This window comes from Pinus tabuliformis, chromosome 8, assembly GCF_031772625.1.
Source record: "Pinus tabuliformis cultivar Carrire ecotype Pingquan chromosome 8, CPIR1, whole genome shotgun sequence".
Classification (NCBI taxonomy): Eukaryota; Viridiplantae; Streptophyta; class Pinopsida; order Pinales; family Pinaceae; genus Pinus; species Pinus tabuliformis.
In genome coordinates, this window is record NC_142294.1 from 1703334526 (window position 1) to 1703478704 (window position 144179).

General features: G+C 38.9%; 1 protein-coding gene and 1 pseudogene across 9 annotated transcripts; both read right to left on the reverse strand.

Annotated features, from left to right (window-relative positions):
- Positions 1-38358: 38358 nt before the first annotated feature.
- On the reverse strand, positions 38359-118503 carry LOC149242807 (rRNA biogenesis RRP36-like protein). 9 transcript variants are annotated; one of them, XM_089374357.1, is made up of 13 exons: positions 118348-118503; positions 118154-118250; positions 117697-118059; positions 116436-116632; positions 116159-116283; positions 116011-116077; positions 81808-81860; positions 62698-62761; positions 62487-62561; positions 39477-39594; positions 39319-39365; positions 39049-39198; positions 38359-38809 (listed from the first exon to the last, which is right to left on the reverse strand). In XM_089374357.1, the coding sequence occupies exons 4-12, from the start codon at positions 116607-116609 to the stop codon at positions 39097-39099; spliced, it is 825 nt and encodes a 274-aa protein (XP_089230483.1). In that variant the 5' UTR covers positions 116610-116632; positions 117697-118059; positions 118154-118250; positions 118348-118503; the 3' UTR covers positions 38359-38809; positions 39049-39096. The 9 variants fall into 9 exon arrangements, with proteins under 9 accessions (XP_089230483.1, XP_089230481.1, XP_089230485.1 ...); XM_089374355.1 differs by having other exon boundaries at positions 38359-39198; positions 117697-118048; XM_089374359.1 differs by having other exon boundaries at positions 38359-39198; positions 62707-62761.
- A 25006-nt stretch (positions 118504-143509) lies between these two features.
- LOC149242808 (serine acetyltransferase 5 pseudogene) lies at positions 143510-143893 on the reverse strand (annotated as a pseudogene).
- Between the last annotated feature and the right edge of the window lie 286 nt (positions 143894-144179).

Below are 144179 nucleotides of genomic sequence, written 5' to 3' on the forward strand. Positions count from 1 at the left end.
AAAAAATGTCACACTCAGAATTTGCATTGATTTTTGACACCTTTGGAAGCACTGGGAACCATGGGGATTGATTCATGGTGTTTGTTGTTAGTCTTGTGCTTTTGGTATTTTGTGATTTGCTTGTGCTTGATTTGCATTTTTGTTATGTCTAGTGCATGATCATGCCACTTTGTTTGTGGTGTCATATTGTTGTTGGTTTTCCATGTTTTTTTTCTTGTGTTCTTCTTGGTCTTGCATTTATTGTTTTGAGAATCTTGGGAATTGGTTGGGAAACAGGAAAGTTAATGGAGCTCGGGGAGAGCTGAATGAAACCTAGCAGGTAATGTAGGAATCAGATGTAGATGGTGCATGTGTAAGAGAAGTTGAGGGCAACAATATGACAACCATTTAGATTGGTGCATCGGTGTAAATGGAAATGGTAGTACAGTCGTGAGAGAGGTAACAAGAAAGGTGAAGTAAATGGATCTGAGGTGTCATATGCCTTGGCTATGTTGGGAATGATTAAATGTTGTGCACAGATAAAGGGAGTTCTCTTAACCTTGACCTTATGCTATCTGGTAATTACGTTTTCATGAGTATGGTGATGTCTATATATGTGTTGGGACAGGGTCCCCTAGGGTCAATTTTGAGGAAAAAGCCCAAGTTTTGATGTATAGAATGTAAAGTCTCCACAAGTAGTGGTCGCAGAGTGCATAGTGTCATAAAGGGTTTTAACTTTCTTTTATGTAAGTTGTGTTGGCTTTTGTAAATCCACCCATGGTCTGCAGACCATAAGATTGTGTAAGTAGGAGAGTCTTAGAGAATCTAAGAGATAACAAGTAGTAATAAAGATGAAGATGAATGTAATGGGTTAGTATAAGGAAAAGCGAAGAAGTCTTAGAGTAGAAGAGAGGATCTACAGTTGTGTGCGTAGAGGCTTAGAGTAGAGTCCTCAACTGAGTGCGCGGACCCCTGCAACTGAGTGCGCAAGGAAGTTTTGAGTTTGTAAGTAGAATTGAAGTATTAATAAAGGGATAATTCCAGAAAATCCAGTGCGTTGTCTGTTTATTCATGTTATGAATGAATGTGATTTTATGTTGTAATGAATAATGGGTTCATGACATAACATTGTATTGATGCGCGACTTTACGTGATTTATATTGTTATATGAATGCAAGTAATAATAACTATTTACACGAAGAATATCTTATTGTACGTGGAAGTTATTAAACACTTAAGCCGATTTGGGTAAATATGGAATTAGGAATAATCAAAGAGGTGCGTAGGTGGTTGATTCACCTGTTTAGGGTCTGCGAAAGGCAGTCGTAGACCTTCGCGAAGGTCTGGAGGTTGGATAAAGGAAGTCATATCGATAAGACTTAAAGGCTTATCGATCTGCACGAAGGAAGATTTAGGGCATAAAATGACATCACGCTCATCTCAGGGTGTAGAAACTTGGTTCCAGCATCCCCCAATACTGCTTCAAGTGAGACTTCAGTCTGTGCTCCGTGGATTGATGCTGAAAGGGCCAGTAGTGTAGGGATGCTTTTGGAAAAACTAACTCTAAACCTGGGTTAGGACCCACTAAGCCAACAAATGGTTCCGTTGTCGGGACCAAGATTTTCATAAAGAGATGTGTGATGTTGCATCATTGGAATCCAACTAAGAAGGAAATTCAGGAGTGGTTGGATAGAAAGATCCACGAATTCACGGTGCAAGAAAATAAAAATCCGCTCCTGATAAGAACAGTGGTTGGATAGGTATTTGTACACAGATATACACAAAATTTTCTTTTGTTCCTTCCCAATTGAACTATACGAGTGGATCACTAAATTGGCAGACGATCAAGGAAGGTGGAGGCTTGACGGACCGATAACATGGACCCCGAAGTTGGTGCGGAGATTGGAAGCGTCTGGGCATAAGATTGTGTGCGCTATCGATCACTAGCTTGATCAGGTCATAGGAGGATTTGTGATAGAATTCACGATCGATACCTCAGTCAGTTACAATGAAGTAGAGTGATTCTTTTTCAAGGGACCGTGCGGTAAGTATTTGAGATCTTTGAATACTTGGATTAAGATGCTCTTGTGTGAAAAGCGGGTTATGCCATTACCTTGATGTTTAGAGCTACACAAAGTGGAAAGTTCTTCAGGGATAGAGGGAGAACATGTCCTGAATACAACCCATTGATTGAGCCTCCTCTGAGTGACGACGAGGGTGCAATACAGGCTTCACTACAGAGAGTTGTCCAGTTAATAAGGCAAGGGTTCCCGCGAATACCCCATCTGCCCACACCACCTCCACCACATGCACCTTTGCCCACAACACCACCACCTCCACCTTTACCTCCACCACATACACCTTTACCCACACCACCACCACCTCTACCACCATTCAATATGTCGAGTACGATGAAGATTCCCATTTTCAAGGGTTTGGGGAAATGAGAACCCGAACCAGTTTTGGTTCACCGCGAAGGCTGTGTGGACAACATAGAAAATTACAGATGATCAGATGAAGAAAGCGTAGTTGGTTACTACCCTACAAGATCATGCACTGACATGGTACATTAAGTATCGCATTGATAACCTGGTAGCGTCATTGGCGACATTCAAACCGCGCTAAACAAGGAGTTTGATAGGCCTAAGTCTAAAACACAATTGGTAGTGGGGTTCAAAGAAATCATAATGAGGATTGATGAAACACCTTGGGAGTTGGATCAAAGACTGAAGTGCGAAGTTCATGAAGCCGATATGAATTTCATAGACAGTCAGCACCGGGATTGGTTTATAGCCACGCTCCTGCCTCACTTAAAAATTGCCTTGTCACAACAAAAGATAGGGAATCAGGCAGCAGCGTTGGAAATCACAATGAGGTTACATGGGACACCTATCCAGAATGCAACGTTGGGAGTTCAACAGATTCATGCAGAGTTGCAGAACCTCTACTTGGAGTTTCAAAGCTTGAAAAATGAGAAAGTGGCTCGACTGGAGGTGCGCGAAGAAGTTTGGTGCCTGAAGTGTAAAAGCCAGGGGCATGATAAAGATCACTACCCTATCTTTGTGAACTATGTTGCAAGAGGAGGGCTTATGCCTCTGAGGCTAAAAGCTAAAGCAAGGCCAAGTACAGGACCCGTGCTATGGTGCACTATCTGTCACGTAGCTGGGAAACATGCAACAGACAATTGCCATTTACTGCAGAAATTTGTGCAAACACCACAACAACTCTTCTGTAACTTCTACAAATCGGTGGGTCACGATGAGTGTAATTGCCGTAGCTATGAATTGATGATCGAAAGAATGCTTGCGTATCGAATGCAAGTAGAAACTCAGCCTCTAGATCAAGGCGTTGGGGGAGCGCGGAGGATATTAGGGGTGTAGACGAGGCTGAGGAGGAGGAGGACCTGGTAGAGGTCGGGGACAAGTTATTTGCTACAACTGTTGAGTGCTAGGACACTATGCCCAAGAATGTACAAGCCAGACACGCCTGTCATGCCAATATTGTACTTAGTTTGATCATGTGATAGAAGTCTGCCCTGTATTGATAGTGAAGATGCAGGAGAAGAGGGCACAACCTCAGCAGCCTACCTAGAACCTGGAGATGATGAGGGCTGAACCATGCGAAGAGGATCCTAAAGTGAATATCGTACTACGAAGCAGAATGACGACAAGTGAGGATAAAGGAAAGCAACCTAAATAAAGTGAGTGGGTTCGCAAGGTTCCAGAAAAAGAGGTTGGGTTTGATTTGGAGTGTGTGAAAGAAACATTCATGGAAGCAAAGAAAAGCTTCATTGAGACCTCTACCTTAGGAAGTCAGGAAAATCTGATCAAAGAAATGGACCCATATATGCTTACTACCTTCTTAGAGACCTGAATGAAGCTGCTACATGATAGCAAGGCCATGAAAGGGTTATAGGAGTTGATAAATAAGTGTGTTGGTAAAGAAAATGCTACTAAAGGACCTCGCGTAGTCAGAAAAAATGGTAAATACAAGACCAGGACAGGATGTGAGATGAGGCTCACTATGCAAATATGAGAGTATGAAATGGATCAAGTTATTCTGGACCTGGGGTCAATTGCAAACATATTACCTAAACAGACATTGGAAGAATGGGGAGACCTGCGCTGCAGTGGTCTCCGATTCAGTTGAAGACGGAAAATCAACAAAATATTATCCCCATGGGAAGATTGCAGGAAGTGACAGTAGATATTGAAGGCGTGAACGCGTTGGCTGATTTTGAATTTATAGAGATTGTTGATGACAACAATCCCTACCCTGTGCTCCTTGGGATTGATTAGGCTATTGACATGAATTGGGTAATCAATTTGTAGAAGCAGAAAATGTCATTTGAGATGAAATCGCTCCGCGTAGTAATACCTTTGGACCCTGCAGAAGGACCATGCTATACTGAACCAGTTCACGATTATGAAAGCAATGATGATTTGGACCAGATCTATAATATAACAGTGTGAGATTAAGATTGGGTTAATCTAACAACTGATGGATGCATTGCATGGGACCGTGAAAGTTCCTATACATCAGATCTAGGCGAGGAATTGGAACACCGGCAAAATAAGTTGCATGAAGTATCCACGTTGAGCTATAACGTGATGACTAAATAATTGCATTGTGTCTCATCTGAGGTAAGAAGTTTGCCTTATTATGATGGTCTAACTAATGTAGATAAATTTTTGGATGCATTTAAAAGGGAGGTACCAGAGAAGCATCGCTTCCAAGACTTGGATTTGGCGTTATGCGCTATGCCTATAAGATGGTGGGGTACGCATAAAGGAACTTTTGATGGCTGGCTCGAGTACAAGAAAATGATGCAACTGCGGTTTGGTCAACCAAAAGTTTGGTTAACACAGAAATATGATGGAAGGAATGATCTGCATGATCATTTAGCAAAATGGACCGACGTTTATGGGATGGAGTCGCAGCCTGAGTGAGTACATTTATTCTGTCACACATTGGATGTAATACCCATGAATTGGTACCTGGAAATAGAGCTCTACCACGACATTGAAGAGTGGGACATTTTGAGACAAGGATTCTTGATGACATTCAACTTTGAATATGGGTTCGAATTTATTGACGAAGCACTGTAGGAGGTCAAGGCAACAATCTTCAGAATACCATAGGATCCTTTGGATTTGATTCAACCATATTGGAGCACCCAACTGCGCCATGCACTGGAGTGCTATAATATGATTACTGAAGAAGAAAACAAGGATCCAAGGAAAATTAATATCCCAGAGGCATAGGGACACTGCGAGGCTTAGGGGCCACAGATAGAGAATCCAGATATCACTACGCCATTGAAAACCAGACAAGTGAATATTGGTACAAACGCGGAGACGAAGTTTGTGAAGATAGGGGACTACTGGGATGATGCTATGGTGGACAAGGTCACTGAGTTACTTCGTGAATATCAGGATTTGATTCCCACAAATTTTTCAGACTTAAAAGGTATTGTAAGCGATTTAGGAGTAATGAAAATAAATTTGAAACCAAACGCGAAGCCTGTTAAGCAGAGGCCATATTGCCTTAATCCCAAGTACAAGGAAAGGGTCCGCTTGGAGTTGGACAAGATGCTTGTAGTAGGTATTATTGAACTAGTGGAGGAATCTGATTAGGTGAGTCCAATGGTAGTCCAAGAAAAGAAGCAGAAGGATGAAATAAGGATTTGCGTAGATATCAGGAAGTTGAATGATGCTTGTGTTTATGATCCTTTTCCAACTTTGTTCACAGATGAAGAACTAGATAATGTTGGTGGGCAACAGGCCTATTCATTCACTGATGGGTTCTCTGGATACCCTGCGATAAAAATTGCGCTGAAAGATAGGAGTAAGACTACCTTCGCGACTGAGTGGGGATGCTTTCAGTATATGGTAATTCCTTTTGGACTTAAGAATGCACCAACAATCTTCTCGCGCGTAGTCATCGGGGCGTTCAAAGAGTTCATTCACAACTTTTTGGAGGTATATTTTGATGATTAGACAATGTTTGGACTAGTAAAATGCCATGTAGCTAGTTTGCGCTTGATGCTGGATAAGTGCCGTAGGTATCAGATTGTGCTAAACTTGAAGAAGTGCTTATTTTGTGTCCCTTTCGAAATCTTACTAGGTCATGTAGTGTACAGACAAGGATTAATGGTGGACCCTACTAAGATTGTAGTTATCATTGATTTGAGGTGCCAAGGAGTGTTAAACAACTGCGCGCAACACTGGGCCATACAGGATATTATTGGAAGTTCATTAAAATCTATGCTCAGATTACCGTGCCGATGGAAAAACTACTAAAGAAGGATGCTGCATTCTGTTGGGATGAAGAATGTCAGTGGAGTCTGGATGTATTGAAGGAGAATATGGCCACCGCATTGATCCTAGTCTTCCCGGATTAGAAGAAGGAGTTTCAAGTGCATGTGGATACTTCATGTATTGCATTGGGAGCAGTACTGACACAATTCGATGAAGGAAAATTAGATCACCCTATAGAATTTGCAAGCGGGAATTTGTCTAAGGATGAAAAGAATTACTTGACGACAGAGCGTGAAGGGTTGGCTATGGTGTACACACTCCAAAAGTTTAGACATTACCTACTAGGTGGACATTTTAAGATGTATACAGACCACCCTGCATTAACGTACCTAGTCAACAAGCCTATGTTGGGGGGGGTGGGGGGGGTGGGTGATATGCAGGTGGCTGCTATTGTTTCAAGAGTATGATTTCAAAGTGGAAGATTGCAACATTTAAGGCATTTGTACAAATGGGGTCAAACGAAATATTGCAACGTTATGTGCTTGATTTTGAACAAAATAGTATCCTCGTTGAAGCTCATGGAGGAGCTATGGGAGGTCACTATGCAGGGAAAGCAACAACACAGAAGATTTTATGTGCTCGGTTGTGGTGGCTGACACTGCATAAGGATTCCAAGGCATATTATAGGGCATGCGATGCATGTCAACGAGCGGGTAGGCCATTGCGGAGGGATGAGAAACCTTTGAATCCACATGTGTCATTGCAGCCATTTGAGAAATGGGCAATTGATTTTGTAGGACCGATTCAGCCTCCAGGAAAGAAGATGGGTGTGTGGTATATCATCATCGCGACTGAGTATTTGACCTAATGGGTGAAGGCACAGGACATGAAGGACTGTACAGGGGAAGCAATAGAGAAATTTTTATTTGAACATGCGTTGACCAGGTTTGGTTGCCTGAAGATGTTGATGAGTGATCACAGTATGCATTTCCTTAATGAAACGATCAACGCGCTGATAGAAGGATTCCAAGTTTATCATTAGAAAATTACGCCTTATCATCCTCAGGCCAATGGAACGATCGAGGCATTTAATAAGATATTAGAGAACATGCTGACAAAGGTTTACAATGCGCAGAGGAATGATTGGGATGTGCGTGTACTAGCCGTGTTATGGGCTTATAGAACTACCTGTAAGAAGCTTATGGGTCAAACATCTTTTAGGTTGGTTGTTGTGATGCCTATAGAGTATAACATGCCTAGTCTATGCATAGTGGCGTTCACAGGAATGGTAGACCGCAGAGCCCTAGAAGAGAGGCTCATGCAACTAACAGAGCTCAAGGAAGATCGTTTTTTCGCTGGATTCCATCAGCAGGTTCAGAAGGAACACGAAAGACATGGAACAATTGGGACATCAAACTGCACACCTTCAAGGTAAACGAGTTGGTTTTATTATATCACAACAAGTTTGATAAGTTTCCAGGAAAATTTTAGATACATTGGCTGGGGCCATACGTCATCAAAGAAATTACCGATGGTGGAGAATTTCAGCTCGTGAAATTGAATGGAGATCCATTTTTGAGAAAGATAAATGGAAGTTGATTGACTATGGTAGAACAGTCTTAGCGCTCCAGGCAACTACAAGGAGGCATGGGACTATAAAATACACTTCCTGGTTCGTAGAACTTCGCGACAAGGGGTCTGTGCGAAGCAGGAGATTGTCACAATACCAGAAGAGGAGCAAAGGGAGTTGCGCTATAGGGGGAGAGACTGTGCAGCATAGCCAAAAAGTGACCATTACCATCATTGTTCATGATTTGACTGAAAAGAGACGGTTAAAAGGACTAGGGGGCTGGGGCAACATTTAAGGCATTTAAGGTTGAATTTAAAAATGAAATCTCTAGAAATCTGTCGCCAATCTAGAATTTATGGATGGATTTTGGGGGGAACGATCGAATTTGAATTCAAAATCGCCTATAAATTACGCATGGTCATCCAACGAGAAACAATTTTCATTCTGAGGAATTTTGTGTTATGCTATCTGTTGCGCATGAGCCGTGATTTATTTGAGTATTTGCTTTCAAACCCCGTGTTTGATCAGTTTCCTGAGTTAGATAGAAAGATTATTCACAATATCATGCTAGGACCAAGCCCCAGAAACTATGAGTACTGGTGGAGATGTCGCTTCTAAGGGAGTGATTCCTGAAGTTGTAAGCGTGGAGGTTCTAGTAGTAGTGATTATGACACTAAGGTATCCTAGGCCGAAGAAAGATAAGAAAAATCAGTAGATGCTAGTGCGTGAGTCACCATGGAAGCATTTTGTTACACAGACCCAGAAGAAAGAAAATCTGAGCTCAAAGGAGAAGGGGAAAGTGGTGAATTTGGAGGCAGAGGAGGGCGCAAAAGATATCAACGTTGAGGAGGTGGACCTTATTTCTAGGTTTCTGACATATATCCCTCTGTGCAAGGGAAAAGTGAAGGTACCAAAGGACCCCGATGAGGGATAATTCCCCCTTAGCACACCCCTGCTACTAGAAAAAATAACTTTTGAAGGTCCACTCTTGGCACAAATCTCGCATTTGAAGCTCAAAGATTGGGATTTGGCGGACCATGAACGGTTCCCCCACCTTACTACAAACACCTTCATGAAGAGGGCTTTCTACAAAGAGTCTGGTGTCACCTCATTGGAGCCGGTGGAATGTGTAAAATTTTTCTACATATCAGCTAGCTTTGATACCATGTAGAAATTCCCACCTGTAGATCACCTAATAATGCAATATACTAAAGAAAAATACTTGATCTACTTCTACAACCAACTTAGTGGAAGCTTAATCGAACATGAGCAACATCAATAAGAACACATATAACCGATATGGAGAAATCAATCACACATAACACAAAAGATATAACCCGGGGAAAGCCTCAACCTAAAACCCCATCTTTGTATTATCATACAAGTGGAAATATAACCAGTATTACAAAAAGAATCAACTCAAAAGCTATCCTGCTCTCTCTGCAATATCTTTTCTGCTCATAAACAATCAAAGGCCTCTCTCAAACCTTCTCCTCTGCCCTCCAAGTATCCTATTTCTTTGCACAATTCTGATTGGGGTCTAGTGCAGCCACTTGTGTGAATTGGCCTCTTCACACATTCACTAACCTCCGATCCAACTATGCAGTCCTGAAGGAGATAAATCTTCATCATGGATGAGCTTCCTTTATAGGAAAAATATTCATCCAACTGATAGTACACTATCCCCTCTTTGATCTCAATTGGGTCTCTGTCTAAACTGACATGCATGAGTTATCCATGAGTGAATACTCAGTTATCTGAAATATTGTAGTTACATGCATGCAAGCATTAACTAAATGAAATCCCATTAATTAAACAACCTGTTAAATAATCTAACTGGACTTGACTCAGTTAACTAAGCCAACCAATTACAACTCAATATTAGAACTCATCCTTATCTCTTTAAATGATGGATAAATTCCTCAAATAATAGATATATTGTTGCATGTCCTCACATAGACTTCAAGTTTGTTTTTCCCTAACTAATTAACTCAAGATTAATTAATCAATTACTTTACAAACTGTTGTTAATATCAAATTCGAATTTTACTTCCTATTTTTAGTCCAGGGATTGACTAAAATAGGAATCCATCATGAACTGCTAAAAATAGAATGTTATTTTTAGCACTTCCATTTTTCATTCCCTGTTGCCCAATCCAGCACTGGAACCCAAATTGTTATTTTTAGCACTTCTATTTTTAGCATTTCTTGTTGCCATTTTCAACATAATAGATTCGCAGGGTAAACAAGTCAGGGTTGTTGAACCTACTATGGGTGCCCCACTACCACCGTGCCTCGATCAATCTGATTTTCATTAAGCAGTTGTTGTGCCTGCTACATGACAGGTTCTTATGGTTGAATGCATCGATCCTTATCACTGATATGCTGATCCATCCGATCACATTAATGCCCCATTCTGGATTGAATCTGACCAAGGCATTTGGCGGAAAGATGAGTGAGCGCGACCTCGTTGAGAAGATGAAGAATAAGTTTAAACTTGTCAAAAAACCATGCGGGTACTCGATTACCTCAATTACTGACCCTATGGTGAAGGTTGCCATGCAAATTCTGGCCGGTAAGGTGATGAGAAAGTGTCGCAAAGACGAGGTGCTGACACCAGTGGTTGCATTGGCAGCATAGTACGCAGAGGGCGTACAGTTCAACTGGGCGCGCTACTTGTGTAGCGAGCTCCCCACGCCAACAGAGTGACTCAAGGCGAGTCACGATATTTGTGTTGGCGACCTATTGGGACATGGTCCCCTAGGGTCAATTTTGGGGCAAAAGCCCAAGTTTTGATGTATAGAATGTAAAGCCTCCGCAAGTTGTGGTCGCGGAGCGCGTAGATAGTAAAATGTCATAAAGGGTTTTACCCTTCTTTTTTGTAAGTTGTGTAGGCTTTTGTAGATCCACCCATGATCCGCGGACCATGCGATTGTATAAGTAAGAGAGTCTTAGAGAGTCTAAGGGATAACAAGTAGTAATGAAGATGAAGATGAATGTAATGAGTCAGTAGAAGAAAGAGTGAAGAAGTCTTAGAGTACAAGAGAGGCTCTGCAGTTATGTGCGCAGAGGCCTAGAGTAGAGTCTATAGCTGAGTGTGTGGACCCCTGCAGCTGAGTGCGCAGGGGAGTTTTGAGTCTGTAAGCAGAACTGAAGTATTAATAAAGAGATTATTCCAGAAAACCCTGTGTATTGTCTATTTTATTTCTGTTATGAATGAAATAACAATGTATTGTTGCACAACTTTACGTGATTTATATTTTTATATGAACGCAAGTAATAATAATTGTTTACACGAAGAATATCTTATTGTACGTGGAAGTTATTAAACACTTAAGCTGATCTTAGTAAATACATAATTATTAATATCAAAGAGGTGCGTAAGTGGTTGATTCACTTGTTTAGGGTCCGCAAAAGACAATCGTAGACCTTCAACATAGTTACCGATCAAACAAGAAAATGCACCAATACCCATTTTTTTGAGATAGCAAAAAATCACCCGATTTTGAAAAGTGGTGATGCCAGAATACACTTTTATAGCATATTTTTAGCACTTTAAATTCTCTTACATATTAAGTATGAATTTTTTTATTTTTTTTTTTAATGTAAGTGATTTTCATCTTGAATTTGAAAAGCGTTGATGCAACATCAACACATTTTTTTAAAGTTTCATCTTGATTTTGAAAATGTTTGATGTAGCATCAACCCTTTTTGTTTAGAAGACTTAATTTTTACATTTTAATTTTTCTAATATATTAATTGTGCATTTTTTTTAAATGTTTGTGATTTTCATGTTCTTAATTAAAGATTAAAAAAAAAAAGTTTAAAAGCATGACAAAAGAACTCAAATAATAAAAAAAACTATAAAAAAACCATAAAAATGTAAATATAAAACAAAATTAAAAAAATAAAATAAAAATAAATAAAAATATTAAAAAATAAATAAATAAATGAAAATATTTCAAAAACATAAAATTTAAAGACAAAAATTGAATATTAATATAAAAAATACATCCATAATGATTTTTGTAAATTAAAAGAATAAAATACAACCCTATAATAATAATAAAATAAAAAAATAAAAAAAAACTAAAAAAACATTAAAAATAAATAAACAAATAAAAAAATAAAATAAAATAAAAAATTTAAAACAAAAAATAAAAAAATAATTAAGAAACGCAAGTTAAAATATAAAAAATAAAAAGAATTAAATAAATAAATAATTAATAAGAAAAATTATTTAAAAAAATAGAATAAAAAACATTTTTTTTAAATAAAAAAATATACCTAACAAAAAAAATTAAATTGAATTTAAAAAACAAAATTAAAATAATAACAACTAAATGCTAAAAAAGTTAAAATCAAAACAAAATATTAGATATCATTTTGGGATTCAACTGCATTAAGTAAGTCATTCACGTATGACTATTTCCATGAGAGGTAGTTGTAACTTACTAATTTCTCATGATCTTTGAATAGTTCACTTGGCACTCATTGCATCGGGTGATGCTCACAGGGGTGAAGAAGTGGGATTGAAACTAGTGAAATGAATCACTTAAAATCAAAACAAAATATTAGATATCATTTTGGGATTCAACTGCGTTAAGTAAGTCATTCACGTATGACCATTTCCATGAGAGGTAGTTGTAACTGACTAATTTCTCATGATTTTTGAATAGTTCACTTGGCACTCATTGCATCGGGTGATGCTCACAGGGGTGAAGAAGTGGGATTGAAACTAGTGAAATGAGCATCGGGTGATGCTCACAGGGGTGAAGAAGTGGGATTGAAACTAGTGAAATGAATCACTTAAAATCAAAACAAAATATTAGATATCATTTTGGGATTCAACTGCGTTAAGTAAGTCATTCACGTATGACCATTTCCATGAGAGGTAGTTGTAACTGACTAATTTCTCATGATTTTTGAATAGTTCACTTGGCACTCATTGCATCAGGTGATGCTCACAGGGGTGAAGAAGTGGGATTGAAACTAGTGAAATGAATCACATTGCATCAATCATCACTTCTGGGGCTTGCACCCGGTAACCAGGACTTCCCAGGAGGTCACCCATCCCAGATCTCCTCTGGCTCAAGCGCGCTTAACTGTGGAGTTTTTCTCCACAATCAAGCCCACTTAGCTTGCTACCCCATTTGCAAAACCTTAGCAAGTATTGTGCCTCATGAACCATTCAAGTAGAGATCCCTTCACTCTTTTTTTGAATTTAAGTATGGGGGTTTACGCAGTGCATTATATTAGATATCATTTTGGGATTCAACTGCGTTAAGTAAGTCATTCACGTATGACCATTTCCATGAGAGGTAGTCGTAACTGACTAATTTCTCATGATTTTTGAATAGTTCACTTGGCACTCATTGCATCGGGTGATGCTCACAGGGGTGAAGAAGTGGGATTGAAACTAGTGAAATGAATCACATTGCATCAATCATCACTTCCGGGGCTTGCATCCGGTAACCAGGACTTCCCAGGAGGTCACCCATCCCAGATCTCCTCTGGCTCAAGCGCGCTTAACTGTGGAGTTTTTCTCCACAATCAAGCCCACTTAGCTTGCTACCCCATTTGCAAAACCTTAGCAAGTATTGTGCCTCATGAACCATTCAAGTAGAGATCCCTTCACTCTTTTTTTGAATTTAAGTATGGGGGTTTACGCAGTGCATTATATTAGATATCACTTTGGGATTCAACTGCGTTAAGTAAGTCATTCACGTATGACCATTTCCATGGGAGGTAGTCGTAACTGACTATTTTCTCATGATTTTTGAATAGTTCACTTGGCACTCATTGCATCGGGTGATGCTCACAGGGGTGAAGAAGCGGGATTGAAACTAGTGAAATGAATCACATTGCATCAATCATCACTTCCGGGGCTTGCACCCGGTAACCAGGACTTCCCAGGAGGTCACCCATCCCAGATCTCCTCTGGCTCAAGCGCGCTTAACTGTGGAGTTTTTCCCCACAATCAAGCCCACTTAGCTTGCTACCTCATTTGCAAAACCTTAGCAAGTATTGTGCCTCATGAACCATTCAAGTAGAGATCCCTTCACTCTTTTTTTGAATTTAAGTATGGGTGTTTACGCAGTGCATTATATTAGATATCACTTTGGGATTCAACTGCGTTAAGTAAGTCATTCACGTATGACCATTTCCATGGGAGGTAGTCGTAACTGACTAATTTCTCATGATTTTTGAATAGTTCACTTGGCATTCATTGCATCGAGTGATGCTCACAGGGGTGAAGAAGCGGGATTGAAACTAGTGAAATGAATCACATAGCATCAATCATCACTTCCGGGGCTTGCACCCGGTAACCAAGACTTCCCAGGAGGTCACCCATCCCAGATCTCCTCTGGCTCAAGCGCGCTTAACTGTGGATTTTTTCCCCACAATCAAGCCCACTTAGCTTGCTACCTCATTTGCAAAACCTTAGCAAGTATTGTGCCTCATGAACCATTCAAGTAGAGATCCCTTCACTCTTTTTTTGAATTTAAGTATGGGGGTTTACGCAGTGCATTATATTAGATATCATTTTGGGATTCAACTGCGTTAAGTAAGTCATTCACGTATGACCATTTCCATGAGAGGTAGTCGTAACTGACTAATTTCTCATGACTTTTGAATAGTTCACTTGGCACTCATTGCATCGGGTGATGCTCACAGGGGTGAAGAAGTGGGATTGAAACTAGTGAAATGAATCACATAGCATCAATCATCACTTCCGGGGCTTGCACCCGGTAAAGCAGGACTTCCCAGGAGGTCACCCATCCCAGATCTCCTCTGGCTCAAGCGCGCTTAACTGTGGAGTTTTTCCCCACAATCAAGCCCACTTAGCTTGCTACCCCATTTGCAAAACGTTAGCAAGTATTGTGCCTCATGAACCATTCAAGTAGAGATCCCTTCAGAGGAGATCTGGGATGGGTGACCTCCTGGGAAGTCCTGCTTTACCGGGTGCAAGCCCCGGAAGTGATGATTGATGCTATGTGATTCATTTCACTAGTTTCAATCCCACTTCTTCACCCCTGTGAGCATCACCCGATGCAATGAGTGCCAAGTGAACTATTCAAAAGTCATGAGAAATTAGTCAGTTACGACTACCTCTCATGGAAATGGTCATACGTGAATGACTTACTTAACGCAGTTGAATCCCAAAATGATATCTAATATAATGCACTGCGTAAACCCCCATACTTAAATTCAAAACAAAATAATTAAAATAAAACAATAAAAATAAAAACATTAAAATTAAAAATAAAACAATAAAATAATAAATGACTAAATTAAAACAAAAGTTTAAAAAAAATAATTAAAAAAATTAAGAAAAAAAAATTTAAATTTTTTTTTTTTAACCCCTCAGGTGGAGTTGGCCACGGGTGCAGGTTGGAGGCGGCTGCATGCAGTCTGCCTCCCAGCCCGAGGGGTGGCCGAAAAAGAAATGTTTAACCCTTTTTTTAATTATTATTATTTTTTTGTTTTAAATTTTTATTTATATTTTATTGTTTTAGTTTTGATTTTTTGTTTGGTTTTTATTTTATTTTTTAATTATTTTGCTTTGATTTTTATTTTTATTTTTTTGAATTTTCTTTTTGAATGTTTTTTTATTTTTTTAAATTCAATTTAGGTTTTTTTTTTTAATGTTTTGTATTGAATTTTTTATTTTTTTTTAATTTCTGGTTAAATTATGTTTGTTTTTTGTTTTTTTTACTTGTTTTAATATATATATATATATATATATATATAATTTTTTGCCTTTTTTTATATTTATAAGTTAATTCGATGTTATTTTTTAATTTTATTTTTTTTGGTTTTTTTTGTTATTTTTTGTCATGTTTTTAAAGCTTTAATTCTTGTTATTATTTAAAAAAAAAGTATATGGTTTTTTTGTTTTTTGTTTTTTGTGTTTTTATATTATTTTTGGTGATTTTTTTAGTGTTTTATATATATATATTTTTTTCTTTTTGCATTTTTTTATTGTTTTTTTTCATTATTTATTTTTTTATTATTTTTTGTGTTTTTTTCATTGTTTTTCTTTTTATCTTTTTTTTGTTGGTGCAAGAGACGAACCTTCTATAGCATTCATTCAAAAAAAACTTACATAATTTACAACCACTCATGCACAGAGTGGACACAAAACCAAGGTGCTATCTACCAATGGTACGAACTTATAACCCAAAACAAATGAACGACAGACACGAAAGGAAACCAACCCAAATCGTGCAGACAAAAGCTTAACGAACAGTTGTCCGCATCAGCACTCTCTAAATATGCCAAAAAAGATGTGGTCTAATCCACATCTTAAACCAATGGCGGAGGTGAACATCTGACCAGGAACGGCTAACCGAACTTGACACCCTGACCCCACAAAAATGCCCGAAAAATCTTGACCATTGAACTCAATCAACAGATCCAACGACGGAAATGAAAATCGCACAACCCCACATGTTGCTTTTTAACGTGCGATCACGACGGTTTTCCAAACGGTCCCACTGTCACGTGTTATTCACTGAATGGAATCGCTGCAAAAAAGGTGAAACCGCTTCCCGCTCACGGGGCTTGCGATCACCCCAAAACCGCTTTGGAAAAGGAAATCCGCTTGGATGCGAAAGTTTAAGGTTGACATGGGTGCCAAGGGCTCCTTGCTCCCGACCGCATGTCAAACCAGCGCTGCCAGTGACATTGTGAGAAGAGGCCTCTACAAGCCTATCTGAAACCCTTAGAAAAAAACCACCCGCTTTGCCACCATTGAAGCCCTGATTGAGCGCGCTTCTCTGAACATTAAACCGCCAAAGCGTGCTACTCGTTATAAAACCAAAAATGTACACTTTGCTCATATCGCTTCTGAGTTATCTGTGCTATCCTCCATGTTCCTGCTTCTAAACATCAACCAATCTTCCTCGGCCTAATCATGACATTTCGCCTTGAGACTAAGCTAAGGTAACTCTTGCCATTTTATTGCGAACTTTTCCTCTGTGCAATTCACTCCTTGATTAGCCAGGAGATGCGCTAGCTTATTGGCCGATCTTCGAACATGTTTAAAAGTTATTGTGTGGAGGCCTAGAAGGTGGTTGTGGATCCGTTGAAAGATCTGGATGAGCCTCCAATTTTTCGAGACCTTTTCCGGTGTCTTACCCCAGTTGATTCTCTTGGTTGATTTAATGATTAGCTCAAAATCAACTTCAACAATCACATTGTGTCGATTATCTTGAAGCAGGAATTCTAAACAATGTTCCATAGCCAGAACTTCTGCCAAATTGTTGGTGGCTTTTCCAAGGTGACCATGGAAAATAAACAGGATGTTCCCTTTTTCATCCCTTAAAACTCTGCCATGACTCGTTGTGCCCGGGTTTCCCTTTGAGGCTCCGTCAATATTGAACTTCAAAAAACCCTTGGGGGGAGGTTGCCAAAATTCGAGTTCAGAGTCTCTAAAGAGATTCTTCTCACCCAGAGCCAAGGGAGGATTCTCAGGGAGATTTCGGACAATAGAACCCACTGTCTCTTGAAGCTGTTTTAGGATCTGATCAAAAAGGTAAAGGGGCGGTTTTTTTTCCTCCTTAAAAATCCTGTTATTCCTTTCTTTCCAAGTGTTCCAAATGATGAAGCCCGGTGTTAGAGCCCAAGCAATGCTGAGAACTTCATTATTCGTAAAATTGCTTCTCCACTTGCTTAGGGTGTTGATGAGGCTTCCTTGGTCCCTATCCATCTATTGGAAGATGAAGGCAAAAGAATCCCACAACTTGGAGGAAAAGGAGCAGTCGTTGAGAAGATGTTCCATTGTTTCCTCTTGCACTTCACATAGCTGGCACCTGGAAGGCCCCAAAACACCCCTTTTCCTAATATTGTCCCAAGTCAAAATCTTCCTGTGTTACACCAGCCACATGAAGAGTTTAATTTTCATCCAACCTTGATGGCTCCAAAGTCTTTGCCATGCTTTGTCCGGAGCCTGGGAAGCCAAACCAAGGAGAATGATTTTAGCATCCTTAAGATTAAAGGTGCCCTAATTGTTATTGCCCCATCTTAGCTGGTTATTCCCTTCTGAAACTAGAATTTTCCTTCGATCTAACTCTTGCATTAGCATTTCAGCTTTGTCTTTTAAAGGGTTGTCATCCCTGAGATCAAATTTCCTCCATTTTCTCCACTTTCCTACACTGTTGGTTTGATCCCAGAAATCCTTAACTTTGGTTAATCCTTTAGCATCTGCCTCTGCCTTAAGTTCCTTCAATTCCTCTTTCAAAAGAATGGGTTCCTGTTGCCATATGTCCTCCCAAAACAGAGCTAAGTTTCCCTCTCTAATTTCCCGGAAGCCATTATCTTGGACTAGACCTCTATTGTCCCAGGCCTTGTTCCATATGTGTGATCCCTTAATATTACCATCCATTCTTATATGATTCTCACTTGGCCATGAACTGGCATATTTTTCTTTCCAAATTGTAGCCCACTGAGCCTTTGGTTCTTTTAACCATCGCCACCATAATTTAGCCCTAGAGCTTTGCTTAAAATTTCAGGATCATCTAATCCTAGGCCTCCATGGTTTCTGGGTTTGCAGATTTTTTTCCCAGGCTACCAAGGCCCATTTTTTCTTTTCTTCCCCCTTTCCCCAAACAAAGTTTCTTTGTATGTTTCTGAAAAGCTGCAAGACTCCTTTAGGAGCTGGGAGAGCAGAAAGCATAAAAACTGGGATTGATTGTAGAACAGCCTTTGTGAGCACTAATCTGCCAGCCAGGTTTAAGGACCTCATCGTCCATTTTCTTATTTTGTCTTGCAGTTTATTGATCACCGGCTCCCAGATGCTTTTGTGTAGAGGCTTAGCAGTTAGTGGAATCCCCAAATATTTTGAGGGGAGAGAATCTCTTTGAAAGCCCAAAATTTTAGCAATGTTCCTTTGAGGGCAATATTAGTATGGAAGAAAAAAATCTTAGATTTGGAGAGATTAACTTCCATACCTGAAGCCTTGGAAAATTCATTTAGGATATGTTTGAATGAATGAGCTTCTTTGACTGTGGGGATTCCTTGCAGCATGGTGTCATCCACAAACTATTGATGCGTTCAGACCTATTCCCTGTCAGAAAGTTGAAGACCTTTGATCTTACCAACTTCTTTGGCATGTTTGATAGATTGACCCAGTTCTTCCATCATGAGGATGAAGAGAAAGGGAGAGAGTGGGTCCCCCTGTTTGAGGCCTCTAGAGGGAAGAAAAGTTTCAGAAGGAGAGCCATTGACCAAAATAGAGAAGCTGGAGGAGGTGACCAGGGCCAAGACCCATCTCACCCAGTTGTGATCAAACCCAAAAGCTATGAGTATTTTCCTGATATAGTTCCAATTCAGTTTATCATAGGCCTTAGTAATGTCCAATTGCATGATCATACCAGCCTTTTGGTTGATAGTCAGAGAATGAACCACCTCATGTTCTTGAATGATATTGTTAAGAATTTGCCTTCTTTCCACATATCCAGATTGTTCCACAGAAACAAGGGAAGGAAGGAGAGGTTTGAGTCTATTGGCCACCACTTTTGATATTATCTTGTAGACCACATTACATAAAGCTATTGGTCTAAACTTGCCAGGAGTCTGAGCAGCCTCCTGCTTGGGGATTAGGGCAATGAAGGAAGTATTCAGAGCTTTCAAAATAGTTTTATTCCTCCTGGAATCTTCTACCACATTCAGAATATCCTGTTTAACAATACTCTAGCAGGCCTTGAAGAAATCAATGTTGAAACCATCTGGGCCAGGTGCTTTACCATTTTGCATTTCTTTGAGCACTTCACTAACCTCATCTTTGGTTATTGGATTTTTGAGGTGGAAATTGTCCTCACTGGACACCAGCCTAGGAATGTGTCTTGTTATGTTTTTGATGGAATTATCTTCGTCATAACAAGTTTCTTTGTCAATGCCTCGAAAGTTCTTGACAAGAGCTTTTTATATCTCTACATGAGAGCTGTGAAGAATGCCTCTCTCATCCTTGATTACTGAAATTCTGTTGTGAACTCTGTTCGCCATAGTGGATCTATGGAAGAATCTAGTATTTCTTTCTCCCTCTTTGAGCCATTGAACCCTCGATTTTTGCCTCCAAAATATTTCCTCTTGTTTACATAATCCTCCCATTCTTGATTGCATTTGGTTACCTGATCATTCCTGGTTTCATCAAAGCCGTCTGTGATAAGGGCTTGGTTGAGTTCCTGCATTTTACCCTCTACTACTTTTTTTAGCCACAAAAATATTGCCATGTTCATTCTTGTTCCATTCCTTGAGCCTAAGCTTGATGTGTTTTAGTCTTTTTTGAAGAAGGAACATTCTGGTGCCCTGAATGTTCAAATATTCTGACCACCATTTGGCAATGTTACTGGTGAACTCTGGATGGGAAAGCCATATGTTTTTCAAAGAGAAAGGTCTATTCCTTGGAGTAATAATACTCTGCACCTCCAGATGAATCGGCCAGTGGTCAGATCCTCCAAAGGGTAGAATTATTGCTGATATTTCCTCATCATTGAGCATAAGGTCTTCAGATATCATGAATCTGTCTAATTTTGAGGCCACCTGAGATTATCCTCCTCTTTTGTTGTTCCAAGTAAATATGCCATTACTAGTTACAATGTCCACTAACTTCATAATATCTGTAAAAGACTGAGACTTCAGAGAGTCTTTACTTTGAACTATGGTTCCACCTTTTTTCTCTGAAAGTGATTTAATCATGTTGAAATCCCCTCTCAGTATCCATGGCATGCCTAAATGTCTGTCTCTGAGTTCCTCCAGAGAATCAAGAAATTTTAGTTTTCCTTCCAGTCTTTGGGGTCCATACACATTTGTGATCAGGTAGGTTCCCTTATCCCCGACAGGCCGGATGACCACAGAAAGATATTCTCGATATGCCTCTGCATCTAAAATATCTATTTTCTTTGGATTCCAAAGGTTGAGTATACCACCTGTTGTATTCTCCGCTTTGACTTCCAGAAACTCATAACAATTGAGCCACTTGCTATGAATCTTTTTTAATTTTTGAATGGAACATTTGGTTTCCTAGATGAAGATCACAGTTGGAGCTATTTTTTTCATTCTGTTACTAATCAGCGTTTGTTTTCTTTTACTACCAAGACCCCTAATATTCTAAGAAGTGAACTTCATTATTAAAGATTGTTAAAGGAGTAGCTAGTTAGGTCTTTCATCTTACCTGAGTCTATCATTAGGTTTCCACATTCCATCAACAACTCATTCTGATTTTTCCTGTCTCTTTTCTTTCCTGGGTTTCTGGGTGCTAATCCAGGTATGGGTTTTGCCATTTTTACCCCTTCACTGCTCTACTTTTCCTTGCTTCTTTGCCTCTCCAGTCCTTTGTTTTGGGTTTTCCATATATATAGTTGTTGGACTCTATTGAACTCCTCTAGAGGTAAAGAGTCTATCCCTTCTTTAGTTCCTTGAATCAAGAAATCCTCCAGATCAAGATTCTCTTTCTCAAGAATTGCCTAAAGTTCTAGGTCCTCCATTTCCATCTCACTTTGGGTCATCTCATGATCCATTTCTGTTTCTGCATCACTCACCACCGTTTCTGTCTGCAGATCCTTATCTGGTGTTTGTTCCTTGTCCTCTTCTTTCCCTTCTTCCATTAACCCTTCTCCCTTTGTCTGGTCTGCTGTAATAAATTCTTCTTCCTCTTCCAGGACTTGGAACCTGTTTTGGCTGGTTTGTTGTCCTTCATATTTATGTGTCTTTGACCCCTTCTTGCTTCCTTTTTCTTTGTTTGCCACTTTGTGAAAGCTTTCAGAGTCTTTCATTGTGTTAGCTTTACTCTTATTCTCTATTTTAGTGAGAGGGCAATCCCTGAATAGGTGCCCATGTTCATGAAATTTGTGACATCTGAATGGAATATGCTCACAATCTACAGTTTGAACCCATTCTTCATCATAAACTTCCAAGATTACCTCATCTGGAAGAGCTCCACAGAGATCCATCTCCACACATATTCTAGCAAAGGAAGTATACTTTACCCTCCTAGTGGCTTCAGAAGCTTTAACAAACCATCCTAACTTATTTCCTATGGCTGTTAAGGACTCTGTTTGCCAATAATCAAGCGGAAGAGAATAGAGCCTTACCAAAACCAGGACTGAAGTAAAGGTCTCACATTCCAGGACAAAATTCATGATCCAAGGTCTCATATAGGGACCTGCAGCAGCAAAGAAGTAAGGCCTGCCTTCAAAAACTCTATCCTTATCTTCGATGTTCACAAAAACCACAGTAAAGAAACCATTTGATCCTAGGTGTGGGTCAATGCTTCCTTATGGTTTCCAGTGGTATCTTATCCACATTTGTAAAGCTTTTTCAGTGGGCCATAAACCCATGAATTTGCAAATGATTGCACAGGTTTGCATATGGTCCTTGTGCGCCTGCAGAGCAGGCTCATTTAAAGTAACTCTGGGAGTTACAATAGCTTTGGGCTTACATGGGCCCATGTGTGCTTTGTTTTTTGTTCCCTATTCCTTGTCTTCTTCCTCATTTTATTTAATAATAATATTCTCTTTGGACTTATGTCCATCTTGTTCCTCTTCATTGTTCCTATTCCTTCCCTTTGAAGGTCCTCTATCATATTCCATAGGTTTTTTTCCCTGCTGGTCATGGCATGTTTGAAGGAGGGAGTGGAGCTCCCTCCTATGCACCCCTCCATGGATAGCCGCCCCCTGCAACAGCTCAGTATCCCTAGTTTTTTATTTTTTTCACCTTCCGCTCCTTCTCTCCGAACTACCTGATTCATAGACAATCTAACTTCGGTCCAACCCATCTTGTTTTTTCTTTTTATCAATATTAAAAGAAAATATTTTATATTATTTTTTGCGTTTGTTTTTTATTGTTTTTATTTTTTTTCAATATTTGAATTTTTGTTTTCTTTTGTATTATTCATTTTTATTTCTTTATACATTTATTTTTTTTATTTTGGTTTTTATTTCCATCTTTTTTCTACAGGGTGTGTGTTGATGCTCATCTAACAACCCGATCCCATTGTGGACAATTTGATAGTTGATTTTAAATTTTTTGTTATAATGAATCAAGTTTGTCCCCACAATGTATCAATTTCATGGTTGGTCTTTAAGTTTGCATTACAATTGGTCGAGTTCACCTACACCACATGTCAATTTGATGGTTGTTTTATAAATTTTTGTTGCAATGTATCGAGTTGTCTTAGGTTAAGATTTTAAAATTGCTATATATTTTGCATTTAAAAAATAAATTACTCTTGGGTGTTCAGTTTTAAAAAATTTTATCATAAATTTTTTTCATAATGTCATGCTTGAAATATTTTGAAAACTTGAGATTTTTTTGCATTCATAATCTTTGGTTTTAATTGCATGCTTGAAAATTTGTCAAGATTTTAATGTTTTTCTAAGTCAATATATTTTATCTTTAATGTCATAGTAAAAAACAATTACAATTTCAAGGTTTTTTAGAGTTAAGATATTTTATATTTAACAACGTGGATGGAAATAGTTGGAATTATTAGGATTCGAGACATGATATTTTATCTTTAACATCATGTCGGAGAATTGTCGGAATTTTATAGTTTTTCAAAGTCCGGATATTTTTCTCTTTAACTTCATTGCTAAAAAATGTCAAAACCGTAACCCAATTTTTTTTTTGTTATTCGAGAATAAACATTTTTTAAGGGTGTTTTTCCATCCATTTAAAATAAAAAGAAGGTTTTTACTTCCATTTAAAAAAATTGTTGAAAATTTACCCTATAAAAACATCATTCTGGAAGAAACAATTTGCATTTTTGGAGTTTTTGGGCTCGAGTACTTGTTTTGAGGTAATACTTCCCGTTTCATCAGTAACTGTGTTCTTCGCGAAGGTTTGGAGGTTGGATAAAGGAAGTCATATCGATAAGCCTTAAAATCTTATCGATCTGTGCGAAGGAAAGTTTAGGGCATAAAACGATATCACACTCATCTCAGGGTGTGAAAAGTTGGTTCCAGCATCCCCCAATACTGCTTCGGGTGAGACTTTAATCCGTGTTCCACGGATTGATGCCAAAAGGGCCAGTAGTGTAGGGAATTGTTTGGAAAAACTAACTTTGAACCTAGGTCAGGACCCTCTAAGCCAACAATATGTATACATGTATGTATGTATGTATGTCGTGTTGGATAGAGTCGTTAGGATCATGATTCTTTTATGCTAAATTTTATGTATATGTATGTATGTATCCATGCATCTATGTCAATGTCCGACAGGGTTGTCAAGGATCACTCTTATGGAGGAATGATTGCTTATGCAGATGAATGGCATGAAGAGGTTCCTAGTATATGAGGAATAAAGTGGGAAGAGTATGCGGACAACGGTTTTGTTGGGTTTAATAAACAGATGATGTTATGGGATGTGATTGATAGTCAGTGGGTAGGGATGCTTCATCAACCCATTTATGCAGCGACTCTTTTCCGCAACCCTAGATTTTCCTACAAATGCAACTTTGATTTTGATTGTGAAATGATGGAAGGGCTCCATACATATATTCATAGGATGGTCCCTGATCTTAATCTTTGTGGAAAAATCAATCACGAGATAGAGATATATAAGGACAGTGTTGGGCTATTTGGCTTTGATGATGTTATTCTTGACAGGAACATCTTCATGCCAAATAAGTGACAAGTCATGACTCATTAGAATTTACTAATTATTTTTAAATTCAATTATGTTTTATTTGAAAGTTTAATTATGTTTTATTTTATTTTCTTTATTTTGTTGTAGATGTTTGGTGGGAAAGCTATGGTGCAAGGGCACCAAATTCGCAGAAATTGACCACATTAGAGAACTTTTGAAGTCTAAAATGGGCCTCCTAAGAAAAATGTACAACCAAAATAAACTATACAAGAACCAAGATGATGATGTCAACCATGGGGGATGATTCACCATTTTTGAGGTAAAAAGGTAAAAAGATTAAAAAATAATAAAATAATAACATTATTTTTTCAACTAGTGTTTTCAACTTATCTCCCTAAGGTTTTACTCAAATTTTGAGTGGGAGTATCTGTTAGATGCAAAGTTTAATTCCTCATCTAAGGAGTACCCATGTTGCATGCTTTTAATGGACCCCTACACGAAAATGAGAAATACATTAAAAAAGCGTGATTGCAGTCACGTTTTTCATGTATTTCTCATTTTTCGTGTAGTAAGGTCGATCGAAAATATGTAACATGGGTACTCCTTGGATGAGGAATCAAATTATGCATCCAATGAGTGTTCTCGCTCGAAATTTGAGTAAGCCCATAGAGAGATAAGTTGAAAATACAAGTTGAAAAAGTAGTTTTTTCTTTTTTCCCTCTAAAATTTGATGATGTAATCTAATCTTATTTTATTATTTTCACTATTATTTTATAGTTTTCTTAGGGGGCCCATTTTATACCTCAAAATTCCCCTAATGTGAGAATCCTCAATCATACCTGTAGTGCTTCGGAGTGTAAGTGCAATTGTAGTGTATTGGAGAAAACACACTCAAAGAAGCACAATAAGTTATAACTAAGTTTCAACTAAGCAATTACATTTATTGTAAGTTATGACCCTCGAGTGTCAAGACTCATTAATTTTTTTATGACACTCTTACAGGTTGGAGTTCTCATGCCTTAATGACTTTGTATGTGTCCATTACAATCACCGACCACAGGGCAAGCAAATAGAGAAACTACTAGATGTGGATACCATTTCCTTGGATAATATTGATGTTTTGTCTAAATGGACGGTGGAGTTTGAGGTCACCCATTTTGTCACAATTCCAAGGGAGCAGTTGTGCCAAATTTTTCAAAAGATCAAGATCATTAGCCAATAGATTATTATATCATTGTAAAACCATTCTGCAAGTTTGTAATGTAAATAATGCTAGTACGATCGTAAATTATATAACCTAGGTAAGCCTATGATTTTGGCAAAGAATTTCATCCTAAGAGGTTTTCCGTCTCACTGTTATCTGTTTCTAAACACGGATGGTCACCAGAGTTTTTCCCTTCAACCTCATCCCCAAAGCTAGGGTGGAATTTATCAACAAGGTATTAGGTGAGTCCTAGTGGTCTTAGTAAATTCTATTGTAAAAGTGATTTGGGAATTATTTAAGCTATTTGACTAAATTATTTTATTACAGATAACTTGGTCTACTAGATGGTATTGTGTTGCAAAATTGGGTAAAAAATTATGAGTATATATAACAAAAAAGTATTCCCCTTTGAGGTTGAATTTGTAAATCATCTAATACAAAAAAATTATTTTAGTGCATGGTCCTTCGTAATCAGAAACCATAGCTAAAGTATTTGAGGGTGAAAAAATAATCAATTCCCTCTTGTGTCAATTAATTTATTTTTCTGACAAAATAAAAATTTTATCTTAAGCTAGAAAATTAATTAATTTAGAGTCAAAAAAATAAAATTAGAGAAATTATTTTCTCCGAGTGGAAAATGGCCAAAAAAATTGTGGGTCATGAAGAAGTCAAATTTTGGAGGTCCCCCACCTAGCTGTTATATTCCAAGTTGGAGGGATTTCTCTATAAACATAAGGCATTTTGCTTCTATTTTTCATCTTTGGTCAAATACAATTTTGTAAATGATGATGTAAAGCCAAAGTTCTACTAGGCATGTTTGAATTTCATAATAAAAAACTTTAGGGTACAATTCATGATGTCTTTGTCTCATTGATTTGTGGTATGTATTGGGTATGTGTGTTCCTATATTGTGCTTCAAATATTATTTGAATTGTTATTTCATTTGTAGATGATAGAAACATTTTATCGGTAAGTTTTGGGCTTATCTTAAGTGATCTGATTCGTTGTATGATGTAATGATTTTTCTTAAGAAATATATAGAATTTGCAGGTTCCCCGACCCTTGGGCTCCAAGTTAACGGACTCTGGGCACAGACTGACCTTGTTTGGACTTCAGATACTTTATGTGATTTTCTTACTTCGCTAAGGCTGTGGATAATATCCATCTTTTGAAATTCATTTTAGCCATGGTCAAAATTCACAAAACAATATTCCTCAAAATCTTTCGAGCATTGTATATTTGTATATTTTGTAGACTTTTTTTTTAATCTTTGTATAAAGATTTTTCTAATCTTTCTTTTGCAGCTGGGTTTTGGGGTTTTGAATTTTTGTATATATATTGGGGTTTTGGATACTTTTATTTTCATTTGTGCAGGTGATGTTCAAGAAGATTTGTCGGGTTAGAGCTAGATCTAAGCCCTTGAGGGTAAGATCTAGTCTCTGGAAATTTTGTAGGGCCAGCAACAAGGAATTTTGTCGTGATTCGGGAAAATACTGAAGATCTGAATCAAAATCACATTTTGGCAATGGTTTCAAATTTTTCTAAGGCCTCCAGGCCCACCATCCTCCTTCTTAAGCCTATTCGTTGACACTTTTTCCTTACAACCTAGTCGCATGTCTAATTTCGCCTTTAAAGCCCTGGTGTGGCCCCTTTTAGGGTTGTTGTCACCCTTCTAGGCCTAGCCGCAAGCCTTAGAGGCCTCGACCTGCCTTCCTAGCCCTTGTTGTGGGTGTTTTTGGCCTTTGTAGGCTTGGTCGTAAGGCCTAAGGACCTCGGACTCCCCTCCTAGGCCTGTTGCATGCCTCCCTTCCCCTCTTTCTCCCCTTATCCCTCCTTGATAGCCTCTTCCAACTCCTCCTCCACCCTTGTCCCTAAGTTGCAGCGTTCCTGGGCTTGCGACGGCCTCTTGTGAGGCCTTGACCCTAAGCCACAGGCCTCTAAGGCCTCCCAGCCACTCCCTTAGCCTAGCAACATCCTTTCCATGGCTTCCTGTGAGGTCTATTTGGACTCTAGGCCTTATCCACAACCCTAAAAGGCATGCTTCCCCCTCTCTCTAGCCTTTACCTTGCCCTATTTTGCCATCTTTTCCTTTGTGGGTCCATTTTTTATTTTAGGACAGAGTATTGGTGTGTTTTGCAAAGGAATTTGGCACAATTTTTTGTGTTTGCAAGTGTTCCAATCATTGGAAAATTTTTGGCAAGTTGGGCAAGTGAGCTGCAAGGCCTAAGGTCATTGGTTTACCTTTCAAACCCTTACTCACCCCATTGTTTACCTACAGCAGTACTATTTCTTCTTAATTGTGGTAAAAGACACATTAATTGTCATAACATCAACTCACATATTGTTTATTGCATTGATAAATTAATTGGATAAGTTGGGCAATCATAATTTGGCCTCATTTCATAAGAGTAGGTGAATGTCATCTCTACATAATTACTCTGATATAGCAATGGTGTTTGCATCACAAAAGGACTAATCAACTCATAATTTCATATTGGAAAAGTTGTGTTGAGAAATCTAGGGCATATAGATTAAGTGATTTCTCTTTTCCTAGTAATTGCTTGTGAGTGCTTTTTACTTCTTTAGATTATGATATTCTTTTACTTAGGTTATTAGTGTTCTTCTTCATCAAACAGCTACCAATGCATAAACCATAAAGAGACAAGAGACATAGAATATAGGCTATCATCCTGGACCAAAACCTCTCACTCTTTGAGAGGAAAACTCAAACAAATTCTTTTTCTTATAGATATTCCAATTGACGAATACCAAGACCAAGACCCTTGACCTATTTGACCTCTCCAAGACCAAGACACCAAGCTTCTTATCTTTCCCTCTTGATTCAACAATAGTAAACTCCCTACTCCTTCCTTCTGCTTCGACTTCCTTTCAGATCTCAGCTTTCTTTCCTCTGCTTTAGGCCTACAACTTCTCAGCCCTAAATCAGAAACTCTAGCACGTGTGGATGACCGCCCTTTCTACTTTGATTTCCTTCGCTTGAGGTGGAGGATTCCTCTTTGGCAACTGGCTTGTGTTGCACCTCAATTTTCTCCTAGATCCGACCTTCAAGTATCACAGTAGAACCTCGACTTCTTCTGCAATGGACAACACCCTTTCCTTGCATGTGTGAAGTGAATTATCCCAAAACATACCCAAAAATAATACCACAGACTTCACCTTTCCTTTCCTACCCCTCGTTGGTCATGAGACTCCTTCCTCGCACTTCCTGTTGCAGATTGTTCCTTCACCAAAAATTTGATCCTGAAATAATGTCACGTTGCCCTATATATAGTTGTTGCCCATGCTAATTAGCCTAATTGACAGGAGCATGAGCCGACGTGTCCTTTGAAGAGATATTATTATTTTTCTTGAAGCCGACTTGAGGAGAAAACATTGCTTGGTCTTGGAGGGCCTTCCTATACATTTAATGACTCATACAAAAATGTAACATGCCCAAGAAGGGTCCTTTATACATGACAGACTCAAATTGACTTTTAAGACTAGATGACAAATCCTAAAGGCTCACAATGGTAGCCATCACTAAAATAAAATTCCTTGCTCGTGAAACCCATGAGACAAGAATTAAAATAATTTTCTTTTTATTCTTTTCATCAATTACATAAAATCATAACTACACGTCATTATGAAGACCGAACCTAGTTACACTTTTTAACAAGTTTATTAGGCAATTGTGTTCTTATTGTTCTTATTTGGCAAGCATATGCATCTCATCTTACACTTAAAGAGCTATAAAATAAAATTTACATATTGTTGTCATAACATTCATGTATTGCTCATTTAGAGAACATTGGAACATAAGTAACATAAGAGATTTCCATTGTTCATACTCTATTAATAATAATTCTTACTTGTTTCATGGTTTTATGTGTTGTTGTAAAGAAGGTAGCTAGCATTGGTAGCATCAAAATTGTCGTTGGTTTCTAATTGTTGTGAGTTTACTAAAGTTTAACTTTTTCATAAGATCACATTTGATAAGCTCACTCCATCAAGCACATTAGTCTCATCTTGTTGAATGGTTAATAGATCAAAGAGCTCATTGAATATTGGTATGTAATTGTGAATGATAATTTCACATTGGCATTAAAATCTAAGGGTTCATTGCTTGAAATTGAATATCTTGTTAATTATTGACATAAGCAGTATTAGTATAACTTGAATCGAGCATCGATAATGTTGTTGTCTATCTTAAGCATTGGCATCTTGTATTGAGAACTATTGTTCTAATTGTCATTTGATGGTTCATGTATTAAGTTGATATCTCTTGTGGTATCTTGTTGGCACTTGATAACTTGGTACATTTTCTTGTGGCTAAGATTGCATCTTATTGGTAAGTACTTGTTGATGTAACTTAAAATCAAATCATAACTAAGTACTTAAAGAACGCTTAAAACAATATTACCTCAAGAAGCACTCATAATCCTTGCATCTCATTCTAAGACTAGTCTTGCACCTAATAATTTAGCCCGAAGCATAAGCTTGGTTAACAAACATTTAGGGCCACCCTTTCTCATCTAGCATGAAGAGCCTAGCACCTCTTTAGTGGTTAACATGGTGACCTTGCAGTCGTCAGAACCACAATCTCTGCAGTGTTGAAGGCACCAGCTGGTTAGTACCTAAGGGGAGGTATCATTAATCAAGCCTTTGTTTGCTTCCCCTTGACCTCTTTCTCATAACCTACTCTAGAGACTAGCTTCGAAATAGTTAGGAGGGAGGAATCATCTAGAATAGGCATATAATTAGAAGTAACCAAGATTCTTACATTTCACATAAATCTTAGGATTTGCATAGCATATAGGTTAGTTAAGCATTTAAGAAGCAGTTTGTCATCTGGTTACTTGGTCTTTAATTGATCTAAAAGCAAGCAAGTTGACTCCATAAGGCACTGATCTCATTAATAATTAAATCTAATCCTTTGAACTTGCTAAAATCAACCAAGTGGCTAAGCCATTCAACTGTCTCCTAAACTTGTTGATTGCCAACAAGTCTTCCATTTCTATCTTCCATAGGGACTACCCCCCATAGCTTGTTGTTGGGAGACAACTAGAATGGAGTGGGTGAGGATTAGAGTGACAGCTCCAGCGCTGAGTCATTGTCCGCACCGTGTTTGTACAATCTAAGCAACAATAGTTGCCATCGTGGAGTCACCTACATGGTTAGAGGAGGAACCATTAGTACAGGGGCAGCAAGAGGAGGACGACTCGGGAGAAGCGACAGCAGCAGTAGCAACAGAGGACGAGGAGAATGTGGGAGCATCAACATCATCTTCTACAAATATAGGAGAGCACAATTCCATACCCAACAGTCATCCTTTGACATTAGGTGCAAGGCCAAGACCTTCTATTCTTAGGGCCTCGCAAACAATGCATCATCTTTTCCCGTAAAAGGGGTAAGGGCACTAATCTTAGATAACTAGTTTCTAGTTTTGTTTGTTTTGTTACATATAGCTCATGATGATGAGATACATTTATATATGTTATGTTATTTTGTATTGGTTCTCCACATTTGATTCCTTGATTGTGTCGAAGAAAGTGTAACTAAGTTCGGTCTTCATAATGACATGATCTTTGTAATTGATGTAATAAAAAAAAATTTGTAATCTTGCTACATGGGTTTCATGAGCAAGAAGTGTCATTAGGTGAAAGACTTCTTGATGTCTTTAGGATTTATTTATATGTCATAGAGTCATGTCATATGTATAGAAACTCTTTATGAGTTTATGTAAATGTATTCAAATCTACAAAGTTGTGAAAAAGCCCTCCAAAGACCAAGCATAATCCTTCAAGAAGTCTGCAAGTGAAAACAAGGAATAGGTCTTCATGCCAGCTCCAAAAATAAATTGAATGCATAAATTAAAGTCACGTCGGCTTGAGCAAAAGTCACATCGGTTCATGGGATCATGTCGACTCAGATATAGTGCACAAACCACTATAAATACCCTGTTGAGGCATCTGCAAACGAGAGACAGAAGAGACACAAAACTCGCAAATGCCTCTGAAATTTCACATAGGAGCAAAGCCGCAATAGGGTTTGACTACACCTCGTTTGGGTTTTAGGCGCAGTCATGATCTTGAGTGTATGGAGCAGGAAGAACTTATGAGGGCACAATAGTCTGGGCTAGATATATTCTCATATCCTCATGATGACAGTCATAGCATTACAGTAAAGTCTATACAGTCTCATAAGCAGCCTTTGAATATATGTATATCAATGCTATAACCACTATGAATTATCTTGACAATTATGCGTAGTCACGTATGGATAAGTCTCGGCATATGAATATAGATACTATATCAGTGATGAATAGAGTCTTGAAATCCCTGTGATCTGAAGATGATTCCCTCAAATAGATAGAGCAAATAAGGCAGCATGTGATCTGGGCCTTCACACATACTATTGTCTTTATGATGATATACATGTAGCAGCTTCGACAAGATGAATTGCAGTGGTTAGGGTTATATGAAGAAGACCTATACTATCTCGGCAGAATCATAAAATGAGTTTACATGATGGTAGAGATCCTCAGCATACCTATGAAAGGAGACACACAGTCTCATTAGTTACCACAACTCTCGGACTTAGTATGATGCAGTCTTGACATGCTACAAGGAGCAATAACTTGATCCTGCCATAACCATAATCATGGTAGTTGTAGATCATGATTTTATGATCTCATTGTCTTGAAGTTAAATGATGATCTCAGTACAGTGAGAGATGTTGTTGTGAAGGCATTCATGTTGCAGTAATGGTGATTTTAATGCATATATAGAACTATGGTCTTTATGAAATCAACGAGGATGATCTCAGTTAAAAGTGTAGCAGTAGTGCAACTATAATGACATCAATGTAAGCAACAGTTATGATGATGATCTCAGCAATGGCAAGGAAGAGGGTTGATGTCTTGGTCTTGGAGAGACGGATTGTGTCAAGGGTCATGGTCTTAGTATTCGTCAATGGAATCTCTATAAGAACAATTTATATGTAGATTTTCCTCTCCAAGAGGGAGAGGTTTTGGCCCTGGAAAAAAGCCAAACATTTGTGTTCTTGTCTCTTTTTTGGTTGTGATAACAATTTGATGAAGCTAACATACACATGCTAATAATTAAGTAAACATCAAACTAAGATAAAATTGTATAAACACTTCACAAATTGTTATCATGTAATGAAGAATCAACTTAATTATGCATGCCCTAGATTCTTCAACATGGTATCAGAGGGATTGGTTCAATAGTTAAGGAAAGGGGCAAAAAAGAGACATTCAGAGGTCAAGGCATAAAACTAGCTAAAGGATCTACAATCAAAGAACAAGACCTAGATTCAAAAAGCCTTGTACATCATCAAGTCTACAACAAAAGATTTGAAGGACAGTAGTCAAAGGATGAAGCATTCATAGCAATGACTTTGGTGACTCCCGCGATTTTGATCTATACCAAAGTGATCTCAATGGCATGATCTCAACATACCAATGATTGAAGTACTTCTATAAAGAGAATATTCTTGACAAATCGAATTGTAAAAAGCTTGATACTCAAGGGCATACAGAATTAGATCATGAGTCTCACTACACTTCAATGATAAGTTGCATGGACAGTATTCGATGTAGAATGAAGGTGTTCATGGACACAACCATAATTACTTTATCTGATGAATCCCATTCCTATCCGAAGGAAGCATCAATGCATCTACCTCATCAACAGCGAACATGATCAAGGTGAAGATCTCGTCTTCACACATCAAGTAAGTATCTTTTATTCGATAATCAAGTTTGGTTCATTGATTTCATCATTGCAAGAAGATCTATGGGTTAGATGGGTCATCAAAAGTTCTTGCAGTAGGATTGACAGAATCCTTATGAAGAAGTGAAGTCAGTACATCAAGAAGTCATGAGAACTCTTAAGGTTCTATGAAATAAGAAAGGAGACATAAGAAGGTTACATGAAATGCTAGAGGATATACTCTCTGAAAGGAAGTACAGAAGATGCTAAGGAATGAAGAAATATCTTCATGAGATCTCAGTTACGAGATCTGGGAAAAATGATGAGAAGATAATCATCATTGACATTGATAGTGATAAGCAAGGTAACAAATGACCATGAATAAGAAGGTTACCTCGATCAATAGTTTGTGGTCTCTATGTTGAATAGAGAAAGACAAAAGACTCAAATATGTGCAAAGGAAAGTACTATGGAAATGAAACTCATATCGTTGGAAGGGTGGAGGAAGCTAAAGAAAGATCAGAGAAAGAGGGAATAATAGATCTCCATTATGAATGAGATGGTGTCCCTCTCAAAAGGATCCTATCAGAAGTCCCTGCAGATATGATCATAGTAAGAAGATGCATCGTGGCATCATGGAAACAAGAGATCGTATGGAATCATGAAGAACATAGCTCTTGGGAATCTCGTTGTACATTAAAGGAAAAGGAAGAAGTCATCCAGGTCAAAGGAAACATTTGCCAGATGGGGATATATTAGACCCTGAAGGAACTCTGATAGAAATCTCAACCGAGGATCTCCTAGTGCGGGAAGGTAGCAAATGTCTCGTTAGGAATTCCAACTTTTGGAACTCATGAGATGATGGTTCAATGACATGAAATTGAAGCAGACCAAGGGATTGAAGATATTTTCAATCAAGGAAGTTGTTGAAAGATACCTGAAGGAGAAATGAGGTATGTATGATTGTATTTGTATTTGCATTTGATATTGTAATGTCATGATATGTGGTTGCAGATAAAATGGATCAAGCATGATCAAAAGTGAAAGGATCTCCTCCTTTGAAAGGATGCAGAAAGACACAAGTCTAACTAGATGAAATCAACAGAATATGTCCAACTCTAAGAGCTCCTAGGAATGAAAGATGTAAGGACGGAAGAGATCATGAAGTATGCAACCTTGATGAAGGCAATCAACATCCACAAGATCAAAAAGACTTGACCAAGAAATCTCCCAAAATAATGTGAAGACTCTGATGGAAGTCTGAAAAGATGAAGACCCTTAACAACATAAACTTACACTCTATGGCTTTAACTCTCAGAAAGATTAGATAATAAGGTAGAAAAGAAGGTAGAGGCTAGAATAGATTCATTTATATTAAATAAGTTACGAAGACCTTAGATTGAGTTACCCGCCCCCATGGAGATAGACGGTTACCATCCAATGACAAACCTTCGGTATCGTTGGGAGATGTGTCAACATGTATGCAGGATGTTGATACCCACATAAAAGATGTCACTGGAAAAGCCGACACCAAAAGTTAATATGTAATTTGTTTTTGGTGTTTGACCTCTTGGAAAAGTCTAGGTATGTGTGCAGGATCAAGGACAAGGGAACTGTCAAGGATGTCACAACTATGTACCTTGTGATCAAGAGCAATCACTATTGAAGGAAAGTGAAGACAAATGAGCTAATGAAGGAAGCCCCAGATGTAAAGCCAAGAATGATACTTTCCGGGAAAGAAGGAATGACATGATGGAGGAAAGTGATGGATGACTGAACCCTACATGTGAAGAAATTGATGACATCGAAGTCTTGAATCATCAGTCAACTAGAAGACCCTATAAAGCAATAATGATAGAGTCCCCGGGTAAGAGGGAGCTTTGGGAAGTTCCTATGAGCAAAGGAACTCGAGCAAGTTTCCGAGTAAATAGAAACTTGGAACTCGTCCCTAGTTAAGAGGGAGAGTTAGACATGACATGCTTGTCTTCAGTTTGGAAGAAAAAATAGAGGATTGTGTAATCATCTAGCATCCAACACTCTTTGAGAATGTGGAAGGGCATCCAAGACAAGAATGGGCAAGAGCATCGATAATCTTCAGCGTTGGGAACCCAAGATGAGAATAGTCCTAGTAGGGCATACTCGGAGAACAACCGGGTGGGTATGACCGTAAGAGAGACAATGATGATGTGTGTCTATCAGTCATTGGTCTCGCCAACATTGTGCTCTAATCTAAGAAAGAGAAGGAGTTCTTAATCAAGGCCTTGCTAAATGGAAACAATGTTTGTTGAAATGATGTTATTACAGATGGATTGCAAATCTGATTCTTCTTATGAGAAATTCTTCAAATTGAGAATGACCAAGTACCATTACGAATACCTCCCTAGTCAAGAGGAAGTGTTGAAGAAATTGTAACTAGGTTCAGTCTTCATAATGACATGATCTTTGTAAATTGATGTAATAAATTATTTTTGTAATCTTGCTACATGGGTTTCATGAGCAAGAAGTGTCATTACTTGAAAGACTTCTTCTTGATGTCTTTAGGATTTATTTATATGTAAAAGAGTCATGTCATATGTATAGAAACTCTTTATGAGTTTATGTAAATGTATTCAAGTCTACAAAGTTGTGAAAAAGCCCTCCAAAGACCAAGCATAATCCTTCAAGAAGTCTACAAGCGAAAACAAGGGAGAGGTCTTCATGTCGACTCCAGAAATAAATTAAACGCATAAATTAAAGTCAAGTCAACTTGAGCATAAGTCACGTCAGTTCATGGGATCATGTCGGCTCAAATATAGTGCACAAACCACTATGAATACCCTGTTGAGGTATCCGCAAATGAGAGACACATAACTCGCAAATGCCTCTGAAATTTCGCATAGGAGCAGAGTCACAGTGGGGCTTCACTGCACCTCATTTGCGTTTTAGGTGCAGTCATGATCCCGGGTGTATGGAGCAAGAAGAACTTATGAGGACGTAACAATCTGGGCTAGATATATTTTCGAATCCTCATGATGACAGTCACAACATTACAGTGAAAGTGTATACAGTCCCCTAAGCAGCCTTTGAATATATGTATATCGATGTTATAACCACTACGAATTATCTTGACAATTGTGCGCAGTCACCTATGGATAAGTCTTGGCATATGCATATAGATACTATATCAATTATGAACAGAGTCTCGGCATACCTGTGATCTGAAGATGATGCCCTCGAATGGATAGAGCAGATAAGGCAGCATGTGATCTGGGCCTTCACACATAATATTGTCTTTATGATGATATACATGTAGCAGCTTCGACAAGAATTATTGCAGTGGTTAGGGTTATATGAAGAAACCTATAGTATCTAAGCAGAATCATAAAATGAGCTTACACGATGGCAGAGATCCTCAGCATACCTATGAAAGGAGACACGTTGTCTCATTAGTTACCACAGCTCTCGGGCTTAGTATGACGCAGTCTTGATGTACTACAAGGAGCAGTAACTTGATCCTAGCATAACCATAATCATAGTAGCTATAGATCATGATTTTATGATCTCATTGTCTCGAAGTGCAGCAATGATCTTAGTACAGTGAGAGATGCATTAGCAAATGATTTCGGTGATACTGTTGTGAAGGCATTCATGTTGCAGCAATGGTGATTTTAATGCAGATATAGCAACTATGGTCTTGATGAAAGCAACGAGGATGATCTCAATTAAAAGTGCAGCAATAGTGCAACTTTGATGACATCAGTGTAAGCAGCAGTGATGATGATGATCTCAGCAATGGCAAGGAAGAGGGTTGATGTCTTGGTCTTGGAGAGGCAGATTGTGTCAAGGGTCATGGTCTTGGTATTTGTCAATGGAATCTCTGTAAGAAGAATTTATGCATGGGTTTTCCTCTCCAAGAGGCAGATGTTTTGGCCCAGCCAGAAAGCCAAACATTTGTGTTCTTCTCACTCTTTCTGTTTTGATAGCAATTTGATGAAGCTAACATACACATGCTAATAATGAAGTAAACATCAAACTAAGATAAAATTGTATAAACACTTCACAAATTGTTATCATGTAACGAAGAATCAAGTTAATTATGCATGCCCTAGATTCTTCAACAGATTGGACAATTATCAGGGATCAGTAGGATTTGATATTGACTTCGATGTATCATTTTTGTTTGACATCCACTACATCATGTATATCAGTGTTTTCTTCATATTTATGTGCCAATGTGTTTATTTCATGTTGTTGTTGCTTTATATGTTTAAAATTTTGAAAAAAAAATTAATATATTTTGCATTTTTAATGTTTGTCAATTTTTTGCCGATTTTCCAGTGTTGTCGAAATTTGTTTTTGGGACCCCTGCAATTTGTTTTCAGGACCCCTGCTATTTTTTTGTCGATGCCAACTTTTTCAACACTGATCCATACTAGAGTGCCCATAAACATTAAATGAAAGCACTTGAATACAAAAATGGTCAATGTACCTTAGAATAGATGACCCACCTTCATTGGATGAGCAAGCTAGATGAAATAAAGCGCTCACTAGGGCATGGATGAGATGTGTCTAAGGCTAAATTTTGTGGATCATGATAAGGATGCTGGCTAACATGCTGAAACAATAGGAAGAAAAAAAAATCACCTAGTGCCTACCCACATGGGTGTGTAATTATGCCATGGGTGTGTAATTATGCCCAAGGCTACCAACTATCGGACTTATGCATTCAATTGATTCCGATTTTGTGTTTGCATCTATCATATGAAATGGTTCCAAACATAGTAAGTACAGAAGGATCTGACCCACTTGTAGAAACATATATCCCCCCCTTTCAAGAAACCTGAGAATTCTTCTTTGCTGGTGATGCAGTCTGGAAATTTCCACTATGAGCAGAATCTCTAAGTTATCACCATTATCTGCCATATTGGCATCAGATTTATATCTGGTCTGGGGGCATAAAAAATTTCAAAGAATACTTAGTAAATAAGGATTGCCTTCTGGTTTTAAATTCAAACAGTAATAACATAACTCAAAGGCATAAAATATACCATAAAACTCATATGAATAAAATCCAAGAGTACTTCCTTATCTAAAGGAGATACAATATAAATGATATCCCAGTATTGGACTCAATTTCTTTGACAAATTTTCTGAAAACTTTAACGCAATAATTTCAAATGATTTGTCCTGCGATCCTGAAATCATCCCCATTACTTTTCTATCAAAGGAAAAAGTGATTTGTTTCTATTACATAGGCTAGTAATTGAAATTTTAAACCTCGAACATTGCTGCTAAAGTGTACAATGCATGCCAACCATAGATGTGCAAACCGAGTCTAATTTAAGTGGCGATATGCTATAACAAGAGTATTCTCACAAAGACTAGGAATTCCATCCCAAGAGTTCAGGAGATGCCAGATTCTTATCTCCTGTGCTAACAAATCTTTTACAAGCTTCTGAAAAACATTTGCACACTAAGAAAAATGGTACATATCCTGAAATTTCAGTTTTGATTCATTTAGAAGTTAGAACCCACATACATGCAGCCATTGACAACCAAGAAACAATTGCAAAAAATGCAACATTATCAGAAAACATCACATACAACAAAGCATAATACAAAATCAATGCATAATACAAAATCTTTTCTGTAATGATTTAAAGCATAATACAAAATCAATGCAGCATTTAACACCATTCTAAAATAAAATTTTAGAATCTATAAGAATTTTACCATGCATCCTCTAAATCCAAAACTGATGAGAAGGGGATCACATTAAAACTAATTTGTGTTCTCCGGCCTACGATATGGCACATAGCGATGGTCTTTGGCTGCATTTTTGCGTCTTCTCTTGGAGAGGAAAGCTTCAAGTTTGCCACTGGCCTGGAATACCAAACCTCAATAATTAAACAAAACCCCTTCATTTCACAACTGTCACTGATTAAAGGGAAAAATCCTAGTTCAATATCATTTTTGTTGGTTAATACAAACTCCATTACATACCTTAAGAGAATCATATTTTTCTGTAAGTTCCTGCTTCCGCAACTCAGCTGCAAGAAACACACTTTCCTCAGACAAAACAAAGATAAACTTTAAATTGTTCAAGTCTTGACAATCAAATAACCTCTAACAAATCCAAGAAGTCAGGTCCTTGGACTAACATTTTTTGAGGTAGAAAGGTCGTTTTCCTTTTTTCACTGCTTCCTTCTCCTTTTTCTTATGTTCAGACAATTTTGAAGAATGTTTCTTGCCATCCTGCACCTTTCGCAATTGATTATCCTGTGAAAAAATGATCAAAAGGTCATGGGTAGCCAAGAAGATGTGGGAACTTGACAATTGTTCTCAATAGAAAACACAAAACATCCTCAATCAAATGACTTGTTTGAACGTAGCAAATCATAGAAAAGCATGTCATACAACAAACAATGCAACCACACATAAAGAAACAATTTTTGGATGGATATGAACTTGCATGTCACTTTATGTATAAAGTTGAATATATAGAAACACCATTACTAGGAAACCAAGCTGACAATCCTGAAATTTACTATTTAACCATAACGTAAGTTCAAGTTGTAGCCATTAGGACACCTGTGCAGAGTGCCTCTACGAGTCTTCAGATAACCACTAGGCTACCAATTTGATGCTACAAGCTATAATATCTTACTATACCACTCTCAGTTACTGACCTTCACATGCATATGACAGTAAATTGCACGGAATAGAAAGGGCTCATGAGATCCATGATACGCTAGAATTCTCACAGTATTGGCTATGTATGCAAACTCTCTTAGGCCATTTTCTGAAATTCGGCCCCTCCCAAATGAGGAGAGGTCTCCTATTTATAGTCTTCAAAAGGGGGTCAAATGGGTGTCTCCAAGGGGCCCAGCGGAATTGAACAACAGGAGACCGACTTGAGCAATTTAGGAGGCATAATATAAATTCAAATTTCTATTTAGTATTTCTTCACATGATGAAAATACTGACCATGGCTACTATATTTCCAACAATTATAAATTATAATGATGTTTGAGCATGTAGGCTCAGGGTGGCTTGAGCTAAAGTGGTGACCCTTGGTGGCAAATTGACTCCACCAAGAACACTAAGTAGGAATTACCTCATGTGATTACAAGCCAAGAAGGGAGTCGAATTACCTCAGGAGGAGCTGAGCCTGAAGAGGAGCAAGTTTTCTGTCTTTCTTGTGTTTGTAGAAGGCCGAGTTGGCTCAGCAAGCAAGGCCAGGTATCTGTGGCAATTCTGTATCTTGTTTAAGGCTGTTTCAGGCTGCGTTAAGGAGAAAAGAGGGCCGGAAGTTCTGATCTGAGGGAGGGTTTCTGCTTTGCGTATTAAGGTGAGGACCGAGCCCTAGAAGGAGGCCCTAACAAGCCTCAGTTGGACTGCTATGTGAGGCCGCAAGATCTCAAGGACTGTGCTGGAGCTTCTATGGGAGGCCGAGACCTAGACGAGGCCTAGTTTGACCTCAAATTTGAGACAGGGACAGCGTCAACCCTCAAGCAGAGAAGTGAGGTCTAAAATTAGTGTAAATAGGCTTGTATGACGTGGAGAAGAGTGTTGAGGTGTAAGTGTGAAGGTCTGTCCAGCAAAGGTGTGATTGGGCAGCAGTTTGAGAGTCTAACATACAGTGATTTTATAGGGAACAAATCACTGTAAGCAGACCTAGTTTTGTAGCCTGTGTTCAGCCACTTTGGAGCAAGCAAAGAGGCTTTGTAAAGGCAGATTATTGAAGGCCCTATGTACAGTGATATTGGAGAGGCAAACCACTGTTGGAGGGTGTTGAGAAATCTAGGGGCAGCTAATGTTATGTGATTTCTCAAACTTTGATAATTGCTTGTGATATATTTTTACTTAGCTTGATTAGCTTATTTCACTTTATTATTATTAGTGTTCTTTATCATCAAACAGCTACCAAACAGTAACATCAATGAGACAACAGGACACAAGATATAGGCGATCAGCCAGGGCGAAAATGTCGAAAAGTGTAACTAGGTTCGGTCTTCATAATGACATATAATTATGATTTTATATAATGTGATGCAAAGAAGAAAAATAAATTTATTGTATTGCTTGCTTCATGGGTTTCATGAGCAAGAGATTTTATTTTTGAGTCAAGACTCCCATTGAGAGTCTTTAGGAATTATTTGTCATCTAGTCATAAAATGATAGTCATTGTCATGTAATGAAGTCATGTTACACTTCAAGTCGGCCTAACTACTTATGATCATGCCAGCCTAAAGGACATGAGATGAAGTGTATATATAGCCACACTCGGCCTCACTTAGAGGCAAGCAACTCGACAAGCATTTGATCAAGGAGAAGTGTGAAGTAGAGTCCAGGAATAGAAGTGTGAAGAAGGTATAGTGAAGAAGGATTCTTCTGGGTATTGCAAAGGAGAGATTCTTCTGGGGTCAGCGAAGGAAGATTCTTCTGGGGTCAGTGAAGGAAGGTTTCTTCTAGGGGCAGCAAAGGAAGGATTTTGTTAGGCTATTTGTTTTGGGTACAAAAGAAGAAGAACCAAAGGCATCAAGTGAAGATCGAAGAGAAGCAATATAGAGACTAGGGTTTCTGATCTAGAGACCGAGATTCTCTAGAGATAGCCGAGAAGAGCAGTGTGGAGACTAGAGACCGAGATTCTCTAGGGGAAGCCGAGAAGAAGCAGTGTGAAGGATAGAGACCGAGTTTCTCTAGAGGAAGCCAAGGAGAGCAGTTCGAGATCAAGAAGAAAGTTGAGAAAGGGAAGAGTCAGAGCATCAAAGCTAGTGACAAGGCTCATGGGAGGACACTAGAGTCAAGGGTCTTTATCATGGTCTTGGTACTCATCAATTGAAGATCTAGAAGAAGAATTTTTTTGGGTTTTCCTCTCAAGAGGTGAGCGATTTTGGCCCTTGCTGACAAGCCTACATATTGTGTCACTTGTCTTTTATTGTGCACATTGGTAATTGTCTTGATGAAAAGAACACAATAATAACATAACGAAGAAAAGACTATAAGCTAAGAAGTAAAAGTATATAACAAGCAATTATCAAGCAGAGAAATATTTTAACTCTTCATGCCCTAGATTTCTCAAGTTTCAACACAAAACCTCTCGAACTTGAGAGAAAAACCCACCATAATTCTTTCTCTTCTTATAGACCTTCAATTGACAAATTCCAAGACCTTTGACCCTTGACCAAGACCAAGTCAAACCTTGCTTCTAGCAACTTCTGCAAATCTGACTTCCAACAACGTCCTCTGCAATTTCAACCTCCCCAGCAGATTCTTCTACAACTTCTACCTGCCCAGCAGATACTTCAGCAACTTTGACTTGCCCTACAAATTCTTCTACAACTTCAACTTGCCCAGTAGATTCTTCTGCAGAAACCCCAACCCTTGCCCGTGTGAAAAATGTTGGCATATTCTTGCTCCTTTCTTCTTTGCTTGGGTTGATTCTCTCTCCTAGAGAATTCGACTTCCAAATAGCTTTGCTTGATGACCTAACTTTACTTCTGCAATTCGACTTCTTCTACTACAATAGGAGCCCTAATTTCTTTGCACATGTGGAGAGTATTAGCCCATAAACAATCCCAAAAACTTGACTTTCTCTTCCTCCTTCGTCCTCTTCTTCTTTGCACTCCTTTTCTTCCTTGTGATCAAACTTGAGTGTGTGAAGTGTGTTCTCCAAGTGAGGTCGAGGTCTCCTTTATATAGGCTTCTCATTGGGTCGAATTGCTCTTATTAGGCCAACTTGTCCATGAGTGTAGGCCAACTTGATCATGTGAATAGGTTGACTTGAATATTGCATCATGACGAGGTCTTGGAGGGTCTTTTGACTCAAATAAAATTTCTTTTACAATATGTAACATGCCCAAATGGGTCTTCAATACATGACAATGATTTTCTTGACTTGTAGACTCAATGACAAGCCCTAGAAGCTCACAATGGGAGCTTAACCTATAAAATAAATTTCCTTGAGCATGAAACCCATGCCTCAAGAACAAAAATAATAAATTATTTTTCTCATTACATCAAACACATAAGATCATGGTTACATATGTCATTATGAAGACCGAACCTAGTTACATATTTTAACACTCCCTCTTAACTGCGGAGGTATTCATAATACATACAAGTACTTGGACATTTTCAATCTGAAGAATTCTCATAAGAGTTGGATTGGTAACCCATATGTTTAGCATCATATCATCCAGCATTGTCACATACCAAGGCCTTGACTAACAACTCTATCTCTCCACAAGATCAGAGCACAATGTTGGTGAAACCAATGATTTATAGACACCATCATCATTGTCTCTCAAGGAACATACCCCACCCGAGTGTTCATAGGGTATGTCCTTCTAGGACTATTCTTATTTTGGATTTCCAGTCCTCAAAGAATATCAATCCTTTACAACTACTCTTATCTTGTATGCCCTACCACATCCTCAAAGAGTATCGGATGCCAGATGCTTACCCAATCCTCCATTCTTTCTTCCCAAAGTGAAGACAAGAATGATGTGTCTATCTCTCCCTCTCAACTAGGTAGGATATACCCATTCCTATGAAGGAATGTACCCATTACATAAAAGGAATGTACCCATTCCCATAAAAGGAATGCACCCAAGCTCCCTCTCAACCAGAGACTTGTCCAAGCTCCCTCTTAACTATGGACTTGCTTCCAAGTTCCTTCTTCTGAAGCGAAGATTATGGGACCCTCAGCTGCTTGTATAGCGCCTCTATTTGATGTCATGAATTTCTTCCTCTTCATCATGGAGCCTTCATCCTTTCTTTGTAGGGCATTGACCATCCATCACTTTCCTTCATGAATAACGTCAGTCATGTCATCCTTTTCTTCATCGGAAGTGATCTTTTAGTCCAAATTTGGCTTTCCTTCATAAAGCAACCTTTTCCACATCATGTTTCCTTTAGGATCTTCCATCCCACCACATGAGTACTAGTTGTATATGACATCCACAACTCTCTTTTGGTAGCCCTATATTATCCCATCCAAATATTGTTCAAAAATTCAAAAATAAAATCAAAATTACCTTTTGTGATGGCCCTTCATCATGACATTTGCTTGTAGCAACATCAACATCCTGCATACATATTGACACATCTCCAAGATATTCAATGTCATGAGTCTCCTTTGTTTCCATACTTTATCAAAATCTGTATACCTTTTCCATGGAAATGTCATGGTCAATTCTCCTAGTTATCGGATGTTGATTTCCTTTTCTACATGCTCATAGTTATTGAAAAGTGTAACTAGGTTTGGTCTTCATAATGACATGGGTAATTATGATTTCATGTAATTGATGTAAAGAAGAAAATAAAATTATTTTTTGAAATGCTTAATTCATGGGTTTCATGATCAAGGAATTTTATTTTTATAGTTAAGTCTCCCATTGTGAGTCTTTAGGGTTGATCATCAAGTCATAAAGTCTATTGAGTCAATGTCAAGTGTTGAAGTCCCATTTGGGTGTGTTACACAATGTAAAAGAGAATTTATTTGTCTTAAACCCTCCAAGACCTTGTCATAAACACTCCTTAAAGTCAACCTAAGGATGATTCTAGAAAAGGCATGTTGGCCTAGGCACTAGTTCAAGTCGGTTCATTCTTGATGGATAGATCACTATATATAGGGCAGCTCAGCCTCACTTTGGAGTAGAATTCGGTCAAGCAATCTAAAGCAAGAAAAGGGTGTGAAGATACAAGAGCCATCTCATCCAACGAAGAAAGAAGGAAAGAAAGTACCATCTGTGAAGGAAAGAAGTACCATCTGTTGCAGAAAAGGGTCGAAGGTATCAACGTTGTCCTAGAGATCGAATCAAGGAAAATAAGCAATTGCATCAAGCCAAGTTGAAGAAGAAAGTCTCCCCATCCAAGTGAAGTGGTAACAAGGTGCAATAGTTGGTCTACATTCATCACACATGTTGCAACTAGGGTTTCTGAAGAGGCCGAGGGTTGCAGGTTTGATCTAAGAAGTCAAGATCCGAAGGATAACCAAGAAGGAGGGAGAAGCAAGCAGTTTGACTATCATTGACTCTAGGAAGAAGAGGTTAAACTAAGAAGGTTTGTAACTTGGTCTTGGAGAGGTTGTGTTGTCAAGGGTCTTCGTCATGGTCTTGGTATTCATCAATTGAAGTCTCTATAAGAAGAAGAATTCGTTTGGGTTTTCCTCTCAAACTGGAGAGGTTTTGGCCCTAGTTGATCGCCCATATTCTATGTCTCTTGTCTCTTTATTGTTTATGCTTTGGTAGTTGTTTGATGAAGAAGAATACGATAATAATCTAACTTAAGAGAAGATCATAATCTAAAGAAGTAAAAAGCATTCACAAGTAGTTATCATTAAAAGAGAAATCAACTAATCTTCATGCCCTACATTTCTAAACAATAGTTGCATCTTTCACGATCTCTTCTTTCTTTCTTCACATATTGCTCCCCAGGAAAATTCTTTCATAGTTCCTTCATCTTTGTCAGCCACTTCATATTCCATATGAGGACATATTATTTTCATCTAGTCAATATGTGAGCCATGTTGTCATGCATCTTTCCAAAGGAGGAGATCCCTTTTCTTTGATCATGCTCATGCGATAGAACATTTACCCATGCAACCATATGACGAAATGACTTAATTAAATACATGCATACATACCTTTTTCCTTTTTTTGGTCACCTAGGCTTCCTTCGGCAGCTTCCTTTCCTTGATTGAGAGTACTTCAACCATCTTGACATGTTGCATTCCTTTGTCATCATATCGTCATTCTTCCAAACAATGAATCTCATACAAGGTGGAATTCTTAGTGAGGCACTTGCTTCTTCCAAGAGGTGAACCTTCAAATGAAGATTCCAATGGAGGATCTTGATTATCCTCATGCTGCAAATGCTTCTTCCTAATGATGTATGATGAGCTTTACACTAGATGACTTTCTTCTAACCACAAGTACTACTTATGCTTTCAATGAGGTTACTGACAGCTACTTTCTTCTAATGAAGGTTGTCATAGACTTCTACTTTAGTTATTTGTCAAGCTTTTCATGATGATATCATGAGCTCTTGCTTTAGTTGTATGTTCTTATGATGCGATCTCCTAAAATGATGCATCTAAAGTGTACCTAATGTTTCCTATCATGATATTTATACTTTACAAGAACTAAGAAGAACTTGGTGGAGAAGATTATCTCAATCATAGTAGGGATCTTTCACTTCCTCCTTCTTTGACTTCTTTTCAGCTTCTTCCACTTCTTCAATGATATGGGCTTCTTCCCTTCCTCTTTTGTTGTCTTTCTTGAGCTTTGGACAATCTCTCTTGTAGTGCCCATATTCATGATAGCCATGGCATTGTATTTTTGACATATTCTTCTTCTTATTCTAAGGACCAAACTTTCTGAACTTTCCTTTTCTCATAGCCATGGCAGCAAATGTTTGTCCTTGCTCGTTTGACACTATATCACTTTTTGCCTTCAGCCTCGTTTCTTCGATTTTGCACAATGACGAAAGTTTATTGAATCGGGTAGCTTCCTTCTTTCCATAGATTCTTGATGTAAAGTTGTCCCATCCCTCTGGTAGTGCATTGAGCACCATGGTGGCCATTTCCTTATTAGAAATTATTTCTCCAAAATCTTGCATTTGGTCTCTAATTTATGATAACCTCATAATGTATGAGGTTATTCCTTCTTCTTTTGATATCTTCATCTTGTAGAGTTCTCGTCTTAATGAGATCACTTCTCCCATAGTACTTACGGAGAACAATTCTACAAGTTTGTTGTATATTTCTTTTGATGCCTCCAACTTTTATACATAGGGTATGAGGGGATCTTTAATGGATTCTATGAGAAGCCTTTGAGCCCTTACTTCCCCTTTCATGTACTTTGCAAGAGCTTGAGCTTCTTCCTTTGGAGGTTTAGTGATTGAGCCCATATGTTCCACAACTTCATTTTCTAAGAGGATCAAATTTGTCCTCTTCTTCCATGCTATAGAGCTTGATGACCCAACCAACTTGTTGCTTTCCTTGCAAAAAGACAATTTGATAGATTTAGATGTGGACATGCAGATACCTACTTGTGAAGATACTCCTTGATGACAATATTTTCAACCTGTTGCCTTCTTGATCTTGATGATGATATTGATAGTGGAAGATGACTTCTTGATGGAGATGCCTTCTTTCAAAAAAGATCCTTGTCTCAAGGAGAGGGAGATCACCTTGAATCCTCGATGATGATAACAACGCCTTTCTTCTTGATTTTCTTTGATGGATAGGCTTCAATATGCTTCTGATTGTAATTCTTCGATAGGGTCTTCGAGGTCTCCTTCTCGATGTGATGGTTGAGTGAGGTTCCCAAGAATGCTTCAAGTGTAGAGTCCTTTGAACGAACTACATTTTTTGAGGTCTTCTTTAATAGCTTCCTTCTTCAAGATGATGATGTAATCCTTGTCCTTGTGATGCTTTTGAGATGAGAGATCCCTTTGGTTGATTGATTCTCTTGATGATCTTTCTATTGTTTCGACCCTTGAGTGTCCGTGTTTAAGCCACTCTTCCTTATCTTGTCACCTTAGCTCTAATACCATGTTGAGAAATCTAGGGGCAACTAATGTTATGTGATTTCTCGAACTTTGATGCTTGTGATATATTTTTACTTATCTTAATTAGCTTCTTCTTTCACTTGATTGTCATTAGTGTTCTTTATCATCAAACAACTACCAAACAGTAACATCAATGAGACAACAAGACACAACATATAGGTGATCAACCAGGGCCAAAACCTCTCCAACTTGAGAGGAAAACCCACTAGAATTATTTTTCTTCTTATAGACCTTCAATTGACAAATTCCAAGACCTTTGACCCTTGACAAAAACCCTCCAAGACCAAGTCAAACCTTGCTTCTAGCAACTTCTACAAATCTGACTTCCAATTCCCAGCAGATTCTTTTGCAACTTCGACCTGCTCAGCAGATCCTTCTGCAACTTCGACATGCCCAACGCATTCTTCTGCAACTTTGACTTGCCCAGCAGATTCTTTTGCAACTTTGACTTGCCCAGCAAATTCTTCTGCAACTTCGACTTGCCCAGTAGATTCTTTTGCAAAAACCCTAACCCTTGCACATGTGAGAAATGTTGGTGTATTCTTGCTCCTTTCTTCTTCGCTTGGGTGGATTCTCTCTCCTAGAGAATTTGGCTTCCAAATAGCTCTGCTTGATGACCTAACTTTACTTCTGCAACTCAGCTTCTTTTGCTGCAATAGGAGCCCTATATTCTTCGCATGTGTGGAGAGTATTAGCCCAAAAACAATCTCAAAAACTTAACTTTCTCTTCCTCCTCTGTCCTTTTCTTCTTCGCACTCTTTTTCTTCCTTGTGATCAAACTTGAGTGTGTGAAGTGTGTTCTCCAAGTGAGGTCAAGGTCTCCTTTATATATGCTTCTCATTGGGTCATGTTGACCACTACGTGTAGGAACATTTGTACTTCGTAGGAGCAGAACTTCAGATGACAATAAATCTTGACTTTGAACCTTTTTTACTACAACTTTATATTTTTCTGGTCCTGCAATCTACCATAAGACATCTTCACATATGTGGTAGCGTAATAACAAATTTTCGGTTGACCTTGACCTCCTTTTCTATATCTTCGATCCTTTCTTTAGACTTCCTTTTCGCAACCTTTTAGTTGCAGAGATATATTGTCAATAATGATCTTCTTCGAATGGCTCGAATAGATGGCTATATATAGACTTCTATTGGACGGTTGAGTCCCTTCATGAGGCCGACTTGATGTCTTCTTAAGGTCGACTTGGAGGATGAAGTATACATGACACTTTTGACCTTAATAAAATTCCTTTCTTGATTTTACAAAGCCCAAGAAGGATATAGAACAAGATAATGATGACAAAGACTCAAAACATAATCCTAGAAGCCTACAATGGAGGCTTGACCTACTGACCATTGACTCAAGCATGAAACCCATCCTTTAATTAGTCAATTTCCTTTAATAATATAAATTTATTTTTCTTTCTTTTGACCAATACAATTATGAAGACCGACACTAGTTACATTCCTCAACATAGGGAAGAGATATTGGAGCAGCATATTCTCTGCAAGTATAGGTGGCAAAGGACCTACTAGGTGTTCAAGGCAAGTGGACTAAAAGGGCTAGTGTAACTGCTTCTTCAGCAAGTCAAGTTTTTTCTTGTTCTTGGGTAGATGGAGAGTCATAAGTTGTTGACATCAAGCCCTAGTTATGCTTGTATCAAAGATAACTATAAGGGCCATGATCCCTGGTATGGGAACCCTATGTTTGTTGTATTAAAGTTGTAATACAGACAAGTTTTGGGTTGTACAAATTCTTGTGTACTTCATTGATTCACTGTTTTACGTTTTCCGTTGTGCAAAGTGCTTGGTGTTGTGGCATTTTATTGTGTTTGTGATCATGTTCTAGACATAGACCTGATTCTGAAGTTCCAAGGAAAAATCAACAATCTGAACTCTCTTTTCCTTTGCATCTCAGAATGGATGGAAATTTCATCAAATGGATGTGAAAAGTATTCTCTTGAATGGAGACCTGAAAGAAAATGCCTTCATGTCTCAACAAAAAGGTTTCGTTGTGAAGGGACAAGAATATTAATTATGCAAACTCATCAAATTCTTATATGGCCTAAAGCAAACACCACAAGCCTAGTATAAAAAGTTGACTGGGCATCTTCTAAATTTAAATTTCAAACACTTTAATCTTGATGATATAATTTTGTTTGTCAAGAAAATTGGAAAAATTGTTGTTTATCTTGTGGTATATGTAGATGATCTAGTGATAACTGGGAACAATGAAAACTATATTGCATCCAGAAAGAAAGAGTTGATAAAAGGATTTGTGATAACAGGTTTGGGACATCTTCACTACTACATGGGCATTAAAATGACCCAACATCCAAAGTATATATCCTCTCTTGAAAGAAGTACATTGGAGAACTATCGAACAAGTTTCGCATGGTTGAATGCAATCCTTTCTCCAATCCAATGGAACAAAATCTAAAGCTCACTTCGAAAGAATGGAATGAATTTGAGGATGCAACCAAATATAGATAGCTTGTAGGAAGTCTTATCTATCTCACCACTACTAGCCCAGATATTTCATTTGTTGTCAGAATTCTTTCTAGATTTATGCAAAATCCTTGTGAAGGACATTGGTTTTCCGCAAAAAGAGTTCTAAAGTACTTGAAAGGAATTCAAGACTTCGGACTCAAATATTCACAGGTGGATAGTTTCAATTTGATTGGATATTCTGGTTCAGACTTTGATCAAGACGAAGAAAATGGAGTGTCTACTTTAGGTTATCTTATGACTCTTTGATCATGAGCTATCTTCTGGAAGTTACACATACATAGTGCCAACGGATTCCACAATAGAGGTAGAATATGTCGCAGTTGCAAAAGCAACAAAGGAGATTGTGTGGCTCAAGAAAATTATTGAAGACTTAAAAGAGAAACAAGTGAACTATACTCCCCTTCTGATTGCAAATACTTCTGCAATCAAGTTGGCAAAGAAGCCCAAATTCCATGATCGAACCAAACATATCAACACAAAGTATCATTTGATTCGATATCATATAGAGTCCAAGACATTGTTCCGCAAATGAGCAATTTGCAAACATCTTCACCAAAGCACTTGCAAGAGAAAAGCTTGTAAAATTCAAAATGATGCTTGCACTCACTAACACTCCTTTGAATTAAGGGGGGGAATGTCAAACACCTAATCCTTGGGGATTTAGAGTATATTTTGTAAATATGTAAATAGGGGAAATATGAACAGCTAAGAAACCGGATTCATCCTCCCCCCTCGTGTCCTAAATCCCATGTCTCGAACACGATTCTCGAGGTACACGTGTCTGATTTGTGGCTCAAGCGTGTCCGAACACGTGGGATTCACGTGTTTGAATGTGTCCTGATTTCAGGGCACATGTCCCTCTAGAAAAGCATGTTGCGGGTCTTTTTAAGCCTGGTTTGGGCTGCTTTCTGTTAAAAATATGCAACTACAATCAAATTCCACTTTGAAGAACTCACCTGATGGAGATAATGATTGCATTGAATTCCTCTTTTCGAGAGGACCAAAATCAACCTAAAGATCACTCAAATCAGATAAGGGAAGGTGTATTTATGAATAAAAACCCACGTGCATATTTGATAAGGGCGACCCTAAAGCAAAGTGAACGCTCTTGGAAGGCTATAAATACAAGTGACCTCTATCTCATTTGGACACAATCATGAAACACTCTTCTATCTTGTTTTTCGGCTCACACGGGTCTGAGGTGTTGGAAAATGTAACTAGGTTCGGTCTTCATTAAATGTATTTGAGTCATCATGTAATGTGCTTGTCAAAAGAATAAAGAAAAGAATTTTTATTATTATTCATTATTATTATTATTATTATTATTATGACTTACTAAAGCATGGGTTTCACGCTTGGGTCATCTTGTTTTAGGTCAAAATTCCCATTGAGAAATTTTAGGATTTATTCAGAGTTCATAGAGTCATTGTACTTTTAAAGATACCCTTCTTGGGCTTTTGAGTCATGTAAAAAGGTTAAGTATTGAGTCAAATATGAATTATGTTGCCTCCACACTAAGTCGGCCTCATAGAGGGATATTCAACCTCACCAAAGGACTATAAATGAAGCAGTTCGAATTCCATTTGAAGCACACACTCAAAAAACAAGTTCGATATCTCTTGAAGCTGGGAAAAAGTGTGAAATAGAGGAAGGAAGGATAAAGTGATGCGAGTTTGGTCTCGGTGAAGAAAAGAAGGAAAATCAAAGTTTTGATCCATCTCTCTCTCTCTCTCTCTCTCATGCCCTGGTTAGGAAGATCAAAGTTCTCTAGTTGATGGTGTAGCCAATCGCTGCATGTTGTTGCTGCCATAGGTAGAAGTCGTTGGTGTTGGGTGTTGCTACCTCAAGAAGTTGTATTGGGCCAAGATCGAAGTTTCTAAGTGAGGATCGAAGTTTTCCAGTGAAGATCGAAGTCTTTAAGGCAAGGTCGAAGTTGTTAGGTCGAAGAAAGTGTTGCTATTGTCCTTGTTGTTGTCAGGTATAGAAGGATCATCCGCAAAGGAAGAAGAAGGTTGACTTGGTGTGGAGGAAAGTTTGTGTCAAGGTCTAGAGTCTTGGAATACCTCAGGAAACTATTGAAGGAAGAATCATTGACTGGGTTTTCCCCTAGAGAGGGATTTTGCCCTGGCTGTGAGCCTATATCTAGTGTCCATTGATTTATGTGCTATTGCTTTGTTAATTGCTTAATGAACTAGAAGAAAGAAGATATAAAGGACCCTAATAAGAAATCAGGAATATCACAAGTAATTATCAGGTATAAGAAAAATTTTCTGCCTTTCTGATTTTTTGACATGGTATCAAAGCTTTGGTGAAGAAAGAAGCTAAAGGCAGTCTCTAGCACTTGATCAAGGAATCATTCAAAAGGATTATTTCAAGTAAGAAGTCTATTATATTCAAGGAAGATGTCTACCACAATCAAGAGAGAGAATAAACTTGAAGGAACCTCAAACTACAGATCTTGGAAGAAGAGGATTGTCCTCATCCTTGAAAAGAACAAGGTACTAGACTTGGTGAAAGGAAAAGTAAAGAAGCCTACAGAAGACTCAAGTGATGCTGATAAAGCAAAGTTCAGAGATTTGGAATTAGTGGCCATGAATCTAATGGTAAAAGGAATAAAAGACAATCTTGTCCCATTCATCGCCAACATTGACCATGTTCGAGAAATGTATGAGGCCTTGAAAAAGTTATTCACTATTAAGAACATTGGTCAAGTAACAAGCCTAAAGAATGAACTAAGGACCACAAAGATGACTAAAGAAGATACAGTGGCCTCCTTCTTAGTGAAAATAGCAAGAACCAGAGATGATCTTTTGGCCATAGATGAAATTGTTCCAGACAAAGAACATGCGATCTCTGTTATACTAGGATTACCTCCTACGTGGGGTACATATGCTGCAAGACTCAACAGTTGGAAGGAAGCTTCCACCTTTGAAGAACTATGGACCACTTGCAGTCACGAAGAATTAAGAATTTCATTAGTTGCCAACCCTAAAGGAGTGTCAAATGGCTATGCTACTCAACACAGAGGAAACTTCAATAAAGGACCAAAGAGGAAGGTTGACATGTCCAAAAAGTAGAATGCTATCAATGTCATAAGAAGGGTCACTATAGGAGTAACTGTCCCGACAATCCAAGAAACAAGAAGAGAGAAAGAGATCAAACCAATGTTGCTAAACAAGAAGACCTAAAGAAAGCCAAACCTGAAGAATCTGATATAAGGGACTTACACTACTAAGTCCTTTGCTTCTAAGTCTTGAATATTCTATTATGTATTTTTGGTGTTTAGAATTTCTAGGTTTTAACATATTTTTGGAAAAGACATTTCTTTTGTTTTATAAGTTTATAGGTATCTCTCAAGCTTTGGAGGGAGCCCCCAACATCTCCGAAAGATAAGTATCTTATTTCCTTTCAATTTTTGTTTTCATGTACTTATTTAAGTTTTGATTATATGAAATACTAATCATTAGTCTCCCTCTATTGTCTTGATTAGGGAAACATCTGCTATATCATCAAGAAGCATGGAAGAAGGTCTCCCGAGACAAGGTTTGTCAAGAAACAAAGGTATGCCTCAAAACTACAAAAACATTGACTTCTTTATAATAAATGTTCATTCATTTGACAATCTATTACTAACATCATTATGTCTAGCTATATTGAATCTTAATGATTCTTGTTTCGGGTGGTTCATCACTTTATAAATCTAACCCCTCCTCATATTCTTAATTTATCTTATAAAACCCTAGACAGGTTCTCTGGAAACCCCTAACCTAAGGGTATGATGATGTTAATACTTGAAACCCTAAAATTGCTTAGGGTTATTGAGAAATGCTTTTTGAAGTTTTTGGTGATAATGTCATGTTTGAGATTTCAATATGATCATGAAAATCTAACTTGTTAGGGTTGAAATGATGTTGTCTGAAATCCCAAACCTTTGAAATTTTGATATAGTAGAATTTTCTTTGCTATGTTATGAAACCCTAGGTTTATATATGTATCCATGTAGTTGAAACCCTAGCTTCGTTTAGGTCGATATATGTCTATCATATTCATATTGCCTAACATATGATGTGCTTGTGATATGCTGATGAATTTCTAGATATATGTGTTCACCTAAGTGTTAATGGTCATGAGTCCTAAGGCTTGGAGACAAGCCCTAGTCAAAGATTGATGTTCTAGGATAATGCTTGGAAAAATCTAGAGTTTGCAGCTAAACCCTAGTAATAGTTAAATTCTCTAGTATGTGTGATATGACAATCTGAAATCTATGAATCTATATCGCGATTGTTGAAATAAGAAAATCTAGGGTCTGTAGCTAACCCTAGTAGATGCTCGTCGTATTATTGATTGAGCTATGATTAGTTGTTGAAAGATTATATATGAAATCTAGAGGAAGTCTAACATATGTATTCTAGAAGCTGCTTTACAAGCTTTGATGAAATAGTCAAGGGTTTATGACAAAGTCCCTAGCAAAATGTTGAAGTGTATGTATCTCTTGTTTGGATGTCTGATTTATATAAAGTTGAAATGCTTCTATGATTCTGATATAATTAACTTCATGCTTCCTTACTTTTGGTTGAACTTGCTATCTAAGTTGTGCAGGTACATAATCTTCAAGATGGTGAAGATGATCGAAAGAAAAAGTTGATATGATAAGTATGATGTGAATGGTAATGATAACTCTGATAAGAAGGATGGAAGCCACGAAAGATTCTCCGATGACGTAAAGAAGAAGTTGATCTCCCTAGGTTAAGAGGGAGCCCGGATAAGCTTGTTGATAAGCTTGTTGGAAACATTGAGGGGTGGGGGGGCGGGTGAATCAGTATTTCTTTTTAATTGTTCTTTTTATCACCAAAACATATATATATATGGAACACAGAAATATATAGCTGGAATTAATGCTTTTATTAACACAAACAGTAAATACATATATATATATATATATATATATATATATATATAACTGGTTGCAATCAATTGCCAAGCTCCAACTTGGACTTCAGTGACGCTCCAACCTCCAAAGCACCAACTCTACTTAGAAGCACCAACTCCCAAGGATTTCAATCCTTTTCAGTTCTAAGGCTCCAACCCGAACCTGGTATAAATTGTTTTGCTGCAGTTCTCTGCTCCCAAGCCTACTGAGCTTCTGCTTCACTCCTGTTCTCCTGCTTCTCCTGCCTCTGCCTGTACTTCGGCTTCCTCTCACTCTGATTATACATGCATACCTTTCTTTCCTTGTTTTTCCTGCTTTATGTATCCCTGATGCCTCTGACAGTTCGTTTCTGCTTTCCACTGCCTCTTTGGCTTCCTCCTTGGTCGTTGTAGTTTCCTCTGCCTCGCTTGATCCTTCGGCTTCCCTCCTTAGTCGTTGTGGCTTCCTCTGCGTCGTTTGAGTTCACTAACACTCCAAGGACACGTAAATTCATAAGAGAGGTCCAAAAATACACAAAGAAATCATGTTCCATGTTCAACTGTGACAGCGTTCCTTTTTTCAATAATCACAGACATACACAGGACTTTGTCATCTAACAGACATGCCACGTCCCAATCGCAATCGCAATCGGCTTTTGTTCAGGCCTATTAAACTATCAGAACCGTTATCATAAGCCTTGTGGCCTAAAAACACCGCGCAATACAATTATTTGAATTACACAGGAAATATATGAAAAATCAGCCGAAACACTAAAGGGTGAACTTCATAAAACATTACACCCGCATCTATTCCTGTATCGGGTCCGCTACATATATCGAAATCAGCAGTCGCAGCTTCCCGCTAGCCGATGGCAGATTCCCCTGTGGATGCAATATGTCATTAAAGCGAACTATAATGTTGCTTCGGGTCCGCAACATTCATCGCAATCAACGCTTGGGGGGAGTGGCAGCCCTTTGTATATTGCAACATGCGATTTCCGATAGGGCATATGATATTAAATCATATTGCAGTGTTTCAGCGGGTCCACATGCTTAGAGCCCGAAAATCTAAAATACACAAAGAACATGCTTCGGAGCACTTTTGGCGGACTTCACTGTTTATGCACTTGAACTTATATGTTCCGTCGGGTCCGCACATGTATGTCGTTGTCGGGGAGTTTGGGGTGATGGCACATAACCAAACCACCGATTATCATATCGCCGATATATACATACTTCTCCGCTCTGATAGTGTATTCCACTATAACTAAGTCTTCTGCCTCCGATAATGTAAGTGCATATATATATGAGTCTTCTGCCTCCGATAGTGTATTTGCATACACTATGAGTTTTCTGCTTCCGATAGTATATTTGCATACATATATGTTATATGCTCCCGATCGCTCCCGATAGTGAATTTTGTGGCCTATTGCTCCCGATAGTGTATTTTGTGGCCTATTGCTCCCGATAGTGTATTCTATGGCATCCATTGCTCCGATGGCTCTATTTGTTCCTCCGATGACTCTGTTTATTCCTCCGATAACTCTGTTTGCTCTCTGCTTCCTCCGATAGCTCTGTTTGCTTCGTTTGCTCTATTTGCTTTGTTTGCTCCTCTTACTCCACGAATATTGCCATATTGACATCAATGACAATCTATGTCAACAAAGCTTACCTTGTTGAGAAGCAACATCAGGAAAACCCCGAAGGTTTGTGTTTATTTATGAATATGTGAAGATATCTTATTAATTCGGGTTGTGTTTAAATCTCTTGAAGGTTTTGATAGCATGTTGGTTACATATCAATTTGATCAGGAGAGATTTGTCCTTGATCTGTTGGATCAAGGAGAGGCTTTGTGAGTGAAGCATTGCCTGGGAAGACATCTGGCTAACACTTTGTGATGATTATTGAATTGAGACTTCTGTGATCCATATCAAATTTTTGAAGAATTCTTAGGCGAAAATCACATGGCGAAATTTTTGTCAACGCGTTTCGAACCAACCAATGTGGTTCATCGTCAGGACAAGTTGAATGAGCAGATCTGGCCTATGCACTTTAAATAGACCAGGCAGAATATCCAATGACTCAGATTTCTTGATAAGGTAACAGCTAAAAAGACAACAGCTCGATTTGGCTTGATAACGGCTAGTTTGACCATGATACGGGGTATTATATTAATTTATATTATTTATTTATTTATTTGATTTATATAACATAAATTTTAGTTATTGAAAAAATTAATATATAGTAAGTAAATCATAAAATTAATTAATTACAAAAAAATTAATTTTAAATATATTAATAAACTTACATTAATTTAAATTTGTTAGAAATGTATACTAGAATAGGTAAAATTAAAATATTATAATGAGTAAATTATTAAAAATAAATAAATAATTTCAAATATATTAATTTTAAACTGTTAAATAAAAATATTAGATCGTTATAACGGCTAGTTTGACCATGATAAGGGCTAGTTTGATAAGGTGTATTTATTTATTTATTTATTTATTTATTTTATTTATTAATTTTTTTTTTATAAAATTCGGTTATTAATATAGAATAAATTAATAAATTATAATAAGTAAATCATAAAATACATTAATTTCAAATATATTAATATATTAATATATTAATATATTTAAATTAATTTAAAATTGTTTGAAATATATAATAGAATAAGTAATAATAATAATAATAATAACATAAATAAATAATTTCAAATATATTAACTAATAAGAATAAAATTAATTTTAAATTGTTAGATAAAAATATTAGTTAGTAAAAAATTAGAGAACACCAGGGCTGGAAATATAAAAATTAATTCAAGGTCTATTTAATGGTAAAAATAGTATTTTAAAATTAAGTTGAAAAAAATAAATAAATAAATAAATAATAATAATAAATTAACATATTAAAATTAAATAATAGTTTAAATTAATAATTAAAATAGATTTAAAATTAATTTTCTTAGATAAATTAAGTTCAAATTAATAGTTAAAAAAAAAATAATAATAATAATAATAAATAAATAAGTAAATAAAAATAAATTACCATATTAAAAATTAATTAATCGATGAAATAAGGGAGGAAAAGAAAGAAAACGACTAGGAGGAGAGGGCTGGGATCCAACAACTACTGATCTTCCAGCCATCCTCTCTATTGAGATTGTTCGGTCTTTTTTCAATCTCCAAGGCTTCCCTAAATTTCCGGTGATGGAATTGCGACACTCTAGCAATCACACTAGCCTCCTCGATGCAGACATGATGATTAGTTTTCTCCACATGCTCTGCTAAAGCGGAAGACTTAGTTCTCATATGCTTGAGGTCAGCTGCGTGCTCACTAATCCTTTGATTAATGGAGCGACCAGTCTCACCAATATAGGGGGTCCCACAAGAACAAGGAATAATATAAACCCCTTTCATGTCCTTAGGGTCGATGGGATCCTTTACAGATCTGAGGGATTTACGAATGGTGTTGAGAGGTCTAAAAGATGCGGGGACATTATGCTTCTTAAGAACCCTCGCAATCTTATCCGTGGTCCCCTGAACATACGGAAGATGGACACTAGGAATCCGCTCTTTAGGCCCTCTTTTGGTTAACGAATTCTTAGCTGCTTTGAGGAAAGCCTTTTGTCCCAAGTGTCTACTATAACCGTTTTCAACAAAGACATTAAGGAGGTGGGTTTTCTCCTCCTCGAAGCTCTTATCATCAGAGATCCTTAAGGCACGAGTTGCAAGGGTGTTGAGAACCCCCAACTTTGTGATGATGCCCAGGTCCCAAAGTAGGGAGGGTAACGTGGGTCGTAGAGCTCTGATCGTGGATACGCACCTAGGTCCCTGGGTTAATGGTTAGCAAGTAACCCTGATGGTACCTAGAGAGGCTGAAAGCTTGAGTCTATCTTAGTCCCACTTGGAAAGATTGCCCTGGTCAAGAATCTAGTCCATGGCATTGCGATGCCTAAATTGTTAAAAGACTAATGGATAGATTTCCCTGGTCAAGAATCTAGTCCATGGCATTGCGGCGCCTAAAGTTCTTCATGGTTCATATAGTTGACATCTTCCTTGTACTTGTATATAGTGAATACCTCCCTAGTTAAGAGGGAGTGCTGGAAAATGTAACTAGGTTCGGTCTTCATTTAATGTATTTGAGTCATCATGTAATGTACTTGTCAAAAGAATAAAGAAAAGAATTATTATTATTATTATTATTATGACTTGTTAAAGCATGGGTTTCATGCTTGAGTCATCTTGTTTTAGGTCAAATTCCCCATTGAGGACTTCTAGGATTTATTATGAGTTAACAAAGCCATTGTACTTTTAAAGAGACCCTTCTTGGACTTTTGAATCATGTAAAAAGGTTAAATATTGAGTCAAATATGAATTATGTTGCCTCCACACCAAGTCGGCCTCAAAGAGGGCTATTCGACCTCGCCAAAGGACTATAAATGAAGCAGTTCGTATTCCATTTGACACACACACTCAACAAACAAGTTTGATATCTCTTGACGCTGGGAAAAAGTGTGAAATAGAGGAAGGAAGGCAAAAGTGATGCGAGTTTGGTTTAGGCGAAGGAGAGAAGGAAAATCAAAGTTTTGATTCATCTATCTCTCTTTCTTGAGCCCTGGTTTAGAAGATCGAAGTTCTCTAGTTGATGTCATAGCCAATTGCTGCATGTTATCGTTGCCATAGGTCGAAGTTATTGGTGTTGGGTGTTGCTACCTCAAGAAGTTGTATTGGGCCAAGATCGAAGTTTCTAAGTGAGGATCGAAGTTTTCCAATGAAGATCGAAGTCTCTAACGCAAGGTCGAAGTTGTTGGGTCGAAGAAAGTGTTGCCACTGCTACTGTTGTTGTTGTTGTCAGGTCTAGAAGGATCATTTGCAAAGGAAGAAGCTTGCATCGATGTGCAGGAAAGATTGTGTCAAGGTCTAGAGTCTTGGAATATCTCAGGAAAACTATTGAAGGAAGAATTATTGACTAGGTTTTCCACTAGAGAGGGGTTTTGACCTGGCTATGAGCCTATATCTAGTGTCCATTGATTCTTGTGTTATTGCTTTGTTAATTGTTTGATGAACTAAAAGAAAGAAGATATAAAGGAACCTAATAAGAAATCAAGAATATCACAAGTAATTATCAAGTATAAGAAAATCTTTCTGCCTTTCTGATTTTCTAACATGAGGCTCGTCTGTGGAAGAATGGGTTCACTCTGAGGTGAAATTGCAAGGTCTAAAGCTCGCATTTCATATCTAGGGTTTTCGGCCACAATCGCGGGCACAACACAGGATGGATCTAACCATAGTCACTCACAGAGAACCTCATTCGTGCGACTGGAGCCTTGCAGTCGCACAGACAACTCTCCATCCATGCAACTGGGAGTTAAGGTTTCAGATTTATGGTTGCACACCCCAGTTGCTCGCAGACCATTCTTAAGACAGCGACCAGGAAGTTATAGTCGCTCGCTCACAATGCTTCAGAGTGCCACAAGGAAGCCAAGTCGCTCGCATAACATCTTGAAGGGTGCGACCGAAGATCAGAAACAGATATGGGTAGATCCGACCACAGTCGCTCACTTGCAGTGGTTCAGAGAGCAACCATGTTAATTTTAGGTATGTTCTATGCTTAGAGCAATTTATTTCAATTTTACAGTTAGCTCAATATCTTTTTTCCAGATTAGCAATCACATCAGCATTAAAGTAAATTGCAGATAGAACATAAACATAGATCACAAAAGACAAGCCAAGACAAGAGGACACAAGATGTGGCACTAGCCAGGGACAAACCCCAATGTGGGGAAACCCTTGATCAATTCTTCTTATATGTTCTTCAATAGTTTAACAGAGAGAGAGAGATGGTACACTTACAACAAAAGTCAATAGTTTGACTTATCTAAATAAGAGCATAGATCATCTCTAAGAAGATGATACATGAGGTAGTTGAACTCAGTTGAAGACATACTGCTCCAACTGATTCTCCATCGCCTTGTTGCACCTGTCATTGTGTTGCTCCTCATCATCATGCTGCACCTCGCTATGTTGCACCATGTTGCACCCATCATCACTATGCTACATCTCATCATGCTTCACTGGTCATGGCTATACCCATCATTGAACTCAATGTATACTGCAAAGTATCATCACACTGTACCATTGTCATTAAGCTGCTTTTCATCACATGCTCCCATCACCGGGCTGCACTCGATCATTATGCAGCACTATACTAACATGTTGCATCAACTGCAATAGCCAACCATAATGCTTCATCAATATTATCCACCATGTGACCTTGTTGTCTCATGCATCTTTGCAACACTATGTAGCCCAGTTGTCCCATGTATCTTTGCAGCACTATGTAGCCCAGCTATCCCATGTATCTTGTTGCACTAATCACCTTGCTGTCCCATGTATCTTGCTGCACTAGTCTCCTTGTTGTCCCATGTATCATGGCTCCACCAAGCTCCATTGCCTAGATGTCCCATTTAGTAGCACTGTTGTCCCTTCAACATTGTTGTTCTAAGTCTGCTTTTACTGCTACTTATATTGTGACTAACCAGATCTGTGTCCTCCTTCTTTCCAGCCAAACGTGTGAGAGATCAGCTCCTCCTATGCATACACAATCAAGCTAGGAGAGAGAAGAATGAGATGATGAGATGAGTGTGTTTATGCCACAAGGTCTCCTCCTTTTATATGCCATGTTGAGGATAAGCTGGGGGTGTAAAACACTGTTTTGCTCGCTGGCCGACCTTGACAAATTGTCAAGAATACAAATAAATTCATATCTCCGTGAATACATGTCAGAATCGGATGATCGTTAGATCAATCCTACCTCTCGATGAGAGGAATCCAAGAAAAATATCAGCTTCCATAAATAAGGTGACCCACATGGAATTTGGCCCTAGTTGCCAATTTTAACAAATTGGCATCAGATATATGAAGAAAATCACCGACATTGATGATGCCTGTAAAATTGCTAAGCTAAAGAAAACAAAGGACGAGAAAACAGAATCCATGAGCTAAGAACAAAATTGTGTTCTTAGTACTGTTTATCAGTTGTAAAGGCAGATTTGAAATTGTAAATATAAGCACCAGATACAAGGCTAAGCAAAACAACAACAATTCAATGGTAAATATGGTCCTGGATTTCTGTACATGGAAAAGAAATTTGAACCATGAAACTTACAATCCAAGACAAGTGTTTTTCTATTTCTCCAACAGCCTTAGGGTCCTCTGATGATTTTAACATCTTCTGAAGCTTCTGCAAATAAAGAGAGAGAATTTAATATTATTAAAAAACACTTCTGTTTCTTTTCATGTTCTTGGCATATATCAAATACGAAACTACTTATATACAATCCACTTCCATGTCCTTGGAAAGGCTGTAAATGGGGAACCTTTCCCACCTCTCGCTCTTTAGGAAGCTCTTCATCAAAGATAAAACTAAATTTTTTTCTGAACCTGCATTCACCAGATATTCAGATGTGAGTCATTATTAACATTTCACACAATATGTGCTCACACATATAAATTCCTTCTTCAAATTTCATAAGCTGAATTTTAAAACTTGGAAGCAAAATGATATATCTTGTTAGGCAGTACAGAAACATCTCAGATTAATATCCTAGTTTGATACTCGACACTATACAAATATATCACAAGAACACAACGCAGGGTAGACAAGGCTTTCCAAATCTGAATGCTCTAGTGCAATGACAGAAAGAGCTGACATGAACAAAATTACCATGACCCTCTCCATATTTCTTAAGAAGACATGCAATTCTGAAACAGCAAATGTACAGAACAAAGGACAAATTTGCGTTCCAAATCAGCCATTTATGCTATGTCAGCAGCAATACCAAGGCTGTCCCAAAGATTATAAATTGTTCTACTCAAACTCAATAATACATTGACCAGGACTAGTCAATGTTTCATACAACTTTTCAAGTCTCTACCTACTGTGTTAAAAAATCAGCTTCACAACCAAAAGCTATAAAAAGAAAGCTTATTAGAAACACAAAAAATGAGTCACATATTCATAAGAACTTTTCTTTGAAGGTGGTTAGTATGAGCAGAACAAAACAATGCATAGAAAGTAGAAGAAATATTTCTAGTTGTGGTCTGATGTTTCCAATGTTAATTTTCTAGTGTTCTATGTTGTTATAATCACTTTAAACAATTTCTTCCAATTTCAATCACCCCATAACAGGTAAGCAATTATAGATAGAACAGTAAACGGTAAATGCACAATAGAAGATAGCCAAGCACAATGAGACACACAGATTTTCTCAAAGACCAGGGAAAAAGCCCACAAAGAGGAAATCCTTTAATCAATTATTCTTTTTCTATTAGTCAATCAACGTTCAGCATGAGATACATAATCCAAATAGTACATCCAACAACCAGTCAAAGTCAACACTTTGACTTCCCAAATCAACCAATCCAAAATAAGTCAACAATGAGAGAGAAAGTCAAATCTGGCCAAAGATGCCGGTCTGAAATATTTTGGCCTGTGGAGGAAGAGTCAACAAACTGCCCTAACCAGTCAAAGTCAATGGTCAACCTGCCCAGAAAAGTTCAGTCAACCCAGCAATAAATTCAGCCTGCTTTCCTCAGTCAAACTCAGTCAAAACAGCAGTAAAATTCTCGGTCAAAGGAGAGAGAAAATCTCAGATTTGACCTGCAGTCAACCTCAGTGAAAGTTGCTGAATGGTGTTGTCATTGATGACAACATCGGTACATTGAACACTCTTAATATTTCTCTGGATTGCATTAGTTGGAGCTCCAATGATCCGAACTTAAACATGAAAGCAACAAAATACAAATATGCAGCAGAAATAACATTTCATTTCATTAATATCAAATACTGAAATATGCTCACAAACAGAATGGAAATAAGACTAGCTCAGGCGATGGTAGCTTATCTCTGAGAAGAGGTGGCGGCTACATGTCTCGGAACTGTGTTACAATGAGACTCAAGGGCCTATTTATTATTGAACAACAAGGGAAAACCCTAAACAACCAAACCCTAACCCCAAGAGATGGAACGCCAAGAGTTTGTGGGCCTCGTTGGGGTTAGTTGGGCAGCCAACTTCTCGGGGTCATAACTTGGTCATATTATCTCCGTTTAGCACGTACGATACCTTGTTGGAAAGATCTCCCCGAGTACTACAGGTATTGTGGCAGGCCCCTACCTACGACTACGGACCTGTTGCAGACCTCAAAAAAACGTTGTTTAGGGGGTCAAAACTACTCCAGAAGTTTAGGACCCAAAAAACTGCTAAAAATAGTAAATGTTGTAATAAACAAGGAAACAGATGAAACCAACTGGAGGTCTAGGTGGAATAGGCGAGTGGCCACCAATATCCACCTGGATCATTCCTCCCTCCTTAGGAAGCAATGGTCCCCATTGCGTGCAGAGCCTCCATGAGGTAAGGAAATTTCTGTTGCACTTGTTCCCTGGTGAACCACTTGCCCTGATGAAAGAGTTGGCCTGCTTTAACGACTTGATATAGTTGGATCCTCTGTTGGCAAGTGTTCTTGACCTGTGTGTCCATGATCTGATCAGTGGTGGCATGTTCCATGCAATCTGGGTTTAACTCTGTTGGTGTGACTTGTTCTGCAATGTCGGATGTGTCCAGCAATGGTGGAAAATATGGCCGAAGGCGGTCTACATTGAAGGGTGGAATGTTGAGCTCGAAGGCATTGTCCCTTATAGCCTTGGTGATGGTGTATGGCCCATATCAAAACGAGCGAAGCTTGCGGTGGGGTCCAGCGAGGTGCTCCTTTTGCAAATGTAGCCAAACTTTGTCACCCACCTAGAACTTTTCCCGCACCCGATGCTAATCATGGCGCTACTTATACTTAGCATTGGCTCTGTCCAATATATCATGGACCTGCTGACGGATGTGTTGAATGCGCTCAATGAAGCTGTTAGCCCTGTCGGCTTCAAACTGGACGTGAGCCGAATCTCCCTGAGTGGCGGCAAATGGTATGGCCACATCAATGGGACATAATGGTTGAAAACCCAGCCCTACTCGAAAGGGGTTATGGCCTGTTGAGCTATGGAGAGCTCTGTTCTAGCTATGTTGGACATAGGGGAGGCTTTCATCCCAAGTGCATGGATGCTTCAAGTTGTACATACGAAGAATGTGCATGATAATTTTGTTGATGACCTCTGTTTGGCCATCAGTTTGGGGTGAAAAGTCATGGACTTAGTAAGTTTGGTATCCAGCATCAACCAGAGACTTGACCAAAATGCACTTAGGAATTTGTTGTCCCGGTCTAACACACTGGACTGTGGGATCCCAAAGTGCACCCACATTCGCTCAAAGAAGAGCTTAGCAGTGGCCTCTGCTATGATACTCTTCTTACACGCCGCCACGAAAACACAGTCATTGCCATGCTTAGTAGAAGGAAGACCTGACATGTAATCCATGGAGATGGATTCCAAGGTCGACTAGGAGTAGGCAGAGGAGTATATAGGCCTTGCTTCTTGATGGTTGGTTTGGCAATGGCGCAGGCAGTGCAGGATCGAATGTACTTCCCAACATCCTGACGAAGGTTCGGCCAATAAAAATACTTCTGTAGTACTACTACTGTTTTCTCTACTCCGAAATGTCCAGCGACTCGACTGTAGTGCACCTCCCAAATCATCTTGGCAAGCTTGCTTGAAGGAACAAAGTGTAGAAATTTTGAATAATAAACACATATTCAACAGAGATTATCTCGATTATACACTATTGCGGAAAACTTGCATAATACATAACCTCCTCTACGTTGATCATCAATTTACAGAAGCAGAAACAATCACATGTGCACATAGAAGCATCAATCACACATATCAACACAGTATTTTCTCGTACAGAGATCGACTGTATGGGCATTCACCGGATATCTCACCTTCCAAAGGAAGGACGAATCCAGAGGCTACCTGGCCCGATTACAGACTCTCCCTGAAGAAATAAAATGTAAACACTTTCTGAATAATAGATCTGATGATCAATCCTTGCTTTGATATCCTGTAGAACTTTTTCTACAAATCAACCAGCTCCGATACCATTGTAGAAATTTTGAATAATAAACACATATTCAACAGAGATTATCCCGATTATACACTATTGCAGAAAACATGCATAATACATAACCTCCTCTACGTTGATCATCAATTTACAGAAGCAAAAACAATAACATGCGCACATAGAAGCATCAATCACACATATCAACACAGTATTTTCCCAGGGAAAGCATCTCGCTAAAAACCCCAACTATTTGTATATTATATTGATTGAGAACATGTAACAAACATAGCACAATGCTCCTCACAAGTATCCAACACTATCTCCACCTGTTACACACAATACAGCTCAGATCTGATCTCCAAATCTCCTCCGCTGCTTGCCTGCCTCCACTACACAATCCTGCAAGAGAATGAATGAAAATGGCTGATCCAAACTCCTATTTACCTTGTGAAAATCACCCACACTGTAAATCACGTGAGCACAAGCTATATTTCACTTGGTATTGGCCCACACTACGCAGAGATCATTGGCATAACTCAATCACATGCATGTGCACAATCTCATGCACAACTGATAGCAATCTCAACCTCTAACACCTGTCTCCACTGAACTGTACATGCACTGAGTTATCTGATGTATTCTTCAGCTTCATTATGAGTTAATAATTAGTGAATTAATTAATAACTAATTCACACAACTCATCACTTAGTCTATCGATCAGTTAGACTAAATACAACTAGTTCAACTAAGTCAAACTGAACACAACTCCATTAACTACTCATCTAACTCCACAGAACTCAACCACATGAGTTTTAATTGATGTCCTACATGCAATAGCTCAACTGACTCATAAGAAAACGTATTTCCTTCTGACAGCTGCATGTGCCACATCTGTAGCTCAAACTGAAGTGCTCCAAGAGGATAAGATAAAGTTTATAGTCTAAATATTATTATGAGACAATAATATTTGACTTTTCTATTTTTGACTAGCAGTCTAAAAATAGACTCTGATCACTCCTGCCGTGATCACTCCTGTTGTGATCACCCCTGCTGTGATCACTCCTGCTGTAATCCAAAAATAGACTTTGCGCCATAATTTGCCTACGGGCCCACTTAGTGAAGGCGACTCCTTTCTACTAAGCTCCATCACCTTGTTGCATTCTCAACAAGCATTTCTTGTTGCACACTTTTCAACACTCCCTCTCAACAAGAAAGGCTTCCTCTCAAACCCGATCTTGAAACTTTGGAATGTTCTGTATGCAACACATTTGCCCGGTCCACTTTGCTCCAACAACACTTGGAACAAAAACACTCCCAACTGACCGCTCTGTTAGGCTAGGAACATACTCTGATGCTGAAGCTCTACCTGCTGCTGACAAGTGCTCCCTCTCTGACATCTGCACTACTGCAACATCTCCATGCATCTCACACCATTGCACACCTCTTTGTGCCACCTAGCACTGTGCAAAACACTTGTGCCTCTCGCATTGTTGCAGCCTGCATCCTATGCGCTGTCCTGGGATTCCCTGCACTGTCGCTCTCTCTGCTGCTCCATCCGCATCTGTCTCTACCCAATCAGTCAGTTCCTGCTACTCCACATCGAGGCTCCCGTAGCAAGGTCTCATCCAAGAGGTTGGGTACGTCAAGGATCCTGCCCCTCCTCCTTGGGACGATCAATCCACATCACCCCACCTCCTACCTGGAGGCTAAGTCACCAGGTTCGAGTTCGAGTTCGAGTTCGGCGACCATGAAATTCGAATAAAGTTCGGCAACTAAAATTTTGTCGATAAAATTCGACATAAAATTCGACATATAGAAATTCGAAAAAAAAATGTATATTAAAGATAGATATGCATATGAGAAATGGTATGGCAGCAAGTCCTGTGAGCAACCATTCATAACTGTTCAAAAAATAAAATACATCTGAATCTTAAAATAATTCAATCTTTTAAAGATAGATTGGCATAAAAAAATATACAAAAACAGTTTTAAAGAATTTTCATTGTCCATATGACACATGATACATCTCAGGTTTAAAGTATTTTATTTCATAACCTAATCTCAAGAACAACAACAATAATAGAGCTTAAAACACTAAAGAGCCATCATAAAAGCTTAATAAGGGTTTGGCTCTTGCATTTTGGTGACTGATGTAGAGCTACAGGCTACAGCCACTGTTTTAGTTACAACCACTGATACAGATAGTGGAAGAGGGCCGAGAACATTTGTGAGCCTCAGACCACAAAGAGACTGATTTAAAAAGGGAGGACAAATTATTGGATTGAGGCTTGAAGTCTCCCCTCTGGAACCATGTCACGCAGACCTGTAGTGGGTTAATGGGTCACAAAAATACCTCCAAATCACTCAGCTCTAATTGTGTCCTCTGGTACCACCTACAAATTACAAGGATTGAATTGCAGACTGCAGTTACATTTCACTGTTTCAGCACTAAACGAATCAGTTTATTGGCCTGTAGTAGCTTAATTGAAGGAGCAGAATTGGTTTCAAAAACATTTCCAGCTCTGTCCATATAACCCTTGATCAGTCACTGTTTTAGTTACAAGTTACAACCATATAACTACTTGACGACAGTGACATGTAACTCATTTAAGTGACATAAAAATACCTAACACATTTCTATGTCATTTGCATCAGTTGGGCATTCACTGCGGCGGCAATGAAAACATAAACAACGAAACCCGAGCCCGTCAAGGTGTCCGTGTAGACTGTAGTCTCTGTCTTGTAGACTGTAGTCTCTGTCGTGCGTCTGCGGCGGCAATGAAAACAACAACGAAACCAATGAAACGGAAACCTAAGCTAAAACAGCAACACTCATACCCGCGGCGCGAAAAAAACGAATTTTAACGCATCTAAACGAATTTCAACGATTTTAATGGCGAATTTAATCGACAAAAATTCGAATACGCCATGAAATTCGAATACGGCATGAAATACGGCGAACTGGAACGAACAAATTCGAATGAGCTTGAAATACGGCGAACTTCGAATTTTATGGATTAAATACGCCGTATCCGGTGACTTAGCCTGGAGGTATGGCTGCATGCGATCCCTCAGCCCACCTGGCTCGAAGTTTCCCCCTACTGGAGGTCTCTACTCGATCTCCTCTCAGCTTCCCTTGTTGTGGCTGCTCCACAACCTCCTGAAGCTGCTGCACCAATCGTGGCTCCTCCACAATCGTCTGAGACTTCTTCTGGCTCTGCATGTTGAGAGGTAATATACGCTCCCTCTCAACCACCAAGTCTCCATCAGTTGCCTCACTGCTCAAGGCTTCGCATGCATCTTGGACCTCAAGAGCATACAGGTTCTTGACCTGTGAACCAATCTGCTTCACCTATCTAGTGATGATGTGTCTAAGGCTAAGTTGCACGAAACGGGGAAACAGGTACGAGTTTCCGAAACGGGAAGCGATACGAAACGCGACCTCCCCAAATTTTGGAAACGGGGAAACGCGAATATATATATATGTGTGTGTGTGTGTGTGTGTGTGTGTACGCAATCATAAAGCATAAATGATACATTATAATTTATTACACTTAAACATTAAGATTTAATTTACATCACATTTACTCATGAATGATCACATAATGAAAATAAAAATATCGGAATATCCAAAAGCAACCTTTATTAGATATCCAAATCTCAAAATCAGCCTTTATTTATATTAATATATGAGGCTGCAAGTACAATAAAGACTATAAGGCTGCAAGAGAGAGATCCAAATCAGGATTTTCTGCATCCACATCCCATTCTTTAGAAGGACCACTGTTGTATTGGGAGTCTCCTCCTACATAGTCGAACGACCTTAGTGCTCTTGATTAAATACACGTTTCATGCCCTAGTACCCTACATGATCTTGATTATTGGGAGTTTCCCCTGCATAGAGGGCTTGGTTCTCTTGATTAAATACAAGTTCCATACCCTAGTACATGATAAAATCCAATGGAAACATTGCAATCCCCCCAATCCTGAAATCCTGAAAAACAAATAAGTCTGCTGGATTTTGAGTGAGATCTAAAATTCTACTTTCTCCATATGAAATCCAATGAGGGTGAAACCACTCTCAAACATCCTGAGTCATTTCATGGTAATGTTTAAAATTTAAGTAAAAGGATGAAAATGAAAAATAAAGGAGAATATCACTTTTACTTTAAGAATTTAACATTACCATGAACTGCATATCAACACTAGGGCAAAAATTCACTTTTATAACTTTAGACACACATCTAGAAAATTAAAAAACAAATTTGAAAAAAATAAAAATAAAAAAAACACAATTCAATTGGGAAACGCGGGCTGTATGGCCGGAAACGCATTTCCTGGACGTACCAAACGCGTTTCCGCGTTTCGTCCCAGTTTCCAGCCGGAAACGGGCCCCCCCCCCCCACGTTTCCTGCAACATAGGTCTAAGGAAAACCTTTCCCTTACTGAAGACTACATCATAGCCTCTGTCCTCCAGCATCGCGATCGACACCAAGTTTCTCTTCAGTCCTGGGACATACTTGACATCGGTCAAGGTAAGGCGAACTCCATGCTCCCTCTGAAAAATAACCGTGCCTACACCTGAGACACTATACTTCTCATCATTACCCATCGCTATGAGTATCTGGAGATCTTTCTCCTCCAAAATACGGAACAAACTTTTGTCACCGGTCATGTGGAAAGAAGCTCCACTGTCAAGAAGCCAACCACTTCCCACCATGGATGAAACCATGCATGCGAAGAGTGTGAAGTCCAACTCAAACTGTGAAGCAAGTGAGGTTGCCTCACCTTCAGATCCTTCCCCGGATCCCTTCTTGGACTTCTTCTTTGGGAAATTAGTAGCATAATGGCCCAACTCATGACAACGAAAGCATCTCACCTTCGACTTGTCAACCGTCTTCCCATCATTAGAAGAACTGGATTCGGAAAGAGAAACCTTCCCCTTCCCCTTCTTCGCCTTACTCGCTAAGGCCCAGTTCTCCTCATCATGCATAGATGAAGAATTGTCTATGGTGCGCCGTCTAATCTCCTCTTGCACAAGATCCGACCAAAGTCTCTCCCATCCTAGCAATTTCTCCCTTCCATTCACCGAGTCCTGGTAGCTATGCCAACTCTTAGGAAGGCCAAGGAGTGCTAGACTCACCATATCCTCATCCTCAATAGTTACCCCCACACTTCCCAGCTCATCTCGGCATTGGGTGAACTTCGTGAGATATTGGGGCATATTGTCTCCATTCTCACACCTAATGTTTCTGAGTTTATCCTTGAGCGCCAACTTCCTCTGGTCGCTCTTGCTTTGGAATAATTCTGTCAACGTTTTCCACATCAAATATGGAGAAGTGTTTCCATGGAGGCTGGACACAATGTGATCCCTCACGCCCTCCAACAGAATCCTTCGACACTTTGTTGTCTTCTCTTGCCAATCCCCGACTTGAGCAGCATCAGTAGGTTTTGGGACATTCACATCTATGAACTCCTTCAACCCATTATCATCTAATACCGCCTCCATCCTGTGCTTCCATGCAATATAGTTCGAGCTGCCCTCAAGGGCATACTCTAATCGCAATCCGTTGAAAGACATTTCAACTTTGACACCAAGAAAACACTGCTGCAAATTCGAATTCCACCAGCTCAACAACTCAACCGCCTCTAATCTAGAATTCGTGAGAACAAAGTATTTCTTGTACAGAGATCGACTGTATGGGCATTCACTAGATATCTCACCTTCCAAAAGAAGGATGAATCCAGAGGCTACCTGGCCCGATTACAGACTCTGCCTGAAGAAATAAATTGTAAACACTTTCTGAATAGTAGATCTGATGATCAACAGCTCCGATACCATGTAGAAATTTTGAATAATAAACACATATTCAACAGAGATTATCCCGATTATACACTATCGCGGAAAACATGCATAATACATAACCTCCTCTACGTTGATCATTAATTTACAGAAGCAGAAACAATAACATGTGCACATAGAAGCATCAATCACACATATCAACACAGTATTTTCTCGTACAGAGATCGACTATATGGGCATTCACCAGATATCTCACCTTCCAAAGGAAGGATGAATCCAGAGGCTACCTGGCCCGATTACAGACTCTGCCTGAAGAAATAAAATGTAAACACTTTCTGAATAATAGATCTGATGATCAATCCTCGCTTTGATATCCTGTATAACATTTTCTACAAATCAACTAGCTCTGATACCATTGTAGAAATTTTGAATAATAAACACATATTCAATAGAGATTATCCCGATTATACACTATTGCGGAAAACATGCATAATACATAACCTCCTCTACGTTGATCATCAATTTACAGAAGCAAAAACAATAACATGCACACATAGAAGCATCAATCACACATATCAACATAGTGTTTTCCCGGGGAAAGCATCTCGCTAAAAACCCCAACTATTTGTATATTATATTGATTGAGAACATGTAACAAACATAGTACAATGCTCCTCACAAGTATCCAACACTATCTCCACCTGTTACACACAATACAGCTCAGATCTGATCTCCAAATCTCCTCCGCTGCTTGCCTGCCTCCACTACACAATCCTGCAAGAGAATGAATGAAAATGGCTGATCCAAACTCCTATTTACCTTGTGAAAATCACCCACACTGTAAATCACGTGAGCACAAGCTACATTTCACTTGGTATTGGCCCACACTACGCAGAGATCATTGGCATAACTCAATCACATGCATGTGCACAATCTCATGCACAACTGATAGCAATCTCAACCTCTAACACCTGTCTCCACTGAACTGTACATGCACTGAGTTATCTGATGTATTCTTCAGTTTCATTATGAGTTAATAATTAGTGAATTAATTAATAACTAATTCACACAACTCATCACTTAGTCTATCGATCAGTTAGACTAAATACAACTAGTTCAACTAAGTCAAACTGAACACAACTCCATTAACTACTCATCTAACTCCACAGAACTCAACCACATGAGTTCTAATTGATGTCCTACATGCAATAGCTCAATTGAGTTAACTGATGTATTCTTCAGTTTCATTATGAGTTAATAATTAGTGAATTAATTAATAACTAATTCACACAACTCATCACTTAGTCTATTGATGAGTTAGACTAAATACAACTAGTTCAACTAAGTCAAACCTAACACAACTCCATTAACTGCTCATCTAACTCCACAGAACTCAACCACATGGGTTCTAACCGATGTCCTACATGCAATAGCTCAACTAACTCATAAGAAAACGTATTTCCTTCTGACAGCTGCATGTGCCACATCTGTAGCTCAAACTGAAGTGCTCCAAGAGGATAAGATAAAGTTTATAGTCTAAATATTATTATGAGACAATAATATTTGACTTTTCTATTTTTGACTAGCAATCTAAAAATAGACTCTGATCACTCATGTTGTGATCACTCCTGCTGTAATCCAAAAATAGACTTTGCGCCATAATTTGCCTACGGGCCCACTTAGTGAAGGCGACTCCTTTCCACTAAGCTCCATCATCTTGTTGCATTCTCAACAAACATTTCTTGTTGCACACTTTTCAACACACAGATATGGACCAGGTGGCATAACAGTGCATCCTGGAGGTAAAAATTTGGAACTTGCTTACCTCCCAAGAGTGTCTAGTATGTGTTGCCGAACTCTGGATCGCTCTTGTAAAGATGCGACCACCCCGAAGTCCAGTGCCCACATGAGTCGAGCACAGTGATCAACGCCATGACTGGTGCTTGGCTGAGGCAGTCTGCAACATTATTGGTGTCGTCTTTTTTGTACTTAATGTTCAAATAGAACTGTTGTAGGTATGTGGACCATTTTTGATGGCGATCATTCTATAACTTCCCTTGTGTTGGTGTGAACTGCAGTGGTTGGTGGTCTATGTGGATGACCGATTCCTTCCCCATAATGTAATGCTCCCATTGACGACAGGCCTGCATAATGGAATACATTTCTTTGTCATAGGTGGGATACTTTTGCACTGTGTCTGAAAGTGTCTCACTGTGGTAAGCCACTGGATGCCCCTACTGAGTAAGAATTGCACCAATAGCATAGTCGGAGGTATCTATCTCAATCTCAAATGGTTGTTGCAGGTCTAGTAATGTGAGCACTGGTGCCGAGTAGAAGCGATGCTTCAACTCGACAAACGCCTTCTATTGGGTTGTGGACAAAAAGAACTTTACTTTCCCTCTGCCCTTGGTGACTTGACTTAAAGGCCAAGTGATATGAGAGAACCCCAACACGAACCTGTGGTAGAAATTGGCAAGACCCAAAACGTTGTGGAGCTCTGTTAGAGTGGTTGGGGTTGGCAAATCCCGAATGACTTGTATCTTGGTTGGGTCCACATGCACACCCTACTCATCAATGATGTACCCTAGATATTGAACATGGGTCATGCCAAAAGTGCATTTCTCCAAATTGGCACACAGCTTGTGTTGTCGCAAGGTTTGGAGCATAGTTTTAAAACTAGAACCGGTGACCAGACCGATCCACCTAATAAACTAGGTTTCAAACTGAAACCAGTCAAACTAGGACTGGTTAGGTCTAAATGAATAGTTTTTAAAAAAATACATTAAATAATTAATTTTGAATGGAAAAAACTATTTTTAAGATTTAAAACCATGATTCCAAGCCAATAGAGACAAAATATGCAAAGTTTACTCATTTATATACCATGTAAAGGTGAATATATCAAAATGGCACCGAGTGCAATACATATCATCGACAAAATACATAAGCAATGAGGCTCTAAATGGCCTATAAAGTCCAAAAACAACAAGTTATGAGGCCATTGGCCTACTACAAGTCTACATATATGATAATAGTAATCAGCATTATCACTTGAAACTTCTCATGAGCCATCATGATCAAACTTGGTTGAGTCTCAACTCCCAAACTTTGCAACTACTTGAGTCACAAACTTATCTATTGGTTCAGTGACTTGAGTCTCAAACTTTTGAAGGCATTTTGCGCTAATATGCCCTATTATTTCATTTGGTGCTCCACATGGGTTTACATGGCCTCCTATCCCAGCTAAGTGTTGCTTCAACCTGTTAATACCCCCTCCCTCAATAGATTTTTGGTAATATCTGCACATCATTTTTCCATCAATCATATCACAATGAGCCCATGCAATATCCTTGGCTTTTGGAGGCATGATGACTATTACTTAGCTCAAACTCTCTATTGTTCCACTACTCCAACAAAAACTCAACACCCTCCAAGCTCCCAATCAAACTCACAAAAACTCCAAATGAGATGTGTGAGCCAATTGTTTCTTGCATTTTTGTATAAAACTTTCCACACCTCTTATGAGAAGGTCATCTACATATAGAAGAATGATCACTGGTTCACCCTTCACTATTTTGATATAAAGATTTGGATCCGCGGAACTCTTTGAAAAACCCATTCTTTGTAGATGTATATCCATCCTAGCATACCAAGCCCTTGGAGCTTGCTTAAGGCCATCAAGTACCTTTAACCTGTAAACATGAGTTTCTCTATTATGTACTTCAAATCCCAAGGGTTGTTCAATATATATTTCATCAATGGTGCCATTCAAGAACGTTGTCTTCACATCCATCTGATGGATGTTCCATCCCATAGTTGCTGCCAAAAGGACCAACAATCTTATAGTTGTGTATCTTGTTGTAGGTGCAAAATGCTTCTTCATAATCGATGCCTTCTTGTTGAGAGAAACCCCGAGCCACAAACCTTGTGTTTTGTACTTGTCAATGCTTCCATCTGTTGCATACTTAATCTCGTAGAGCCATTAGAAGTTACAACAAATTTGTCATTCAACCTCGAAACGATTTCCCTATCTCCATTTTTCATTATAGGTTGATATTCTTCTTTAATGGCATCTTTCCATTCTTGATGTTTGACAACTTCTTCAAAAGAGGATGGTTTTGCTTCAATCAATTTTGTTATATAGTTTGCATACCCTGAATATCTTTTAGGTTTTTTACTTCCCTTAATGTTCCTTTAGTTGTAGCATGTCCTTCTGTTTCTTGAAGAGTTGATGTTAACCAAGCGGGTCTCTTACAAGTTTTAGGAATTACGACATGTTGGACAGATTCACTGAGACCTTCTTCTTCATGATTAGATATAGTATCTTCTTCTTCCCTTGGGCATTCTTCAAATATAGGTAGTTCTTCATCATCGGAATCAATCGGGAGATCTTTAGACTTCTTGTAGGCAATGTTTTCATCAAAAATCACATCTCTACTTACTTCAATTTGGTGACCTTCCTTGATGTAGATCCTATATGCCTTTGACAAGGTACTGTAGCCAACAAATATGCCCTTCATGCTTGTAGGATCCAATTTCTTTCTTTTATCTTTTGGAATGTGAATGTAGATAAGGCAGCCAAATATTCGAAGATGATCTACATCAGTTTTCTTCCGATAAATGCTTCTCTAGGAATCATATTGTAAAGTATCTTATGAGGACTTCCATTTTGAATATAGATTATTGTTTTGGATGCTTCACCCCACAGGAATTGAGGTAAGTATTGATCATGTAGCATTGCCATTCTTCCTTTCTACTACTCCATTCTGTTATGGATTATATGCAACTATCAGCTCCCTCTTAATTCCAGCCTCCTTACAGAAAGTTATGCGTTCTTTTGATGTGTATTCCCCTCCATTGTTAGATCTTAGTACTTTTATCTTCCTTTCTGTAAGGTTGTCCACTTCAGCTTTGAATTCTTGAAATTTATCAAATACTTCATCTTTGGACTTAAGTAAATAAATATAAGTCTTCCTTGAGTGGTCACCAATGAAAGTCACGTAGTATATACTACAGATGAACTCCAAGAGATTTTGTAGCCATAGAACCACAAACATCAGAGTAAATAAGATCCAAGATTTCCTTAGATCTTGAAGCACTGCTTCCAAATGGTTTCTTTACATTTTTACCTAGTGCACATCCCTTGCAAATTCCTTCATGCTCTTCCTTTAGTTCAGGGATGCTATTTACCATAGTGTTTAAGGATGCTAAGATTTTGTATTGAGATGTCCAAACCTTCTATGCCAAAGTTCACATGGATTGATTTCAAGGTGAACTAGGGCTTGAGAGAGAGGTGTAAGTAATTTGTAGAGCCTTCCCTCATGAATCCCAATGATTTTTGCATTATTAATGCTAGAACCCTTACTCCATACCATAACCTTTCCATCTACAAAAGCAATTCTATCCCATTTATCTTCTAAACAAGAAATAGAAAGTAATTTTTTCTTCAAACTTGGGACATACAGTATGTTGTTGAGATGTATGATTCCTCCATCTTCCAGTTGCAATGTGGTTGATCCAATTCCTTTGACTGCATAGTTCTTCTTGTCTCCAAGCTCGACTGAATGAGAAGATATTCCTTTTGATAGAGTCTTTAGTTGTCCATGTTCACCTATCATATGTCTAGAAGCTCCACTGTCAATTACCCATATGTTGTCATCTTCAAAGTACCTATAAGTGCTGAGAATAATCCTTATTTTCTTTGTAGTGGATGTCTTGGTCATGTAATTCTTGATAGATAATAAGAGATCCCGAAATGCTTTGATGCCTTGCTTGAGATAGGATGTCATCATGGAGAACTGCTTCTTCAAGGATGTAGTGATCTTCATCATGCCCTTTGTCAACCTTAGCTTTGATACCATGTTGAGAAATCAATAGGGCTACAATAGAAGTGATTTCTCTTAGACTTGATAATTTCTTGTGATGTTCTTTTACTTTTCTTGATTATTAATTTCTTCTTCTCTTATTATTATGTTGTTCTTATCATCAAACAGTTACCAAAACATGAAGATCAATAGTACACAAGGACACAAGATGTAGGCTGCTAGTCAAGGCCAAAACCTCTCCTAGAGAGGAAAACCCACAAAAATTTCTTCTCTGTGTATAGATTCCTCAAATGACAAATTCCAAGACCTCTAGACCAAGACGCTTCCAAGACCAAGTCAAACCTTCTGGAGGATGTGTTGTTTCTTACCAAGTCAAATCTCTTCCCATTACAGAACTTCGACCCCCAGCTTCAGATTTTCAACCCTCACTACAAGTCTAAATTTTTCGGTCCCTACAACAACTACAATTTTTGTAGATATGGGAGAATTTAGGGCTTCTAAGGCTTCCTCCTTCCTTCGCTTGGGTTGCTTCCTCTTCTAAGACTTGTAGGAGACCAAATTGACTTCTCTTTTACCAATTTCGACCCTTCCCTTGCAACTTGAAAACTTCGGCCTTGATGTTGCAAAAACCTTAGCCTTCATTTCACACGTGAGAGAGAGAGAGAGAGTATGTAGAAACCCAAAAATTCATCTTCCTTCTAGTCCTTTTCTTGCCTTCTTCTTCTTGTCCTTCGCTTGATTGGTGAGTGGATGAGTGAGTGAGCAAATGGGGTCGAATGGTCTCTTATTTACAGCCCTTCCAAGAGAACAAACTACCCTAATTACGTCAACTTCTCCACTGCCTGGCCGATTTGGTCTTGGAGAGGTTATTTGACACTTTTGACTCAAAAATAATTCTTTTGACATGTTACAAGATGCCCAATGGGGTCTTTTACATATGACAATGACTCTTTGACTTCTTGACTTTATGACAAAACCTAGAAGCACTCAATGGGTACTTTGACCTTGATCATGAAACCCATGCTATAAAAAATAATAATAACAATTTTCTTTTCATTTTACAATATACAAAATCAAGAGTACGTATGAAAACGGAACCTAGTTACATATTTCAACGGGAGCTCCAATGGTCAAGAAGCCCTTGAAAGCCCTAGAAGCCCCACGCTTGTTGAATATTTTGAAGACGTAGATCAATGCATTTGCCTTGGAAACCATCATCATAGGATTCTCCTCATGTTGCCGATTCTGACGGTATGTGGCATGTCACGATAGCTATCACCGTTTGAGAGACATGCATGCTCAAAGATGAAGCACCCATATTGATGGTCAAAACCACAAAATATGGTGAAATGGCAACTTATCATTGGGCAAGGGGCTTTGAAGAAATTCTTCATGGTTGGAGGACTAATTATTAAAAAAATATATATATATATATATATTGAAGTAATTACATAAATTACTATTAAAAATAAACAGTTTTTGGACCAAATATTTGGCTCCAAAAGAATTTGAATTTTAAAATTCAATATAGCTCCTTCAATAAAGTCGGAATCATGTTTTTGGCTCCAAAAAAAGGTTTGATTTTTGAAATTCATTTATGTTCCCTCCAAAGTGCTACTCGGCTCACTCAAACAATTGTTCCTCCAAAATCTATATAATGGCACCTTGTTTCCATTCGATGATATGAATCTAATGCACTTCAAAAGCAAGTGATCTCTGAAATTCTCGGCCCTGTGGAGAAAAGCTGAATCTGAAGGTGGTCCAAAGTTCTGAAAAATTATTTGGCATCTGATCTAACCTTCTGATCTAACCTTGCAGAAGGAGCTAGACAGATTTTTTTTCTTGTTCTGTGGTTAAGGGTCTCGTTTGCGGTTCATCTTGAGGGTTTATGGCTTGATCTTCCTTGCAGACCTGGAACTTCCACTGCTGACATTCGAACTTAAATTTGTTGTATCATCTGAGATAGAATTTGTACTGTGGCACAAGATACATCAACTCTGTAATCCGAATTGCAGGCAATAATAATTGGAATATTTCTCTGTTCTCTCTCCACTGAAATGGTTGGCTTTTCGGCCCTGCAATAAGGGCTTGTCCTGAGGTCCTCGTTGGTCTTGTCCATTGACAACTTCTGGTCGTGTCTGTGGCCTATTTCAGTCATAAGAATTAGGGAAAAACATTATTCGATCTACTCCTTTTTTGGCTTCCGTTCCTATTGAATCAGATCACTGCTTCAAAACCCTCAGCACTTATTAAATCTGAACTAGAGATCATCCTTTCGGTCTGCACTGTTGTAGATGTCCGGTATGTCTTCGGCCTTCTATGGCACTGACTATTTGCACCCATTGCAAATTAATTGAAGCCTGGTTGAAGCATTTGATAAGGTCATTTCTTTTGAGATTGTTATTGGACTTGAAGGTTTTTCGTGAAGCTTTATGGTCTATGAGACAGATCCGAAATCTTTGTGAATATACTCCTGGAGCGGAGCTGAAACTATTAAGTCTTGCTTTCTGGGATGCGAATTAAATTGATTTTATTTGGCATTCATTGGAGGCCCATGCAAGATTGTTACAGCCCTATTAGGGCTCAACCAAACCCTCTACCACAGACGCCTCTGGGACTTGTCTGCTGTGACAATTCTGCCTACTGCAATAGGACAAATCTATGCCAAAAGTGTGATCAAGCAAGGTTCTGGTGGCATATGCATTTTTCTGATCTGAACTTCTGATCTGATCTAGGGCTTGTGTTTGAGTCACATCCAAGACCTTCTATTAACATCTTCTGAAGCAAAGTCCAAGATGATCAAGTTCTGTAAACATCACTGATATCTACTTCTCGAGCACGGCCTTGTGGCAGAGTCATTCCTCAGCCCATTAAAGGCGAACCTGGAGTGATCACTGAAGATTAGATCTAGGGTCAATTCCTGAGTGCTAAAGTGACCAGAGTATTGCATCAGTAACTAAGGGGTTGACTGTTTATCACGTGATGCTATCATTACTGGACAGACTTGCAACAAAAGTATGACTTGATATTTTGACAAGAGCTGGTGCTGGAACCATAGATACAGCTCTGTAATTTATATCTTGGACAACCTAAAGCCCAAATCTAAAGTTTATGATCTCAATCCAAGATGGCTACAGTGGTTTATCTCTCCAAGATCAAGCTACAGTATAACAGAGATATGCTACCTTGGTGATTCAGTCTTGAAGATTAAAAGCATAGACATATCCGTTCTGTTGGCCAGAACAGTCATACAGAGCTCTCATAATCCTTTGCATTAAGGTCATGATCCAAGGAACATAGTGTGTGAGTACATCAGAATCATTATTACAGATTAAATTTTTGATCCTACATTCTAGATCACAGTTTTGGTTGCCCTGATCTTTGGTTTACTCTGAACTGTAGCAATCAAGTGTGAAGCCAACATTGAAGCACACCATGTTTTCTACAACATTTCAAGCAAGTCAACACAATTCAATAAAGGACAGCTGCTAAGATGAGAATATACTACAAGATATCATACTTTTTAACTTTCTTCTGCACTGACTACCAAAAAGTATGACGGCTCTATCATAAATTCCTCAAATGCAAAAAAACAGAAGAATTCTTATGACGAGTTGAAACAAACTTTGTCATCATCCATCTCTTTAGAAGCATGCAAAAATTTTCTCTTAAAACCACTTGTATTATTTACTTGAGTGTCAAACTTTTAGAATAGTGATGCAGATAGCCTTTTTCACCCCATTGCTCTTTACTAGCCCAAGATAGCCATGTTTGAAACCAAGCTTCTACATTTTTTATTCTTATTGGCATATATATCAACACTTTCTCGAGCTTACAATTGAGGCAAACACACTTTACCTGCCTTCTTCAAAATTGCCACATAAAGACTCGAATCTTGGATCTCGAACTACCTGCACAATGCATTGTAAAAACAATAATAAGAAGTTTATTATGGTATCATATGAATATCCGAAAAGAAAATATGACGCTGGAGATGGAAACATGTCCATCAACCAGATAAGAATGGAAAATTTATGTCTTTGATTACAATGCAACACCATTTGCAATTAGAAGACACATATAACAGTAAGATTCTAAATTAACCCAAACAAGAATAAATTAAAAAAGAGGATAAGAGCTGTAAATAATATACTCAAATTTGCTGGCAACAACACCACAAAGGATTCATTCCCAATGAAGATCATTTAATATCATTTCTTTATCTATAAAGATAACAAATAAGCAATAAAACGTCATTTTGTCCCATCACTTTCAGAGGAGAAGCTTTTTCAGTGAATACAATCAATTGCTGATAATCAATGTAAGAGATATTCTTGTAAATTATTTTTCAAATTAAAGATCGCCTTAAGTGTTGTGGATTGTTTCCCCTCTTTGAAGGTTTTTAACCACATAGAAGCATGTGTCACTATCTTTGATCTATGTGTCAGTGAATGTCTTTAAGGTGTTCAATTCATGTGATATACTTGTTTTTCAAACACGGTATCAAAGCACGTGCAGCTTATCTTCCTTTTTATTGAGATCCCAATCGCCTATGACAACTATGAAAGGAGTTGTAATGTTCCCTATGAATTGATTGCCTACAGGACAAATTAGCCTATCTGACCCCATAGGCTATAGTCTTGATAAAAGGGTAAAACCGAATTTTTACAATGTTGGGGCAACATCATGCAAAAGTTGGTCAGCTATGGCAAAAACACCCAAAATTGGGGGTTTCACTCACAACCCCTCACATTTGGGAGCCCATGGAGTAATCTATAAATAAAAGAGAGTTGGAGTCAAATGAGCATCATCAAATTGGATCTATTTCATCTGTTTTTTTGAGCTGTGGCCCTAAGGGTTTTAAGAGCCCTTTCTCCTACACTAATTTTGGTGGTAAAAGATTCCACCCTAGTTAGTCATCCTATTTTTATCTTCTGTTATGTTCTGTCTGTTCTAGGAAAGCAGGGAAATTAACTACCTAAAAGGCATCAGAGTTTGGTGGAAAGATCAAGTGTTGAAGCTCAAATAGCTGGATTGTTCAGGACAAATTTTGGTGCTCTACCCTCTGTTGGACGGATCATTTAGGCAAAATAATGAAAGATTATTACAGCGAGCAGCTTCTGAGGAAATTCGGCCTCCCTAAGGCACGTCTGTTTCTCTGCAGCTGGGTTATTTCTTCTGTAACAGACCTGAATCATTCTTAAGGCATTTCAGCCTCATGTGGCAGGGCCAACCATTCTCTGAAACAGAGTTCGCATATTCTTCTGAGGCCATTTTCTCAAGCAGTTCGGACTCTGCTGAGGCAACTCGGCCCCTTTCTGAGGCAACTCGACCCATCTGAGCAGAGCTCAGTAGGATTTTCTGAGGTATTTTTTGGTTCTGAGACAGAATTCGGAGGCCTCTTTCTGAGGTGTTTCAGAGCATCCTGAAGCAAGTTCTAGTTGCGGCCATCTTCTGGAAAGTAAGTTTATCATAATTATCTTCTAAGATGTGGAATCTGGATCAGTACAGATAGTTCAGGTTATTGTTGTAAAGACTAGGGTAAATACTACTCAGTTACATTTGTAAACTGGAATTGTTGGTCAGAAATCTTCGTTGATTGAATACAGCAATGGTGGAACATTGTACTTATTGTTGATGAATGATCAATTTTATTCATTGTGGATGAAGACCATAATTGTTTATTCATGCACTAGTACTGTTACTATTCAATGAATTGATTATTTCATTGTTAAACAAGGGGAAGAATTCTAATGAAACCCTAGTTTCTAAGAAACTCTAAGGCAAGCAAAATTGCCTTAGGCCACCACAGTGGTATCAGAACTGAGCATCCGGCCAGCTTGTATGTGCATGAGGCTTGTATGCTTCCAGAAGATACAAGCAACATCACAGTAAGGAGAAAAATGAACACCCATCATTCAGCCATGAGAGATAGAACAGGGCAAGGAGAACAGGATCCTGGTATCTTACTAAATGCAATACTCCAGGGACAGTAGCAAATGACCGGCATATTAATGCAAGGACAATAGTTGATTTAAGGGCAACAGGAAATAGAATGGGTGTTAGCTCAAGGACAGCAACAATTAGCACAAATAATGGCTCAGCTCGTAGGAAACCCAAACGTTGCTAGCAACAACAGAACCACCACTGAAAGAAGCGATAAACATAACTCCAGTCCCACTATGCACACTAATACCAGGAAAGTCAGCAGGAGTTTCAGACCATTGCTTCCTCAATTATAAATAATCAAGCAACGGTAAACCAAGGGGCAGCAGAGCAGAATAGAGACTTGGACAAATATCTCCAAGAATATGCAACTCTAAGGGATGATACTCAAGCTGCCTCGACTTTTCAAGAATTATGCAACATCAGAGGACTACAGAATTCTAACCTAATGCACAAGGTAAGGAAACTATCTCTCTCGTCTTTTGATAAATCCTCTAAATGTTCAACAAGGGCCTGGGTGCAAAAATTGGACACCTATTTCCGGCTCAATCCCATGTTAGAAACAGACATTATCCAATTTGCTGCACTACACCTAGAAGGGGAAGCACATGAATGGTGGCATCATGGACTGGTTATGTTAGGGCATGCAAACATCACTTTATGCAGAGATTGATAGAAAAACTTGATTGAAAGAACCCATACACACACTTCAGAGAACTTGCACAACTCAAACAAATAGGATCACACAAAGACTATATCACAGAGTTCGAATGAACCACGGTCATGGTGACAGACATATCTGAAGAAAGACTAATCATGCTCTTCACAGAGGGATTATATGAATCCATACAAGGTTGGGTTAAGGCATTTAATCCCACAACCCTACAAGACGCCTTCAAGAAGACTAGAGATATGGGTGGTGCAGCACCAAAGGTGAAGATTCCACCCATACCACAAGTCCCTCCCAAAGATAAGGGCAAGATGGTATCTCCAAGCGACGTGTCGTCACCTAAAATGTACACATCAATGTGCACAAAAATCCCAGTCCCACCAGGTGTAATCTTAGAGGCGCAACACTCAAAGCAGGGACTGTCACCTATTCCCTACTCACTCCATTTAAGAAAGGATTGATTGGATGAAGAAACTCGAAATGAGCTTAGAAGAAAGAACCTTTGTTTCATTTGCAAAGAGCCATGGCAACTTGGTAACTGATGTTTGGGAAAGGGAAAGATTCACTACACTGAAGTATTGCCGGATAGTGACAATGAGGGTGAGACAACATAGCCACCAAGCAAGGAGCTTAGCATTTCTAAAGAAGCACAACCCTTAAAAGCAGCTAGTAGGCCATATCCAAGAATTGAAGGAGGTACTATTGTCACTCTCTCAGGAGTTCCTAAATATCACACATTCAAAGTCAAGGGTTCTATACAAGGGCAACGAATCATGGCATTGATAGATGGTGGAGCAACATACAAATTTATTGATGCAGCCGTGGTGGTAAGGAGAGGCATCCTTGTAAAGGAATTTGAGGGCTTCGAAGTGAAGGCAGTTGATGGATATCATATGACATGCACAAAGGTAGTTCCATGTTTGAGCGTCACATTAGGTAAGTATACACTTATCAATGTGGTGTTGGGAGTACATGTTGAAGGAAATGTAACTAGGTTCGCTCTTCATAAATGTACTTCTGATATTTGTACTTATTCAAGAAAAGAAATATTATTTTTATAATATATGTCAATGAGTTTCTTGCTCATTGAAGTAGGTCTAGCACATGTCAAAGTGCTATAGGTGAGTCAAATAGTCAAAAGGAAATGTTGAAGGCCTTAAGGGCATGTTACACCATGTATAAATATATATTAAAGTCAAAGGGAAAACCTCCAAGCAAAGTCAAGTCTACTCCTATGCAATGGCACCATCAAGAAGCTCCTTCAAGCATGCTACACCACCATGAAAACTATCTGAAGTCTGCTCAACAAATCAGCATCCAAACAGCCCTCAAAGTCAGCCTACAAACAGTCAATCAAGTCGGCCTAAATGGATGGACAGTCCTCTATTTATAGAGACTATCCACTCCAAATACAATGCACTACTCAAGCTCTGAAATCCGCAAGGGAAAGAGGACAAGAAAGAACAAAGGAAGCAGAAATAAAAGGTCTACTAGGGCAGCGAATTGAGGAGGAAGAACAGCGAAGTTTGAGGGACTGTTTTCTAGGGTATACACAGTCACACGTGCGAGAAAATGAAGGATAGTCTGTGGCTATATCAGCAGTAAGATCACAGTTATATATTCCTCCTTGTTTGGGCTAGTAACTTAGGCCTATAAGGCCTCATACTCAAGCGAAGAAGAAAGACACTCAAGAAAAGGAGAGAAGGGCATATAACACATAGTAATCCTCCCACACGTGCAAGAAACTAGGGCAGCAGAACAGCAGTACAGTCATACTCCCATATCTCAAGAAGGATCTCAATTGGTCAAAGTTAAAGTCTACTTGTGCAAGGGATAGAAGAGGAACACCTCATCTAGAAGACTCAAGGAAGGTCTATCTTGAGACAAGAATCATAGTAAGAAAACGAAGTACCAGAAGGAAGAGGATGAAGTGCCAGAGAACAAAGTGCCGAAGGAAGTGCCAGAAAAAGTGCCAGGGAATAAGGTGCATAAAGAAGGAAGGAATTGACTTGTGCTTGGAGGATACTCTTGTCGGGGGTTTAATGTTTGGCATTGATCAATAAGAAGCTTCAATAGGAGAAACTTACTAAAGGATTTTCCTCTCAAGAGAAGAGAGGTTTTGGCCCTGGCAGAGAGCCAACATTTTGTTTTCTTGTTCTTATGTTTTGGTAGCAATTTGATGAAGTACACATACATTCATTAATAAGAAGAAGAAGAAGATTAAGCTAACTAGAAAAAGTAAAAAGACTCCACAAATTGCTATCAAGTAACGAAGAATCACACTACACTACTTTGCCCTAGATTCTTCAACATGGTATTGGAGCTAAGGTGACACATCAAGGAAAGGGCAACTCCAAAACACTCATCAAGGAGAAGCATCTATAAGGTTGAAGCATCAAGCCTAGAAGTCTCAATCACTTCAAGGACAAGAAGGGTCTACAATCCATCATTCATCAAGGAGGTCTACAAAGCAAGAAGAAGAGCCTTACATAAAGGCACCTACAAAGAAGAGCAGATTGAAGCAGGACCTACATCAAGCTACAAGTCATCAAGCAAATCTCATCATCTAGCAAGTCCACTTGGAGAAGCCAACTTGAAGAACATCAAAATCCAAGGAAGGCAAGCCATCAAGTCTTCAAGGAGGAACCAAATCCACTACATCTCAAAATCTATCAAGTACATGTCCCCTTCTGAATATACATCAATGTCTTTTGCAAGGAAAGCAATAAATTGGTAGGTACCAATAACCTTCTTGCATAGAAGCAGAGGATTGATCTAATTCTCAAGGAGAATAAACTCTTAGAACATGTCAAAGGGAATAACACTATCCCTGCTAAGGAACAAACTCAAGCCTTAGCCAAGTACAATAAGGATGAGACAAGAGCTCAAAGGATTCTGATAGAATCAATCAAAGACTCTCTCATTCCCTATGTCTCCAAGTTTGAGACATCAAAAGAAATTTATGATAAGCTAGTAGAGTTATTCTCGATATCCACAACCGGAGAAGTGATATCTCTAAGGAACGAATTATACAAGATAAAGATAACAAAGGAAGGAATAGCTCCCTACTTCATGAAAATCTCTTAAATGAGAGATCAACATCAAGAGCTTGGGGAAGTCATGTCTGACAGAGAGATGACAATTGTAGTACTCAATGCTCTACCTGAGGAGTGGGGAACTTCACATCAAGCATATATGCCAAGAAGGAAGCAACCACTCTCAATGAAATGTGGTATCTATGCAGGGCAGAGGAAACCAGACTCAAGGCAAAGGAAGATGTGGGATCAAAGGAGCAAGCATTTGCTACCATGGCCAAGAGAAAGGGTAAATTTGGCAAGTTTGGTCCACGAAGAACTAACAACAAAGACATGTCCAAAATCTAATGTTTTGGACGTCAAGAATATGGACACTACAAAAGGAATTGCCCTAAGCTTAAGAAGGACAACAACAACAAAAGAAAGAGGGAAGAAGCTCACATAACTTAAGAGGTGAAAGAAGGAAAGAAGCAAAAGAAGGAAGATCCTCCGAATCTCTACTAGGTCAAACTCATTTCTTCTAGACTTCTTTCAAAGTTTTGAGTAGAATAGGAGCATATAGGACTAGAATAAATTGCATGGCTAGAAACATCCTCTAGAATCTAGAAGCATGATGTACATAGAGTTCTAGATACTCATGAAGATGTAGCATTTATGATAAGAACAAAAATGCATGAGTAGAAATATCTTCTAGAATATAGGAGCATGGCAGATGTAGCTCAAGATATTCATGTAGAAGAAGCATACCTAGTATAGGACCTCATCCATGATAATAGAAGATTGATCAGGATTAAGAATCTTAGAAGACCTCCATCATCAAAAGAAAAGAAACATTTGCAAGGCAAGGGTCTCTAAGATCCTATAATGGAATCTTCAAAAGAAGGTTCATGAACCAAAGCAGATGTCTCATCGGGAATCCCATTCATGGGATTCAAGAAAAGGTTGATATGCAGGCAAGCTAAGATGAAGCAAGAAGGGCCACACCAAGGACAACCAAATGAAGCCAAGATGATCAAAGGAGAATCAAGGTGAGGTATGTATATATAACAGGTTTAGTCATGTTACCATTTGTATATTATTGAGTCATGAAAATAATTCTATAACATGATCAAGTATGAAAGAATCTCTTTCACCAAGGACATGCTCGAAGGCATGTACTACAATGCTATGAAGGTCAACAAAAGAATATGCTCACATAAGGAGCATAAGATTGCTAACTGAGAAGCAAGAAGAAATGTTGACAAGTCCAGGAAGCAAGCAATGAAGGAATGCTCTCACAGGAAGCATTAGATGGTTGACTTATCTATCTGATAAGAAGCAAATGAAGAAAGAGATCAGGCATGTGGAAGAACACCATGATCACCGAGAATTACTATCTGGCAAGATACTTTGGAGATATCTCTCGAAAGAAGGTAGGACAACTCTGATAAAGGAAGAAAGGACCCTTGACACCTATGAAGGCCTTAGAGATATAAAAGGTGTAGGTAACTGATTCTACTCTACAGAGATGTCGTGATAAAGAAGCCATCCAACAAAAGAAAAAGGAATGTTGAAGCAATATCAAGATTAAGTCATGATGGGATACTAGGTCAAAGCATGTAAACATGCAAGTACAACGAAGCATCCATGAGAAAAATATTCTGAAGCATGGACAAGATGACAAACGATTAGGCCAAGATGACAAGAAAACCTAATGAATGACAAGAAAGCCACTTTCCACGAAGGAAGCATGACATGACAAACCAGGAAGGAAAGTGATCGATGGATGGTGCCCTACCTAAAAAAAGTCTAAACAAAGACTTCATGACATCAAGAAAGGAAGAAGATCAAGCAACTAGAGGACACCCAAAGAAGAAGTTGTTGATGAAAGAGTCCCTAGTTAAGAGGGAGCTCTAACAAGTCCTTTATCAAGAGGGAGTTTTGGATCACCCCTGATTACAAAGGAGTCCCAATTGTGTTTTCCATTTCATGGGTCATGCACCAGACCAGGAGTAACAGTGGTAAGTCTAGATGAAGGCCATGAATGGAAATGTAGACACAAGATAGACACAACATTCTTGTCTTCACTTGGGAAGAAAGAATGGGAGGATTAGGTAATCATCTGGCATTTGATACTCTTTGAGGATGTGTAGGGCATCCAAGACAAGAGTAGGCAAGAGGATTGATATTCTTTGAGGGCTGGGAACCCAAGAAAGGTAGTCCTAGAAGGTCATACTCAGAGAACATGCGGGTGGGTATGTACCTTGAGAGACCATGATGAAGGTGTCTATAAATCATTCGTCTCGGCAGTATTGTAGCTCATGGTCTCGTCGAGAGATGGCGCTGTTAGTCAAGGCCTTGCACTATGATAATGCTCATGAATATGATGTTATAACAGAGGGATTACAAATCCGATTTCTCTTATGTGAATCCTTCAAGATCGATAATAGCCAAACACCTTGTAATGTTGTATGAATACCTCCCTAGTTAAGAGGGAGTCTTGAAGGAAATGTAACTAGGTTCGATCTTCATAAATGTACTTTTCATATTTGTACTTATTCAAGAAAAGAAATATTATTTTTTATAATATATGTCAATAAGTTTCTTGCGCATTGAAGTAGGTCTAGCACATGTCAAAGTGCTATAGGTGAGTCAAATAGTCAAAAGGAAATGTTGAAGGCCTTAAGGGCACGTTACACCATGTATAAATGTATATTAAAGTCAAAAGGAAAACCTCCAAGAAAAGTAAAGTCAACTCCTATGCAATGGCACCATCAAGAAGCTCCTTCAAGCATGCTACACCACCATGAAAACTATCTGAAGTTTGCTCAACAAATCAGCATCCAAACAGCCCTCAAAGTCGGCCTACAAACAGTGAATCAAGTCAGCCTACAAGTTGGCCTAAATGGAGGGACATTCCTCTATTTATAGAGGTTGTCCACTCCAAATACAACGCACTACTCAAGCTCTGAAATCCACAAGGGAAAGAGGACAAGAAGAACGAAGGAAGCAAAAATAAAAGGTCTACTAGGGCAGCGAAGTGAGAAGGAAGAACAATAAAGTTTCAGGGACTATTTTCTAGGGTATACACAGTCACACGCATGAGAAAATGAAGGATAGGTTGTGGCTATATCAGCAGTAAGATCATAATTATATATTCCTCCTTGTTTGGGCTAGTAACTTAGGCCTATAAGGCCTCATACTCAAGCGAAGAAGAAAGACACTCAAGTGAAGGAGAGAAGGGCATATAACACATAGTAATCCTCCCACGCATGCGAGAAACTAGGGCAGCAGAACAACAATACAGTCATACTCTCATATCTCAAGAATGATCTTGGTTGGTCAAAGTTGAAGTCTACTTGTGCAAGGGATAGAAGAGGAACACCTCATCTAGAAGACTCAAGGAAGGTCTATCTTGAGACAAGAATCATAGTAAGAAAACGAAGTGCAGGAAGAAGGAGGACGAAGTGCCAAAGAACAAACTGTCGGAGGAAGTGCCGGAAGAAGTGCCAGGGAATAAGGTACAAAAAGAAGGAAGGACTTGACTTGTGTTTGGAGGATACTCTTGTCAGGGGTCTAGGATTTGGCATTGATCAATAAGAAGCTTCAATAAGAGAAACTTACGAAAGGGTTTTCCTCTCAAGAGAAGAGAGGTTTTGGCCCTGGCAGAGAGCCAACATATTGTGTTCTTATTCTTATGTTTTGGTAGCAGTTTGATGAAGTATACACACATGCATTAATAAGAATAAGAAGAAGATTAAGGTAACTAGAAAAAGTAAAAAGACTCCACAAATTGTTATCAAGTAACAAAGAATCACACTACACTACTTTCCCTAGATTCTTTAATAGTACAATGGTTATACTCGCTGGGAAGATTCATAATGAACTACTAAGCGATGGAAATGGAATTCCAAGATCCAAACAGGAGTAAGGTAATGCTAAGAGGCATGACCAATGGGGGTCCACAAATTGTCACAGCCCAGCAAATGGAGGTCATACCCTTATCTGAAATTAAAAATGAAGGTTTCACGAAATGTTTTGCAAGCTAGTTTATGTCTTTTAGACAATGGATCATGATTGCAAAAGCACACACACTAAAGTAAAGGTCATACCCTTATCTAAAATTAAAAATGAAGGTTTCATGAAATGTTTTGCAAGCTAGTTTATGTCTTTTAGGCAATGGATCATGATTGCAAAAGCACACACACTAAAGTAAATGTCATACCCTTATCTGAAATTAAAAATGAAGGTTTCATGAAATGTTTTGCAAGCTAGTTTATGTCTTTTAGGCAATGGATCATGATTGCAAAAGCACACACACTAAAGTAAATTTTACAGATTTTTAACAATTAAAATGGACAATAGGCAACATCAAAACACAGCAAATTGATGACAGAATTCACCCCTCCTGGACTACGTCTCCGGGTCCACCTTCCAATGGTGGCCCTTTTTTATTGTATGCTCAAATTTTCAAATACATCAACATACAATGTTCATCTTGCAAAAATAACACTACCATTGCGTCCAGAATGTGCCCATAAACCCTTGTGTAGGCTCTTCTTGGACTCAGACTCCTTCAATTTACCTGCAAAACACTCTACAAAAGTGATTCCTCTACAAAATTGGAAACAAAATTGGTTCTCTGGCGTATTGGTAAGGCGGACCGTTTGAAACCCAGAGATCTCGGGTTCGATCCACAATCTCCGACGCATTTGGTGTTGTTTTGTTTAATTAATAAATAAACAAAATATGGTCGAAGTCCCTCTATCGATTTCACACTCCCTGCCAGGTCATGTGGCCATATACGTGATCGAGGGGCGCAAGCCAAAGGCCACGCACCTTCTTGGCCCCACTCTCAGCCTCATGGCGGTTGATAACACTGTGAGTCGACACTAAACTTGGCACCCTTCTCCTACGCCCCGCTGAAACCTCCGCCCGTGGTCACTGCAACAAACAAAATTGTGGGTTGGAGAATGTGCAAGGTGTCAGGCGCCCCGCCCTTCCCAACACTTTGACATTGGTCACGGGAGTTAGCATATGACCTGGGGTTCGGCGCATTGGCCCAGCCCTCTCCCCCAACAACGGAACCATATGTTAATAAATATAAACCCGCAACCCACGTTTAACAAGAACTACACGTGATCTAACAATAGAGTGGTCTATTGGTATGTTGGAGGTCGCGTGGTTGAATCTTGCGGAGTCGATCAGTCATTTAACAAAATTTTGGCCTCATCCGAAGTGCCATGTGGTGCCCTGGGAATGGGCCACGTGTCACTCTGTGATTGGCCCATCCCAAAAGCCTTCAACCAATAATGATGCGCCAAGTGTCCACATAAACTGCTCCACGTGTTAAATTCTGATTGGCAACCATACTGCCTGGTCAACATGACGTTATCATACCAACTGCCACGTGGCATCCGTACACTGCCCAACCCTACAAGTTGACTTGTTAGTTGTTTGCTTAAAACTTGAGAACACGACAACTTCTTCATATGATGTCAGATTGAGGCGAGTCAAGCATCGTTGGAATCAAAACAACATGATCTACGATTTGGCGTTGGTTTCGAGAGATTTTGAGCACTTTCATTTTTTAGCATATTTTTGATCCCCTGGATCATACCCAAACAAGGCGAAGTCACTAATGATGTCAGGTATGAAGAGACTGCAGAACATGACACATTCTTGAGAGATTGGAAATCCCATCTCTTAGTAGAGTACTCCAAGAATAAATTCACTTGCAAAGTATTGGACGGGCTCATTCATGATGGCAAGTATAAGGTGGAAAACGAAATCAACTTCTATGAAAATGAGATATATTTTGTCCCCGAATCTACACTCAAGGAGAAGCTTGTTAGGGCAACATATAACAAACCAGCGGAAGTCACAATAAAGTCTCCCTAAAGACAAGGATTGCATAAAAAGGAACATAAGACAAACTGGCTATAGAAAGCATAAAAAGGGCTTGCAGACACAATGTCCAACCAACACCAATATTTCCTATGTTCACTGGCCCGTTGTTAAGCAAGTGGGGTCAAACAACATTGTGGCATCTTTACCATGCATGATTCTAAACCTAAGGAAGCCCATTATCTACCAAGCATGTCTTGGTGTGAAGCATAGTTTATATGCTAGCAGACTTGAGTGAACAATGTTGAATATGGTGGGTTCACTATTCACAAGTTTCTCTCTTAGGTGTTACTCCAATATTGTGTGCAATGAAGGGCGCAAAGTAACCTCACCTGCAAATAGGTCTTTGCATCATATTCCAGATAGATCACTCCTTGACCTCATAAGGAACATATATGATCTCCTCATACCTTGTACTATCCAAATGCATGAGGTTGAAGATAATGGTTGTTATCTACATATTCTGGACCACTTTTCCTTGTTTTTTGCATCATGAACCAATTTGGGAGGTGGTTAGGTAGAAACTTCATGGAGATTTTGTTGGAGGATTTTCTTCAAAAGTTGTGGAGCAAGATGGAAATCTAATTGTTTTAGTTTGAAGACATAATGTGTCATTTGAATGCTACATAACATATTTAGTATGAACAACAGGGTGAAAGATGCAGCTTGCACATCGTTGAAATCTTTAATAAAGTAATCCATTGGACTGTACATCGGCAGCATAAAGTTCGTAGATTGGAACCAATGAAGTTTGTGCCTCATGGAAGTACAAAATTTGAAGCATACAAAGGTCACCATCTTCGAGTACCTAATGAAGATATGGATGAAGCAGTGACCTCTAATGGACGAAATGGCATCTTGCAATGTTGAGATGTTCGAATTGGTAGCTGTGAAGTTTGAAGGCAATTCTTCATTTTTGGAGGTTGAGCAGAAAATTTTCCAGCACCCATATTTGTCATTGTTTGGGGACAAGCAATGTCGAGAAGGGGGGACTGTAATGTCCCTAAGAGATTAATTTCCCCAATAGACGAAGTCACCTATCAATCCTCATAGGCTATAGTCTTGGATAAAGGGGAAAACCCCAAAATTTATAATGTTCAGGCAACAAGGGACAAGTTTTGGGGCAGTTGGGGCAAAAAAGCCCAAAGTTGGGGGTTACCATGAATCCCTCTTAATTAATAAAATCTATAAATACAAGAGGGTTAGAATCAATTGAGGCATCATTGGATTGGATTAAATTGTCTCTTCTTTTCTTTGAGCATGAGGCACTAAGGGTTTTAAGACCCCTTTTCGGCAGAGGTGATCCCACCCTACATAGTCACCTCTTTCTTTGTTCTGGCACAACAAGGTATTTTGAAACATCTCTGGCCTGGTTCGGTAAGAATTCTGGATTATCTGGAAGTTTTATATTGTTCCGGGCAAAGGAAGATTCGATGGGTTAAATTTGCAACAAAATACATAAGTCGTCTCTCATTTGGTTGTGGCAAAGGAGGACATTTGTCTGAGGCACTTCTTGTTTGTTTGTCTAACAAAACAAGGGATCTATGTAGATTGAATGGTCATGGGATTATCCCAAGGCACCTTAGTTGTCTACTCATGACAAATCAGGAGGGGATTCTTCTGTTGATTAGTCTGTGGCAAGCCATTGGTAGTTATCACAAGAAGAATGAACATTTCCAATCAACAACTATGTCAAGAGTGGGTTATTCTGCCACCAAAATTTGTGAGTTGTGATGGCGTATCTTAGCACGAACATCCACTATGACGGTAAATGGTGATGGTTCACCTTGCAAGCAGATCAATAGTGGTAACAATGGCTCGTTCCCAACAAAGTGCATGCCCACGTAAGGGTTACGGTGATTCGTCGTGGTGGCAAATGTAAACCATAACAATGGCTCTCTTCCACAGTAACATACACTAGCACGAAGATTGTCGTGACCAGCGACAATTGCAAGAAAGTCCAAGTGGGCCATAACTGTTAGTTTATGTATGTTCTATGCTAGAGCAATTTATTTGAATTTTCACAGTTATCTCAATATCTTTTCCTAATTAGCAATCACATCAACATTAAAGTAAACTGCAGCTAGAACATAAATATAAATCGCAGAAGACAAGCCAAGACAAGAGGACACAAGATGTGGCGCTAGCCAGGGACAAACCCTAATGTGGGGAAACCCTTGATCAATTCTTCTTATATGTTCTTCAATAGTTCAGCACAGAGAGAGAGAGAGATAGTTCGTTTACAACAGAAGTCAACACTTTGACTTATCTAGATAAGAGCATAGATCATCTCTAAGCAGATGATACATGAGATCAGTTGAAGACATGCTGCTTCAACAGATTCTCCAACTTGACTCCTTCACCTATCATTGTGTTGCATTTCGTCATCATGCTGCACCTCACCGTGCTACACCATGCTGCACCCATCATCACTATGTTGCATCTCATCATGCTTCATTAATCTTGAATGTACCCACCACTGTACTGCATTATGTGCCACTGTTGCACCATGTTGCCATACTGACCTATGTGTTGGCTGCACCTTGCTTGCTTGTTGTCCCTAGCATGCTTGTTGTCCTTAGCATGCTTGTTGTTGCATGCTAGTTGTCCCTTACATGCTAGTTGTACCAATACATGCTTGTCCCTTGCATGTTGCTCTCCTTCGGAGACACATGCTCCAGCTGAAACCCCAGATAAACACTCCAGTAGTTCCCAGTAGTTCCGGCTATTCCCGACAGTTCAAGCTTCTGCCCTCTGTGTCAGCTTTCTCGACAGTTTCGGCTTGTACCCTCTGAATCAACTTTCCCAGTTGTTCCGGCAATTCCCCACAGTTCCGGTTGTTCCCGGCAGTTCCGACTTCTGCCCTCTGCATCAGCTTTCCCAGCAGTTCCCAACAATTCCAGTTGTTCCATAACACAAATAAATTCATATCTCCATGAATACTTATCAAAATCGGATGATCTTATATCAATCCTACACCTCTCGATGAGAAGGATCCAAGAAAAATATCAGCTTCCATTAATAAGATGACCCACATCGAGTTTGGCCCTAGTTGCTAATTTTAACACTCCCTTTCAACTAGGGAGAACTCCATTCGCTGATCCATATGTCCGACTGTACTACCTCTGCCATCAGTGCCCTGTACTGCTCTGCTCTGCTAAGCTCTGCTTTGCTTTTGCTCTGCACAGTTCTGCTCTGCTTTGCTTTTGCTCTGCACAGTTCTGCTCTGCTTTGCTAAACCATGAAGAAGAAGAATTGATCAAGAATGTCTCATATCATTCTTTACTGACCCAAAGTCAGTTTCATCTGAAGAGAGTGTGTCATATCACTCTCACTGCCCTAAAGTCAGTTTTATTGATCCCAGATCAATATCACAAGAGAGTGTCTCAAACCACTCATACTGATCCCAGATCAGTTTCGTTGATCCCAGATCAATGGAGGTCATCCTAGCATAGGGAGTACAGTAGATACAACGATGCGTCCATCGATAGTACTACTATGGTCCCTAACCCCATTTCCCTGCTCATTGATCACATGAGAGGTACTTCCCATGAGTCCCAGACAGCATGGGTAGGATGCCCTCGACAGGAGAACTAATCATCCTGTCTACAGGAGAACGAATCATCCTATCCCACAGTTGCCATAAGAGAACTAATCATCCCATCCCACAAGAGAACTAGTCATCCTATTTCACAGTTGCCATGGGAGAACTAATCATCCCAGCCCACAAGAGAACTAATCATCCTATTCCACAATTGCCACAGGAGAACTAATCATCCCGGCCCACAAGAGAACTAATCATCGTGTTCCATAGTCGCCACGAGGTATCACAGGGAAAGGTTGAACCTGTCACCCTGTACATAATGCACCACCAGGGGAGGGTGAATCGCCCTGTGGTCGTATGTCGCTCTAGTAAGTACCCCAAGCCCCCCAGAGCTCCCAGAGCTCAGTGCATGCAACATGTAGGACCCTTATACGAAGGCCTCCCAATGTCTCCAAGTTGTTCGGGAAAATCACAGATTTGACCTTTCCCCGGGGCTTTGACAGTGTGTTTGCGACCTGTATATCAGTCTCAATGCGATGGAGCCTCCTCGCTCATCGACTTAGCACAACGCCCCAAAATGGATTCATAGGCTTGTAACAACTATGTATATACTTATGCATCTATATTTGTATACACATACCTTGTTAACACAGGCGTCCTCGATGTAATTGTTACCCACCAATTTGTGGGTGATATCCCCAAGAGAAAAAAATTCTCCATGATAAGCCTCAGCCAGCAGTGCCTTGATGCCTCCTACTAGCTCGTTGTGTCATTTCTCTGCCACCTGAGCCAGCCATGTGGTCCGTCACCCACCTGTATTGATCGTATGTTTGAAGGTGGGCCTCCCGAATCTAAAGGTATGTCTTATCATTTGGTAATTGAGTATTGGGTTTACTTATCATGGATACTTCTGGGTATGGATTGATGGGGGGTTTTGGCAGAAAAAATTGGGCTCAATTTGTGCTCCTGTCCCCTTGATCTCTTTTGTTTGTTACCCTTGGATCTTAGTCCCGTGGGATCTCCTTTATTGATCATTCGGTTCTAGGGTGGTACTACATAGGAAACCCCAACTTTGGGTGTGTGATCCCGCTCCTTTACCCGCACATATTACTCCATTTTCACTCACTATACCCCCATTCATCGTTTCTCCCACCTGGCTCCACATTCCCATTCAGGGTCCACATAGGGCTAGCCTCCCTATCCCCTTTGCCCCCACCTTGGGTCAGGCCTAGAATGATACCCCAGAGGTTGAAGCAACTAAAAAAAGAAGAAAAAGCATAATTGGCCACATTTAATAGGAAATTGTACCACAAAATGCAAAAGATGGTCAGGACAAAAATAATTAGCACATGGGCAAAAGCCGACACATGAGCTGTATCGCATCCATTGCCATAACCCTGGTTCCATAGCCCTAGATAGCCTCCTCTATCATTTAGGAGCTCATGATTGTCCCAACCCCTAAAGGGCAATCAACCGCCCTACCTCAAAAGGGATAATCACTGCTATATTATACACATCATGCTCTTGTCCTTTGAGCCCCGAGCAGTTAATTAAAGAAAATTCATAAAAGGCATATAAAGAAGAGTGGAAAAATCAAAGTCGGACCATCTCATGTACCACGACTGCTCCCTCCTATACATTATATACCCAGGTGTGGGCTTCCCCTTATCTAGCTACCCCTATGTCCCATTATGTGGCCCAGGCTACCCCTCTCATTCCCTATTCCATCTTACCTATTTGTCACTTGCCACCCCCATTAGAAGGGTGTACCTTGGAATATTATCCCCTCTAAGGACTGAAACCACCTAATAAGGTACGTCGCTAAGCCCCTTTGGAGTTTGGAGACACTAGCACATGTCAAAGCCCACTACAAAAGGGCATGCCATTATGAAGTGCCCACTTTGTTATCCATGGTTTGTAAACTTCTTTACCCGATTATTCTAAAGATTAATTAACTGGAAGCCTAGGGGACGCATTGGATCTTATGCGGGATTGCAGGTGATTTCCATTTGGGTTTGGCTTCCTTAATCCTGACCCCCAGAGGTCCACACCGGCACATGTAGGGTGTGCATAGAGAGCCATGGGCCTCCACGGCAGCAAACAACACTCCAAAGATCTTCATGGATGTTCAGAGACTACTAGTGATCCACTTTTGGGAAGATGGTGACATGATTGGTACATTATGCCCAGCAGGCCCCCATAGGAGCCCCACACTCTTGGCAGTTGTCCCAGTACTTGTACAACGTCATGGCAGCATTCATTCCACCACCTGGACCATTGCAGGGGATCTACAAACATCTCTGATTCATGGAGACCCATGGGGTCATTGATGTGCTCTCAGACCCACTGAGAGCACCACAGGTCTACTACTTGGAGAAGAAGGGGCCACCTGTAATATTCCTAATTGGAATTTAACAGCTAATACCAAGCAATGGACTAAGAACAATAAATAAACTTGCACTCATACACAATAATTAAAACACCAAAACATCCAGCAACACAATCTGAGCCATTTTTATTAATTTTATGATAGTAGAGTACATAAAATGAGCTGAAGTTTTGGAACCTAGGCTTGGTATGCAAGTTATGCAAACCACATGTAGTACAACTATGATCTAGAGGAAATACTGGCCAAATTGGTATTGTGCACTACCCAAAAAGTTAATGTTACTACTGTTGGAATGGAACTGAAGATTCTGCCCTGAAGAATGCTTAAATCACCTTGAAATTGCAGCCATGGACTCCTCTCCAAAACCCCAAAAATACCCAGAAAGGGTTTGGTCCAACTCCAATCTAAACTGAACCCACTAAGTAACGCAAATTCCCCAGCTAAGTAGCAATTCGTCCTGCTATAAGAATGAGGATTTTAGGCCCGAATATTGCCCGAAAATTTCTATAAAATTAGTTGGAGACTCCTTTCAATAAACCCACAAAAACCCAGAAAGGGTTTGGGCTGAATCCAATGTGCCCCGGTGACCCCAAGAAATGTGTATGGTTCTAACTAGCTGGAAAAACGCCCTGTAGAAATAATTATGTTGTAGAAGGCCAATCAATTACTGGAAAAATCTCCTCTAATCCCTACAAATCACTCCTCCAAGCCTCTTTATTTATCCTTAGCCTGAACTCTCCAAATCTCCCTGTCAAAATATCTTCGCATTAGCTGTCTAGAAACCCCTAAAATGATAAATTCGGCCCTCCAAAATGCAACACTCTAAGCCTTGCAAATCACCAAGGAAAAAATCGCCCTCCCAATGATTAAATCTCTGCAAATTCTTCAGCCAGAACACAACTATTTGCTAGCTTCTCTCAGCCCCTTCAAATTTCCTTTTGCACCCTAAGAGAAGCACGCTCCAACTGGAAATGGTCTGCAATATATCTCCTAGAGAAGCCCTGAGATGGACTCCTTCTTACTCCCCTAGGGTTACACTCAAGTTCACTAAAGGTAGAGGTGGAATTCCCGCTCGGAAATTCCTTGTGCTAAACAGCACGTTGTCTTGGCTAAGTAGCTCAAGAGAACTAATGTTGAAATTGTAAAATGACTAAAGATCCCCCAAATGAGAGCCTCATCGCTCTATTTATAATTGTTGGCCTCTCTCCCTTGGTGGCCCCCACTTTCCACTAGTTCATCCCCTTTCTTTTTCTCTCTCTTGCTCCACAAGTGTGCATTCCCTTTTTGTCTTTCTTGTGGCCCCCACCTGCCAATGAGCTGCAATCTTGCCTTTTCACCCAAGCTCCTCAAGCCGAAATCATATCTAAAACTCGAACTACAAAATTGTGTTATTCCTAGCACCTCCCCAATAAACTTTGTTAATCTCCTCAAATGAAAAATCAAGATTGGGGATATTACACCACCCCCTTGTCCATCATATTCTAAGGAATTTATTCCTCAATATGGCACTTCAAGATGTTATTGAGCCTTTGGAGGGCCCTACGACATGCATACATCATTATTTGGCCCCTTGTGAGGCTTGTTTTTACATTATGAGCTAGTATGGTGGGCTTGTCATCATTAGGGGTTATTAGTTGCACATTATTTTATCATTAGGGGCCCATAGGCTAATTCGAACTCCTTAGGAGGCTATATATTGATGTTAGATACATTCATTTGGATCATCAATTGACTTGGGATCTCTCAAATCATAGAGAATTTTCACACCTTCTCTTTGGTGGATATTTTTGGAGATGGATTAATTTTGATGTATGGATTTGGGTTATTTCTCGTCTTGGAACTTTATTGAGCGAATGAAATGTTGGTTAGATATACTCTATAATGTTGTAAGTAAATTTTTATGTTATTATTATTGTTGTTGCACACTGCTAAAATTAGGACTAGTTGTTGCATTATCGAAATGTGGAATTGAGCATGTTTTAGCTAATTTAATGTATGGGCCAATGTTATATGAATGAAATGTCCTAGAGATTTATTTATCTCAAGAAGTTTGCATCATTTGCTTTGAAGTATAAATGCTTGAAGGCCACTTTTCTTTTATTTCTCTCAACATTGGACAAAATTGACTTTCTGGGCCTCCTTGATCAAGAAACCAAGTTCTTACTCATCATTATCCTTGACTCCATATCCCCAAGTGAACTAGGCACTGATCCCTCAAAAAGGGTGATCATTTCAACCCTCTTTTAACCATTTTCCCCTTTTTCCCCAAGTCTAGCCCCATTAGGTCACCTAGGGCATCAATTTCCCGGGAATTGACCCAAGGAAAAAATTTGATCTCCTATAGGCTACTACGTTGGTGGGTCCCCTCCCTCTCCTCCAAATTTGAGGCAATTCTAATGGTGGAATCTCCGGGAATCTCAAGCCCTAGCTCTAGGATCGAATTGTGCCTAGGCATCCCCAAGGCTAGACCTCAATAGGATCAATTCAACCTTTTGAAGAAAGTATTCTTGTTTGGTCCTTTCCCCTCACCTTGTCCAGGATAGGAACATCATTGGTTGCTACATTTTGTCCCCGAACCTAGGTTGGGTCCACTTGGCCCAGTGTGGTTCCACTTCTCAATAAAGACTATTTGTTGAGGACCACTTGGCAATCCAAGCTTCCCAAGCATTATAGGGATTGAGAAACTTGTCCATAAGCCTATCCTTTCTCCCTCAACCCTCCAATCCTCACCCTTTATCCCTGGTGGACCAAGTCCCTTGCTTAAAGAGCAAGCAAGCTCCATTCTTCACTCCATCCTTGGGAAAGGGTTTTTAGGGTCACTTCTCACCTATCCATTGACATATACTTTACAAGTGAATCCCTACATTACCGGGACTCCTCCCATCGGTGAAAGTCCGTAAAGAGCAGGGAGACTTAGCTGTGGTGACAGTGAGCTAAGCCTCCATCGTTGTCCTTAACTTAGCAATTGTCCTCTTAGGAACCCCTTTAGGTCTCTTGCTGGTTTGAGCGGTAACATTTCTGGCACCATTGTCGGGGACACGAGACATGTGTTTTGTTCCTCGTACAACATATCGACATATCATTATTGGCGACTCCACTGGAAGAACGAAGCCCTAGATCTTCATTGAACTTTAAGGTCGATGTATGTAAGGTGAAGCAAGCATTTTCTAGGCATCTTTAATTTCACCCTAGCGACTCCTACATATGTTTCATGTATACCTCAAATACGCTATCATTCTTTCATAAATTTCCCGCTTTGGACATTGCTAGCATCCCTAGACATCCTAATCATGTTGAGGGAAGGATGTTACGTGGGATGCCCGTATTTGATGGTGATCCACTGTCCGCAATTAACCACGTAGAAAGATTTTATACACATACTTCAAGAGAGAAGGTTGTCCACCAGGATGTCCTTATGTTGTTATTCTTTAGTTCTCTCTATAGTCATAACTCATGGTTGCAAAATCATGAACCTAGGAGAATCTCATCTATTGAGGAGTTCATTGATGACTTTCGTAGGCATTTTCAAGTATACCCCGCATTGAGCATTCAAGAGGAAGGCTTCATCGAGCATCATCAAGGATTTGAGAATCTAAGTGATGAATGGGAAGATGAGTCCTCCTTGGGTCCACATGATGAAAAGAATGATTTTGAGAACACGTGTTGGGAAGGGTGAGTCTATGGAAAGTGAAATTGAGACCAACCCTACCTTTCTCAAGGATATCACTCCCGATGAATCCTCTTTTGAAAACCTTGAGAGGGATATTCTGTTAAAATTGGCAACTAGGGCCAAACTTCATGTGGGTCATCTTATTAATGGAAGCTGGTATTTTTCTTGGATCCCTCTCATTGAGAGGTGTAGGATTGATCTAAAGATCATCTAATTCCAATAAGTATTCATGGAGATATGAATTTATTTGTGTTATGGGACAATTCATCAAGGTCGGCTAGCAACCAAATAAACCCCACTTGTGCTCAACATTTTAGTATAAATAGAGGTGGTCTTCAAGTCATTTCAACACACTTGGGATCTCTTCCTCTCTACTTGTCTTTGGGGTTTTAGTAGGAGGAGAGATCCTAAGGGGTAACATTGCCCTAATCCAGAGGGCAGAAGCCAGAACTGCCGGGAATAGCCGAAATTGCTGGAACTGTCGGTACTGTCGGGAAAAGCCGGAACTATCGGAACAACCGAGAAAAGCCAGAACTACCGGAAGTGCCGGGAACTGCAGGAACTGCCGGAAAAAGCCGAAACTGCCAGACTACTAGGAATAGCCGAAACTGCCGGAACTGTCAGGAATAGTCGGAACTGTTGGAACTGTCAGAACTACCAAGAATAACCGGAACTGTCAGGACTGTCGGGAACAGCTAGGAAAGCTGACGCAGAGGGCAGAAGCCAGAACTACCGGGAACTGCTGAAACTACCGAGGAAAGCTGGAACTGTCGGAACTGCCGAAACTGGCAGGAATAGCCGGAATTGTCGTAACTGCCGGGAACAGCCGAAATTGCCGAAACTGCCGAAATACCCTGAGCATCTGTCTCCGAAGGAGAGCAACATGCAAGGGACAACTAACTAACATTGGGACAGTTGTATGGTATTTAGCAGCAAATACACCAAGCATGCAATGTTACAGCTAGCATGGACAACAAGCAAGCAAGATGCAGCCAGCACATAGGTCAGTATGGCAACATGGTGTAGCAATGGCACATAATGCAATACAGTGATGGGTACAATCATGATTAATGAAGCATGATGAGATGCAGCATAGTGATGATGGGTGCAGCATGGTGAGGTGCAGCATAATGACGAAATGCAGCACAACGATAGGTGAAGGAGTCACCTTGGAGAATCAGTTGAAGCAGCATGTCTTCAACTGATCTCATGTATCATATTCTTAGAGATGATCTATGCTCTTATCTAGATAAGTCAAAGTGTTGAATTCTGTTGTAAACATACTATCTCTCTCTCTCTGCTGAACTATTGAAGAACATATAAGAAGAATTGATCAAGGGTTTCCCCACATTGGGGTTTGTCCCTGGCTACCACCACATCTTGTGTCCTCTTGTCTTGGCTTGTCTTCTGCGATTTATGTTTATGTTCTATCTGCAATTTACTTTAATGCTGATGTGATTGCTAATCTGGAAAAGATATTGAGCTAACTGTGAAAATTGAAATAAATTGCTCTAAGCATAAAACATACCTAAAATTAACATAATCCCATTAGCCCCTTGGAATATAACATTGAAAATTATTTCCACATTGAAAAGGAGAAATGGGAAATTGTTGGTCCTCAATTTGATTATGCTCCCATTTACGACACCGACAAGGAGGATGAGGATGAGATTGATCTTCCTTTCCCCTCAGGCACTACTTATGATGACATACCCATTGATACCCTTGGGAAGGAGAATCTTCATTTTCCTTTGCATAAAGAGGAGCAGTTGGAAGTGATCAATTTTCCTTTTAGAAGAGACCTAATCTTTGGTACTAAGGACATTGATAGGGCTCCCACTTCTCTTGAGTATGATTCTATGTTCAAATCACTTGAGCCTTTAGATTATGATTTTGGAAAAGCACAACCCATTGAATACAATATTTCATTCTCCCTTTTTCCTATTAGTCATCATCTTGAGTCTTCATCAAGTGATTCCCTCGCCCCTGGTCATATAATCTCAAGTAATTGTGAGCCCTTTTCCCCTCCCGAGTATAGTGTCAAGGAGAAGCCCTTCATTGATTACACTTTTCTCCTTGGACACACCCTCAGGGTTTTGATCATTCCATAGTCCCCCTTCTCCAGTGTAATCATCATGTGCAACCTACTTGTGTTTCTTCATCTCGTCGGCCTCCCTTTCCTACTAATCATAACCCAATGAAGGCCATAAACCATGACGTAAATAATAACGACAAGGGTGGAAGTGATATGCCTGAGGTTTCCATCCATCAAAAGTTTATGATCTTGGTTGTTGACATCTCTATATTTTGGTTGCAAGAGAAGATCTAATGGACTAGATTACATTCTTTTCTTACCTCTTCTCGCATAATCATCCATGTGTGGGCATTATATTTCCCACCTCCCACCCGCAACATCCTCCATGTGTTTGGATTTGTATTCGCTTTGGGATTTGCTGCATGAGTAATCATATAGGCAAGCATCTTTATATTGACTTGATCATATGTTGGTTGCACTGACTTTATGATTACACTTAGTAATATCATTACTATGTGCATGTTAGGGTAGGATGCATTGCAAATAATTTTTGCATTAGAACTAACCGCATGATAGATTAGATCGCATATATATATATATATATAAGAAAAAAGAAAAAACTGCATATTTTATTGGTTTATGGGCTAACATTAAGCATGGGTGATCATGAGGCACCGTGTAAAACATGTTGCCCCGTGGCTTTGATCTTTGACACGTGCAAATAATAGGTCTACAATGACCGAGAGATGGTTGGAGTTCTCGTGACCTCTCGTTCGAGCAGCCTCGCCCACTTCTTCAAGAGATCACGTCCCAATTGGAGCCAGATGTTACCCACCACTTTGTGCGTGATATCCTCAGGAGAAAAAATTCTCCATGATGAGCCTTAGCCAGCAGCCAACAGCGCCTTGATGCCTCCTACTAGCTCGCAATGCCATTTATCTCCCACCTGAGTCAGCAATGTGGTCCCTCGCCCACCTGTATTGATCGTATGTTTGAAGGTGGGCCTCCCGAATATAAAGGTACGTCTTGTCATTTGGTAATTGAGTATTGAGTTTACTTATCATGGATACTCTTGGGTATGGATTGATGGGGGGATTTGGCAAAAAGAGTGGGCCTAGTTTGTGCTCCTGTCCCCTTGATCTCTTTTGGTTGTTACCCTTGGATCTTAGTCCCGTGGGATCTCCTTTATTGACCATTCGATTCTAAGGTGGTACTACTTGGGAAACCCCGACTTTGGGTGCGTAGTCCTGTTCCTTTACCCGCACATATTACTCCCTTTTCACACATTATACCCCCACTCATCTTTTCTCCCACCTGGGTCCACATAGAGCTAGCCTCCCTATCCCCTTTGCCCCCACCTTGGGTCAGGACTAGAATGATGCCTCGGAGGTTGAAGCAACTAAAAAAAGAAGAAAAAGCATAATTGGCCACATTTAACAAGAAATTGTACCACAAAATGCAAAAGATGGTCGAGACAAAAATAATTAGCATGTGGGCAAAAGCTGACACATGAGCTCTACCCCATCCATGGCCATCACCCTAGTTCCATAGGCCCTAGATGAGCCTCCTCTATCATTTAGGAACCCATGATTGTCCCAACCCCTAAAGGGCAATGAACCACCCTACCTCAAAAGGGGTAATCACTGTTATATTATACACATCATGCTCTTGTCCTTTGAGCCCCGAGCAGTTAATTAAAGAAAATTCATAAAAGGCAAAAGGCATATAAAGAAGGGTGGAAAAATCAAGGTCGGGGCACCTCATGTACCACGACTGCTCCCTCCTATACATTATATACCCAAGAATGGGATTCCCCTTATCTAGCTACCCTTATGCCCCATTATGTGGCCCAAGGTTGCCCCTCTCATTCCCTATTCCATCTCACCTATTTGTCACTTGCCACCCCCATTAGAAGGGTGTACCTTGGACATACTATCCCCTCTAAGGGCTGAAACCACCTAATAAGGTACTTGGCTAACCCCCTTTGGAGTTTGGAGACACTAGCACATGCCAAAGCCCACTACGGAAGGGCATGCCATTATGAAGTGCCCACTTTGTTATCCATGGTTTGTAAGCTTCTTTACCCGATTATTATAATGATTGATTGTACTGGAAGCCAAGGGGACGCATTGGACCTTATGCAGGATTGCAGGTGACTTCCATTTGGGTTTGGCTTCCCTATATGGGATCCTGACCCCCAAAGGTCCACATTGGCACATGTAGGGTGTGCATAGAGAGCCATGGGCCTCCACAGCAGTAAACAACACTCCACAGATCTTCATGGATGTTCAGAGACTACTAGTGATCCACTTTTGGGACGATGGTGACATGATTGGTACATTATGCCCAACAGCCCCCAGCCCCACACTCTTGGCAATTGTCCCAACACTTGTACGACATCACGGCAGCGTTCATTCCACCAACTAGACCATTGCAGAGGATCTACATACATCTCCAATTCATATGGAGACCCATGGGGTCATTGATGTGCCCTTAGACCCACTGAGAGCACCACAGGTCTACTACTTGGAGAACAAGGGGCCACCCCCTTGTCCATCATATTCTGAGGAATTTATTCCTCAATATGGCACTTCAAGATGTTATTGAGCCTTTGGAGGGCCCTACGACATGCATACATCAGTATTTGGCCCCTTGTGAGGCTTGTTTTTACATTATGAGCTAATATGGTGGGCTTGCCACCATTAGGGGTTATTATTTACGCATTATTTTATCATTAGGGGGGCCGTAGGCTAATTCGAACTCCTTAGGAGGCTATATATTGATGTTAGATACATTCATTTGGATCATCACTTGACTTGGGATCTCTCAAATCATAGAGAATTTCGCACTTTTTCCTTTGTGGATATTTTTGGAGATGGATGACTTTTGATGTATGGATTTGGGCTATTTTTCTTGCCTTGGAGCTTTAATGAGAAAACGAAATGTTGGTTGGATATACTCTATAACGTTGTAAGTAAATTTTGATGCTATTATTCTTGTTGCTGCATACTGCTAAAATTAGGGCTAGTTGTTGCATTATCAAAATGTGGAATTGAGCATGTTTTAGCTAATTTAATGTATGGACCAATGTTATATGAATGAAATGTCCTAGAGATTTATTTATCTCGAGAAGCTTGCATCATTTTCTTTGAAGTATAAATGCTTGAAGGCCACTTTTCTTTTCTTTCTCTCAACATTGGATGAAGTTGACTTTCTGGGCCTCTTTGATCAAAAAACCAAGTTTACTCATCATTATCCTTGACTCCATATCCCCAAGTGAACTAGGCACCGATCCCTTAAAAAGGGTGATCATTTCAACCTCTTTTAACCATTTCCCCTTTTTCCCTGAGTCTAGCCCCATTAGGTCACCTAGGGCATCAATTTCCCAGGAATTGACCCAAGGAAAAAATTCGATCTCCTATAGTCTACTGTGCTGGTGGGTCCCCTCCATCTCCTCCAAATTTAAGGCAATTCTAACGATGGAATCTCCAGGAATCTCAAGCCCTAGCTCTAGGATCGAATTGTGCCTAGGCATGCCCAAGGCTAGACCTCAATAGGATCAATTCAACCTTTTGAAAAAAGTATTCTTGTTTGGTCCTTGCCCCTCACCTTGTCCAGGATAGGAACATCATTGGTTGCTACATTCTGTCCCCGAACATGTGTTGGGTCCACTTGGCCCAGTGTGGTCCCACTTCTCAATAAAGACTATTCGTCGAGGACCACTTGAGAATCCAAGTTTCCCAAGGATTATAAGGATTGATAAACTTGTCCATAAGCTATCCTTTCTCCCTCAACCCTCCAATCCTCACCCCTTATCCCTGGTGGACCAAGTCCCTTGCTTAAAGAGCAAGCAAGCTCCATTCTTCACTCCATCCTTGGGAAAGGATTTTTAGGGTGACTTCTCACTTATCCATTGACATATACTTTACAAGTGAATCCCTACATTACCAGGACTCCTCCCATCAGTGAAAGTCCGTAAAGAATAGGAAGACTTAGCTGTGGTGACAGTGGGCTAAGCCTCCACCGTTGTCCTTAACCTAGCAATTGTCCTCTTAGGAACCCCTTTAGGTCCCCTGCTGGTTTGAGTTCTAACAGTAACCATTATTCATTAATAAGAGAGGTTCTTGTGCCAGTCTTTGTCATGTTTTGGTTAAGATCTTTGTAAATCTTCTTAATGCCTTCACGGCTTCACAGTGTACATTATTCACTCAATCATAACATAACACATTCATGTATTTCATAAGCACACCATTTCAACGCAAGAATGTAATATTATCCTACTTATTATGTATAGACATTGCATATTATACCATTCAAAATCTTAATGACAAAATGTCCTAATATGTTTGCAAAGAGTCCCACTCGTGTTCTACCACACCATGTTAAGATAAAAAATGCAAAAGACATTTAATTCATTTACACATACCATTTCAATCCATGAATGCAAACATATATTCATGGGCATTGCAAATACATAAGAGCATTTATCTTGTAATGTTTGGGCAACTGAGTTTGGGACTATGACTCTCCACCCAACCATAGACAATTACAGCCAAGCTTACTTGCAACTGTCACCCCGGAGCCGGATTCCAGAGACTGAGGGGTTTGCTCAAGGACTAAAACACCAACTATCAGCTAGTACAAGGACTCCAGAGGACCTCTTTCCTCAATCCCACTAGTTTCTTGCTGTAGTCAGCAATGCACAAAGAATCAAGAGGTTTACCAACTCTGCCCTCAAGATTTGTACCAAGGATTCACCTCCTTCCCAGGAAGTCCAAAATCCACTGCAATACCAAAGCATAAACGTAGAAATCTTCAAGAATGACCTTTGTAGACATTAACTCAAGATTGGTCACTTCCCAAGCTCTTAAGGGCTCCAGGGACTACTATCTCAACCCACAGGCTCCAAAGAATCCAAGTTGTTCTAGGGCTCCAGAGATTCTATCCCAAGCCACAACCTCTAGGGAATCCCAAGATGCTACAAGGCTCCAAAGATTTCTATCTCAACCCACAACCTCTAAGGAACCCAAGCTGTTACAAGGCTCCAGGGGATTCTATCTCAACCCACGTCCTGCAGGGAATCCAAGTTGTTACAGGGCTCCAGATACTAATATCTCAACCCACGTCCTCCAGGGAATCCAAGTTGTTACAGGGCTCCAGATACTAATATCTCAACCCACGTCCTCCAGGGAATCCAAGTTGTTACAGGGCTCCAGATACTAATATCTCAACCCACAGCGTCCTAGGAACCAGAGAACCAATTCCCTTCACTTCACTTCTCTTCTCTTCTCTTCAGTGATTCCTTGCTTTGCTCTTTCCTCTCCTTTGCTCGGCTCCCCAGCTGAATGTTGCTCAAATGGTTGTCTTCTTCTATCCACAAATAAGAGAATGACCGACTCCTAAGTGATTGAGGAAACGATAACATCCTCCCCCATGAGCCCCTTTTTTCCTCTGATATGGCCTAAATATGTTTCCCAAATATCTTTGAGGGTGAAATAAATAACAACAAAAATAATCCTTGCAATATTCCTCCATAGACTGACAAGTGCTTAGCAAGATAAATTTAAAGAAAGTAAACGAAATGAAACCGTAATTTCTTCCTCATCCTTGCTGCCTTGCAAAGGTGTCCAGTCCCATAAATTTTCCATTCCTTTCTTCCTTGTTGTGGTTCACAAGCGCATGGTCTGTGCACTTTTCTTTGTAGCCCATTTTAATTCAGGAACCAGTCCATTAAGAACATGCACCAACCAGCCTTCAATGGCTGTCCCAAACAGTCCATATTTCCTGCATAAGGAAACCTTTCTTATCCCAAGCAAGCCACCTTCTCAGCTCTAGAATCTGTGTCCCCTAGACTCAACCCATTTTGATATATTTTTGCAAAACATTCACATTGCATTTTTATGAGGAAACCTGGGTTGGGGCTGTCACAACTTACTCGGATATATGTCTCGTACTCAATGTCTAAAGGAAGCTCAAGTTACAAACCCCTAGGATTTGGTGGCAACTTCTGCAACTAAGGCTTCTACTCCCAAATATGGGCTAATACGAGATGTGATTAAACAGTTGTATAATATTCCAGAGCTCATACAAATAACTGATTTCGTTGAAGGGGATCCATCATGCAATGAACGGAATGTAATCATTATCTTGGCATTCCTTTCTCCCGGGCTTCTTGAAGGAAAACCAATGTTTGGTAATCTGTCATGTACTTTACAAAACAGGATGGGTTCTGGCAATTCTGAAAAGACAGTGCCAGCTGGACCTACTGAATAAAAGCATTGCAGATCTGAAGAACAAATGGCAGCATTCATTCAAAAACAGCATTATCTAAGAAATAAGTTGGGTCAAAGTGAAGCAACAAAACAATTGTCTTGTACGGAAGCCCAAGAAAAGGCAGTTATTTTGATTCAATCATGGCATAGAGCTTTGACTCAAAGACGACAATTCCTCAAGATCAAAGCAGCTGCTATACATATACAAAGTGCTGCAAGAACTTGGCTCTCAGCCAAGAAACTTCAAGACTCTTTTGCATTCTCTGCAATTCAGGAAAGGAAAGCTTGGCACCTCAAGGAAAATGGATTTTTGAGCACATGCTCCAGAGTTGAAGATGTGAGGCAAGAAAAGGTTTCCACTGTTATTCAATCTCATTACAGGGGTCTAACTGCAAGAAGATAGTTTCGGAAAAGTAAAGCAGCCTTTCATTCTTTCGAAGTATTATAAGGTCTTCGATTGCAGCTACTTGGCAGAAACAAAATGGGCATCATTTCAACATATTTTGTTAAAACAATGAAAGCATTGAGACAAGTACAAGCTCTCTTGACACAATGAATATCATTTAGTCACGAGCTGCAGAAATAGTAATTCAGAGTCATGTATGAGGATGGTTGCAAAGGTCTAGATATGTTTTGTTCGTTAGTAACATTTAGATACAGGCAGCTTTTAGAGGCTAGAAGGAGAGGCAAAGATACAAGATGGAGCTTAGGATGGTAGTTTGGGTCCAAGCTATCTTTTGTGGGCTTCGAGTGCGACAAAATTTATTACAGAATGATGCGGTAGGGTGCGCATATCTGCAGATGTTCAACTGTCATCCAAATCTGGACCACAAAAAAAGGCTATTGAAGCTGCAATAACTATTCAGAGATTTTACCGTACTTATGCAACTCATTCATTTCCCTTCAGGAGACAAGAGAACAAATTATCAAGGCACCAGACAATATGGTCACACAAGTGTTTACTAATGTTCACCAAGTCTCCGGGACGGGGAGACGGGGGTGCAGGGAGACGCACAAGGGGGACGTGTGGGAGTACCCTCAAATTTTAGGGAAATTTAGGGGGGTCGGGAGACGTACATATATAGGGAAATATAAGGAAATATATATATATTTCAAATTCATATTCAATAATGAAAGCATAAATAGAATGATACATACATAATTGAATTAAATAATGAAATACATTGATCCATACTCATCATCCTTACTAATACATACATGATTCATCCATAAACCATGAGATTCAATAATGAAATACTCTGATCCATATTCAGTATTCATTATTCACCATTCTCGAATCTACATTGATTTAAAAATTAAATTCATCATTCATCATTCTAGATTCTAAATTGATTTAAAATTAAAATTCATCATTTATCATTCTAGAATCTAATTAGTACTAAGCAAAATAGACTATAATAGATACTGAAATCGAAAGACTGGAATAGTAAATCGATATAACTAAAACTCAAAAACAATGGAGTGATGAGTCTAAAAGTCACTCTAAAGTACACAGAGGGCTTGGTGCTCTTGATTAAATACTAATTCCATAGCCTTGTATATGACAAAATGCAATGGAAATATTGCACTCCATCGAATCCCAAATTCCTGAAAAATTGATCTAAAGACTAGAATAGTAAATTGATAGAATTAAAACTCAAAAACAATGGAGTGATGAGTCTAAAAGTCACTCTAAAGTACACAGAGGGCTTGGTGCTCTTGATTAAATACCAATTCCATACCCTTGTACATGACAAAATGCAATGGAAACATTGCACTCCATCGAATCCTAAATTCCTGAAAAACTTTTAAGTCTGCTGGATTTTGAGTGAAATCTAAAATTCTACTTTCTCCATATGAAATTCAATGAGATCAGAACCACTCTCAAACATCCTGAGTCATTTCATGGTAATGTTAAAAATTTAAGTAAAATGATGAAAATGAAAGATAAAGGAGAATGTCACTTTTACTTTAAGAATTTAACATTACTATGAATAGCATAGCATTAGTATGGTCAAATACTACGTTTCCCTGTCATAAATCATTGTTTACAAGCAAATTTAAGGGGGGACGCATAGCCCATTTTGAGGGGGGACGCCTGGGGGAGTTGCGTCCCCCACACTGGGGAAACATCCCCCCGCTATGTCTCCCCGCGTCTCCCCAAAAGGGGGACGTGGGGAAACGTTTCCCCAGACATCCCCCCATCCCGGGTGCGTGGGGTAAGAGGGGTGCGTGCACCCGACCTGGGGGACGCGTCCCCGTGGAACACTGTGTTCAGCATGTGAATCATGATTTGTAATCTGATGTTTCAAATTCACAGAAAGCATGCCTGGAACACATTCTTAATAAATACATTGGATTTGTTGTATAAAGGCGATATTTTCATAAAGTAAAGACAGCAGGAAAATATGGACAGTCTGTGGAATTTATTACAAGCTCACTGCCACCAAGAGGGGAATCAACTTCCTACAACCTTTTGCTAAAGTCATTGAAGGCTACTACAATGTCGAGAGGAGAAACTTCAGCTGACATAGAACTTCCTTCAACAGTAACACACGGCTATAGTTTTAGCCCAAAACTCACCTATGAGTTGGAAAGTATAAGCACAAACTATTGCGTGATGACATCATCAATCAGCAATATGATTTTGGGCTACAGAAAGAAAGAAAAAAAAAGGCAACACTAGAAGTTTTCTACAATGTTGCAAACATCAACGAGGGTCCGAAAAACCAAAAAAATGTAAAAATCGCAAGAATATCAATTAAAATCGGCAAAAATTAAGATACCAACAAAATATTGATAAAAATCGGCAAAAATCATCTAGCCCAAAAAATCACGAAATTGAGATAAAATTGTGATAAAATTGGGATGATTACAACATTGGTTTTTTACTCTTGGAGGTTGATGGGAAATTATGCGACAGCCAGATATGCCATTGCTTGAGGACAAGCAATGACAGGAAGGGGGGCACTGTAATGTTCCCTATTAATTGATTGCCTACAAAAGGACAAAATAGCCTATCCGACCTTGTAGGCTATAATCTTGATAGAGGGGTAAAAGCCTTAGTTCAACACCTATTACTTGGTCATGAAATCTTTTCCCATATCATTCAATTTAGGTTTTAATGATTTCAACTAGATCAGTGACCCTAATGATCAAAAACCTACTGCAAATTATGTTTCGACCTTAGTTTTTTGAAGAACTGGACTACTCTTTCCCCTGGGCATATTTTGATCGGGCATCTCTTTCCCCTGGGCATATTTTGATAGGGCGCCTATGGTGGCGGTGTTATATTATACCTAACAGAAAACCATTCTTTTAAGCTTCAGAGTGGGTTGGGCAGGGGTTCAAATAATTATGTTGAATTGCTTAGTCTAAAACTCTTGATCTTGTTTGCCATAGAAAAGGGTTGCAGGAGGATCCAGATTTTTGGCAACTCTTTGGTTGTAATTAATTGGTTCAATGAGATTACCAGATGTCAAAAGGACACACTGATACCAATTCTAGAAGAAGTTTTAAGGTTGAAGCATGTTTTTTATCAGATTTCGTGTTGTCACGTCTACAGGGAAAGGAACTCTATTGCAGATGCTCTTTCCAAAGCTGTCACAGAACAAAATATGGGGACTTGAAAGATCCGGGAGCAGTTAGAAGACGCTACATATGAGTACTATCACAGACCTTTTATAGAAGGCCTGCAGTTGGAGGATCAAATTGCCTACTTACTCTCAGTTTTGATTATTGTTTTATGGTTCCAAGACCTCAATACTGGATGGAGGATGGATCAAATTGCCTACTTACTCTCAGTTTTGATTATTGTTTTATGGTTCCAAGACCTCAATACTGGATGGAGGGTGATCTTTTTTGATTATGTATTTATCTAATGGCGTATTATCTGACAGGTCATGATATGGGTTTCAAAGCCCAATTTTGTTTTTTTACGACAGACTATTCCCCTAAAACAATTTTTGGGCATGCACAATGTGATGTAAAAATACAATTTTCACTTTATTAATGAAAATTACGATGTTTCTTCAGAACAGAAAAAAATTTCAACCTTAGTTCAAGACCTATTACTTGGTCATGAAAGAAGCACAATGCCCTTCCTCTTTCATCAATGAAAACAAAATATCATGCAATGATTCACGCAAGTCAAAAATCACTTTAGCTTAGGCAAATCCTCTGGGTTAGATTTCCAATAACAACATCTAACCACTAGATAGTTTGACAGTTGAAGTGTCATTTAGCTTGCTTAGAATCCAATTCAACGTCAACACCACAAACACATTGAGCTAAACATGCACTTTACTCAAAAGCTTCTTCAATATCGAGTCCTTGAAATGCTTTATTGATAAACAAGAAGCCAAGTTCTTAAAGCTTTAGTCTTTGTTAAAAGTTCAAGAAGTTGCCGTTAACAAGGAATAGGCTCGAATGCCTCCTTCGTCTTTTTGTCACTTTTGTAAATCCTTCAAATTTATCCCAAGTTGTTCTCAAGGGGAGATGTAAGAATATTTCGACACTAGGAGCTAGTTTGAATTTAGCTTTGGTCTAACGTGATTTTATGTTTATTGTTCTTTTAGTGTGTTTCTTTAATCTGCTTTTGTACTAAAGACTCACCTTTTTTGGACCTTGAACAACTTCCCTAAGCCTTCCAACAGGCTTCTTGCTGCTCATTTCCATAGGCCTGCATAAGTAATAACAAAATATTAGGTCCAACAGGTGTTTTAGATGTGGAATGCAATTTTAAATAAAGATAAGAACTGACCTGTTTTTGTTAGCTCTTGAGGGTTTGGCATCATGCTTGAATTTAGAAAAGGTTGATTCTCGACCATCAGAGCGCACTTTCTGAAGCTCTTCAAATGGAATGTCTGCAAGATGCTCTTGTAACTCCTAAAAATTAAATGAAAGTGCCATTAAAAATCACACGAAAATACTATCGATGAACTTAATATTACTAGAAGATTAAGGAATGTTTGAAAAGTGTGTATTAGCATAGCAATCTGATTGACCCATGTAAAGTGGACACAAGACAAACGATTTACCTCTTCTTCCGAATCAAAATCTTGATTTTCTTCATCTGAAAGGTTATTTCTATTCTCTTCTTCTGAATTAGCATCTTCACTATCTTTGTCCGAAGCTAATTGTCGAGCTTCGTCATCATCCTTCATTCTCGATGTATGGTCATGTCCCATCAACTTCATATTTCTTTTTTTCATTGCTTTAAATTTCTACCTATTACCTATAAATGAACAAAAACATATAAATTTAATATCTAAAGTCAATTATATCTTTTAGTTGTGACAAGTGATAGAGATTACCTATGCTATGAATGAAAAATACACACATCAACCATTCTGACCAATTTGGTATATAATACTGTAAACAAATAGAGTTCTATCATTTTTTTCCTTTATCCATATTCTTTACAATATAAATTTTATTTTGCTAAATGCATATCATATTCCATTGATGCACAGAATGGAGTACATCAATGGGCCATGGCATGGACATTTGGATAACCGCCCCCAACATAGTCGAGGAAAGCCAAGATATCCGCTTTGGGCACTAATTATGACTGTTATAGTTTTCTAAACATAGTTTACTTATCTAAAATAATTTGAACTCTATTTGCCACTTTGTTTCAACGCTTTTGAGGAGATTGAATTGTCTTGGTTTAAAAAGATCTAGGCATTTTCGCCCTTGTTTTAAACCACTGGACATTTCCCTTTATTTCTTGCATCGTGAAAATTTGGAGTCTCTCTCTTATTTGTTTTTTTTTTCTCCTGCCACACATCCTAGTATGCACATGAAATGCTCCGAAAACTGAGGGCACATGAGAGAAAAAGCACACAAGTTTTCAACTATACATACATTGTACATAAATTGATATTATACAGTACAAAGCTGTGCCAAATTAGGCAATAAGATAAGATGCTCATGCAGTTGACAAATATATATCTTGGATTAGAATACAAAGAATCGTCGTCAAAACTAGGCCCATGTCACACCATCTCCTCCCTGCTAAAATAATATTATCTCCAGTTTATGTTGCAGATTTAGAAAGGTATTCTCAAAGAGGGACTCAGAGGACCTCTATCGTACTTCAGATATGCAAGTAATTTGACTCAACACCAGAAGCAAAAAACCAGTAATAGAACCCGGCACCCATTCATGGTTTTTGCAGTCAATTATACATACACTGCCAGGTTTTCCCGCCAACTGACAAGTTCAGTCTTCAAAGTTAAAATAATTCAATAGAGAGAATAATGGCAAGCCAAAAGATTTGAAAGAGGATTTTCCTACCTCAATATCAGGGTTTTTGTCCGTGGTGTAGCCTAATCTCAACAGTAGGGTCAATCATTCATAGTTTTGCCAGCAATGGTAGACCCCTGTTTGAGCTCTAATTGTACCTCCTTCGGTTACAAATCGATGCGATAGATCACCGAGAGAGATTTCGATTGCAGAGTTTTTTATGGCAGGAGGGGAAGAGGAAAAAGGCAGGCGCGATGAGCAGGTAGTTTTTCGTTCTTCCTCTGCAAGGGCTTTAAATGATAGTGGGTGTTCGATCGCAGGGTTGAACTTCAAGCTTAACCTGATGCCGAAGAAGATCATGAACAATTTCACAAACTTCCCTTGAAATTTGATTAAAATTCATCTGAGGTTGGTCTGGAATCACATGTTAGTCTGGAGTCACATGAAGTTCAAGAACGTTGTTAATACAAAATGTTAAAAAAAAAAACAAAAAAACCCTAAAACCTACCCCTTTTTTTTCCAGAGTGGCCTGGACTAATGGAGATGCTGTCTCTCAGTGTCAAGTTGTGACCACAAGGAGAGACTGAGACGCGTTCCCTTGAAATCTGAATTAAATTCATCCAATGTAGGTCTGGAATCATATGAAGTGCAAAAACGTTCGTAATAAAAAATTTAAAAAACAATAGCAACCGTAAAACCTACCCGTTTTTTTTCAGGGTGGCTTTGTCTAATGGGATGCTGTCTGTGAGTGTCAAAACTGTGACCGCAAGGAGAAACTGATATGCGTTTAAGTTCACTTTACGGGATGCCGAAAATCGTGCTAGGAGAAGCCAAGCAACACGGTGGGAATAAACATAGATTTGTTGTTATAATTAATTGACATAGAACACGATTTGCTTTTTTAAACATATTTTTCATTTCTATTTTTCTAAATTCGTTTAACTTTAATTTCACTATTTTGATATCTAAATATTTATGGGTTGTTTACAGTGGAGGATTGCCATGATGGTTTGGGTAAAAAAATTTCTTAGTAGTAGCAGTGTTTGAGTCATGTTTTTATAATGGAAAGAGATTTAACACCATCAAAAATTTATGAAACTCTCGAAATCTTGAAGTTTGATAACTGCCTACGGGCCTTTGGATTGACGATGAATGGGTGTACTGTTAAAACACTCCTTGCGATAGGTCACTGGCTCAAAATCCCCTGTGATTACTTACTTACCCAAGAAAAAAATTAATAACTATAACCTAAATTTACAAAAATTATATATAAATTTTATCCCCAAAATTTTAATTGTTAATTATTTTTGGTAAAATTTTAAAGTACTCCATACAAACCATCAAAAAACATCCTCCTTCTGCTATGTTCCTGCCACCATAAATGTTAATCGATACTTAAATATAATATATTTTATATGGTTAAAATTAAAAATCAAAATCAAAAATTAAATATATTATAAATTTATTGTTATTAAACTAAATGGTTGGTAAATGTGAAGATCATCAAAATTTATTTTATAATATATTTTATATTGGAGAAATTTTTAAAAAATTATAGAAATTAAATCAATTATATTTTTTAATTAAAAAAATTGTGAATTAAATATATATGCATTTTAAAAGAAATATAACAAAATTTTTAATTTGTAAATAGGTTATTATATTATTATGGCTTATTAATATTATATGTTCCTGAACATAACAATAATCGGGGGAGAGATGGCTAGGGTTTCCGGATGCCTGAACGTCGCCGCCACGCTGCAAGGAAAGGATGGAGGTGTGCTAGCAGATAGCCCCCTCAGGAAAGCGGATAGAGGGATGCCAAAATCGAATACACGGAGCAGGATTTGGCATTACGGAGGGCCGAATAGCAAAACTCTCGTGGCCAATCGGTCCCTTGTGGCAGGTCGGCCTTCATACAGGTCACGGACGCAGACTCAGGGTTTATCTCATAGTGTGCCGTCAGAACCCTTAAATCTTGGACATGGCGTGGATAATACAGCCTGTTACCCACCAGATCTGCAATCCCACTCTGATTCAGTTACGATTAAAGATAAGGGAGGTATGTACAGGTCGGGAACGGCCATACAAATAAAGGCTGAACAGAATGATGCGCTATCACCTCCCAAACGGCCAGATCCAACAAAGCAAGGGTTCAACAAGATCGATCCACTTCGCATGGACGCTGATCTGGTACAGCGAGGGCTCCACAAGACCAATCTACCCAGCACGGAAGCAGATCTGATTCAGATTTTTATCAAAGTGATTGAGGGCAAACACTTTTGCATGCGGCTCAGTAAGGCAATGAGCATCCATGCGTTAAAAAAGGAAATCCAGGATCGCCTTGGAACCCCTGCACGCTTTCAAAATCTCATTTACTCAGGGTACAGTATGCAGGACAACAAAACCCTCCAGCACTATGGCATAGCCAAAGATTCAACCATTATCCTAACTCTCCGACTGCGTGGAGGAAGCACTGGAACCAGCTCTAAAAATACAGGTTCCTTTCGGGATGCAGTAAAAGGGAAGGAAAAAATGAAAAATAAAGCAGATCTGCCAACAGAGTTACCAGGACCCTACATTGTTGAACAAAAGTCAGAATCACCATCTCTACAAATATCTATGCCAGAGGTAACTAGTTTACACACCGATTTATCTAAGAATGCAGTTATTTGTAGATTTAACGGTTTCTGGCCAAAATCAGATGCCCTGCACCAATGGATCTTTTCAACATGGACATCTAACTGTGAAATTTACCTATGCCCCAAAGGGTTTTTCATAGTTAGATTTAACACAGAACAAGACAGAGACAGCATTATCAATCAGGGGCCTTGGTTTTGGGGCAGTGCTGGCCTCTTTACCACCCCCTGGTTTTCTGATTTCGACGCCAATACAATGATAGTCTCAACAATGCCTGTTTGGGTAAGGCTACATGGGCTCCCACTACATTTTTGGCATCACAAAGTATTAATGGCCATTGGGAATTCCCTTGGGAAATTCCTAAAAATGGATGAAGACAGAGCTATCAGGGGAATATTTACATTTGCCAGAATATGTGTAGAAGTGGACTTGAGTCTGGGACTACCTGACCATATCACACTGAACTTCAATAATACCCAATGGATACAGCAGCTTGACTATGAGAACACAGCGTTTCGGTGCAGAAGCTGCATGCAAACAGGGCACCTTCAATATGACTGCCCATTTGCTCGAAAGGACCTCAGGAGAACCAAGAAACAACAAAAAAAGCCCAAAGGCTGGCAGCACACCGACCCAGTGGAAGAAGAAGACATCAATGTGGAACATACAGAGAACCAGACAGAACCAGACCCCCAAATACCTCAGGAAGTTAATACCCCAGCTACACATTTGGGGCCGCACATTACAGATCTGCATCAAGAGTTACAAATGGAAGTAAGTGGCATCAAACGAACCCATGGCTCAGAAGGCTCGGAATCTGACAAAGAACTTCAATTGATCACAATGGAAAACCAGCTAGCTAATATTACACCCACACCTGACTCTGGAGGATGGCGGCGGGTGGAGAAGAAGAAAGGAAGGAAAGTTTAGGCTTGCTGGAACTCTTTTTTTCTGTTATTCTATTTTTTGTTGCTTCCTGTCATTACAGGAACAGTCATCTGCTATTTTGTGTTATTTCTCTGTTTGCTGCCTCACATTACAGGGACAGCCAGCTGCATATGCCTATGGCATCTACAAAATGTAATTTTGTCAATATGAATAAAATTACTACTTCTTTATTACGGGAAAAAAATATTATATGTTCCATAAACCATAATTTATGTTTATATGACATTTTTTAAATTATTAATTTAATTGAAAGGTAGAAAGGGGATGTGGCCTTTAAATTTGTATATTATTTTTTAAATGATGTGAACTTTAATAATCAATTAGAATGCGTACAAGGCTTACCCAAGATTTTCTTGAAATCAGACGTGGTCGTTGGCAAGTCGGTCACCTCTTAGGAGATATTGGACGTTTTGAAATCCTTTAACAAAGATAAATGTCCAAGAATTATTCTTACACTTTTTCGATGTCATGGGACCAGATTTGATGCTTATGTTTGAGGCATCCATGTTTTTTACAAGGTATCAGGAGCCATTAATGCCATATTCATCAGCCTCATTCCAAAATGCACAAAGACCTCCTCCTTCAAGGATTACAGACTTATTTCATTATGCAACATTTATTATAAAGTGATTTCTAATATAATTGCCAACAGAATCAAGATTAGGCTCTCAAAATCCATCTCTCCTGAAGAATTCGGGTTTCTACGAAATAGATAGATTCAAGACAGATTCAGGATGTAGTTGCAATTGTACCAGAGTGCCTACATTCAATCAAATTGAAGAAACTAGAGGCCATCATTCTGCGTCTGGATCTCCATAAGGCCTATGACTGCATGGATTATTGAGAATGCAACAAGATGATGGAGCCTAGTGGAAAGGAGTCGCCTTCACTAAGTGGGCCCACAGGCAAATTATGGCGCAAAGTCTATTTTTAGACATATGGATCATGGTCTATGAGTTGCAGAATGCTATTTATGGATGATTGGTCATGTTGGGAAAAATAGATGGACTTCTATTTCTGGTTCACAGCGGAGTGATCAAAGTCTATTTTTAGATTGCCAGGCTAAAAATAGAAACAATCAAATATTATTAGCCCTTAGTAATATTTGGACTCTAAACATTATCTTATTCTCTTGGAGCACTTCAGTTCGAGCTACAGATGTGGCACATGCAGCTGTCAGAAGGAAATACGCTTTTCTTATGTGTTAGTTGAGCTATTGCATGGAGGACTTCAGTTAGAACTCATGCATGTGAGTTCTGTGGAGTTGATGGAGTTGTGTTCAGTTGAACTAGTTGTATTCAGTCTAACTGGAGAATACACTAGTGATGAGTTGTGTGAATTGATTGTTAATTAATTCACTAATTATTAACTCATAAAGTAACTGAAGAATACATCAGTTAACTCAGTGCATGGACAGTTCAACAGAGACAGGTGTTAGAGGTAAGTGAAAGGGTGAGTTGTGACTATCAGTTGTGCATGAGATTTGCACAAGCATGGATTGAGTATGCCAATGAGGATTGCGCAGTATATGCCCAGTGAAATAGCCTGTGCTCACGTGATTTTCAGTGTGGGTGATTCCCTTGAGGCATTGTGCAATAGAGGCAGGCAAAGCAGCGGAGGAGATTTGAACCTGTGACTTGTTCAGATCTGAGCTAGTTTTGTGTGTAACAGGAGGAGATAGTGCTGGATACTTGTGAGGAGTATTGTACTATGTATTGTTACATGTTCTCAATCATTATAATATACAGATAGTGTGGGGTTTTCAGCTGTAAGCTTTCCCCGGGTTACATACTGTGTTAATGTGTGCATGCGATTGATGTTTCATTGTTTTTGATGTTGCTAAATTGATAATCAACGTAGATGAGGTTATGTATTATGCATGTATTCCGCAATAGTGTATAATCAGGATAATCTCTGTGAATAAGTGTTTATTATTCAAAATTTCTACATGGATTATAAATTTTTCAAACTTATTCTCCACAAGATTGGCCTATCTTCTAGCATCATTGGGTGGATCATGTCTTGTGTCACCTCGGTCTATTATGTTGTTCTTATAAACGAGGTCTCGTCTAACTTCTTTCATGCACACAAGGGTCTAAGACAAGGTTGTGCCCTCTCACCCCTACTATTCCTTTTAGTCATCGATGGATCCAGTCATCTCATAAAGGGGGCACATAATGATGGTCTTTTCTATGGACTATAGATCACCAGAAACATATCGGTCTCATTTATTATTTGCGAACGATGTCCTTATGCTTGGACAGTTATCAGTGCGCCAATGGAGTCATATTTCCCACATCCTTAGTAGATTTGGAGATGTGTATAGGTTATACACTAACAAGATTAAATCCATGGTCACGTAACCACCCCCCCCCCCCCCCCCCAACATTTACCCAAATTAACTGGTCTGTTGGGTTAAACATGTGACGAGATGCTACTATGATGTGATTCAACTCCCCATGTATAGTTAAGAAAGTGGAACCGACACAACACAACCAGTCTGACCTTCTACACATGCTACAGAACCCTCGGGAGCCAACCAACCCTTCTAGATGGTCAACCCCTAAGACAACTTAGCATTTTGCTAACATAGAGTCTCAATCGCTTCCATGACATGGACATACATGCACCTGGGACTTTCCAGTCACTCCCACAGCAAGGGCATGCCAGCGACTGGGGACTTTTTCAGCTAGTTGAGAGCCAGCAACCCCAGATTTTGTGCAACTTTTTCAGGGCTAGGTCCCAGACCACTGCCCATAACTTCATGAAACTTCCATAAATGAGAAATAACATAAAAACAGTGATACTAATGCAAATACTTGACTGGACCCCTACTAGCCATGACAGGAATTTTGTCAAACATGTCACAAATATGCATTCTATAGGTCATAATAACATATTTGAGCATAGGGGTCTCATACTTATCTGAGAATCACTAAGAAGCATTGATGTGTTATCACATTAGTTGCATTATCATCTATTGGGTCATATATTCATTATTCATTCATTTAAAAAAATACATGATGAGATCCATACATCATTGTTGTCATAAAACATGTTGATAACCAACATATAACCAACAGAAATAACAAGGATATAACAGCCATAAAAAACACACATAAACAAGTATATTTACCCATCAGATACAAGAGGAAAGAAACTCTTATTAACATATGCAAAATGCAACCAAGTCTCAGACTTCCATGAACCACCCGACCATAAACTACGTTGAACCAAATCTCTCTTTCAGGCAGTCACCCCCGTGTGTTAAAATTTGTAACTAGATTCGGTCTTCATAAATGTATTTGAGATGTATTTATCAAAAGAATGAAGAAAATATTTTTATTATTATCTATATGACTTATTAAAGCATGGGTTTCATGCTTGGGTCATCATGTTTTAGGTCAAAGTCCCATTAAAGAATTCTAAGATTTATTTTGAGTCATTAAAGTCATTGTACATTTAAAGAGACCCTCAAGACAAGTAATTCGACCTCCCTAGAAGGCTATAAATACAAGGAGTTCGAATTCATTTGGAGCATATCAGTCTCTCTCACATAGTTTGATCTCTGAAGATGGAAACTAGCAAAGTGTGAAATGTAACATCCAACTAATTAATTAATCAATCAAGTAAACATCCTACTAAACATGTAAGTAATCAATATGCAATTCAACTAATTAACTTCAAGCTCAAAACTATGATTAGAACACTTATCTGTGATTTCGGTTGAAGTCTGCTATCTGCAACAAGGTTTTGGGGACAACTCTCCACCCAACCATAGGCTCAATTGTGCAACGTCTTGCTACAACTGGCCACCCCGGAGCCCTCAATCAACCTACTACTGCCAGTGCTCCTAAGTCTTAGTATACCATTCTCCCAAGAGAATGAAAGATAGAATCTCGGAATGATAGAATGCAGGAATGCCTCCCATCTTCCTCACCATCTATTAAATAGAACAACATTGGAAGGGGAACCACATGCACACACTCCATGTGTCTACATGCAACTTTCTTTTGATTTTTAGCTTTCTTGTTTTATTTCTTTACTTTTATTTTGATTTTTAGCTTTCTTGTTTTATTTCTTTCTTTTTGATAGTTTTCTTGTTTTATTTCTATTTATTCTTATTTAGAGTTTTAGTATAGTTATTACTATTTTTATTTTTTATTTTTATATATTTTCTTGTATATTTTTAAATTCATTTATTATTTATGATTTATTATTTTTATTATTTATTATTAAGTGATTTATTATTTATTATTATTATTTATTTGTATTTTTATTATTTATTATTTATTATTATATTATTATAGTATTATTTATTATGTATTATTAAGGGAAGGGATATTACATACTCTCCCCCTTTAAGGAACTTCGTCCCGAAGTTATGTTGTATTATGTATTGTTTTTATTATTTATTATTTATTATTTTATTTACTTCCTGTTTCCAACACCCTCTGCTGAACTAGTATAACCAGCAGGCATCGAAAGTCCCCAACACCCCGGGAAATCTCAAGGAATCTCTGTCATTTTTCCCACTTTCGGCACCAGGCTAAGCCTGACCCAGTCTGTATCCTAGTCCAAGGCTGGCCCCAAGGCTCGCGCCTGACTCAGACCTCATCTGCCCCAAGGCAGGCATCCGGTCCAGTACTCAATGACCCCGGGCATCTGGCAAGGCTGGCCCACTCCCTCCACAACTACTAAGGCGCACAGCTCTAGGCATCGAAGTCCTTTACATCCCTTCCAGACTTCGGCATCCCAATCCAATAACAGGCACCAAGCCTAGAACATCAGGCACTTGGCCTCCTCAAGATGGTCTCATAGCTCTTCTAGAGCTATCCATCAAGAGCTATACACAAGACAAAGGAACCACTGGCATATGTAGTGTTGATTGAGTTTGTCCCCAACCCATATGGTGTTACTTATTCTCCCTCATGCGTATGGGCTCACACGAGATCATCAAATAAACCGGCCCTCTCGGCCCATTTGTGGAGTCCTGTGAATCCTCACATCTCCACATGCATCCAATGCATTAACCATATCATCAAATAAACAGGCCCTCTTGGCCCATTTGTGGAGTCCTGTCAATCATCACACCTCAACATGCAACCAATGGATTAGCTATACCATCATAGTATCATAAAAATAATCCACATGCCAAGTCTTGCATGTCATCATGAGAACATTCATCATTGTTAATCGTAATATTATGAATAATAACGAACCACATGCTCATGCATGTCATAAATTTTTACGGAAGTATCGCTTACTACACCTCATGAAATACCATCATAAGTTATAACATCAACATATTTGCAATAAAATATATCATGACTTCACATAATAAATGAACCACATGTCAATAAACCTCATATTATAGCATCATAATTCCTAGGCCATGTTATGCATATCATATCCATCATGAGTTTTCAACATTAAATACATATCATCACGTAGTAAATGAATATGTCAATCATAATGCCTCATCATACGTATACATCATCACTATTGTAACCAGTATATAAATATGAACCACGTGGGCATGATCACCCTCATACCATCATATTATGAAACATCCTCAATATGAGAAACATCTCAATACTTATCAAATATAGAATAATACTCTATAAGCATTCTTATCATGATTCATTAGAAAAATGAATTTCATAAACATTCAACTATAAACTAAGATTATTCAACATCCATCTAGGATTTATGTTATCTCATCAATGTTATTAGTGTGATGTTTTCATCAAGACGCCAATTAGTTTTTTTCAATAATCATTTCCACTTCTTTCAACTAAGAAGTTGACCATTTACACCATAGGTATAATTATCTAAATACATTGTTAAATTTCACATGAGTCTCATTATCTTGAGTCTTAATCTCTCGTCATATTTCTTCCTTTCCCAAGCAAATTCTGGTGAAATTCATTGTTAAGATATTACCATTTGTATAATCATTTAAATCATCAATATCAAGTTAAAATTCCATGATCACTATACATATTTTTCTTAACCAAATAGCGCACATACAAGAGGTCATCCCTATTTAAGTCTTATTTTATGCTTAATCTACCTGCATGAGGGCCTGTTACCTCCTCATAATTTATTCATTAGTTGCATAATTTTCATTGTTTATCCTAAAAAGATTTGCTTTTCTCATCAAGTTTCCACTTGATCTCTATTATCGTAGATTCACCCATGTTCAAGTTGGAATAGGGATTCTTCCACTTTAATTTTCACTCATTAATTATTCAGTTTAGACTTTGAAATGATTGGAACTACTACCATCATTATCATCTATGAATGATTTGGTATGCCCATTGTATTTTGACCATAACTTCTTTCAATACTAATGACGTGCACTAATAAGTTGTTTTGTATGAGGTAACAATATATGATCAATCCCCTCGTGAGTGAAATTTATTCAATTGCACCCTTTATTAGTTGAATCTGAATTCTTTTGCCAATTTATATGTAATCCTTATCAAAGTCTCATTATAGAATTTCCAACTATATTTCCAACAATATTTCTTCCTACACTTCATGCTCAATGTTTTCTCATTAGTCTACATCATGTATTTCTTTTTCAAAAAGTTAAACAATTATCATCCTCGGAACATTTTCCTAGTTTATCATTTGTCATTTCTCACTGATTACAAGTGCTTAGAACTTCCTATGATGACACTTATATAGGCCATCACTTTGACCTTACCAATCATGTTGCTCGGTTCAATCACTAATATCATTAAGAGAATTTTCTTCTTGACATAAACATGCTTTACTTCCTCCTACCATATATTCATAGATACCATTTATTTTTCCCTTAGTCTCAATTTAAAACATGTTACACTTGAAATGTTGCTACTATTCTTCCAATACAATAACTTATCTTCCTTGAATTGCTCATTTTTATTATGGATTCTCTTCTTTAATCTAATGTTATCATACCCTTTAGGCCATTGAAATGATCTTCTTTATTATTCAACTTTATTAGTTGTTACACAAAGCAGTTGTATAGTAGTGTAGAGAGGTCATATCCTCCTACGATTATATCACTAAACCTCATGTAACATTATACTCAACATCATAACAATTAACTAAACTAAAGTCATAGTGTATGATTTAGATGCATCATAAAGTTTAAACAATAAAACATGATTTAGATTGTCCATAAAGGTAACTGTCTTAGCTAAGTAAGCACTCCTAATTAGTTCATCACACAATTTGTATGCTACAACTCTGATGTAGTCTATTTATTTGCAAGTTTCAACATCTAGAGCCTTAACCTTTAATTAAGCTATTACTAGTCTTACCAACGTTCTATAAAACATTGTTTCACTCCCAATACTTTGACATATCCAATTACATAATTCATCAATGATACATCTACTAAGGGAATTTCAATATTTTCCTACGTTATTTATGAAAATTGGCTTTTTTATAGAGAGCTTAACAAAAGTTGATCGATTATTTCATACTTTTAATTGCATCTCATGATTTTTCCTTATCATTGTTAATAAAGCAATGCAATAGCACAATATTTACCTTATTTAGTGCATTAATTATCCATATAAACACAACTTTCTTATGCTAGTTACGAGTGAGCAGATGTAGAAACTAAACATCAATGGATATAGAGTAATCAAAGATCAAGGAAATCATTTGCTTCAAGTCAACCAATATATTATTTTACCTTTTTCTCTTCTTGAGAATTTTGTATAGTCGACAAAGAAAAGTAGTGATTCCTAAATAAAGCACCAGTCATTTGGATTCTTCAGTAGTTACCCATAAATCACTAAACCACCCATTAGAATATATTTTAGACTATGAAAATATTAGCATAAAATAAATCAATTCAGGCAACCATCCTAAGAAGAACATCTCCTTCAAATTTTAAAACCAAAACACCTCCTAATTTGTATGCAAAATTCATGAGTTCATTATACAGTTTGCTTGATGGATCAGCGGATAATGCAAAGTTGAGGATGTATGTCGAGCACTAATTGGGTAAATTGGTTTTCAAAGTCGTATAGCACTCCAAATAATTGCATCAGACGATATGGCAAACAAGTTGTTTCAGTTAGAATTGTATGAGAGAGCAAGATCGCCTTCAAGGTTCTTCATATAAGTTAGGCTAAACTGGTGAGTGATGTGCGTAAGGCCAATCTGGTGACACCGAAAAACGCCTTTTCAAGTTATTTGTATAATGAATTTCTCGCAACAGATAATTACACAAAGGAAAGGCAACAATTCTTCCTTTCAAGAACATTCCCAAGTATGCTAGTGGCAGGGAAGTCAGCGTGATGTCTACGGTGATGAAGGCAATTTAAATGAGTATTGACCACCATAACCTCCAAACAAATACTTTGTATGATAGTATCACCAAAAAAAAAATATCAATGACAGAAATCGAGTCCATAAATCAATCCAATTTCTGCAGGACAATGGTAAAAATCTAGAAAAAGACAAATTCCAACCATTCAAAACAACTATAACTCTCATGATCCAAGTATCGATCACTATCGAATAAAAATCATTAAAACTTCAAAGGGAGAACAATGCTATAAGGGTGCTCAACAAACTTTACTAAAAGTGAATAGCCTCGAAATTCATTAAAACCCTTGCAACCTTTAAAAGTAAACCGATTACGAGGCCAAGAGCTTCTGTGATAATCATTGATACTAAAGCTAAATTGAATGTGGATCGATATAAAGTAAATATAATCGAATGGTCAAACTGTTATGGTGTGAGGACCTATTTTCTAAATATAATCGAATGGTCAAACTGTTATGGTGTGAGGACCTATTTTCTAATTGTCAGAGCTGCATATTATACTATGATAGCATTATAAATGAGTGCAAGCAGATTTCTGTGAAGATAATATGTCAAACATTATATAAAATTATGCAATGAATATCATATTCAAAGCGACGGTGGCTAAAAGTCGTATTAAAACAACGTTGTGATGGGAGGCTATATATGTGTATATATCAGCACTGCAAAGGCCGTATATTAATCATTGAAAAGGCGTATATTTTAAATGTTGTGTAGGTTGTATACTAACCACATGTTCAGAGTTATAAATTATGAATTGCATGTGATGACATTGTATCAATATTGTGATTGATATTATATCAAAACAAGTAAGGATTACATTAAAATACTGTGTGATTGGAAATTATATCGAAAGTAGACAATGTATGGAAATGATATCAATGCATGCAAAGGGTATTAAATGCATCCAAAGCTACTAATAAATCAACATTGTAATGATGAAACCATATCAGCTGTTACATGTTTTGTGCAAAGCGCCGGAAAAGAGAAGTTACCTTACCTCTATCCCGAGAAAAATAATAGAATGTTCGGGATGTGGCCAAAGTGCTCAGGAGTTGGCGCATTCAACTTGGCAAAGAATGTTTCTAAGGTGGCCTCATCTAAGTTGGATATGGGTAAAAGGTACAAACCTAAATAAAAAGTCAGGATCCTTAGTACAGATTTAATGTCCCCAGAATGATTGATGGTGATATTCCGTTGATTAAATACAGGAACATCTATACCATGCAAGTTCTTAATATCCCGTGATCATAAACACAACACTATACAGCAGATAATCCAGAATATAATATACAGCGCTGTCGTCTTTCGAGGAACCAGTTGGTGGATTTCCAAAATTCAATCCATTGACCCAAGTCTAAATTGTGTGTGTATCCAACGGCTCAGACTTTAATAAAGTTTCCACCTTTGGATCACTGGAGAATATTATAGATAATTCAAAAAGATAATCGGATTCGTTCCGGGGATAGAACCAGATTTTCCAAAAAATAATGAAAGCGTGCATTGAATGATGTAAAGTATAGAACATCTACCGAGGCCCAGATAGTTGAGATTCCAACTTCAAATGAAAACAATCTCAAAAGAATAACCGTAGGATTCGCCCTGACAAAACGATAATAAGATTTGAATTCTATGTTACGGTCTAATGAACCAAAGCCTCGGGCCAGATTTGGGCCTTGTACTCCCCCACCTTGCCAGTAATGGAAGCGATTGGGTTTGGTTGGGTTTAAAATTCATATTTTTCCAAAATAATTGTTAACGATTTTTTTTTTTGGACTCTTACTAAACCACTATGGCCTCCATTGCAAAGTTCTTTAGTCTAATCAGACCACCAAACTCTCGCCATTACTTAGCATATGACCAAACCCAAAACAGAACTAAATACCTAATCTGAAAAAAAAAATCAGTTCAACCATCATAAGCACAAACATGATAAAGCTCTTCCATTCTCAGACTTTGGAGATGAATGACATTGTTTGCAGGTTCTTCTACAGTTCACATTCATTTTATAAAAAAAATGCAATAAATTCGGCCGAATCTGTAAACAATGACAAAGCTCTAATCCAATAGATTGCTGCGAACTCGTAATCTTTGAAGATAACACAACATTCAGAATAGATATGGAATCATTGATTCAATCTTCTGCAAAGCAGACATATATCTCTTGAACATGAACCGGTTTTTTTTTTTTATACCCATTTTTTTCTTTTTTTTGCCATACAAATGCAGAACCAGGCTAAGGATTCTTGTTTTTGTATCTCTTCATTTAAACAACCTTTTTCAGTGTTAACAGTTTATGGATTCAGGCATACAATGGTTCAGTCAACATATATTCCAAATGGAAAAAGATGATAATATTCGTTTCCTAATCAAAAATAAAAATTTGTACACAGACTCACGCAAACTTGGATTTCCACAGCTTTACCTGTATAAAGTGATAGAATTCGAAATCTATTAATAGCTATCTGTACCTACGAAACAATTGTTAGAATATGAATGAGTTGACCACGGCTCAATTTTATAGAATAAAAGTCCCAATAGGTTGAGCTGTTTTCTGCTTACAATAACCACTACCGGAATCAGGGCTTCAAGATGCCTACTTTAAGCCAAAAACACTCAATTTAAAATATACCCAGAAATGCTAAAGCAAAATATGAACATGGGAATGCTTGGTTGAAGCTCTAAACTCTTGATTTTGATGGAAAAAACGTAACCCTTTCTGGAAATCGTATAAAATGCAATGTGAAGATCTGCTCTGTATGTATTAAAGTAGATTTAAAGTTGAAAATTCCTGTGTTGTGGAAATTGTTACGGTTGAAACCCTAAGATATTATACAAAATTGAACGCAAGGGATATCAATGAAAAAATGGTAGGGTTTTCAAAAGAAATACATTGCAAAATAAAGAGTGAAGGCCGGCTGAAAGCTTTAAATTTATCGCGTGAATTTTGAACATCCTGCAGGTAAAGTTCAGGGCATAATTTTATTGACTGAATTAGCCAGTATAAACTCGAGTCTCCGGATGAATTTTGATCATCGATCAAAATTTGAGCAGGAACCGGTAAAGAATAACAATGAAATGACCAATAATAGCACAAACAAACAAGTTCGGAGATATCCGCAACCTAAGAAAATCTATAAATTTGATCAATGCAAATTCCGCCGTGTCAATTTGGAGCAAAATAAAGCTGCAATGAAATCTTAGCAAAGGCAGGTAAAAGTTAATAAAATATAAAGTATAATGTTGACGAACAAATCAAATAATGAAATCTATGGGATATGATGAAATTGTCGCGAGAAGGAAACATTTATGAATGGAAAAGACTCTTTTTGAATGGCCTGATTTTGTTGGACCTGAGGACCTTCATTAGCCAAGGAGGCATGCGCATCTTACAAGACAAATCTAAAAGGATCTTAGTTGAGGTTTATTCATTAAGGAGAGCTTTCTGCTTAAACTATTCAGAAATGTTGACGGCTTCAAAAGAAATCGATAATCCAGTAGATGAATAGCACAGATAGAACGTCGACAGTTTGCAGAGAGGTATTATCTCTTGGTCCAAATTGTACTTCAAACTCCACAACGCATTGTAACAGTCCAGACCAATCAGACAGGCGTGAAATAGAGCTTCTTATCATGAGGAAATAAAAATGATTTTGACAGAAACAATTTGAGTAAAATTTTCTGAGAAGCTCACCCATCTTGTTTTTCAAAACAAGTCAAGTTAAAAATTCCAACAAATAATTTTTTTCTCTAAGATGCCCATAGGCCCTAAGGTTTGAGCCAAAGCTCTGATACCATATGTAATATCCAACTAATTAATTAATCAATCAAGTAAACATCCTACTAAACATGTAAGTAATCAATATGCAATTCAACTAATTAACTTCAAGCTCAAAACTATGATTAGAACACTTATCTGTGATTTCGGTTGAAGTCTGCTATCTGCAACAAGGTTTTGGGGACGACTCTCCACCCAACCATAGGCTCAATTGTGCAACGTCTTGCTACAACTGGCCACCCCGGAGCCCTCAATTAACCTACTACTGCCAGTGCTCCTAAGTCTTAGTATACCATTCTCCCAAGAGAATGAAAGATAGAATCTCGGAATGATAGAATGCAGGAATGCCTCCCATCTTTCTCACATCTATTAAATAGAACAACATTGGAAGGGGAACCACATGCACACACTCCATGTGTCTACATGCAACTTTCTTTTGATTTTTAGCTTTCTTGTTTTATTTCTTTACTTTTCTTTTGATTTTTAGCGTTCTTGTTTTATTTATTTCTTTTTGATAGTTTTCTTGTTTTATTTCTATTTATTCTTATTTAGAGTTTTAGTATAGTTATTACTATTTTTATTTTTTATTTTTATATATTTTCTTGTATATTTTTAAATTCATTTATTATTTGTATTATTTATTATTAAGTGATTTATTATTTATTATTATTATTTATTTGTATTTTTATTATTTATTATTATATTATTATGTTATTATTTATTATGTATTATTAAGGGAAGGGATATTACATGAAATTGGTTAAGGGTTAGAAAAGGAGCTAAAAGGAAGTGTGAGTTTTGGAGAAAGATAGAAGGCCTCAAGATCGAAATTTTGGGACAACTCTCACTCAATTATGAGGTGTATCAAGGGAGATCTAAGTCTTACAAGTTTGGTCGAAGTTGTTGATGCTACGTCTACTGGGTCGAAGTTGCTACTGGGTTGAAGTTGTTGTTGATATTGCTAGGTCGAAGTTGCTTTGGAAGGGCTATCATCTGCAAGAAGGACTAGGGGCTGACTTGGTGTGGAAGGAATCTATGTCTGGGTCTAGAGTCTTAGATTATCTCAAGAAACTATTGAAGGAAGAATTTTTTTACTGGGTTTTCCCGTAGATAGGGGTTTTGCCCTGGTTGTCCACCTACATTTGTTGTCCTTGTGTTATTGTTTTGGTAATTGCTTGATGAACTAAAAGGTAAAAGAAGAACATAAAGATAAAAGAATGAAAAGTAACTATCTATCTAAGTACATCTTTATGCCTTTCTGATTTTTTAACATGGTTTCAGAGCTAAGGTGAAGAAGGAAAAAGGCATTCTACTCGAAGGAATCTAAAGGATTGATCTAAGTATTGTTTTAGGAGCTCTTATAAGAGAAGAAGCTCATTATATTCAAGGATAGTGCCTAATACATTAAATAGTGAGAACAAATTGGAAGGAGCATCAAACTACATATCTTGGAAGAAGAGGATTGACCTCATTCTTGAAAAGAACATAGTCTTGGATGTGGTCAGAGGGAAGGTGAAAAAACTACCGAAGAATCCAGTGACGCAAACAAAGTGAAGTATAGAGAATTGGAGATATTGGCTATGAATCTTATGGTAGGAAGCATTAAGGACAATCTTGTCACACACATTTCCAATATAGACCATGTTGAATAAATGTATGAAGTTGTTGGACACCTAATCCTCTAAGGTTTGGTGTGGAAGCTGAACAGCCAAAAGGAGTCCAAGGGACCACTTGGAATATGAAACCAAGGGTCACTCCTATGTATTATAAATATGTATCATTGTGAATAAGAAATACAATCTCATGTTTTTCTTTCCTATTTTGTCTCTGTCATGTGTGTGTTTAACATGGTATCAGAGCAGGCGATATCCTGATGTTATCGGGAAAAGTGTCTATTTAGAACTACTCTATCCCACTAAGGTGTGACAGCTACCTTAGAAACAAACAGAGAAAACTACTTTTGTATTCTTCTTTATGAACTATAAACAAAGAGGAATAGGATGAACCAACCTGTGTCTTGCGCTAGTCCTTCGATCCAATCTCTTTTCTCTTTGACAGCTTCCAGCTACCTGCTCCCTTACTTGCCCAGCTTCACTAAGTACCTGTAAGATCACAGAAGAAGGAAACTATACAAAGACATGGGTTTATATTCATAAATAACTTAGGATCAGATTTAAGTTAACCATACAAATGTAACAAGCATCAATGATACAAAAGCATGGAGAAGAAACTCAAATAGTTTTTATTGATATACAAGAAGATCCAGGAGGAGTTACAACTGATGATTCCTGACCCAACATCAACCTCCCAGCAAAGAAGTCCCTTCTTCACCCCCAACAAAGCATAGATCACCCAATTCTCTGATATGTATCTCAAAACCAACAGCAATTCCTTACAATGTGCAAAATTCCAGCCTCTGGATCTCTGGGATGAGGGATCCATATATAGATGTATGCAAGGAGGATGAGTTAGCTCATGATTTGATTAGTGGCTTCTCTCTGTCAGTTCTTGCTTCCACTTGGAGACTGAAAGCCTCTTACTCATCCCTGGTTGAATTTAGTGAGGCAAGTGTCATTGGAGAAGATTCTGGAAGCTTCCATTGTCTCTCCACCTCGCGGAATGACACTGTCATTTGTCATTTCCCGCTCAACGCACCCTGGTAGTGCATTTAGGTGCGTTGCAACGCACCTAGCTAGTGGATTTAGGTGCTATGCAACGCACTTGGCTAGTGGAGCAGCTGAAATGATCCTGATTTGACTTATTCTGAGCAGTTTCTGGTGGAGAACTTCTGGGAGAAGCTGTAATTTGTTGACCTTGTTCCTTTAGGGGTTGGAACAACACTTTTAGGGACTTAGGAGCCCTTGGTTTATGGACATTTCATGCTTAGAGTTGTAAGGCACAAAAATTTCTATAATAGTTGCCCCCTAAAGTATGAGGCCGTTTATCGGGTGAAATGCTTTATTAGGAGGATCCGAAGTTCTTTCAATGCTGGGAGGAGACCTGTAATAAGATACAATACAATACATTATCTTCATACTATTTTCATGATCTAGCTGAGGCGGGCATTCCCAAGCTCAGCTTTATAAATTCATTTTCATGTACATAGGACAGACAATCGTCTGATGGTAGACTGATGATTCTGATAGAGTCATCATCCTTTTGGTAGGATGATTATCTGTGCTGTAATGTTGTACATTTCAATGTCTTTATTTTCCTGAATATATATTGCAGCCCGGATGGATGAAACTAGATCTGGGGTCTTCAATCTCGTCCGATCTTCACTCGAAGTACAAGTCGATCCATGTGAGAAATGTTTTGAAGTCGAACATGGAAAGACATCGCTTGATTACCAGTCAATGATGTAAATTGTTAACAAGCGCGAGAGGAATCACCGATAATGATAATGACCCTCAAGGTACTACAGTACAATTCACGTGATGTGAATAAAGGACTTGGCGTCGAACACCACGCAAAATCTTTCGGTCGAAGGTCATTGATGTAAACCTGTCGCCGGAAGTGAGAAACTTGCCATTGAGGCATGCAAGCTTCAAAGTACTGAATGGGGTGTTCCTAGATCACCTTCTTGGATGATGAGCTGATGTCGACAAGAAGTGATCCGTCATAGGAGGGCCTTAATGAATCCCACATCAATGACACGGAACAGAGCAAATGATTTGATGGAGGTGAAAACGATCTGATGATATATGGTTCATGGTGGCGGTCATGAAAGAATGGAGTATAATGTATGGTAGTGGGCGGGACACAGGTGGCCTTTCTGGATGAATTCTCTTGAACATATCGGCGACACTGATGTGATGGATTGGTAGCATTAACCCCAAATATGGATGGTATGGCGAGACCATGGCGATGTGACCGGTGAATGAAACAACCCAACCCAACTCGAGCACGGAGTGGAAGTGTCATGTTCAAGAGCGACTTGCTACCAATAAAGATTCTTTGAGTTTTCTTCTCAATTTTCCCCCAGTCATTGCTGACCAATACCTCTTTATTTTTGTCAAGCTTGAGGAGGATAACATATGCTTGTTCTATAATTTGCCCTTCGGGCAAACCCATCGCTATGTTTTAACGAGCCTAGCGATAGTGAAACTCGTTCTCGTTTAAAGACAAGTTTGTCGCTATTAATCTTTTTAACGAGTCTAACGACAAAGATAACTCGGTCCTTTTCATTTTTATAGAGTCTGAAAAGGTATGTAAAGGTAACTCCAAAATTCCTTTTTCGTCATCTAATCCCTTAAGTCCGAAAAAGTATAAAACAATACAGAAGGGATGAATTTTCGATTAGCTTTAACGAGCCGAACAAAACAAGCGCTCGATCTTTTTGTGCAATAATCCCCCAGGTCCAAAAAGATTAAAATCTAGAGGAGGGATAGCACTTCCTGTCGCTTTAACGAGCTGGAAGGCCAAAACTCGGCAATCTTTTCATATTTTACGAGCCAGTTGAAAAGAGCTTAAAGAAGACTCGTCTTTTGAGGAACGAGTGATAAAATGGGTAGCAGCTGATTCCAGGTAAGGTTTGGAATTTTCCAATCATGGCAGCGTCACAAGGATGGCTAGTGAAATCACTCTTCGCAACTGTTCCTCAAAATGGGTAAACAATCAAATGGAGGTGAATGATTGGCCAATGGAAAAGTGGAGGTGATGGTGCAAACACGACCAAGGCTTTAATGGCTGAAATGCTACATTCACGGTGGTTATTTACCAGGGGATAGTTCATTTTTTAACGAGCTTAAACGCGGGTGGAAACATTTGCTCGGTTCGGGTTTATTTTTTAACGAGCTTGAACCTCGCGGTAAACATTGCTCGATCAATCCAGTCATATGATAAGAATGTCTCATATAAAAATGGCAACTTTTAGATTTTTGCCCCACATCCTTTCTTTATGCAAGTTAGGTAACGACTAATCCTACGAGTTTAAAGGGTTAGAGGTCTTAAAATTTTTAAAAATAAATAGTCGCCCATCGCTTGCACTCCAAAAGGTTTGCATGCCCCTAGGTATAAAACAGAGTTTCAAAGTTACCTCTACTTCATTTCCGCCAAAACATTTGTTTTACCGAGAGAGGCCTACCTCTTACAGGTCACCCAAAGATTGTTCTGTTCGCGGCGCAAACAAAACACTTCTTCGGCGATGTCTACCGAGATAAACAAAGGTGAGCAACGATGCCCGCCAACTCACATAACTTTGACAAGAGAATCTTATTCTAGAATAACCCCTCTTCCAAGCACGGACGGGGTACAGACTAGTCATATTCTCCCGCGGAAACCTACCCTATACCCGAAGTTTTCCTGCCGAAGCAGACCAGGACGCATGCCCCCTGGGTTTCAGTCATATCCCTCCGAATTACTCGCGCTTATCGGGAGGACGGACCGGAGATTGAGACATTTCTTGCGTGAAAAGACCATTTAGGGACGGTATATGACTATTTGCTATGCGTGATCCGGGAAATGAAAGCTGGTCCACGAGCTTGACCACTCTTCCTTCGTGCGGAAAACACATTACTCTAAAGAGTGAGGAGACAATTGCTCCCATGCAATAAATATAGTCTCGTCCAAGGAGTAGGTTATAATCCAAGGGTCCTTGAACTACCATTAGGTTCATGCGAACTGTCTTCCTTCTCAATGTTATGGGCACATCGGGAAGGATCCCTAAAGGTCGACTGGTTCCTTTATCAAAGCCTGTCATATTTCTCATCTCAGGCAAAAGCGATGGCGAACCAAGCGCTTTCCAAGCAGTTGAGGAAAGGATACTCACAGAAGCCCCTCATCTATGATGGTACCAGCCATAACCATTCTATATATTTGAACGATAATTCGGAATGGTATGCTTGCTGGTAAACGGGGTCTGCCTAGTTGATTCCAGTCGAAGGAAACAACTAGGTTGCTTGGAGGTGGGACCGAATAGACGGCCGGGTATGGCTCTGACGAACTTCCTTCCTGCGGTAAAGGAACAGGTAGATTGCCCCCATGTTCGTCGGAGTCTGTGTTTATGAAGAGAATTTGGACGGTGTCATCCTTGTTCTCTTCAGTGATTGTATCATCTGAAGATGAAACCTCTGAAGGCAAGACCGGGTCAACTGCCACCTCGACCTTTTGACTTTCGTCTGGTATGGATCCAGATGGTTTATCTTCAATGATAGGCGCTTCAGCCGACCACCTGAGCGGGCCAGCTGGATTCTCAACTAGTGACGGACTCGGCAAGAGTTTTTTATATCCAGGAGGAAGTCGTAACGGTGAAACCGGACGATCATCCAAAACTCTTTTAGCTTCGTCTAAGAAGGGACAACGGTGGACGGCATGATTGCCTTCGCACAGTTTACAAGGAAATCTAGCTTTCCCTTTTTGTCCTGGGGCTTCACTTTCACTAGTTGACAGTGTGCTTTCAACATGATCATCAGAGGTTGACGACACCGGGTTGTGCAAATGAGGAGACCAGTCCCTTAGTATCCGGGGGATGCAAGGACAATCTCTGTGAAAGTGGTCTCCTTTGCAAATGACACATGGCGATTTAGGCCTGGTCGGTGCAGTGTGTGGATTTTCGTTAGACGACACACGTTTTCCCCCATTCGCTTTTGGCTCCTTTTTCTTCTTCTCTTTCTTCTTCTTTTCCTTCTTCTCCTTAGGAACTTGGCTTTTAGCTTTACCAGCTCCATCAAGCGAAGAGGAAGGAGGAGAGGAAGAATTAGAGGAAGTAGAAGGTTGGTGGGCAACTCTGGACTCGTCTAATTGCTGATTCGATTGTTCAGGAATAGTGGTGTTCTGAACGACAGAGGTTGAGAAGAGCCATACAGGCAAACCAATTGTCAGTCCTGGAAGCGACAATGTGGCCATATGGGGCACACCAACATCTCCCCAAGAGGAGAAGGGACTAGGATTTCCACCAAGGGGAATTCCTTGGTTGGTAGGCTCCATTTTCTCAACCCAAGATCAACGTAGGAAAGGGGTATGAATATTCCGTTTAAAATAAATTTTAACACGCTTTGACACAACTTGTTTTTTCAGTTTTTAAGAGTCGAGAAAAAACAAAAGATGACTCTAGTCTCCTTCGATTTTTAATGAGCTCGAAGTGACAAGTGCTCAGATGGACCTTTTCCGTTAAGGAGTCTGAAAAGGAACGAAAGGGACTGCTCTGGAGGTCTAGGTAGAGGGAGTACCAAACCAATCGCAAAACTGCAGAATACTTTTTACGGTACAGCAATCAATCTTCCCGAATGCTGTGTTCGGTGCATTGCAATCAGTAGGGCGGTCGACACGGCTTCCTATGGATAAAGGTTTTAAGCCTATAGGGGTCTCCCAATATATACTTGACGGTACGTGGGAGCACAAGTCCGTACTGGCACTTCTCGTCTCAAAGTGGAGGAATCACCCAACCATCAGTGAGGACAACAGTTACCAGGCTTTACGACGTCGGAATACGTCTCTAGCCTAGACCTCTAAATGTTGTGCGTTAAGTTCCAAAGCGTTGTTAGGTTCATTGAATTTATTTTAAGTTGATCTTTCTTATGAAGTTTGCCTTTTGGGTTCACCACGAGATGTAGATATAATTCCTAAAATGCAATCTAAAGATGATAAACAAACTTTTATCTCTTTTCAGCAATGAAAATCCTAGCTACTAGGGGAAAAGAAAGACACAATCTTTTCGCAAAGAGCAAAGAGCACACTGTAAATGCACTTTCCTAAATCAAGCCAAACAGACTGTCAATATGCAAATGCACATGCATGTATTTGTTTTTCACTTTCTTAATATTGATGCTAAAAAGAAAGTTGATGTACAAATCTTAATTTGCTTTCAAGCGACAAACACAAACAAGCTTCTTTTCGAAATCAAAAGGTAGAGATGATTACGACACTTTATGATTTTGAAATAAATAATCGTTTCGACACTAGAAAGTCACAAATTCAAACCAAAGGCGAAAGTAAAAGCATAATCGACCATCAACAGCAAATAAACTTTATCCTATGATCAAAGTCGACACTTGCGACAGATCTAAATCAAAGGACGACAGTACGACTATTATACTTTTGCAATGGAAAACTGTAAACGACTCAACAAACACATAAAAACATCTACAGTTCTTTTGTACAAATGAGGCGGAATATCAGTAAGGAAAAGGGGTTTGAAACAGTCATATACTGATCACAGGCTGCAAAAATCAGAGACAAAACTGGAAAGAATGAAGCAAAGAACCTCAGCTGCACAGGGCTAGGCTGATCAACGCACCTGTTACACAGAGAAACTGCATTGCAGCGCAGGTAGCCCTCTCGGGAAGTGCGTTGAAATGCAGAACCTCTTCACAGTGCCTGCGCTGGGGCAGAAACGAGAATTCTATCCGGGTTCTGGGTCACAGTTTGCAGTTTAATCTTTGGTTTTTGGCCGAGTAAAAGCAATCAGTAATGCACAATCAGAGGTGGATCTAAGGGGGGTCTAAGAGCTATCACAAGGGCAATCAGTTAGTCTATGAATCAGCTGTTCAAATCATAAACAGATCCAGTGAATGGATTGAAGTAGCAGATGTCTACTTTGCATTTGTTAATGGCAAATGCAGTTCGATTGCTACTTATAAGTTTATGAAATAAACAACAAGAGAAACACAAACAAACTAATTAGACACGATCCCCAGTGGAGTCGCCATTTTGTTATCGGGAAAAGTGTCTATTTAGAACTACTCTATCCCACTAAGGTGTGACAGATACCTTAGAAACAAACAGAGAAAACTACTTTTGTATTCTTCTTTATGAACTATAAAGAAAGAGGAATAGGATGAACCAACCTGTGTCTTGCGCTAGTCCTTCGATCCAATCTCTCTTCTCTTTGACAGCTTCCAGCTACCTGCTCCCTTACTTGCCCAGCTTCACCAAGTACCTGTAAGATCACAGAAGAAGGAAACTATACAAAGACATGGGTTTATATTCATAAATAACTTAGGATCAGATTTAAGTTAACCATACAAATGTAACAAGCATCAATGATACAAAAGCATGGAGAAGAAACTCAAATAGTTTTTATTGATATACAAGAAGATCCAGGAGGAGTTACAACCGATGATTCCTGACCCAGCATCAACCTCCCAGCAAAGAAGTCCCTTCTTCACCCCCAACAAAGCATAGATCACCCAATTCTCTGATATGTATCTCAAAACCAACAGCAATTCCTTACAATGTGCAAAATTCCAGCCTCTGGATCTCTGCGATGAGGGATCCATATATAGATGTATGCAAGGAGGATGAGTCAGCTCATGATTTGATTAGTGGCTTCTCTCTGTCAGTTCTTGCTTCCACTTGGAGACTGAAAGCCTCTTACTCATCCCTGGTCAAATTCAGTGAGGCAAGTGTCATTGGAGAAGATTCTGGAAGCTTCCATTGTCTCTCCACCTCGCGGAATGACACTGCCATTTGTCATTTCCCGCTCAACGCACCTTGGTAGTGCATTTAGGTGCGTTGCAATGCACCTAGCTAGTGGATTTAGGTGTTATGCAACGCACTTGGCTAGTGGAGCAGCTAAAATGATCCTGATTTGACTTATTCTGAGCAGTTTCTGGTGGAGAACTTCTGGGAGAAGCTGTAATTTGTTGACCTTGTTCCTTTAGGGGTTGGAACAACACTTTTAGGGACTTAGGAGCCCTTGGTTTATGGACATTTCATGCTTAGAGCTGTAAGGCACAAAAATGTCTATAACACCTGCCCTGCTCATATTTGCGCCACTTGTTTTATGGCCTTTCCGTGCAGGTCAGTTCTGCCATTATTATTTTGTTGTAATTCTCAGCTTGGCACCTACTCACTATGCACCTACTCTAACGCTCTAAAATCTGCTTGGAAAAAAGACTTGGCACCCCTGAGAACTATATTTTTAGTATGTTATTCCTTGGCATGTGTTGTTGAGTCCTGTCAAAGCTCTAAGTGTTGTTTCGTAGGCTCAAAATACCTCTGCCTTAGTGAGGTTGTCAGAAGCCTCTGACAATGCAATGCCTCTCCTGAATAAAAACAAAACGTTCCCCATCCTAAGCCTATCAATTCTAACTCTGTCTTCTCATCAACAGTTTCGACAAGGTTGATTATGAACAAAAAATCCTAGAATTTATACGTAGGGTGGCATAATTTCTACAAAAATTATGAGAAACTCGGCGCTTACTCAGTGAGCCGACCCGTTCACTTGAGATCACCTACTGTTGCGGACTTGTGTTCGTGGGTATAAGAGATGTAGCATGCCTTCAGTCGGTGATAGGAGCCGTAGGCGGGGTCCTTTTTTCTCACAACCCTCATTTCGATTCGAATCGCATTGTGGATTTCAGGGGCCTCGATGAAGACATCCACGACCAAATTGTAAAGGAGTGTACTGGAAAGGATGGGGTTCGATAGCTTGTTCCCTAGGTGATATGTTAGCGCATGTTCCATGGTTCTGTGAACTAGAAGCGTCGCATACAGATAACTTTCCAGGGTGGGCTCTACATCTACGTCCAATTTTGCTTCATATCTCAACTGCTGCCATAACTCATCGTTTTCATCCATCGAACAACTGTTGTCAGACCCCATTTCCAGACGCTGCCTCCAATTCAAGAGCTTGAGCTTTGTAGGAATAAGGGCGATTTGCTGACCATATGAAGGAATCTTGAACACGCAATTGTGAGAAATGTTGAGAAATGCATTTAAGCATGAAGTTTATACATGTGTAGTCTTTATTTGTCATTCCTGGTATGAGCGTTGAATGGTGATATATACATTAAGCCTCGAAGTATATGCTTGTGGAACCTGCGTTGAACCATGTGAATTAAATATGTACGTTGTCGAATGTCCACTTTTGGTGTCTCAGTGACTTCAT

Bases quoted from the DNA above. Each gene is read 5' to 3' on its own strand.
- LOC149242807 (XM_089374354.1), bottom strand. From the start codon at position 116,609: ATGAAAAAAAGAAATATGAAGTTGATGGGACATGACCATACATCGAGA. The intron at 62,562-62,697 runs GTTCCCCATTTA...CTTTATTTGCAG, and splicing joins AAGAGCGAGAGGTGGGAAAG to AAGCTTCAGAAGATGTTAAA. The intron at 39,199-39,318 runs GTATGTAATGGA...TTGGTATTCCAG, and splicing joins AAAAATATGATTCTCTTAAG to GCCAGTGGCAAACTTGAAGC.